General features: G+C 40.2%; 2 protein-coding genes across 2 annotated transcripts; both read left to right on the top strand.

The window, feature by feature from the left end:
- Window positions 1-42,552: 42,552 nt before the first annotated feature.
- LOC121487544 (translation initiation factor IF-2-like) lies at window positions 42,553-62,982 on the top strand. The gene is made up of 4 exons (XM_041749389.1): window positions 42,553-43,748; window positions 44,104-44,187; window positions 62,178-62,254; window positions 62,644-62,982. Exons 1-3 carry the CDS (start codon window positions 42,553-42,555, stop codon window positions 62,218-62,220), a joined length of 1,323 nt encoding a protein of 440 aa, XP_041605323.1. The 3' UTR covers window positions 62,221-62,254; window positions 62,644-62,982.
- Window positions 43,681-121,997, top strand: SMAD2 (SMAD family member 2). Its single transcript, XM_041744192.1, has 11 exons — window positions 43,681-43,803; window positions 67,001-67,287; window positions 93,703-93,792; window positions 94,823-95,016; window positions 95,828-95,962; window positions 98,739-98,813; window positions 108,103-108,156; window positions 109,494-109,706; window positions 112,609-112,746; window positions 112,925-113,069; window positions 116,811-121,997. The coding sequence occupies exons 2-11, from the start codon at window positions 67,052-67,054 to the stop codon at window positions 116,932-116,934; spliced, it is 1,404 nt and encodes a 467-aa protein (XP_041600126.1). The 5' UTR covers window positions 43,681-43,803; window positions 67,001-67,051; the 3' UTR covers window positions 116,935-121,997.
- Window positions 121,998-144,179: the final 22,182 nt, after the last annotated feature.

The raw sequence follows: 144,179 nt of genomic DNA, 5'->3' as shown, positions 1-144,179 counted from the left end.
AGTTATTCACCAATATTGGTGTCTATAGAAACCTGTAATGGTTCAGATGAATTAGGTTTAAGACACAGAATCCAATGTGGAAATGGAAGAGCCAAGGCTGAGGGGAATTAGGAAACGAGCTGTGGTGGCAAGCAGAGCCACTGATGGTAGGGTGGCCGGAAAATACACAGGGTGCCCAGTTATGCAGAGCAATGCCACATAATGTCATTTAAAGAAATAAAATATACATTCTTCCTAAATACAAAAGTAACACAAACTTTAAAAATACAGAAAAGCCCAGAGGCAAAAAACAAAAACCAAACTTTAATTATCTCTTACTGCAATCATTATTTCATATGTATCTTTCCAATATTTCTCTATTTGGATAGATATGTATCTACATACGCATGAATACATGTGCATAAATATATATATATTTTTATCACAAAGCAAAGGCATGCAGAATTTTGTCTGACTTTCTTCATTAAGCAGCATAAAATATTAAGCAAACATTTTCTTGTGACAAGTCCCTTATTATCAAACATTTAGGTTGTTTCCCCTTTTTCTGTGTTATAAGTCATGATGCAATAAAAGTTCCTCCTTCATCTTGTGCCTCTGTGATATTTCCTTAGCAAAGGACTTCTTAGACAGGAAATAGTTGGTAATGCATATTTGTAAGGCTTTAAATATTTAGCTAAACTGTCTTAGAGAGAGGATTGGCTAGTTGTTACCCTCTGCCCATGGGAATCTTGGCCAGAAGGTGGATGGTTTTGCATTCCTCAACCTATTTATTCAAGTCACTTGGTGGTGGTGGTAGTAGAGGGGGGTGACAATGGCTCTTTCTGGGGGTCCCCAAATGCTTGAGTATTTCTAGCCACCAAATTCCATTCTACCCTTTCCTTTAGGTGCATTGATTCTTCCAGCCAACAAAATTTGTTTTGAGCATTTACTATGTGTCAGGCCCTGTTCCAGGTGCTGGGGACATGGGAGTGAGCAAAACCAAGGGTCAGTATCAACTCTTGTCCTAGCCCACAGAAAGCCCCTATGTCATGATTTCTTTAGGACATTTTCACTGGTTATGAACAGAATACCCAGCACTGTACCAAGCTGGGGGGTCTGGGGGGTGTGGTGCACAGGAAGTTTAGGGTGGGCCTCTGCCCTCTGGAAACCTCCATCAATTTGGAGGAGACAAGCCTATGTCACACCTATCAAACAAAATAAATAAGCAACCAAACAAAAAAACCACCTAATCTTTGGCGAGAGGATGTAACCGGGTGCTACACTGTTGGGTATGGATTATTAAATGCCGCAGGAGTTCAGGAGAGAAGCGGTACTTGTAGTAACTTTCTTTCTTTTCTTTTGCTTTCTTTCTTTCTTTTTTAAGATTTTATTTACTTATTTGACAGGGAGAGAGAGATAGTGCACAAGAAGGCAGAGCAGCAGGCAGAGGGAGAGGGAGAGGGAGAGGGAGAGGGAGAGCAGGGTCCCCACCGAACAGAAAGCCTGATGCGGGGCTCAATCCCAGGACCCTGGGATCATGACTTGAGCCAAAGGCAGATACCTAATCAACTGAGCTATCCTGATGCCGCCCCCCCACCCTAGTAACTTTCTAGATGCATCAAGGGGCCCTTGACATGCTCTATCTGGTCTAGTCCTTTCCTTTTCTAGATGGGGACGCTGAGTACCCAAAAAAGGGAAGGAAGCACATCCTTTACATGTACACCTTTGTCCAAGGCAGGGATTTCTTTTTATTTATTATTTATTTATTTATTTATGATAGTCACACACACAGAGAGAGAGAGAGAGAGAGAGAGAGAGAGAGAGAGATGCAGAGACATAGGCAGAGGGAGAAGCAGGCTCCATGCACCAGGAGCCCGATGTGGGATTAAATCCCGGGTCTCCAGGATCGCGCCCTGGGTCAAAGGCAGGCGCCAAACTGCTGCGCCACCCAGGGATCCCCAAGGCAGGGATTTCTTAAGGGCCAAATTCAACAGAGGGATAAAGCAGAGTGTGGAAAATATCTCAGAAATTTAAAAGAAAAGTAACCCTTTGGGAACTGAGTTCTTGACCAGCACTCCCTTTAGAATATGGACCCCAACGACTGTGGGCCGCCAGCTTTTCCCCATGGGGCCTGCCAGGACATGCCATTGTCATTGCCTATGGTGGGGCCTGAAAGGTCACAGTAGGATTTTGGCCTTAGTTTATAAACGGAAGCAAAAAACAAAGAAACAAAAAAACCACAGCAACAGCAACAACAGCCACAGCAAAGCTGATCCTGTTTCCAGGGCTGTTCTACTCCCCTTAGAAGTGAAAGGGAAAGGAACCATTATCACCTATTTGACACTTGTAACACTTCTTCTTTGAAGTTTCTATCTTTATTCAAAGTTATACACATACAAGATATGTTTTATAACACTTCTAGCTTTGCTCTAAAAAACCCATATATCATTCCATTGCTTGCCTCCCCTCATCTCTCTCTCCCCAGAAGCACTTTTATTCTCTCCACTAATTATTTTTGTATTTTCACCTCCGTCTCTAGTATCCCTGTATTGAACTTTCTGCTTGGAGGTTGGGCCCTTTTTTTTTTTTAAGGTTTTACTTACTCATTCATGAGACACAGACAGACAGAGACAAAGGCAGAGGGAGAAGCAGGCTCCTTGCGGGAAGCCCGATCCCGGAGGAACTCGGGGATCACGCCCTGAGGTGAAGGCAGATGCTCAACCATTGAGGCAACCTGGTTTAGCCATTCTTTAATGCCCTATGACCAGGATGGGAAAGACTGCGGTCCCCTCCCTACTGCCCCAGCGCAGGCGCGCTCCCTGCCCAGCCCCCGCCTCGCATCTAATACCACCACCTGTTGAGTGGGATCAATGTCCACTCTGGACGTTATCTGGCTCCGCCCAGCTGTGCACTAGGCTGTGATTACCTGTCTGTACTCTCTGTTTTCATTGGAATCGTTACGTTGTTTTTTTCATTTGCGGAGTGGTCTGCTTTTTCCAATTCGAACTCAAATTCTCCCTCCAGTTGTGTAGAAGCTTCTCTCTAGGGGATCACCTGTGTCAGTTTCTCTAGCGCTGGAATCTGCACGGCCCCAGCCCAGGGCCCTTGCTCCTGCTGCAGCCTGGAGCGGCTGCTCCCCCAGCGGGGTCCATCTCTGCTCCACACTCAGGTGATCCTCAGCTTTCCTGTGGCCCGCCTCTCCTTCTCGGTTTGCACTCTCATTTTGGTGAAGCGCATCCTCTAGCAGCTGCCACTAAACACGGCGTGGGAAATAAATTCCCCTTCAGACTTGTGCGGTGTGAAAACGTCTTATCCCTTTCATGTTTAATGCGATGTATTTTTGAATAGCCATGACTAATAGTCTCCAGATAAGCTCATAAGCGAGTATTTGGAAAAATATATATTCAACAAAATATCTTTTGTTCCATTATAGACTTACCAAAAATTTTATGTCATTCCAATTTTTTCACGTTTTTCCCCCAGCTTTCTAAAGATATATTTCATGTATTGTATAAGTTGTACAATGTGGTGATTTGATGTACATACTCATGTCTGGTGAACTGATCATCACAGTAAGGTTAGTTAATGCAGAGAATGTCTTGCTTGGTTATTTGGCTAAGCATGGAATTCTAGCTCAGAGACTATTTCCCTCCCAAATTTTGAAGACTTTGTATCATTACTTTCTTGCCTCCAGTGTTACTGTCGGGAGATCATGTGCCTTCTCATTCTCTGCTATTTTACACCTGATTTTCCCCCTCACTGGAACTGGCAGGAGTCACTCTAACCTGGTGTTTTGAAATTACAGGCACATACACCTGTGTCGGTCCATTGGGACACTCATGGGCTTTCTAGTCTAGAAAATGTCTCAGGTCTCTAGGAAATTTTATTGGATTATTTCTTTGATTTTTCTTCCTTTTTAAAAAATATTTTATTTATCTATTTATTCATGAGCGACCCAGAGAGAGAGGCAGAGACATAGGCAGAGTGAGAAGCAGGCTCCCTGCAGGGAGCCCAAGGTGGGACTCCATTCCAGGACCCCAGGATCACAACCTGAGTTGAAGGCAGATACTCAACCACTGAGCCACCCAGGTGCCCCATTCTTTGATCTTTCTATTTTCTCTTTTCTCTCACTTTCTAGAGCTTTTATCCTTGGTTATGAGAACCCCACAACTGGTTTAATTATCTTCTCCTTTCTGTCCAATTTTTCATCTATTTTACATTTTACTTTGCTTTCTCGGAGATTTCCTCAATTTTTACTTCTAAGCTTCTATTATGTTTTTCAGATTTACTCTTGTATTTTCAATTTCCAAGAACTCTGTGTGGATATGTATATATACACAAATTACATACATTTTAATATATTATGTGTTTACATGCATTTCCACAGAAATATATTTTTATATTTTATATAAAAAATGGGGGGTGGTGGTGGTTGCGGGGTTGGGTTTTTTTTTTTTTTTTTTTTTTCGGGGTTGGGTTTTGTTCTCAGTAGCAGAATCTCCAAGCAGCTTTATTCTGTATTTGTTTTGGTCTTTACTGGTCCTTTTAGAGACTTTCTTTAGATGTCTGATAATCTTTATTTTGTCTGTGTTGCTCTCCATAACAATAACTGACATAAGTCCTCCTATGTGCCAGACCCACTTCTGAGGACTTCACAAGGACCATCTCATTTTATCTTTACACCACTTCTATGGGGTAGGGATGTTGCTACCTCCACTTTAAGGGGGGTTGTTCATATTTATGTCCAGGAAACAACCTTACTGAAAGCTCTGGGCTAGAGGTGAATTTTTCAAATGTAGACCTCACCTTGGCATGTTTGGGCTCCTTCCTTGTTGAAGTCCAATGTCAGTATCTTTAGGTCTTTCCTTTGGGACTGATCAGGTCATCAGAGGTGACTTTATCAAGCTCTTACCTAGAGGGTAAAGGTCTGGCTGCCAGTCTTCCAGGAGCTGGGTGGGGGAGATGGCACCTAGGGACTTTGGCATCCCCAGGCCTCAGCAGTGCCTGCCTCTCCAGGGCCAGAGATTCCTCCTCCTGCCCTCCCTCTCTTGTCTTTTTCCAGAATGGGAGAGAGGCAGTCACTTGGCTGCGTGGATTTGGGGAAGGAATCTGGAAATGTGACTGCTTCACAAACAGACCTTAAGCCAGTTCTAATTTTAGCACCCCTTGCCCTCACCCACACTCCCAAAGGTACCCACTGCTGCCAGTTCATGATCCTTATGGGGATTCTGGCTTACAAATTGGGGTGGTTTTCCACATTCCACACTGTTAGGTTGGGATTCAATTTTCTCTCCATTTTCTTGGGCCAGCTGGGTAAATTACCCCTTCCCTAGCTGCTTCTCAGCTTTCAAATTTTGTTGCTGTTTTCTGCTCTCCCATTTTCCCCATTCGCGTGGGCTCGTACCTTAAAAAAGTCTCTACTGGCATCTTAATGGGGTTTCGGGAGGGAGTGAAATCAAGTGTTTGCATCTTTACACAAAACTCCCTGCTGTTCAAATTCCCCCTTCTTTTCCTCATCCACTTATTCTTCCACCTACAAACCAAACAGTGAGAACACAAAATGCATAACCTTGGTCGTAAGCTGCACAGCATTATATTTAGTGAGAGTAATCAAAGCAGTGAGAGTGAGGATGGACAGGAAGGACATGAATTGTGTGTATATGTATCAGAAAAGTATATTGAGCATGAACATATCATCTTAATCTTTATCCTTTTATAATAATACACATTCTGAAAAGCTGGGTTGAACAATGTCTTGGTTTATGAGATTACACTGAAATTACAGCAGTTCTTCCCTGAGGATTACACGCCGCTAGAACTTGATTTCAGAATCCCCAGGGAGACATGAGATTTTTTTTCTTTGTTTGTTTGTTTGTTTGTTTGTTTGTTTTGAGAGAGAGAGAGAGAGAAAGCATGCAGGCACCCGTGTGAGCAGGTGTGTTTGGGGGGGGGGGGAAGCAGAGGGAGAGGAAGAGAGTCTTAAGCAGACTCTGCACTAACCATTGGGCTAGACTGGGGGCTCAGTGTGGGACTCCATCCCAGGACCCTGAGATCATGACCTGAGACAAAAATCAAGAGTCAGACACTTAACTCACTGAGCCACCCAGCTGTCCCAAGAGATGAGATCTTAATTTTGATCTAAAAGGGGCATGAGTTAAACAAAACAAAATAAGACAAACAAAACAAAACAGGAGGGGGTGCGATTGGACCAAGCCCTATGCAAATGATGATGCCCTTGGTTACACCCCAGACTCTGGCTCCCCAGGCTAGAGACCTCTTTGGACAGGCCACAGGCCACGCTCAGCCCACTCAGTGCAAACCTCAGCCAGGTGGCTTGTAGGTATGCTTATCTCTCTTCTCCAGCCTTCTATAAATTGTCGTTAATGTAAATTGTCAATAGTATAGTCTTTTCCTTTTTGGTCATGTCCATTAAAATTGATGTTTTAAAACCATGGCTCTTAGCTCTGTGCTGTGAATCTCTGATGGAACTTTAAAAAAGATTCTCAGACTTCAAATGAGAACTAAATTCAACTCTCTGTGGGCTTGGGAACCACTGCTGGACAACAGCTCCATGGGGGTGGGGGGTATAGAGAATCCAGGAACTTCTGGAAATCATAGGCAACATTAAATCTTTTTTCTTCTTTCTTTCTTTCTTTCTTTCTTTCTTTCTTTCTTTCTTTCTTTCTTTCTCTTTCTTTCTTTCTTTCTTCTTTCTTTCTTTCTTTCTTTCTTTCTTTCTTTCTTTCTTTCTTTCTTTCTATAAAAACACCTTAGCTTTTATCATATTCTTGTAAGGAAACTTCATACTACTTTATCAAATACTCTGCATTATATATATTATATGATATTGTATAATTATATGTTAGCTTTCTGTTTTACTCATTACAAAAAGGTGGAAACTTTGTCTATTGCCTGTATCACCAGAGCAGAAATAACCCTCTTTCCAGTATTAGATAAATAATGGTTAAACGGATGAAAGAATGAATGAATGGAAGGAATTGATGAGCTGCCCTGCATCCTGAAGGCTAAAATTATTCCCTAGAACAAACTGGCATGGAAGCTCCAGAGGGAAATGAATTCTTTATTCAGATTCCATGGGCACGGCGCCAGACTGGATACTGTGGGGTGCACCCAGGGACCCGTGCCTCCATCCCTTACCCTGAGTCATCTGCAAACTCCTACCTACACTCTCATTCAGGATGTTTCATTGGTGGGGGTATTTTTCAACAAAGACACGTTCTGGCCGCTCTTCTGGGCAGTTCACCCTGGCTTTATTTTTAGCTTCTCTGATCTTATCAAATAACAGAAGGGACCCTCTGTCTCTTAAAAAACAAACCATTGTTTCACAGCCCCCGACTCTGGCTGCTGTGCAAATGTTCGTTGTGGTGAGGTGTCCTGTCCTAAGAGACCCTAACAGGGACTCGGTCCCATGTCTGGGGCGAGCTGTTTTGCTGGCTCAGGCCAGCAGAGGTAGGATTTTGCTTATCTCCAGAGTTGCAAGAATGCTGTCTGGCTGACATAGGGAAGGGGAGGTAAGAAGTAGCGGGGAGAGGGCAAGGGAATTAGCAAGGTGAGTACAGTTTTGTTAAGAGCTTGTATGATAGTGATTTGATCATCAGAGAATATCATTCTAAGAGACCACAGTTCCCACTGCAAATCCTTGAGAATGCCCCAGAAGAAGCAGAAATAACACAAACTGGTATACTTCCTCTTTACTGTCTTCTTAGCTCTCTCTTGACATAGCACAGCTAATACCTTCACTTACTGCTTTTAATCAGCTCTCAGTGACACCCCCACCCCTGAGGACCTCTGAGATGACCAGGCTAGTTCCTTCCTTACGGGGCACCCAGTGCTAGTGGCCTGGACTGAGAAGGCTCCATGCCAGGGGGAGGGGAGGGCACTTGTGGCAGAATTGAGGCAGAGCATAAGGACCGAGGTGCTGGGGGAGTGGTGATAGAGGAGGGGATGGGGAAGATTTTATTTTTTAGGGTATTATTTATTTATTCATGAGAAACACAGAGAGAGGCAGAGACATAGGCAGAGGGAGAAGCAGGCTCCATGCAGGGAGCCTGATGTGGGACTCGATCCCGGGACTCCAGGATCACGCCCTGAGCTGAAGGCAGATGCTCAACCACTGAGCCACCTCGGTGTCCCTAGGGAGGGTTTTCCAAGACCAGTTGGTATGTGGCATACCTGGGCATGTCAGAGGTGAGGGGCTGGGAGTCAGTGTGATGGGGCAGGAGTGGGGGTGAGTGAGAAAGAACTGCCTCAACTGGCCTGTACTTTAAAAAGAGGCCTAGGCAGCCCCAGTGGTGCAGCGGTTTGGTGCCGCCTTCAGCCCAGGGTGTGATCCTGGAGACCCAGGATCGAGTCCCACATGGGGCTCCCTGCTTCTGGAGCCTGCTTCTCCCTCTGCCTGTCTCTCTGCCTCTCTCTCTCTCTCTCTGTGTGTGTCTCTCACGAATGAGTAAATAAAATCTTAAAAAAAAAAAAAGAGTTGCAAAACCTGTGTGTTGATCCTGTCTCTGTCCCTCACCAGCTTTTCTGGACCTGGACCTTCTCATCTCTACAATGGGAGGGCTCCCTTCCAGAGAGATGGCAACATGCACATTTGCGTCACTGCTGTCTTTGAAACCCACCAGAACAAACCGATTCCAAAACGAAGACAAAAAATTTCGACCCCATCTCACACAACAAATTAAAAAAAGACTCATTCATTCATTCACACTTCACTTATTCACCAAATATTTACAGAGCGCCTCTGAGGCGCCAGCACTCTTCTAGACACTGGGGGTTCTAGCTGCCAGATGTTAAGAAAGCTGAGCCTATGGGAAGGCGAGCCCCAAGGTCTGGCACCTTCTCCCCCTAATTTGAAACAGATAGAGATTTAGAAACTATGAGCGTTTGAGTGTTCGAGTGTTCCTAGGGGCTGCGTGTGAAGAATCTACTGTTGCCCAAAGAGATGTTTGGTCTTTGCCCTCTGCTTCTGGGAGGTAATCTCTAAAGCCCTTGGAATGTCATGCCTGCTAGGAATGTTTTTGTTTGTCTGGGAGCCTTGGGTCACTCCAGAGAGACTAACAATGCGTTTTAGGTGGGGGATTTGGGTCATGAGGTATCAGCCCTCCGGAAGGCCTGGAGGTTGAGAGCAGTCACCTGGGTGTTCACCCGCGCCCACGTGACCGAGCTCTGCTCAAAGCCCCCGGGGGCTGAGGCTCCTGTGCGCTGCTCTGGTTGGCAGCACTTAGTGTAGGTCATCAGGCAGCAGTACTAGGGAAAGTGGCAATGTCCCCAACACCACTGGGACAGGACAACTGGACACTGTGCGGTGAACTCTCCTGGACTCTGCCCTCTGAGCCTATTCCCTTGGCCGATCTTAATCTGCATCCTTTTGCTGTACTAAACCATAACTCTGATCGTAGCAGCTCTAGTTCTGTGAGGCCTTCTCATGAATTTTTTTTAAAAGATTTTATTTATTTATTCATGAGACACACACAGAGAGAGGCAGAAACACAGGCAGAAGGAGAAGAAAGGTCCTCACAGGGAGCCTGATGTGGGACTCGATCCCAGGACCCCGGGATCACACCCTGAGCCAAAGGCAGACGCTCAACCCCTGAGGCACTCAGGTGTCCTGAAGCCTTCTAATGAATTATTAAACCCACGTTCCATAAGTTTGGGGACCCTCAGACTTTTGATTGTTGCAATTGTTGAAGTGAGGGTGTCATCGTGGGCTGCTGTTCCCTGCTGTTAGAGGATCCCTTACCACAGATGCGGAATAGGAGGCAGTGAGCAGACAGAGAGGTAAAAGGGACTGTGTTGCTCCAGGTCCATTTCCCCGGCAATGAAAAGTCAGTTAGGTGGGCCTCGAGGGAAGCTGCAAGGCTATTGTCTTGCCATTTCACTGAATTCCCTACCTGGGAACACCCTGCAGGATGACTGGCTGGTCCTAAAGTGAGGAAACAGTCCAAACCAGAAGGTCTCATCTTACATGGGATGAGCTATGTGCAAAGGAGGGAATACTGACGGTCTTTTCGGGCCCCTGTCTGCTACCGCTCCTTTCCCAGCCCTCCCGGCAGGCAGAGGTCACCCTCAGAGGCTGCCCTTGCTACCCCGAACTCCCACTCAAATTCTAAGTACACGTGGAGAAAAAGGGAGAACAATTAAGGATGATCCACACACAAAATTCTCAGGCATGTAATAAGCTGGAATAGAATGTTCTATCTAAAGATGAATTAAGACGCTGCCCCACACTCAGTCCTATGCATTAATACTACAAGGAAAAGAGAGGGAAAGATCGTAAGGAATATATCAACTACACGTCAGATAAAGAGCAAGAGAAGAATTACTCTAGAAAACAGAACACGGTTTTCGATTCAACCTCTGCAATATTAAAACCATAAAGTTTTCTAAAACAGTCTAGAAAAGAGACCCCACCACAAGATGATAATAATAAAATCTGCGTTTTATGTGTATTAGTCATTTAGCACCCACAACAATACTATTGTTACCCCCATGTTACAGATGAGAATGGTAAACAACCGTCTCAGGTTTTCTGGTTAGTGGTGGAACTCGGCTTCCAGCCCAGATGCTTTGCTCTTAACCTCTGTGCTAGACTACCTGAAAGATTAGCAAATTTTTACCAAATAGGCCACAATGAAAACCTAAGTGACTCTTGAGAGGAACAGGCTTTGCTGACTCTATTATCTGACTGCAATGAAATAGTGTAATGCTTGCAAGAATAACTTTTTGCTCCTCTATCCTAAAAATTGAAAAATCTGAATGAAATAGACAAGTTTCTAAGAAATTTAAATTATTCGAAATGAATGAATAAAAAAGAAGGCCAATTCAAATTAGCGACACGAACAAAAACAATTGGATACACTGAGAAAGAAAGTTGTCGAAGCACCAGGCTGGAGAGTTTTATGGGTGAACACTTCAAGGAACAGAGTATTTAAGTATTCCAGAACATTGCTAGATAATGGCAATTTTTCTGCTGTCCTTTTTACCCCCACAAATCCAGCATTACAGTGGTGCTCAGAGCTGATGTATATGGCAGATGCACACGCTGATGAGATGAGATGCTCTGAGTTACATGTCATAGAATCCTTGAGTAAAAGTAACTAAGATACCAAGCCATTTATTATTAAACCTTACAGAAGTTGAGGGGTAAGTGTTTTCATTATTGGGTCAGACATTTAATGAGGCCATCGGGGACCACAGTCCCTGCGGTCCTGGCCTCAGAGGTGGAAGAAGGGGAGTCGATTGGTAGAGGTAGATCAAAGAGACAGAGCCGACCCTGGAATAGATCTGTGTGGCCTGCACCCACCCTATGTTCTGCTGATGCCCTGTTCTCAGTGATTGGGGGTGTTCAGGTTGCATCTGTTTTAAAATATTTTGAATATCATTCCTGAATATACCAAAGATTTCTGGACATTTAATGTCTTCTAAAAATATTTCAAATCAACAGGGGAAAATATGGCTTCTAGAAACACCCACTTCAGTATTTAGAAGAAAGTAAAGTTGGTTCCTTGTCTCACTTGTCCTAGGGTTCATTACTGATAATTTAAAGATTAAATGTTAGAGAGAGAGGACATAAGATTACTAGAAGAAAGTAAAAATGACTTATTTTTATAATCTTGCAATGAGAAAGGATTTTTTCCTTTTCCTTTCTTTTTTTTTTTTTTTTTTTTTTTAGAGAGAGAGAGGGTGGGGAGGGGCAGAGAGAGAGGGAGACAGAATCCTAAGCAGGTTTCACACCCAGCATGGAGCCCAATGCAGGACTCAATCTCATAACATAACCCTGAGATCATGACCTGAGCCAAAGTCAAGAGTTGGTCACTTAACTGACTGAGCCACCCAGGGACCCCAAGAAAGGATTTCTTTCTTTTTTTTTTTTTTTAAGAAAGGATTTCTAAGTGTGATAAAAAGCATAAAATTTGATAAATTTGACCACTTAAAAAACTAAAACGTTTTACATGGAAAAAAAAAAAAAGAACATTTTCATAAAAACATAGGGGCACCTGGGTAGCTCAGTGGTTGAGCATCTGCCTTCAGCTCAGGGCATGATCCTGGGGTCCTGGGATTGGGTCCCACATCAGGCTCCCCACAGGGAGCCTGCTTCTCTCTCTGCCTATGTCTCTGCCTCTGTCTATGTCTCTCATGAATAAATAAATAAGAACCTTTAAAAAAAAAAGTCAAAAACATGGAAACACAGCAAAAACTTATTTATAACACATTTGACAGGTAAGGGGATAATTTCCCTTATATAAAAATCAATGAGAGCTCTTACCAATTAAGGTCTAATAATGACAAAAAAAGTATACAAAAAAGGTAGCAGGCCAGACTTGGTCCATGGATGATGTTTTGCCAACTCCTGCTGTAAAACTTACACAAACGCAAATAGAACAATAATGAGATTGGTTTGTCCATTAGATAATAACCAATGTTGGCTAGGGTGTGGGAAAATGGACATGCTTACATAGTTGTTAATGTAACTTTTTAGGAGGCAAATTTGTCAAGTCTATTAAAACTTTAAATATTTATACCTATTGGCAGACTCATTCCTAGCAACATCATTTGTAGCTTCATGAAATTGAAAACAACTCAAATATCTATTTATATGGGATCAATGAACCAAATAAGAGTACATTTATTAATTCAACAACATGTTGGCTGTCTGCCGGCTGGTGAAGCCTGCATTCTTGTGGGAGGGACAGCAGATCAAATGAGGGAGCAGAGAGCTACCCAAGGTTCGTGATAGACGCTTTAAGGAAAACAAACATGATGATGTTTTATAGCAAGGGTGGGCAAAATATGGCCCCCGGACCAGATCTGGCTGGCCAGATTTTTTGTCTCATTAGGAATATAGCCATGCCTGTTTGTCTGCACAATGGCAGAGTTGGGTCGTTTTCATAGAGCAAAGCCTGGAATATTTGCTATCTGCCCCTTTGCTGGAAAAACATGCTAACCCTTATATTAGAGGGGAGTAACAGAGGACTCAAGAGAAATGAAAACATGTCCGTACAAACACTTGCTCACAAATGCTCAGAACAGCATTGTTTGTAAAAGCCCCAAAGTGAGAATAACACAAACACCCATCAACTACCAACGTGGGTCAATAAAATGTGGAGCTGCCTACTTGGTGTCCATGCAATATTCTTTACTGACTTAACCCTGAGTAGCACTGTGTCTGCCCCTAAAAGACATTTCTTGGCATCCCCTCGCTCCACCCCCATGCTAAGGGGGGAACCCCCAACATAGAGCCTAGCTCTGAGACCTACGTGAAAGTGTGCTGGGAATTTCTAGGAAAAGTTTTTGTTTCTTCATCTAGATGACAACATTTCTTCCTTGTGGCTTCCTTCTTTTTTGTTCTGCCTGAACAGAGGACAGAGGAGGCAAGAGATTGGACAGTCATTTTGCAACCATGACTCACCAAGCGGATGAAAGCCACATGCTAAGGCTAGAGGTATAGAATGAGGCCACCTGGGAGACTAGGGACACTGGAGAGCCACTGCACAGTCCTGGACTTTTTGTTTCTGCATGACATATAATAGAAGAAAAATGATCTGCATTTTATTCAGTCCTTGTAGTAGGATTACTACTTTGTGAAGCTAAATGTAATTCCTAATCAATGTAGCAAGTTAGAGGAACCAGAGAGAAGGGAAGGTCAGATAGCTAAGAGGAGAACTAGAGAGGGGTAGCATCCCAAGGGCCAATGGACTAGAGTCTGCACCAAAGAGTGCCACTTGCTGCCAGTCGCCGAGTGGGCCAGCGGTGGAGGGGGCCGGCTAAGGCCCAGCTGTGCCCAGAGCAGAGCTGGGAATGAGAACATGCAGCTGGCTGGGTGGCTCCCAGGGACTGGAGGAGCAATCCATGGAGTTGAGTAGGCCAAAGTCAAAGCATTTGTCAGGTTGTTGACGTAAATGTTGAAAGTGACTGGGATGATGGCAGCTCGGAGAGAAAGAATGAGAGTCTGGTGCCAAAGAGTTAAGTGAGGACTTTAGGAAAGGGTCCCGAAGAGCAAGACTGGGCATTGCATTTAAGAAGAGGAAGAGCCAGCATCCAGTCAGGGTTTTGCCAGCCAGTCTGGTCTCAGTGGTTTCACAGCAACTCAGTTTGTTTCTACGTATCAATCTGTTGGCTAGAGGCTCAGAAATAGGCTCTCACTCTTAATAAAGGTGGACCTAGAAAGCCAGGTGCCTACTGACTAACTCAGGGGCAAGTACACCTTGCCTTTGACCATCAAGTGCAGAGTTTGGTCTGTGGCTCTTGCCCCCTCTACCTGTATCCAGGTAGCTGGGAAACGGAACCCAGATTCAGAAGATCGATGAGCCCAGAACCAGAATAAAAGCATTCCTGCTTGAGTTCATGTGCTTTCCGCAAGAGTGGCAGTGCCAACGACCCCCTTTGGCTTCCCTTCCTCTGGGCTGTGTGCGTGTCTCTCAGCTCTGGTCCCCAAGCCTTTCTTGGGTCACACAGAGCCATCACTGCTGCCTGGACTATGGTTTTCCTCATCCTGTGATCCGAGCAGGACACCCCTTGGTCACTTGGGTAGGTCTGATGCAGGTGTGTCCCTTGTCTTTTTGGCAACTAATTTAGAAGCCACCTGTACCTCAGTGGAGAGACTTCTGTGGTTAGTTATTCCTTTTTTTTTTTTTTTTAAAGATTTTATTTACTTATTTGAGAGAAAGAGAGAGAGAGAGAGAGAGAACACAAATGGGGGAGGGGAGGGTCAGAGGCAGAAAGGGAAGCAGACTCCCTGGGAGCAGGGAGCCCTGATGTTAGGCTTGATCCCAGGACCCCGGGATCATGACCTCAGCCGAAGGCAGATACTTAACCGACTGAGCCCCTCAGGCATCCCTGTGGTTGGTTATTCTCATCTGTCATGCATTGATTAGTACCATTTTCACGTTCAGGGAGTGGTAGTTATCTAGCCTCTTCCTCAAAATCGGCAGTGCAATACTTAGACCCCTGGGAACCGATGACAACTGTGGGTAGTTGTCACTTCAATTCTTTCCAAGTCGACATCATAACTTCAAATCACAGAATCAATACAATGCCTCATGGTGGTCACCTGTCTTTTTCAGAGACAAGCTATGAACTTCTAAGAGCCGGGAACCCTTCAGCTGAAGAACCAGCCCACCTGTGCTTGTGCTTGCTCCTTTTCACCTGGTGGACAATGTGTGTACTTTTTTGGCTCAGAAAATATGGCCACTAATGCATGGGATGACGTTTGTTCTAGATGTTTTCAAAGTAAGTAGAGAAATATTTGGAAAGGATGAGCAAGGTCTCAAGCACTATCCTTCTGTCCTTAGGCATGACCCTGCCAACTGCTCTGAGCTGGCCAAGCCCCCTCTGTGTGGCCCTACCTGGTCTGAGCACCTCTTTTTCAGACAATATGGCAGCAAGGCACCTGTTCAGGACAGTGGGGGTGTGGATATCTGGGTGTTTCCAGAGAAGGGCGATCTGAAAACAAGACCTGGGTTGCCATGGTAGCAGTCATCAGATTCCTGAAAGGAAGGCAAGCTTTTCCTTGGTATAAGAAGACTGTAAACACCATGGAGTTAGGATGGCTTATTTTGGGAGGAAATGGGATGTGTATGGAGCTTACCTCAATAGAGATGATGTGACACTGTCAGGAAAAAATGTGTAAGGGATTCTTTTTCTGGGCAAAAAGTCAGACCAAATGACATTTAAAGTCCCTTCAAACACCGAAGTGTGACCTGATATGATGGCAGTTTATCGGACTTGTACAAGAAGCATGGCCAACATTTATGTGTGTGGATGACTTTGTATCCTAACCGTTAATTGTTAAAAATACTCCCAAATCTCATCTTGAAAAGAATAGAAAGAAAGTACTCATATTTGGTATTGAAAATCCACAGCTGCCTTGTTTTGTGCGTGCTAATGCAGAACAATAATCAAGGCATAGCAAGTGAAAACAAAGCAAAAGCAGCAGTGTAAATAGTATACTTCCCCCCATTTTCAAATGACATATTTGTATATAAATATGTACATTTGTATATTCATGGAAATATGAAACATGGAAAATATATATATATTCATGGAAAATCTGATAATAGCAGTTGTATCTGAGGATGGGAACTGAGTGTCTGAGCATGAGAAAGAGAATCACTTTCCACTAGATATTTCTTTGTTTTTATGGGTGTTTCTTGTTTCTACATCAGTGTAATGTGCTTATATCATCTATCAAAACAATAATAATAAATCTTAGCTGTCTTACTGAGAGACCCCCATTAATGGCAAGTGCTGGGAGGGGGGCTCTGGAAAGAGCAGCCTTTGTGGGGTGGGGGGTCCCAGGGAGAAGAATGCTTGTATTTTAATCCAATGCCAACAGTGCCCAAGGTTAGAAATGGTTTGTGGTATGTTCCTTGTGGGACTAGATTAGTTTGAACTTGAACTACCCCCAAATGAATCATAAAAATGAAAAAGGGTTTCATGACTGTTGATAAGTAAACAAATAGTATTACCTCAGGTTGTGAGCATTTTCACCTTATTTCTTGTACTCCTGGATGTGCAGGCCAGACACCCGGGCAGGATCTTCATTCCACCACCAGCCAGCGGTGTGACCTTGGGCAAGACATGCGTTGCCTCTAGCGTCCTAGAGAAGTAACAAGCATACGAATTCATTATCTAATTCATTCTGTCTGAGCCAGGGTGTGTGTGTGGAAAAACCACGCAGAGCAATAAAAACCAAAGGCTGGTCTTGGGAAATCAGAGAGCATATCAAGGAAACCACAGCCGAGTTGGGCTAAGCCTCGAGAGAATTACCATATCCTGTTTTCTGTCAGACTCTCGCCAGACTCTTCACCAGGTTCCAGTGAATCACCAAATCTCTGTCCCAGGCTGCTCGAGGCACAGCTCCCTGCACAGATGGCGCTGAGAGCCGAGCAAGCCTCGTTAGATGGTAAATCTCTCCTCCGGCTTTAATCCCAGTAAGCATATGCTTAATTAGGAAGGGTGTGTTGGCCTTCCACAATGCGGATGATTGGAAATCAGTGCAGGGGATGGCTCACTTTCATTTTAAACACACACACACACACACACACACAGACACACACACACACACACACACTGAAAGATACACATGGATAAGGTGTAACTAAATCAAGGAGGCCAGCTTTGTTAACCTTTGCATTTTTGTTGCATACCTAACTTCACAGAAACTAATTTTCACTGAAACACCACCCTAGATTCTCTTCTGATCTTGTTTAATGTACAAACTCTAAAAATATTTCTTCCACTTTTTAATTTCCAAGGTAATGCGTGCTTTTGTAGAAAGGTGATTGTATTTCAAAGGCAATACAAGCGTTTTATAGGAAAAACATCAGAAAATGCAGACATGGGTCATCGGAAAAAAAAAAAAACTTGTGATAGGAAAAGAAAGAAGATAGCGTGTGAGCAGGGTGGCGAATTACTCAAGCTACATTTAGTTGTGTTAAGAGACTGGTGTTTCGTTGTGGCTTAAAAATACTCTGATTTTCCTCATAAGTGCTGGATGGTGGGAGCCCTGAGGTTTGCCAGTGAGCAGTATTCCTGTGTCCTCTGGTTAAACATGTACTTTGGATTTATAAATTCAGATTTCTCAGAGGTCAGTTCCTGCAAGATGTCCGCTGCTGGGGGATTGGAGTGATCTGTTACCTGAGCCTGGTCCTGCTGATGGGCACCTGCCCCACCTGGCCTCTTGGGATTCTGTGCTAGCAACCATTGCTCAGCCCACGAGCCAAGCAATTTAGCCCCACTTTGCTTCTTCGGTCTGTCAGCCCTGTTCCCACTAAGGCATCTGGCTTCCTGTGGATCCTTGGCTTGCAGCAAGCAGGCCGTGGAGAACAAAGAGCTTACAGTTTGCTAACTGCCCATCTGCCTGTCCCACCTCAGCGCCTCTCTGTGCTTGAAGGGGCCACAGGTGGGGATTCCCATACACTTTGCATCTGTAGAAGTGAGCTGCTGGCTCCTATGGCCTTGGGCTTCTCAAAACCCGTTTGGAGGTTTCAGTGCCTGCCTGGCATGAGCGGAGAGGAAAACCAGTCTTTCTCCTGTGTTCTTCCCACCCTAGCAGAACAGGTCTGCCTTTGGGCTCTCTGCTGTCCCTGTAGCATACCCTCCCTGTCCCTCAAGCAGCAGATCTCAGAGTTTAGCCATCACAGGCAGAGGTAGACAATCCTCCTACAGTGGAAGAAACTGTATGCTCTGACCCTTCTTGGATTAGTTCTCTAATCTGGTTAAACAGGCGCTACAGGAATTTAGAAATCCTGTTTTTCCTGACAAGGTCTGTCTTTCAAGACCTTTTACTGGTATATATCCCTATTTTCCATATCAAAAGCAAATTATTAACTCCTCCTTTTTCTTACACTGAGCACTCCCTGGGCCCCTCCTGCCTCCTAGACCCCCACCTCCTCTCCTGCTCCACCCAACACAGATGGGTTTCACAGGCCAATCAAAGTCTAATGCACAGGACAATGAGGCAAACACTCATGTTAGTATACTTGGAAATATGACTCCAGTTACACGATTTTTAAAGTGTAATTTTTTGGTGGCTAGTAAAATTGAACATTTTAAAAAAACTTTAATATAATATTTCCTATAAAATAACTTTGGTCCTATAAAATGTTTTATGTAGACAGGTATATCATTCTTGTATTTCTCTTGTAATTTTCTACTTAGAAAATCTGTTCCAAGACCATTTAAAATATTCACTCACGTTTTTCAATCACTGAATTTTTTATGATTTTAGTTTTTCCTTTTGTTACTTTGTGAACATGCTTTGTTAACGTACTTTAGAATGTAGTATAAGGTGAAGATCTAACTTGACTCTTCCTAAGTTCCCAATTTTTCCAAAATCATTTGGTGAATATTCTAGAAACATAAATATTTATATTGCCGTATTTGGTGCAGATGCATTAGTTTATGCTTTTCATCACTAAACTTCTTTCAAATGGTAAGCATATACAGCCTCTTATACCTAAACGGGTGGTTCCCCTTCTGAGTAATCTCTTTAGAAGACTACATAATTATTTCAAGGATGCTTCCATTTCTGAAAAGTTCTTTGCTGATTTCCTTTGGAAATTGTTTTCAAAAACAGCTTGTGAGCCACATAGAAAACCAATCTTATAACTTAATAATACTTTTTTTGGACTCAAAGTAGCATACTGCAGCTCGATTACCCACCTTATTTGCCAGATAATGTGGTTCCAAATTGTTCCTTCCTATAACCAGAGAGAAAATGCACTTTTGAAGCATTCTGAATATGAAGAAAGTTATGCTGTGTTTTAGAACTAGCCTTATAGTTTTATAGTCGCATTTGATCAAGTTTGTGTGTGCATGTACACAAATAAGGTTTAAGCTTCCTGCCCTGCCTATTTGTCTGTAACTATAAATTAAGTCCACTCTGACAAAGAGAAGCCTAAAGAAGGGTCATGTGCACTTGGGAAAGAAGATGGCCCATTAAAGATACTGACCTTTAATCTTACCCATTGGTCTTCTTCTCACTCCAGGAAGAGACTCATCAAACCTTGATCCTCCTAGAGTTAGATTCACCAATGGGGATAATAAGCCATTCTTGGAACAGGATGAGCTCTGTATAAACAGGATGAGCTCAGTAGCAAAGCCCATGGTTCCATTTAATTTTTTTCTAGGGCCTTACACATTTCTAAAAACATTGACTAGAGGAGAGAAATGCCAAAATTGATATCCCTCTGGATTTTATACATTTCCCAATTTTCTAATTGCTACAGCTACTGCCAACAAAACACACTGAAAGAATGCCCCATGAGGAGAGGTCTCAGAACACACCACAGGATAGGATTGCAAATTTCAGTGATTACAAACAATTAAAGTGGGCAGCCAACATGTAATTTTCTTTTTAGGCATGGACATAGAATGAGAAACTACTTACTGGGTTGGAAAAGATAGAAACAGAGCTGTTTCCCTTTGTGTAAAAATCATACTTGATCAAGTTGAGATTAAAGCTAATGTGCTCTCCCCCAATTTGCTTTTAAAATTGAGGGATGTGGAAATTAGTGAAATTAAATTCACAGCTGCATTAGTTGCAAGTCACACACAAAAAAATTCTATTTGATCCTGCATAAGCGAAAAAGAGGAATGTTTGGCTTGTGGGGAAAAAAAAAAGTTGAACATCCAAACAATGAGAGAGGCAGGGATACAGTGGAGCCTCCAGGAACAATTGGAATCATAGCCCCAAATATGACCAGAACCATCTCCCTCTGTTCTGCATTTTGGCGTCTTTCCACACACTGATGTCATCCTGTCTCACTGCACACCAGCCTTCTCCGTGTGTCAGAGCCCGTGTCTGTCCTAAACTCCTGAATGTTATTATCTTTGCTACTGGAGAGACTGCTATCTTACTGTTTTTGTTCTGAGGTTTAAAAATCCTGCCACAGGGAGCCACTGCACAAAGCCAGGGCACCGTTCATACCATGAACTTTGTAGGTTGCAAAAATTTTCTCACAGATGGGCATGAAGTGTGTTGAGGAAGGGAGGCCTTTTATAATTTCCACAAAGTTGCCATATGGGCCGGTGCAGGGGGCTGCAGGTAGGGTTCTGATTGGCACAAGTCAGGTCGGTCAACTGTGGCTGTAGGATTGAGGTCATTGAAGAATATGGCAACCCCTATGGGATCTTTATACGTGAAAAGGGAACAGTTTGTAGAAAAGAGGATACAGTTCCATAAAGAAACGGATGTACGGGGGAAGTGATGCATTAATTCTCCACCACACTGCTAAAGCAGTTTCGTGAGCCTGTTGTACATTTCCTTCTCCTTTGAAAAACTCCTTGTTTCTACTCTCCTTTGCTAAATTTAAACTCTGGTAGGTTAATGATGGAGGCTCCATGTGTTCCCAGAGCCAGGGAAAATACTACTTGTTAAAAGGATACATCAACTCATTTATTAGGTGGTTAGTCTGAGTATGGAACATTCTCATTGAATTGATTGACCTACTTTCTTTGGCCTCTGTGCTATCCAAGCAAGGTTTGCTGGCCCTTGGTTTGCTGGTTTGTTCTTTCTCTTGGGAAGAGAGGCAGTTTAATGGACTTGGGCAGGCAGTGGAGTTCTAGTCTTGGCTTTAACTTAGCATGATACCTACCTTAGGTGATTAGGTAGCTTCCTTAGGATGGGTACTTCAACTCTCCATGTCTCTATCTACTCTTCTGAAAAATGGGGTGAATCCTACGTGCTCAGATGTACCCCAGATAGGTGTTGTAAAACCCAAAGGGCAAAATTAACAGATGCAAAAGTGTTGGTAACATAAAAAAATGCAACAATCTGTGTTAGAAAATTAATATTGATCTTCAGGTATTATTTGGTAACATGATTCCCTTCATCAGTACAAGTAAGATCCCTAATTATAGATTTTTACACTTTCATCAGTTGGCTCTTGTCAGACAATTGTGATGTGCCCATTGTTACTTGGGAATTAAAAATTGTGAGTGGTTGAATTTGATAATCCTATATCACATCAAAGATGTTCGCCTGAGGGAAGAGAAATACTTTCTACTACCAAATCATATTGTTCCTGCTGTTATTCTGGACTTGAGTATCTTGATACATTTTCCAACCAAATTTCCCTTTGTCTTTTCTTCATCTTCATTTATCACAACTCTACATCATTTTCTACTACTTAATCACATTAATATTATTTATGGTACTAGTTTTCCTTTACTAAATTCTACAGGTAATATTAATAACCCCTTACTGAATATTGTAGATGTGTCCAACACTATGTTTAATTTTTATTCCAATCATTTCTTCTAATAACCTCATTTGATAAGTACTATTATTATCTCAATTTAACAAAGTAGAAAAAAAAAGGCATATTAGACAGGAAATGGTAGAGCTGGGTGTATCTGATACCAAAGCATGTAATTGTCTGGCTAAGTAATAAAGTAAATTGTTGCTGGACCATTGCTAGCATCTCGCTTATTTAATTTAATTAATTAAGTTATTTATTTATTTATTTTTAAAAGATTTTATTTATTTATTCATGAGAGACAGAGAGAGAGAGAGACAGAGGCAGAGGCACAGGCAGAGGGAGAAGCAGGCTCCACGCAGGGAGCTCAACGTGGGACTCAATCCCGGGTCTCCAGGATCAGGCCATGGGCTGAAGGTGCTGCTAAACCGCTGAGCCACCCAGGCTGCTCCCAATCTTGTTTCTTTAAAGGTAGGTTCTATGTCACTGTCTTTGTAATTTTTACAACTACCATTATGCTTTGCACATAGCAGACACTCAATATGGGCCAAGCATTTTGTTAATTTCTTCATAGATATTAACCAACAACTTGATTTTCATAACAAAACCCAGAGATATATATCTTACTATTTCAGTTTTGTAGAATAAGAACCTGGAGTTTAGGAAGATCAAAGTGACTTGGCCAAAGTGACTCAGTCAAGCCAGGGGCCTCTGTCTTGAGCATCTACCCCTTTACTAGGTCCTTGCCCCACAGTACGCACCTCTGGGACTCCGCCCTGGAATTCAGAATTGGTGAGGCCTGGTGTGCTGCCTGAGGATGCCCCCATGCTCCAAAGCTCAGGCCTGTGAGTGTTCTTGTATTCTTCCACAGAGCCTGTAAACCAACCTCCCAATCGGCAGGGTTTCTCAATAATCTATTGGATCAGATTTCTTAATACTATTATTTCAGTCTCTTATATTCTTTCTATTATTTTGTCTGCTTAGTCTAGCAGTTTCTAAAACAGGCAGGTAATATTTCACACTATGATTACAGATTTGTTAGTTTCTCCTTGTGAATGTATAAGGTTTTATTTTGTATATTTAAAGGCTGTGTGGTTAGATGATCATGATTAATATATATTCTTGTTAGATTGTTACTTTTATCATTGTGTGGTGTATTCTTTTTTTTTTTTTAATTTTTTAAAAAATTTTTAAATTTATTTATGATAGTCACAGAGAGATAGAGAGAGAGGCAGAGACACAGGCAGAGGGAGAAGCAGGCTCCATGCACCGGGAGCCCGACGTGGGATTCGATCCCTGGTCTCCAGGATCGCGCCCTGGGCCAAAGGCAGGCGCCAAACCGCTGCGCCACCCAGGGATCCCGGTGTGGTGTATTCTTATATAGGCCTCATGCCTTAAATTTTATTTTGTTTCATATCATTACTGGTGTTCTTATATTCTTTTGGATAGTATTCACATGGTATATTTTTCCCATACTTTTATTAACTTTTATTTCTTCTTCTTTTTTTTTTTTTAGATTTTATTTATTTATTCATGAGAGACACACAGAGAGGGAGAGAGAGAGAGAGAGAGGCAGAGACATAGGCAGAGGGAGAAGCAGGTTCCATGTAGGGATCCCAACGTGGGACTCGATCCCAGGACTCCAGGATCATGCCCTGGGCTGAAGGCAGGCGCTAAACTGCTGAGCCACCCAGGGATCCCCATTATTAACTTTTCTATATGGATTTGTTTAGGTGTATCTTATAAATAGCAACATGTGGATAGATTTTTTTAATCCAATCTGATAATCTCTGCCTTTTAATATGTAAATATAATCCTTTTCTATATAATAAAATTGTTGATATAGTTGACCTTGCTTCCACCATCTTCTTTTGTGCTTTCTGTTTACTTTCTTCTTTGCTATTCTAATTGCTTTCTGTTTGCATTCCTGAGTTCTGTATATAGATAAAATTTTCTATTTTTAAGTCTATGTTTTAGGAAGCTCTAAGTATTATTTTTATTCTTTAAAGCAGTTATTCTAATTGTTTAATTTGGGGCAGCTGGGTGGCTTAATGGTTTAGTGCTGCCTTTGGCCCAGGGTGTGATCCTGGAGACCCAGGATTGAGTCCCACGTAGGCTCCCTGCATGGAATGGAGCCTGCTTCTCCCTCTGCCTGTGTCTCTGCTTCTCTCTCTCTCTGTGTGTGTCTCTCATGAATAAATAAATAAAATCTTAAAAAAAATAAATGTTTAATTTGTACATATTTAACTAATTAGCCAATATTTCTATCCCTCTTTAAAGATGGTACAAACATGAATACACTTTACCTATTGAAAAATGTGTTCCCAATCTTCCTGTTGTTGTCTAGAATATCAATTTACTCTCCCTTTGTAAACATATATCATCATTTATTTTTATTTTTATTACAGCCATATTTTTATTAAATTTATAAAAACATATCTTCTTGTTCTATGCTCACAACTTTTTTCTGGTATTCCAAGCTTTGCTTCTCTTTCTTTCATTTTTTTCTTCCTTTTATTCATTTCTTCCTTAAATTAAAAAAGTACACTTATTCTCTTTTAATGAGGATTTGTGGGTGGTAAATGCTTGGATTATGTGTGTGTGTCTATATTTTGCAGCTCTTGAATTGCAGTTTAGCTGGGTATAAAATTTGAGCTTGCCAAATATATTTTCTTGCATTTTGAAGCTATTATTCCATTGGTTTTTGGTGCATATTGTTGACAATAAGAAGCCTATTCTTAATCTAATTGTCATTTATTTTTAGGTGACCTTTTTTTCTAATAAGATTTTCTCTAAGACATGCCTGGATGGCTCAGTGGTTGAGCATCTGCCTTCAGCTCAGGGCATGATCCCGGGGTCCTGGGATTGAGTCCTGCATTGGGCTCCACAGGGAGCCTGCTTCTCCCTCTGCCTGGGTCTCTGCCTCTCTCTCCATGTCTCTCATGAATAAATAAATAAAATCTTTTTTAAAAACAAGATTTTCTCTAAAATCTTTTTCTCTAAAAATACTTTTCCTTTATTTTTGATGTTCTGGAGTTCTTACTTGGTACTTGGTACTTTCAAATCAAGGACATGTAACAACCCTTAGTTCTGGTAAATTTTCAGCTACCACCTCTTCAATTATTGATTGTCCTTCATTTCCTGTTTTCATCTGGAACTCTTTTTGAATCTATTGTTTTGCTTCTTAATTTATTCTCCATGTCTCTTCACTATTCTTTAAAATTTTGTGTTCTGGGTGAATTTTGTGATAACGTTATCTAACCCCCTAAGTTGCTCTTTAAAAGTACCCAGTGGCCTATGAAGTTTTTATTTTTTATTTTATTTTTTTTAAGATTTTTTTAAAGATTTTTTATTTTTTATTTTATTTTTTTAAAGATTTATTTATTTATGATAGACATAGAGAGAGAGAGAGAGAGGCAGAGACACAGGAGGAGGGAGAAGCAGGCCCACGCAGGGAGCCTGCGTGGGACTCGATCCTGGGACCCCAGGATCAGGCCCTGGGCCAAAGGCAGACACTAAACCGCTGAGCCACCCAGGGATCCCCACCTATGAAGTTTTTAATTACGAAATCTATTTTTCCTTCAAAATTTCTGATCAATTTCATTGTATAAAGCTGTTCTTATTTCTACCTGTTCGGTTTTTTTTTTTGTCTTTATTTTTATGAACCTGGTTTTAGCATATTAAACATACTTACATTTAAGTCTTTCCTTAGAATACCTCTACAATTTTTTTCAATGAAACAAATTTGCATTTTAAATTTGTGGTCATGATCACAGTCTTCTTTACCCTGGATTTCTTCAATGCAGTAATTTTAGTTTGTGAATTCATTTGAAGTGGGAAATTTGTTTCTACTTCTCTTCTCTATTTAGTTCATTTGTGAGTGCTTCCTATTAGTTTTCCCCACCTTCACCCAGGTATTAGAGTTTAAAACCAGATCTTGTTTATGGATGGAATTTCTTGCTGTATGATGATACTGAGGATTTTCAGATTCTGTTGCTAGACCAGTGTACAGATTGTTCTAGTTTCTGTGTATGGGACTGCGTTTCTGTCTCCTACCTCCCCAGAATTCCTTTCTGCCTTTATAAAGGCTGAAAGCTCATACATTAGCCAAGAACAGTTTTCTTTTCCAGCTTCTCTTGGTGGTCAGGTAGGTATTTCTGGCTTCAATACTTCATCTCATGTGGAGCACACTTTGTCCCCATTATTCTACGGGAACTGACCTAGCCATAGCTGTGCCTCTAGACCAGAAGCCCAGGAAGCCATGGCTTGAGCCCTGTTTACTTTTTGATGTTTTTATTTTGTTTCTGGGTCATGGAAATTTTTATTTTGTTTTTGAACCCAGTTGTGTTATTTTAGTTTTGTTTAGTCATCTATTACTGCCATATTTTAAAGAGGGTGTTTCAGATTTGCCGTCTCTGCCAGAAGTTTTAACTCCATCATTCGACAGTGATGAGGCAAAGGGATACTTCTCAGGTTGAATACTAGGATGTGTGCTTATTTATTTATGCTTTGCTTTATTCCCCAAACAATTTGAGGAGTTTTTATATAACACTTGTAGAACTGAAGGGTTTATTTTATTTTAATTTTAATTTAATTTTATTTTATTTGAGAGAGAGAGAGAGATAGATAGATAGATAGAGAGAGAGAGAGAGAGAACAAGCACAAGGAGGAGGAGCAGCAAAGGGAGAGGGAGAAGCAGACTCCCCACTGAGCAGGGAGCCCGATGTGGGGCTCGACCCCAGGACCCTGGGATCATGCCCTGAGCTGAAGGCAGACACTTAACCAACTGAGCCATCCAGGTGCACCTTTATATAACACTTGTAATAAAATAGTAAGGTATAAGTAAGTCAAAAGGAAAATACAAATTAGAATAGAAATTAAGATTAGTAGGAAAACATATTCACAAATTCACATATGCAGATTATATGACACGTCATGATTACGATCTTTCTGTACTCTCAGCTCTGAGCTTCCAGGTGACCAAAGTCACTCAGTCACCAAATAAACACAATTAATTACTTAGTTATTTCTTTCGACAAAGAAAACTTGCCAGTTCTTTGAGAAAAGTGAAGATTTTTGGCCACAAACTCTAAAGTAAGTTTTCCCTGTGTGCATCATAGAGAAGTCACTGAGAGGTGAGTAGATATATCTTCAACAACTTTGCTACAACATAAATTAGCTAGGCTGACTTTTACAAAATCTCTCAATGAAATGCTAAGGCATAATGCCCACTCAACAAGCAAATGGCTGAGTTGAGACAAACTCAGGTACATGTTTTCCTCAAATATTCTTTAAACTGCACAAAACTTCCTTCCCTCTAGGCTTGAAAAGATTTCCATGTATGAACTTTGTATTAGATCCCTTTGGCCAGCATGAGGCAAGAGGTTAATTCCCTTACCAATTATTTTATTGTTTTTACTGTCATAGCAAGTGATAAGAACTCGACTCAAACTAGCTTAATCAAAGTGAAATTAAAGATTTTACAAAAGTCTAATTGAAACCTAAGAAGGTTTCAATTGTAGAGAAGGCAGGGTAAATCTGACTATGGAGACAACTGTCTCTAGAGAATCACACACTGCCAGGATGTCTCTTTATTCTTCTCTCTCCTCTGCCTTTATGATGCCCTAAGTCCTTCGTTCTCTCTGTGGGGCAGTATAGGTGGCCATAGGCAGCTGTGGCCTTTCCATTTTGCACTCAAAGAGGAAAGAGAGTGTGCTTCTTTCATGGATTGAGTTATAACAATCTTCGGGAGGGATTGCTGGTGCAGTTTGAATCATATGCCCACCGAGGACCTCTACTATTTGTTTTTTTTTTTTTTTTTAAGAATTTTATTTTATTTTATTATTTTTTTTTTTTTAATTTATGATAGTTGCACAGAGAGAGAGAGAGAGAGGCAGAGACACAGGCAGAGGGAGAAGCAGGCTCCATGCACCGGGAGCCTGACGTGGGATTCGATCCTGGGTCTCCAGGATCGTGCTCTGGGCCAAAGGCAGGTGCTAAACCTCTGCGCCACCCAGGGATCCCTACTATTTATTAAGCACTTACCATGTGCCAAGTTCTCTACTAGCATCTTTATGGAGATTACATCATTTAATATTCAGAATAATGCTATCAGAGAGGTAGAAGGCATATAAAAAAATAATCATTTATGTAGGTCATTTTGCCCTCTTGGGTTCTTGATCTTTCACCTACAGTGACTTACCCTCCACTTCACCAGTCATGTACACTAAAGTTTATCTTTACCATCTTTACCTATAACTGCATAATCCCAATTTCAAGTGTCCCACTCTCCAATCACTACTTCAGGTACCCTTACTCCAACGTTCTTGGACTTCATTGGATCTTCCAATCCACTGATCATATCAACTTTCACTATCTTATCAACACTTCTTTTTCTTACTCTGCCATCATATTCTTAAATCTCTCCTCAGCTTAAAAACTATGGTTCATCATCATCCTAATTTGGTTCTCTCAGAAACTGACCCTGACACAAGGATTTTAGTGTGAGTAGTTCATTTGGGAGGTGATCCCAGGAAGCATTGCTAAGAGTTTAAGAAAGTCATACAGGGAATAAAAGGAAGATAATAAGGAGAATTTATTGAGCAGGTATGCAGAATACTCCTCAGGGTTGTTGTCCCCTCAGGGGCAGAGAGATGAGGATATTCTATCCATCATTGGCTGAAGGTCATTCCTGGGGACACTGAGTTACTAGTACTTCTGGCATGCCTACAACACAGATCAACAGGAAGTCCTCAGAGGGAGAGTTGCAGGTGTTTGGTATAAAGGGCCAACATATATATTATTATGGGGAGCACGGAGAGTGGGTAAGGCATTGGTGACCATTCTAGGCATCCTTTTGGATACACCTCTGCCCATATCTCCATCCACTGTATTCTCCTAGTAAAATCTCAATCCTGATGAAACCCAATCTCTTCCTGATATTAGTAGCTGTATGTGGTTGGACAAAAACGCACAAACGTGCTGAACCGTCGCAGATTGAAAAGTCCACCAACATCAAGTTAATTCTTAATTAATTCCTTCTACTACCCTCCAAAACATTGATTTCAAATTTTCTCATCTCTGGTCAAACCCAAGACACTCCCTTTCTCCTCCTCACATTGGATTCTTCTTGTTCCTTATTTCACAAACAAAAGAGATGTTATCAGAAGACAGTTTCCATATGTTCCCTTCCATAGGAAGGGTCATAGGAACTCACAGGTGGTTAGAGAAATACCTGCTGGTATCTACTCATACACTCTACCTTCTCTTCAGCTATAATAGGCCAGTATTTCTCAACCATTTTTTCCCTTACCAACCCCCTTAAGAGGTCTTTTTGGATATATTTTTTACTAATTGCAATGAAATTTTATCCCCAGAGATATACTGCATATCTGTTCATATACTATAGGTATATGAGCTTTATACCTTAAAAGAATAAGAAACAATTTTCGTCCCCGTTGAGAGGTATGCATGTGCCACACATGAGCCATCCATGCTGCCACCTTAGGCTAAACCTTGCCTTATGCACCGGGGCCCAGCCCCTCTCACCAGCTAAAAGGCATCATTCCCACCATTATGCTCTCTTTCCTCTGCCATTATTTCCCTCCTTCTACTAGATCATTTCCTTCAGCCTACAAAAATGTTATATGTTCTTATTATAATCTTCCCTTAGGGGTGCCTGGGTGGCTCAGTCAGTGAAGCATCTGCCTTTAGCCTGGGTCATGCTCCCAGGGTCCTGGGATCGAGCACTGCATTGGGCTCCCCACTTCACAGGAAGGCTGCTTCTCTTTCACTCTGTTCCTCCCCCTGCTGTGCTCTCTCTGTCTCTGTCTCTGTCTCTCTCTTTTTCTCTCTGTCAAATGAATAAATAAAATCTTAAAAAAAAATCCCCCTTAAACCTGTGTCTCTCTTCACTGGTGTGTCCCATTTCTGTTACCCCTTATAAAAACCTCAAAAGATGTGCCTATCTTTGAGGCTTTACTTCTCTCCCTTGTTCTCACTTCAACTCATTGTTATCAGGCTTTCATGGCCATGGCTTTACTAAACCTGTCATTGTCATTATATCAATGTTCTCTACCTTGCCGTATCCAAAAGTCATTTCTCAGCCTGCTTGTCCTGACCTCTCAGCAGCAGTAGGCAGAGTGGATCATCCCCTCTTTCTTGAGACAATTGTCACCTCCTGGCTTTTCTCCTACCATCTTACTCTGAGTGGCTAGATTCTCTTCCTCTTCCCTCCTTCTAAATAATGGAGTCCTCTTCCAGGTGTGTTCCTATGGCTTTTTCTTTCCCCTTGGATGAGTTCAATTAGTTTTGTGTTTTAAACATCATTCTTTGATGCTTGTCCCATCAAGGCATGGAGGTCTATTCTTTCCCCTTGAATCTTGGGCTCTGCAATTGCTTGACCAGTAGCACATAATGGAAATGGCATTGTGTCAATTTCCAGACGCAGGTCTTAGGACACCACTAGCTTCCACTTTCTCTCACTTAGGACACTCACCTTGGGAACGTTGAGTGGCCATGTAGGCTGTCTGAGGCCTCTGGGTCTCTGGGCTGTGGGGAAGCAGGACTGCGCGAACAGACCATGTGTAGGTGTGCTGGCCGACAGCCAGCATCACCCGCCAGAGTGAAGATGTCTCCAGACGATGCCAGCACGAGCTGAGTCAGCCCACTCTCCGACATTCAAGTTTCCTAGCAGAGACCCCAGACATCGCAGAGTAGAGACAACCCATCCCCACGGTGTCTTGCCCCAATTTCTGACACACAGAATCTGTAATTATTGTATGCCCTTGTGTTTTGACGTGGCTGGTTACACAATGGCGGTAACTGGAATAAGGCAGCATTGTAATTACTCCTTGACTGCTCTGCCCCTCTTCCAATTCCTTATTTTCACGTGACACGCCCCCCCCCCCTTGGGACAGTTGGATTAGTTGGCTAATCCAACTCTCCCCTTATTCCACCCCTGCAACATCACAGTCGCATGTTGGAAACCTCACTTTACTCAGATAGGGCGGCACAATCCCCAATACATGCCCATGCCCCCCTCTCCCCACACTTTCCTTGCCCACTCTGCCCCTCTTTGCTATGCCTGAACTGTCCTGCCTGGCATGCTCCTGCCTCAGGACCTTTATTATACTCACTGTTTCCACCTCCTGAGAACCTCCTTCCCCAGCAGGACATGGTGGGCTCCTTCACCTCCTGCAAGTCTTAGTTTTGATGTTACCATCTCAGTATGGACTTTTCTAACCAACCTGCTAAAACCTGCAGTGGCCCTCCACCCCTGTTCTCCTCTCCTGTTTTATTTCTCTCCACCAAACGTAACACCCCATGATATTTGCTGCTCACTTTCCATATTTTCTATCCCCCCCTCCACCCCAGCTAGAATGCAAGCCCCGAGAGGATGGAGATTTTTTTTGAGCTTCATGTGCTATTTGCTGTTTTCCAGTATGTAGAACAGCGCTTGACACCTAGTGCATGCTTAGTAGATATTTTGGAATGACTCCCATTCAGGACCTGTCGAAACAGTACAATACCAACTCTCTGGCATTAGTAAGCCTGTCTCAGGCTTCCGTAACTCCTTGCTGGGAACAATTCCGCTCCCAGCCCCTCTGAGATGCAGTCCCTTGGCCACTCGGCACTCTTTCTGGACCCTCTGAGCAGCATTGCTTCTATATGTAGGCAAAAGCGCTCTGCTCCCGGCTGCAACTCTTGGCCTTCCCACCATCCTCACCATGCTCCAGTTCCCTGTACCCCACGATACAGCCCATCTTGGGAACTCACAGGGGCTTAGTTGGTGGGGGTGGAACCCGGGCCTGCACAGCAGTATGCCTGCCGTTGTGCTCCTCCCAGGTGCAGCAGTAGACCCAAGGCTTACAGAAACACCCTCATTTCCCCAGTGGTCCACAGGCTTTACAGAAACACCCTCATTTCCCTGGTGGTCCACTAGCCCAGCCTCAGGTTCTTTCATAACCTTCCCCAGAGCTAAGGAGTGGAGATGCAAATGAGATTCTTGCCCCACTGAACTAGGAGGTTGCCTGAATATCTGCACTTGGTGGGTATTTCCTGGGTTATTATCTCAATTGGAAATGTCCACTGTAGCTTATTGATTTTAGGCAGGTTACTTCCCCTTCCTGGAGACTTTGTTATTTATATGAAAGATTCCTTCTTTTGGGGATCATTTGAAGATGAAGTGAGATATGAACTGTAGGAGCCTTGCATGGTGATGGCACTAATAATAAAGGTTCACTCCCTTCCCTCCCCTCTCACACCACCTCCCATATTCTCAGGTGAGCGGAAGTTCATGGAGAGAAGGAACCACACCTGCCACTTTATGTTCTCCACAGCCCACGGAACAGTACTTCGGACATAATGTTTAATAAATGCTTAGTTATTATACCCCCAGTGTTCCATCCTGAATTGGAGTAGAGGATACAAAGATTTCCAAAGAAAAAATATTTCAGAGACTCAGTTGAAGGTCTCTTGGTAGAGAACTCTTCAAAAAAAATTGTATGAATTATAATTGTGCTAATGGGAGAGGTTAGTGCTGATACTGTTTGAATTATTGTGTAATGCTTATTCCTCTAAAGAAATTGTTCCTTAATTATATAATATATAAAATCTCTTTGTGGGTCTTTTTCTTTTCTTATATATCACTTGACTGGCCACTTCATGCCTGGAAGAAGCCAGCATTATGAGCCATTTTATAGCCTCAGATATCAGTGTGATCTCTTGTACACAGGAGGGCCTAAACACATTTATTAAAGAATAAAATAAAATAATTTTAGACATCACTGTTATGACAGATCAGTACCAAATCTGAAAAGTTTTGTTAAAAGAGAAACCTATTTGCTTCTAACAAGAAAATTAAAAAGTAGCAATCCATGAGTCCTTTTTCACATTGCACATTTTTCAATAAACACTTGTGTCTGTTTTTTTTAGAGGGTCAAACACTCAGTGAATGTTTAATTTTGGTGAATTTTGAACCCTTCCCCTTCAGGCTATGGATCTTTTTTTTTTTTTTTACCTGGCATTCAATGCCTTGAATGGTATGGCTTTTTCTGCCTGGCTCAGTTTCATCTCCTTCGTCTCCCCCCTCCCCACGCCCTCCCTTCCCTCTCTCCCATCCACACCTCCTCTTTTCATATCAGAGCCTTTGCAATTGCGTTTTCCTTTGCTTTCTGTATTTTCCAGATGGCTAACTCCTAGCTGTACCATCTTAGCTACAGTTGCTTCTTCTGGAAAGTCTGCTCTGACCACAAGGACCAGGTGAGTGCCTCCCCAAAAGCTCTCTCTTCTAACACAGTAGAAGATTTTGCAGGGCGAAGAATTCTCTTCCCATACAGTGCACATTCCCTTATACACAGTAGAGAGATTCCTCAGAACACATAACTATTTCGAATGAATGGAAAACCCGGCTCCCTGGCACCTTTGAACAGAAGTCAGAAAATGTCACTGGAGAGATAATTATTTTATTATTTCATTAAAATATTTTATATATTGGCAGCCAATTCCAACAACAGCAAAGTCTTACGTTTGCCAGCCCTTCAATATTCATTAATAACCCTTTGTCAAAAAAAAAAAAAAAAGTCTGGCAGGATCTTGTAAACTGATAGGCAGCGTACTTAGAGCATCAGAATAGGGGAGGGCATTTTAGAACAGTTATTGTGACCTAGAAAGTGGCAGAGACACTTCCACATGAATGGTCATGACAGCATTATTCATAAGAGCCAAAAAGTGAAAACAACTCAAATGCCCATCAACAATGTGTGGATAAACAAAGTGGGGCATATGGACACAGGGAATATTATTTGGCTGTGAAAAGGAATGGAATCCTGAGACATGCTACTATGTGGATGAACTTTGAAAACAAGCAAAGTGAAAGAAGAGAATCACGAAAGGCCACGTACTGTACAAGTCCATTTACATGAGATGTCCAGAATAGGCAAGTCTACAAAGGCAAGAAGGTAGATTGGTGGTTGCCTAGGGCTGGAGTAAGGGGAAGGATGAGGATTGAGTGCTAATGGTATGGGGTTTACTTCTAGGATATGAGTGTTCTAAAGCTAGATTGTAAAAATAAATAAATAAATAAATAAATAAATAAATAAATAAATAAATAAAGCTAGATTGTGATGGTGGTTATGTAGCTCTGTGAATAAACTAAAAACCACTGCATCATGTAGCCTAAATGGGTGAGTTACATGGCATGTGAATTATATCCCAATGACACTGTTTTTACACATTAGTAGAGAACATTTGTTGCAAAGTTATATCTCAGTAGGCTATGATTAATTTTTTTTCTGTATTTATACTATTATAAATAGTATAATTTCTACTTGAGGCTTCTTGGTAAGTGAAAAACCAAATCTCTACAACTGAGGCCTTTGAAACCCTATGCTCATAAGCCAGGAATCCCGCTCATTGTTGACCAGGCAATGGGTCAGAAGTCACAATCACAAGATGCTGAAGATGCCAGTGAAGCTGGTGCTGTATAATGAGCTCAAGGGACACAGCTGCACAGGAAATAAGTGAAAAGATTATTCAAGGGGCGTCAGTTAAGCGTCCAACTCTGGTTTCGGCTCAGGTCATGATCTCACGGTGGGGAGACTGAGCCCTGCGTGGGGCTCCATGGTGATGTGGAGTCTGCTTGAGACTCTTTCTCCTTCCCTCTCCCTCTGCCCCACTTCCTCACCTTATGTTTTCTTTCTTTCTCTCTCTCTCTCTGTCTCTCTCTCTGTCTCAAAAAAAAAAAAAAAGATTATTCAAAGGACACAGCATAATTAAGAAGGAAATAGCAAAATTGTGTGTATAATGTAAAGCATAAACACATACCTGGAAACTGACAGCTGTAGAAATTATGATTGCTTTCATGTGGACTTCTTCCTGGCTAGCTGTCACCTCTGAGGAGTCTTCATTTCAGACACTGATGTGCTTGGTTTAATTGGAAGGAGTGTTAATCTGGGACTTAGGACACCCTATTCTGGTTTTGGCTTTGTCATTTATTCACCATTCAACAAACAGCTATTATAAGCCTTCTGTATGCCAGGCATTGTAATTTAGTTTCATTGACCCGAAGTTCAAAGACACAGGCTCTACCTCAAGCATCTCATTTTTCAGAGAAAGACAATTCAAAAGTATAATAAGTGTTGTAACAGGAAGGAAGGGACCTATTCCCTCTCGAGTAAAGAAGAAAGAAGAGATGGGGTGAGGAATAGGCTTGTCATTAATTGAAGTTGTTTCTTAGTTAATTGCTGTTGGACGAGCACGTCAGCATCTCGAGGAAAAGGGAGACTTTTTTGTCTTGTTTTTGAAGCCAGCTTTATTGAGACATAATTAACACACTGCACAAGGCATCCATTAGAGTACACAATTCAATGGTTTTTAGTATATTTAGATTTATACATTCATCATCCAATCTAATTTGAGAACATTTTTGCTCTCCCAGAAAGAAACCCCATACCCATTAGCAATCACTCCCCATCCTGCCCTCTTCCAATCCCAGACCTAGATAGCCCCTCTAGTCTACATTTTATAGGTTTGCCTATTCTGGGTGTTTCACATAAATGGAATCATGCAGTATGGGCTCTCTGTGACAGACTCTTTTCGCTTTGCACAATGTTTTCAGGAGTCATCTATGTGGTAGCCTGAGAACTTCATTCCTTTCTTTTTAAAAAGGAACTTTTTAAACTTAACTTTTTATCTCTACACCCAACATAGGGCTCAAACTCACAACCCCAAGATCAAGAGTCCCATGCTCTACCAACTGAGCCAGCCAGGCGCCCCTAGAACTTCATTCCTTTTCATGGCTGAATAATATCCCATTGTATGGGCATGCCACCGTTTGTCCATTCATCAGTTGATGGGCATTTGAGTGGTTTCCACTTTTTTGGCTCTGATGAAAAATGCCACTGTAAACATTTGTGTACAAGTTTTTGAGGGGACATATGTTGCCATTCCTCACATATGTTATATATCTAGGAGTGGAATTGCTGGGTCATATGCTTACTGTTTAATCTTTTGAAAACCTACCAGATTGTTCTCCACAGTGACTGCCCCATTTTATATTCTTCCCATCAATTTCTCTACATCTTGGCCAATGCTTAGTGGTTTTTTTTTTTTTTTTTTTTTTTGTCTTTTGGATCACTGGCATCCTTGTGGGTATGAAGTGGTCACCTTATTCATTTTTGTATCCCTAGTGCCTTGGAGAGAACCTGGCATAGGCAGATGCATAATTTATCTGTTGAGTGAATTTGAGAACATGGTGAACATATGCCATTTGGGGGCTCCCTAGCATCTGACCCACTTTTCTTTGGGGTAATCTAATGATTACTGGAGAGAAACAGATCCCAATTACAATATAGAAGTTAGAAAAAAACCCCCAAAACTCAGCTCCTTGCTTCCCCAGCCCTGCCTGCAACTAGAACAATAAACATATGCTAAGCTTAACAAGCCTAATAGATTTGACCCAGGCTTCAAAGAGGGAGCTGTAGTAATGCATCAGAATGATGGCAATAAATGGCACTGCAGTGACATCTGGTTCCAGGAGTCACAGAGCTGGTAATGCCAGTGGGAGGTGGTACCAGAGTCCATTGCCATTGAGCTGGAAGCATGAGCTGAGGGATCCTGTGCTGAATGGTGGTGGCAGCAATGCCCCTTGACATGTTGTGCCATAATATTGGCTGTGACCCCAGCTGCTGCCCAGACTTCCTTGTTCTTGCTTATCATCTGGTCTGCTTCTGCAGCCTTCTCAACTACTGTGTCAGCCCGCCAATATCCTTTCACAAGTGCCCTTTCTCTTAAGTCTGGTACAATGAATACCGGAGGGGGGGGGGGGCGGTCGGTGGATGGACAGAAGCTGCAACAGCTGAATGGTGCTTCATGGAAACAGTGCTGAAGTATATGAGTAGAGGCTCATCAGGTACAGTTGTACTCCAGGCAGAACCCAGAGCAAGCACAGTATAGGGCACAGAGGAGGGAGCCAGCCTGGTGTCCTGCTGGGAGTTCAGATTGGCTGAGGTATGAGGAGCAAGGTGGGGAGGGGTGAGGTGTAAAGCTAAAGAGACTAGCCTGGCACAGATCATGAAGGACCTTTCAGGCTATGCTAAGGAGTCTTGATTCGATCCTGAAAAAAAAAAAAAAAAAAAAAAAAAGAAAAAAAAAGAAAAGAAGAAAACTACCAATTTAATCAAGATAGTGACATTATCAGATTTGCATTTGGAAAATATGCTATAAAGAAAGCAAATTTTGGCAGCAGGGAGGAGAATGAATTGGAAGGGAATGAGGCTAGAGACAGGAAGACCAGTTAAGGAGCTATAACAATAATTCCAAAGAAAGATGATGAAGTCAGAATCAAGGCAGTGAGCGTGGAATGGAGGCATTGATCTGATATATTATGGAAGTAGAGCCAAGAGGAATTTTGCCCCCATTTCGATATATAAGAATTAAGCAAGAAGGATGATCACAGTGGCACCAAGTCTTCAGTTTTAAATAAGTCAGCAGATGGTGATGTCATTTATACATATATCCACTTATTCAACTAAAATTTGATTAGCAGTAATCATAGGGTACAATGCAGTGAATAAAACAGGCCTGGTCCTACCTTTACTGTAGTCCTCCCTTTGCTTTTTATCAGGTTCTGCTTATGTGTCTTCACAGATTTTCTAGGCCTCTTCTCTGTCTCAGCTGCCATGAGTGACTAAGTTAAGTCTCTGGTGATTTGACTGAGGCCAACCAGCCACATACCCACAGACTCTTCACCCCACTCTTGGAATCTAGGGCAGGGCACCTGGGTTTCCGAGGGGCTATCAAGGAATATGGACAACACAGTGGGAAGTATGGGAAAAAGTGAGCTCACTATGGGTTAAGCTTTGACCAATAGGAGACAGGAGACATGAAGATAAAATTCTTTCCTTTCTCAGATTGCTCCAAGACCTGACTTTTCCTTTATTGTCTGTCTGGAGCTGTCCTGTGTGGTCAAGTGGTTGCACTTGTCAGGAGACTGGCTGTATCTTTTTGAGGCTTAGCATGAAGCAGTGTTTAGCAGAGGAATGCATGGAGGAATCCATCATGCCTTGCTTTTTCTCTCCTGGTCACTGCCCTGGAATAATATCTCCTAAATAAAACATCAGCATCTTTGCATCAAACTCTATTTTCTAGGAAACTGGGCTAAAACACACCGCAAGAGGAAAACAGAAGGAGATGATGGCTTCCGTTTTCATGTGCTGAGTTTGAGTGAACTTGAGTGAAAATTATCCATCTATTCAAAAATGTTTATTGAGTGCCTCCATGTATGCTTACATTAGGGATAAGATGGTGAACAAAACAGACATGCCTGAATAGGGATACTGTGGTGAACAAAATAGACGTGTCCTGCTCTTATAGACCTTGCATTTAGTGGGAAGAAGTGACAAAATGATAAATCAGTACAGGAATAAATGGATGTAATTCCACATATTGAGAAGAGTTTTGAAGAGAAATTTAACACAGTGATATGATGGTGTGGCAGGTGTGCGTGTTTGAGGTGGGGGGTGTGTGCTAACCTAGAGTAGGTAGTCAAGGGAACAGAGAATAGGTGGAAGGGAAAGCCTTTTCCAGAATGAAGGGCAGGAAGTTGTAGGAAGGATAAATCTGGAGACAGACCCCCTCTTGTACTAGGGGTTTGGTGTGGGCAGGAAATTTGTCCTGATTTTCACTGTGAAATAGTTGGTCAGTGCACAGAGGGTGATGGGAATGAGAGAGTAGCAAAAGCCTGGGTGAGAGTGCAGATCAGGGACAGGGAAGAGAATTAGTGGGCAGTGTCAGAGCAGGAAAGGTAGATGCCATGTATAATTTCTGGCACTAAGTGGCCATAGGACTTTGGAGAAGCTTGGGACTTGGTTACTCTATCCAAGAATAAGAGCACTGATTAGGCTCCATGATTGTATGAAGGCAAGGAAGAGCTGATAGGAAACTTCAATGTAGCTATATAATTGATTCCTTGAAATCCGCCATTGGCGCCTTTAGGAACCAATAGCAGTTGGCTCTTTCCCACCATTAAAGATATTCTAGCCACTCATCAGCAAACGCAATTGTCAGACTCCTTCAGCAAAATGTCTTTTTCATAGCTGAGGACTGTTTACAGTAAGGAAAAAAAACTGGGGCTCATTAATTCAATCATTAGGACACTGATTATGCATCTATTGTCTACTCTAGTCAGTTATGTTAAGTAAGCTCTTCATTCTTCATCAGAGTAATTATGCTAACATGCTTGAAATTTTCCAAGAGCATTATACCTTTATACACTAATCCTGCCTAGCAGCAGTCTGGCTTAGTCAATATTGTCACATAGAGGCAATTATAATCAAGGCATAAGGCCCTGTTGTTGACATATGACTACCAGATTGTCCCTCTTTACAATAGAACTTTAAATAATTTGTACATTGTTCTTTCAGCGTTTAAACATGGGCCTTTGTCTATTTTTCCCCAAATATGTAGATCTCAAAATAATATTTAAATGCCTTTATGGGTGTGCTCATTGCATTAAAATTATATTGTAATTTACCAAGCAATATTTGAGCAATCATTGCATTAGCTCTCCCGATAATCAGTTGATCCAATGAGTATTTATGCTATTAAATGTATAGATACATATAATACTAATTATCAGATGCCTGGACAATAGTGACACTATAACTTTAGTTTTCACTAAATATGTTTTTCTCAACCAACTTCTCAATTCCTTTCTCTCTTTAAATCTAAAAAACCCTAGTGCATATCTTCTTTTCTTGAGAGATTTTGGCCATAAAATGAGAATTTCCCACCCTGGTTTTATGGTAGGCCTATCACAGATACCAGCTAAATCCCAAATTTAATTCTTTGTTCTTATACATACTTTATTCTTGTCGCCAGCATTTCCCATCTGATGTTGGGAAATCATATTGTAATTTTTTTAAAAAGATTTTTTATTCATTTATTCATAGAGACACACACACACACACACAGAGAGGCAGAGACACAGGCAGAGGGAGAAGCAGCCTCCATGCAGAGAGCCTGACAGGAGATTCGATACTGGTCTCCAGGATCATGCCCTGGGCTGCAGGCAGCGCTAAACCGCTGCGCCACCGGGGCTGCCCCATATTGTAATTTTTAATAAAAACTAGCAGGTGAATACAGACTGTGTGCCCAGAGGCAGGTGTACAGATCTTCAACATAAGTTTAAAACATGAAATTTCATTATATTGAGATAAAAATCCAGCTGCTATTGGATTTCTTCATTATAATTTGCAACAAAAATAACCCCACACATTAATCCTTTATGATTTTTACTTAGGTTTTCTCATCGAATTGGTGTCCTTTTAGTTAGTTGGAAATAACTGGCTCTTTCTTTAAGATTCAGTAATGCTCATTGCAATTTGGTTCCATTGGGATGAGCAAATATAGAGACTGGATGCTGACAAACAAGATACCTGACACTTGTATGGAGGGCAACTGAATGGGTGGCGCAAACCTGTGTAGAACACCTGCAGACCCGACACACATAGAGCCCGTTTCTGCTGTACAAATGCTGTATATCCCCTTTCTTTGATTACTTAGTATTTTTTATCTTAGAGTGTGGGAAGACAACTGAGAACAAGATGCTGTCCTCGTCCTTCAGGACTTTACAATCTAAATGGGGAGACAAAACATACACATAAGAAGTTAAACTGCTCAAGACTAAACTAACAGTTCAAGACATTAAAGTGAAGTCATGGTATGTAAATCATTGTGACCATGAGAGAAAATTCATAGGTGAGTGGTATACCCTTTGGGCTCGGGTAACCAGGAAGGGCTTTATAGATTTTTTCGGAGAAGAGATGGAATAGGAGTTAAATCTTTAGAAAAATCGGTACAAGGATATATTTTCTACAGATTCAAACTGCAGAAGAATTAATGATGAAATTTAAGTTTTCTACTCATAGCTCCAAAACTTCCTGGAACAACCAGCATTACTATCTTTCCTATATATCTCTCCCGTAAACTGATTCTGAATTAATTTTGCTTTATTTATTTATTCATGAGACACACACAGAGAGAGAGAGAGAGAGAGAGAGAGAGAGAGATAGAGGCAGAGACACAGGCAGAGGGAGAAGCAGGCTCCATGCAGGAAGCCCGATGTGGGACTGGATCCTGGGTCTCCAGGATCACGCCCTGGGCCAAAGGTGGTGCTAAACTGCTGAGCCACCCAGGCTGCCCCCTGAATTAATTTTGTTTTAATTGATTTTGAAATGTTGTCTATCCACATAAAAGTAAGACCCACTTGATAGGATTTATGCAATAGGGACCTGTCTAGGTCTATCTTGAGGTACCCCAGTGGACTTCCAAGTTGATTGTCCCCACAGCAATCTCTGCTCCACCTGTCTTTAGTTTCTGTCTTGACCCACTTTGGTTTAGATACATTTCTAGCAGAAGGATGCAGTAGGCATGCTCCCATTTCTAATCCCGTTGGGGACATCGTTGAGGAGCAGGTTGTTCCTCTTCCCCTTTCCTCAATCCTAGAGATCCTGGAAAGCTTCCTAAATAGAAGAGTTAGGAAACCAAATTCTGACACCTTGGAGAGATGCTCTAATGTAGACCGGAAACATATTATCTGCTGAATTAAACCAAAGCACCTAACACCCATATTGGGAGCAAATTCTTCTGGAATTCCAGCCAGTCCTGCTTTTGTTTCTATTCCTACTCACCCACCCAACATGGACACCCAAATGCACATCCTGGTCACAAAGGAGAAAATATTTGTGGGATCCACAGTAGCTTTTTATAAGCTATTTCATATTAAATCTGTTGGCTTATGTCAGCGGGAAGAAGGGCTAAAAACCAAAAACAGCCTCGCTACTTCTAAATTGAACCACCTTTGCCCTAGACTATCCTCCCTGGTGTCTCTGGGAAGCAGAAACAGAAATCTTAGGAGGTGGAACAGCTCCACCAATTGGCTTCCTGGTTCTCCTCCATAAGTTTTTTTTTTTTTTATTTTTTTTAAGATTTATTTATTTATTTATTCATGAGAAACACACAGAGAGAGGCAGAGACATAGGCAGAGGAAGAAGCGGGTGTAGGACTTGATCCCAGATCCTGGGAACATGCCCTGCACTGAAGGCAGATGCTCAACCGCTGAGCCACCCAGGCATCCCTAGAAAGCACTTTTTTCAAAGGGGTGACTATAGCGGGCTGTAAACTGACACTGGAAGAAAGCGCCCTGGACCAGGTAAACTTCTGAAGGATTTCTGCCGAGTAGGTTCATCTTAGCACAAACCCATGAAAGCAACAGAAGAGAAGAAATGATAATGATTACTGACTTTCACTTGAAAGCCCTATGCTGTGGGTGTTCATGTATCATTATTTAATCACCACAGGACTACATTTAAACAGCCTTATTGCAGGCGAGTTCCACTTGTCAAAGCTCACAGATGTGGAACGCAGCGGCATTCAAAACTACAATCTGCCTAACCCCAGGGCTTCCATATTTGAGGAGAGAGATGGCAGAAATGAAGGCGATTTTTGAGAGTAAGTCTGGAAAAGCTGTAAGACACCGAGAATGGCCAAGTATCTACCCAGGTCCATCTGAAGGTGCTGTCTTCCGGGAGGCTTTCGTTTCTGAAAAGAGAGAGTAAGCTTCAAGGCCTCTCGCTGTTTGAACGGTCATCCGGTATTACCTGTTCCTAAGGACTGATGATGCGTGCCGGCCAGGGAGCCAAGAAAATGGTGTTTGTAGTGCTGGCTCTGGCACCGGCACCACAGCCTGCCGGAAGACCGAAGTCTCTTTTCACCTGTAGTCCTACGGTGCTCGCCGCCAAACACAGGAGATGCTTAATAAGTAAATACTTGAACGTGATTAGTCGGGTCCATGCTCCAGCGGAGGCTTGGTGTCTGTAGGGTCGAGGCGACAAGGTTACGACAGCGCGGACACCCAGCCACCCACCGGCTTTGGGCGGCCTGGGCGGCCGGCAGCTTGGGGCCTCCGGGTCGGGGCCTGGAACACCGCCTGGGCTCCGGAGAAACGAGGAGGAAGGGAGGGCAAGAGAGCGGTGAGGAGCCTCGTGTTAGGCTCCCAGCGTCTAGACCTGGCGAGGGCCTTTCGGAGCATGCAGCAGTCGCGCCACCTTTCACCGAGGCGGAACCAAGGTCCCGGCTCTTCAGAAACACCTGGCGTCCCCCCGCCCGCCGCGGGCGCCCGGAGAAGAGCCCCGCCAGCGCCGGTGTGCGGCTCGGCCCCCGCCCCGTTCGGCAGCACGAGGGCCCCGCCCACTCACTCGGCGCGGTCGGCCCGGCCCCGGCTCGGCGCGTCCTCGAGGCGGCCCGCGGGCCTCCCCCGGGACGAGCACGTGTCCGCTCGCGGCTGGGTACGGGCGGTGGGCTCGGCGGCGGCCCACGGGCCCCACCCAATGGCGCGGGCAGGACAGCGGGGCGGGGCGGGGCCGGCAGCGCGGCAGGTCCCGCGCCTTCCCGCCGCGGAGCCGCCCGTGGCAGCGCGCCCCAGACGTCGCCAACCGAGACCGCGGGCGTGCCACCCCGCCTCGGCCCCGGCCGCCGGCCGCCAGCCCGCCCGGCGGCCGCGCCTCGCCTCACGCTCTACGGGGGAGGCGGGACCAATCAGCGAGCGACGTCTCCCTTCCGATTCGAGGCCCCCGACGCGCGGCTCACACCCCGAGCACCGCGCGCGCTCATTGGCTGCGCGCGCCGCCGGTCCGGCCGGGAGGGCGGGGCGGCCGGGGGGAGCGGAGGTGGGGAGGTAGTGGCCCGCGAGTCTCCGAGCCCCGCTCGCGCCCCGGCCCTTCCCGGGCGCTCGGCCTCCCTCCTTCCCTCCTCCGCTCGCCCCGTCTTCCGTGCGCGCCGGGCGCTGCGCTCGGCCGGCGTGCCTCGCGCCCTAACGGGCGGCCGGGGGCGCCAATCAGCGGGCGGCAGGGTGCCAGCCCCGGGGCTGCGCCGGCGAATCGGCGGGGCTCGCGGCCCGGGGTGGGAGGCGGGTCTACCGCGCGGCCGCGGCGGCGGCGGAGCAGCTCCCAGCCAGCAGCCAGCGAGCGCCGAGCGAGCCGCCCGAAGGTGGGTGCGCCGCGCCGCTGCGGCCGGCGGCGGAGGGCGCAGGGCGGAAGCGGAGGTGGGCCGGCGGGCGCGGCGGGGGAGGGCTCGGCCGTCCGGGCGGCCCGGGGCGGGGGGCGGGGGATGCGGGCGGGCTCGCGCCCGAGGGGAGGAGGGGCGGCGGCGCGGCGGCGGCGGCGGGACGCGCGTCCCCACCCCCTCCCTCCCGCGGGCGGTGGCCGAGCCCGCGTCCCCTCCCCGCGCGCGGGGCCGCGGGCCGGGCACTGGCTGGGGGGCGGGGCGGGCCGGGCCGGGCCGGGCGGCCGCGGGAGTGCTTTCAGTTCCGCCTCCAGTCGCCCCTTCCCCTCTCCCCTCCCAGCCCCTCATCCCATTCGGAAGAGGAAGGAACAAAAGGTCCCGGACCCCCGGCTCTGACGGGGCGGGACCCGGAGCCCCGGTGCAGGTAAAGCGGCGGCGCCCGGCGGGCCCTCGGGGTAGGGGTGTGTTTGCGTCGGGCTCGGGTCTCGGCGAGGCTCGGCGCGTCGCACGGCCCTAGGGGCCGGGGTGTGGCGGGGTCGGGGCCGGGGGCGCGGGGGGGCGCGGGGGGGCGCGGGGGGGGCGCGGGGCCTGGGTCGGCGCCCGAGCTGCCCGGCCGTGGCCCGTCTCCTCGGCCGCGAACACGCTTCGTACTTTGTGGTTCTGATTTTCAAAGCCGGAGGGACCGAGCTCTTCTTGTTTCGGGAGTTGTTGGCAAGCCCTGGTAGGAGCGTGCGGTACTTCGCTTCCACTTTTTTCTCTTTTCTTTTTTTGGTCCTGTAACCTTTGTTAACCATTCCAAACCCGGGGTTCGGAACTGCTCGCGTGTCCTCTCGCACGAGCAGGCACACGGCTGATCCTCCGTGGAGATCTGCGCTCGCTTGTGAAAGTTGCCCTGGGAGTGGAGCCTGTTAGTTTTTATCACACGCCTTTTAGAAAGCACGCTAATTGATTTCACGTATTTCAAACTTGGTTTACACATTTGCAACCTTAATGGTTTTGTTCTCTCTTGGGGGATACTGTCCTTGGGGTTGGGTACTTTTGCCTTTTACTTACTTAACCTTTCTGTGGTTATGGTTTCCTTTTGATCCTAAACAAAAGAAAAACAATACCTAGGTTGGTTTTGGTGTTCCTTCCTCTTGACCCCTTAAAAGCTAAATACTACCGGCTGGTTGTCCATTAAACCATTATTTTAAAAACCATCTCCGGGTGGAACGATTCTGGAAGTAGCATTTTCCGTGAAAACCGTGTCTTGTTTGTTACACTTTTGAGTGTCCTCAGTTTTGCTGTCTTGAACTTCTAAAGTAACACATGTAAAGTAACTGTTAATGAATAAATAAATGGTCACTGCAGACCTGCTTGGAGTTATTCCATTTTTCGAAAGTGCCCCCCCAAAATCTGAGTTAATTTACCGAATTTTTAATGATTCTGCAGTCTTAGTTCCTTTCCATTTTCGTTCTGAATTTTGTGTGAATTGAACCTGTACCACTGATTGTAAGGAAGTTTTTCCTTGAGCAGAATAAGAAAACAAATTTGCTACCACTCTGAAAATACATTTGCTATTATTCTACTTTTGACTCCCTTTAAAAAGTTTTCCTTAGGTAGAAGTGTAAGTTAAGTAGTTAAATAAAGTTTGAGGAGTTTTAATGTAAATAAAGAGATAAGCGAAGCAAATGTAAGAGTTGGGAGAGATAACGTGAAACGGATTTCATAAATGTGTCCTAGTTTGAAGATTTTTTTTTCATTTGCTTTGAAAAAAACCAGACAGGATATTGGTGGAATTTTTCTGAATCAGAAAGTCATTTACCAAACATTTACATTAAATTCAGAAAGTAACACTGATTTTATTTTTAAAGTTAAAATAGTTTTTGCCATAAAACTAGTTATGGTAGTAAATAAGAATATTTTGAGTCCAAGTGCTCACTTAGTTCTCTTAAAGTTGAGTTTAAGGTAGTTCAGTGGCCAGTTTTTATAAATGTGATAGGAAACATCCATTTCTGGGCTTGTTTAGTAAGAAATCGCTCTTTGGGCTTCGCTTTTGTACTTTGTAGCTATGCCTTCTATAGTGATTTCACATTGTAGGTGTTCAGCAAGAGTTAGGTTTTCGTGGCTGTAACTTACCTGTGCCTAGGCATAAGTGATCAAATCTCTACACAGTCTGTAAGGTTCATGTAATAATAGTCTTGTAAGAAACCATGCAGGGTAATTTCCTGTTGTTTGTGGCTTGTCAGGCCTGGTATGTGTTTTAACTAAGTAGGGATTTGGGGATGGTTTTGTGTATTTCAGCAGTCCTTTCTCTTTAATAGGAACAAAGCTGGTTTCTACTTCAAGATGACAAAAGGTCCCCTTTTCATTTTCCTACCTTAAATATTAGAATCATATTGCTATAATCTTGTTACTTCACGTTGGGGGGAGGTATGTGAGTGAAAAACAGTTGAGCTGCATCATCCACTGATCAAAGACCCATTTTTATATTTAGCAAATATTTTCAGTTTGGGCTTTTAGAAATGTCTGAAAGCTCTCCTTATTCTTGTTTGGTTTTTATTCTGTTGGTTTTGTGCTTTAGGACTCCAAAGGCCTTGTTTTGTAGCAGCTTTTTATACAGGTGTTTTTGTAATGCATATAAAAGCTGTATTTAGTGCAGTCTGGCAGATGGGGGCTTATTCATGTTCTTGGGACAAGTCCCTTTTAAAGGATGGAGAGGGGCATGTCTTTTACATCCCTTGTCTTCTGATGGGAGGAGAGGAACCATTTTTAAGCTTTTAGTTTTTGTAAGATGAAAGCTGTTTTCCACTAAGTGTTGCAAGGGTATGTCAGAAATGAGAAGTCCAAAGATTTCAAAAGCAATTCAGGCGAGGTTCTACATTTATTCAACAAAATAACTTGTATTTATTGAACAAGTAGCATTTATTCATTTATTCAACAAATAAAATAGCCTTTGCTCTGTGTCAGGCCCTGGACTCAGCAATAAAGGATCTAACAGGGAACAAGTATACCCCTGTTCCCTAATGGAATTGGAAAAGTGGAAACTCCTCCTATCTCCTGCCTTGTCCTCCAGTCTTTGGAGTAAGAAAATCATGTTATTGTACAAATTGAGGGAGCTTGTGATGCATTACTGGCCAGTTCCTAAAGTATGCTTGCATTGCTTTCTGTCAAATGTGGAGGGCTTCACGAGGGAAGATGTCAAGTGTTAATTTATAGCATCACTAGGAACTGTCTGTATTGGGGTGGGGGAGGGGAAGAGGGGAACTTGTCACCGTTTTTGTATAATCCATACAAACTGAGGACATGGCCAGTGTTTCAGAAACATACTTGTTGCTGAACAGATGAACACTTGTAGCTTGTAAGCTTAATCAGGCCTTAGTTTGATTATCCATTGCCCTTTAGATGTAGAAACTTGCTGGAGAAAGAAAGCAAATCTGCATCAGACGGGTCCCACTGAAAGAATTGGAAATAAAATGCAAAGACACTCAACTGCATCGAGATTAAGGATTTGGCTACAATCTCACGTAGTGGAGCAGCCGTGGGTTGTGGAGTCAGAGAAACCTCGGTAATGGTTGGTTTCCCAGTTACTATGTTTGGCAAATTGCTTAACTCATGAGCCTCTGTTTTCTGACTGAAAGCAGAGGTAGTGACACCTGCCTCTTCCCCTTATTGCAAGGATTAAGTGTTGTGATTGAAGTACCTAGCACATTGCCTCAGACATCCAGGTTCCTCCTGGATGATCTCTTGCTGTCTTCTTGTGGCTTTCAGTTGTTTTCTTTCTAATCCCAGATGATTTGCCTACACTCTGATTCTTGACCTATTATAAAATGCATTTGAGAACTAGACACCAAGCAAAAAATGCCTGGGACAGCCAGACTGTCTTAAGTCCACACCTAAAGTTACAGTCATTAGGAGAGCCATCAGACCCTTCATCAAAACCTATTGGCATATATATATTTTAGTTTTTTTTTTTTTTAATGCCCCAGATGTTTCTAACAAAGTTATCTAGCTTCTAAGCCACAGTAGATTAGAAAGAAGTAGGTTGTGGGTAATGTGGGAGGTTAAGGAGAGTATAGTGGGGGGTTGGGTAGGAGGATGGGGAACTGTTAGCCTACTGTCTGTTGTAAGAAAAAACAAGATAACAGCCTGGTGAGGATAATAGAGATAATCTACAAGACACAAACCAAATATTCAAAGCCTAACTAGCATGTCTGGGACCATTCAGTGCAGGACCAGACCTGAAAGCGTAGTAATGAATGTTCATCAATTAGCTTAAACCATGTTTGGGAAAATCTTTTTAAGAGTGCAGTAATCTACATAATATACTTTAGATTGTCATTCGGGATGATTAACAAATGTTCCTAAAGGGGTAGAACATTGTGCTTTATCAGATGACTTATTTTATGAAAGATGTGTAGTACCTGCTATGACCAAGATGGTGTTCATTTGTTTTGCCATTTAGAGCAGCACCACGATTTCAGACTGAGAAGCCTATCGTGTTAGGCCAGTAGTAAAGAAAGGTGATCTAAGTGGTGTAGAACCCCATACCACCCCTTTTCTTCAGAGTAAGTCATTCTTTGTCAGTCTGCAGGGGTGTCATGTAAAACATTTCACTCCAGCTTTAAGACTGAGTGTGCTAGAGATTTCAAGGACCAAACAAGTGTGGATAGTTGGCTTGTTTGTTGAGGACTTATTGCCTCTTATGTGTGACTTTGACCCGGTATTGGCCTTAATAATGTTTTTGGGTTATTCTCCCTCTTATCTCTGAGTTACTTTCTAAATCATCTACTCTATTAAGTGCTTATTGGTGACATTGTAATTTTTTAAAGTTTTTTTTTTTTTCCCAACTAGTAGTACAAAAGTATTTCAGTCTTAAAAATGCAGTTTGAGGCTTATTGGTTATCTCTGATCAATTTTGATTGTTACTCCAAATTGTTATAATTGTAATATATTCAATTAGGACATATTTCAGTGCTGATTCTAGATAGACATATCAAGGATAGCTCTATTTCAGTTTCAATTTCAGTAATTTCATGTGGGGAGAATATAATTTTGCCAGGCTGGTTGGATTTAGACTGCTTCTGACTTGGCCAGATAGCCAGAAATATTAGGGTAATTCTGTGATTTACATACTTGCCCTTACATTCTACAGTGTAGAGGTTCCTCTTAATGTCACTGAGCCACAGTAGTGGAACCAGTGCCTGGTCAGTAGACATATCTTTAGTTTGTGTTTGTAAGAAAACAGAAATCCTAAAGTCAGTGATTTTAATCCCGTTAAAAGTTGTGAGTTGATTGTGAAATGGCCACTAATTCTTCTAGGTTCAAAATCTGGAATTACTTTGGCCTCGAGACAAAAGCAGTAGAAAGTGAGTGTAGATGTTTGTTGCTAACTTTTCAGTTCATAGGTCCAGTTTGCATCTGAAAACCTTCATTTCCTCCAAACTAGTGTCCTTCTAACTTTTTAGGGGAAGGTCATAGTTTCAGGCTTAATGTATTCAGTTAGTAAGGAAGAATAATTATCGGGGAAGCCACTGGAAGTCCATCAAGTTCATTACCTTGAGTCTTCCAATTCAAAAAAGACTAGATCTGAGGAAGTAACACGGGAAATCTGTGATCTTGTAATTTGCCTGTGTTTAAGGTAAAGTACATTTTCATACACTGCTTCGGCTCTTCCAAAAATTCTATAATAAGATAATGGTTAAGCTTTTTTAAATATTAAGGAAATGGCTCTATCTTAATCCCATCCTTCATTACAGAATATGGGGTGGTGGATCTGATTTGCAAAGTTCACAGACTAAACTCCTGATAAAGGCTACAATGGGAGCTGGGCCCATGAGCTTTCTCCCTTGATTTGAATGAACTATGGAAACTTTTTTGTTGACCAGAGATGTTCTATCTGTGGCAGTGAATGCAAATTTTCCATGTTTAGACCAACCTTTTACTTCCTAGACAGGTGGTTAGGGTGTAGTTCATGTAAACTGGCCAATTAAACTTTTATTTATAAAATGTTTTAAGTATCAGGAAGGTCCAGCTTTGGCCTGAGGTTTGTACGTTGATCATTTCTGCTCTAAACCCTTAGTTTTCAGACTGAAAGCATGGCACACACACCTGTGCACACAATGACAACCAGAAGGCTTTTGCAAAAAATAAAATAAATAAAAAATAAAACATGATGTAGAGTCTCAAAGCATAAGGGGAAAGGGCTGTTGCCCGCTTGCTTTTTTCCTCTTCCCCTGGAAACCTCTTGAAGCTCTGCTGAATATTAGATAGTGGAGAAAAACCTTGGTTGTAGACCCGAACTAACACGGTAGATACTAGCTAGCTACATGTGGTTTAGCACTTGAACTGTCACTACAGTAACTGAGGAAATAAATATTAAATTTAATTTTAATAGAAAGTTCTATGGAACAACCACTATACCCTGGACTTGGCTTTGATTGCACTTTCACGGCCTAAGGACTGTACCCACTTGACATGGCTGGAAGTGGCCCCCTGAGCAGAATGTCAGCACAGCCTCTGGGATTTTGGATTGGAGGGCAGTTGGAATACTGAGTATTCATGCTGAGTTGAGGCAGGCCTGGGCCTGTGCGATCTCCTAATAATTAGATGCTTTTCTTCTTCTTTTTTTTTTTAATGATCTGGGAATGATAAACCAGCATGCAGTTTTATGTTTACAAGCTGATTATAGACACAGAGATTCCACACAACTCATTCAAGGTAAAGGGTACCAAAACCAGGTAGTCTCTTGACACAGCAATCCCTATAAATGTGGACTTTCACTGAACTAATGACCTACTTTCAGGGTTAAATTCAAGCTCTCACATTAGGTTTTAACAGTCCATAAAATTGAACACACGAATGTTTTCTATTTGCTTTAGTTTTAAAGGCACCCATCGTTCTCCATCCAGTGGGGCCACCTTAGGTTTCCAATGGCAGTGTCTTTGTTCTCTCGCTTAAAACTTTGGAAAAAAGCATAGTAACAATAGAATTGAGAAATCTGTTTTTCAGTTAGTTTCCATGTATCTTTATTCTTTTTTAATGCTTTCTGTTATCCTCATTTCTTTGACTAAAACCATTGTGAAAATCCAGGTCATTAGTGATTTGCTTTTTTCTATACCTGTGTAGTATATGTTTGAACATGTATTGCCAAAAATCCAATAGTGATTTTATTGCTATTTCTAGAAGGACCTGAGGTGTTCTTTGAGATAGTACCATCACACTTCAAGTGTTTTATGTTGAAGTATCTGACTTGATTTTCATTTGAAATAAAAAAAATCATATAGGTATTTGGGAAATATTTTGTATTTGCAGTTTGAAGATATTTGAAACCTACATTTGCTTTCTATATTTAATCACTTCCTTTGTTCTAGACTTGAACATCATGAAATGTTTTTTGCCACCCTTTCATATTCCATTTACTACCTCTGTTTCTGAAGTCACCAGTGAATTCTGAACAGTCCAGTTTAGCAGTCTTTTTTCAGTTATCATACTACTGTTTTCAGTGTTTGCCATTATTGACTATACTCTTCTTAACCTAGGTTTCTTAAAATCTCACAGGCATGTTAAAATAGACATAGATTAGGCCCATTCCACCTGCTACAAGTATTGAATAAAATGTAGGACTCTTTTTTTTTTTTTTTTTCTCTTATGTATTTGGTTGATCCAGAGAGGGAAGGGGAAGAGGAAGGGAGAAGGAGAGGTAGAAAAATGTTCCTACATATGAAAAACTTGGAAATCAGTCTGTGTTAAGGAAAAACTGGCTTTGGGGAATTTAATACATAACAGCCCAGTAGCTAGGGATGGAGTTGTAATGATAGGACTCTTGGAACTGTATGCTAAATGTGTGTGTGTTTGAATAGAAACTATTCCAATATCATTGAAACATCTGTGGCCTCTGGGAAAAACACGACTCAGACCTCCCTATGAAGGAACTAGAAAAACACTAGTCTTTATAGATGGACTTAATTTCACATGAAGGCCAAGCATGGTGAATAAAAGGAGACACCAGCTAGATGTAGAATGATGGGCTTTTAAAATAGGTAATAGATTATTATCATTCAAAAGGCACAAAAGGATATATGGTGAAAAGTGTTTGCTGGCATGTTCCTTACAACCCAGTTGCCTTTCCAAAGGCTAGTAGCATTACTAGGTTTTTGTGTAATGCTGCAGAAGTTCTGTGTATATATGAGCAACTTTGTGCATATGTTACCTTTTAGTACAGTCATATTTTACATAACAGTGCATTTGTAGATTATAGCATGTCAGTACATAGTAAGTATCTTTTTATTCTGGTTTTACAGTATTCTGTTGTATGGGCCTATAGTGTATTTTTTTTTTTTTTAAGATTTTATTCATTTATTCATAGAGAGGCGGAGACAGAGGCAGAGGGAGAAGCAGGCTCCCTGCAGGAAGCCCGATGCAGGACTCCATCCCAGACTCCAGGATCACGACCTGATTCAAAGGCAGGGCTCAGCCACTGAGCCACCCAGGTGTCCCCCTAGAACGTATTTGACCAGTCATTCATTGATGGACATGTAGGTTATTTCCAGTTTGTGATATTAAAAACAGTTGTCACAACAAGTAAGCTTTGTTTATTCATAATTCTGCACGTGCATGAGGTAGATTTCTAGAAGCAGGTTAAAGGATATCCACATTTGTATGTTTCGGGAATGTACTTTGTTCTTTTTTTTTTTTTTTTAGTAGGTAGTACATACATGGTGCAAAATTCAAAAGGAACAAAATAGTATGAAATGTAATGAACGTAATGAAAAGTAAGTCTCTCTTAGATCTGCCTCCTGCTTCATAGTCCAGAAATGGAACCACTGTTAGTGAGCTGCTTTCCTGTGTATTCTTCTAGAGCTTGTCTGTCCAACATGTGGCCACTAGCCGCTTGTGGCCATTGAATACTTGAAATGTAGCTAGTCAGAATTGAGATGGCCTGCAAGTGTAAAATGCACAGGAGATTTATAACAGGACAAAAAATAGAATGTATTTTGATTTTTAATGCTGATTGCACATCGAAATAATATTTTGGATATAGTGAGGTAAATTAAATTATTTGAATGATTAACCTCACATTTTTACTTTAGTTTTTTAATATGGCTAGTAGAAAATGTACAGTTACATGATGTGGATAGCATCCTGTTTCTGTTGGGCAGCACTGGCCTAACAAATTCCATGTGTATACAAACGTAGGAATATATGATAATTTCTCTTCTCAGGCACTTTTTCTTCCCCTTTTGCATTGTAGTCTGTGGGAGCAGAAATGTCTTGCTCAGATGATGGTTAAAAGAAATGTGTCAGGCGGTTCTTCACTGTCTTGTTTACTCCTAACCATTTGCCACAATAATTGTGGGTCTCATCAATGAAAGTCGTGTTTCCATTGACTTTTATGGTGTTTGTACACTTCGGAGAGAAGCCTGGCATTATTCTTGGCTCTATGTTCTTGAACCTGCTCCAGTTTGCACTGATTACCTCTACGCCTAGGACACAGCAGTCATCCTGGCATTCCCCTTCATGGTCATCTTACCGAGTTCCTTCACTTTCTCCTTTGTTAGATCTTGTATTCTTTTGGCTCTCTCTCTCTTTTGGGTAAATATCTGGAGATGTTATATTCCAGAAAATACCTTTATTCTACCCTGGTTGGGTAATAGAATTATAGTTTGGAAGTAATTTTTTTCCCCTCCAGAATTATGAAGGCATTGATCTTTTGAACTTCACTTACAGTGTTACTCGTGAGAAAACCAAAGCTCTTCTGATTCTTCTCCAAGTGACCTGCTCTTTCTCCAAAGAGACTAGGCTTTTCCTTTGCCTTCGGCATTCTGAAGTTTTACCCCCACCAGCCTGGATGTGGGTATGTTTTCTTCTGTTGTCCTGAGGTCTTGAGCCTTGATGGCCCTTTAGATCTGGAAACTTCCATCTTTCAGTTCAGGGGTTATTTTTTGAATTCTTTGACACCCTCCCTCCCTCACCCCAATCTCTGATGAGTTTTTGAAGTCCTGTTTGGACATTGGACCTCCTGAATTGGTCCTCCAGTTTTCTTCACCTTTTTTTTTTTTTTTTTTTTGCTATTTTCCATCCTACTGTTTTTTTTTTTTTTTTTTTTTACCTTCTGGAAGATTTCCTCTACCTTACTTCCCAGCCTTTCTATTGGTGCTCCTCCCCCTTCTTCTGCTATCGAAAACTGCCCAGCTATCCAAGAACTCTTCTTTTATTCTTTGAATGTTTCTTTTGTAAAGCAAGCTGCTCTTGCTTCAGGGTTGCTCTCCCTTCTCCTGTTGTCTCTAGCTGTGGTGATGATTCTTACGATGTTTTCTTTTCTCTGTAGGGTCTCAAACTTCTTGAGTTGCATTTTTGTTTTTGGCCATTTTTCTCTCAGGTAATGAGAGTCATCCTTGATTACAAAAGTAAGGGTCCAGAAAGCTGCTTGGAAACTGAGTATGTGGGTGAGTCTTGTCTCCTTTCAGTTTCAGTATAGAGTGATCTGTGATCTGTGTGGGCTGTTTGTTGGTAAACTCTCAGTATTAGTATCTGTGTGTCTTCCCTCCTGGGTTGGGTCAGGTACCCCTTAGAAGAGTCTTGATCTGACTAAATGGGTAAAGATCTGGCTGCTAGTGTTTTGGGAGCTAGAACTCAGTGGAGGAAGGGGTTGGGAGTCCGCATGTGCATACTATTTACTCATTCTTTTACTCCGTCTCTTTTCCTAGTGGTTCCCAGACCATCTCCTAGTCCGGTGAACCTGTTTTACTCTCTGCTGAGAATAAACATTTAGTCTTCTGGAGAGGGAGAGGAACAGGTACCCAGGGACATAGATTTGGGAAGCAGATCTGAGGATGTTATTGCTTCTCAAATAACTTTCACTCAATCCTGCCTGTTTTCATCTCTTCGTCTCTGAGCCTTCAGTTTTTGCTGTAACTGGTGCTGTCTTTTACTTGACCCTTTGAGGATTTTGCTGTGAAATCAGGATGTTTTCCCACACCTCGCTTAGAGTTAGTGGTTCTCTAATCTGTTCACAGTGACTGCTCCATTCATTTCCCAGTTATCAAAATTTTGCTTGTTTTCTTTTTTATTCTTCTCTATCCTTATGAGATTGTCTTTTTTCTATTTCATTTATTATAGTTTTTAATAGGCTGTTGTTTTCTTTTTTTTTTTTTTAGGCTGTTGTTTTCACCTGCAAACTACTGACTAAAGTTTTCCATTAAAAATTTTTTTAAGAAAAAAAAATAAAAAAAAGAAAAAAATTTTTTTTAAGGATCACCCTCTGAAAGAATTGGAATACTGTGTATAACTTCAAAGTGGGATGAGTGGAAATGAAGAAATGTGATCATTCCAACAGAAGGCAGAAAAGAGGCAAAAGAGCAGAGATGCTTAGGAATTAGAAAACACAGGGCAGCCCGGGTGGCTCAGTGGTTCAGCGCCTGCCTTCGGCCCAGGGCGTGATCCTGGAGTCCTGGGATCAAGTCCCACGTCGGGCTCCCTGCATGGAGCCTGCTTCTCCCTCTGCCTGTGTCTCTGCCTCTCTCTCTCTCTCTCTCTCTCTCTCTCTGTGTCTCTCATGAATAAACAAATAAATCTTAAAAAAAAAAAAGCCCCCAAAACCACAAAATAAGATGATAGAAAATTAGCTAAAGTATTTTCATAAGCCCAGTACATAATTTCAGGTAAAGCTTGCTGGTTAAAGGAGAATGAAACTTAAACAAAAACTCAACTAAATGCTTTTAGTAGTAGACACACCTAAAAGTATGATGACATAGTTTCAAAATAAAGAAATAAATACACAGTAGGCATAATCTGTGTCTTAATCCATCTTGGGCTGCCATAACAAAATTCCATAGACTTGGGGGACTTAAAAACAACAGAAATTTGTTTCACACAGTTCTAGAACCTGCGAAATCCAAGTTCAGGGCACCAGCAGATTTGGTGAGCAGGTCTGGTGAGGACCTGCTTCCTACTTCATAGATAGCTGTCTCTTTGCTGTCACCTCATGTGGAAGGGGGCAGGGGATTCCCTAGGGTCTCTTTTATAAGGGCACTAATCCCACTCATGAGGGAATGTTTATTAGTAAAGAGCTAAAAATTAATGAGCTAACTGTACAATGTAATGAGTTAGAAAAAGGAAGGAAATAAAGTTGAGAAACGGTAATGAAAAAGAGTGTTCTAATCGGATCAACTAAATGAAAAGTGCTAAGTTGAAAAGACTACGTTTGCCAAGATTGATAGAGGAAGAAAAAAGGACACAAATATATTAGAAATCACCAAAGGATATGACTATAGACAAATTGAGATTTTAAAACAACTGAGAACAGTGTGAACATCTTCTTTTTGCCTTATAAATTTAAAAACTGCACAAATTCTTGCAAAATAAATGACCAAAATTGGCTTAAGAATAAAGAAAACTGGGGATCCCTGGGTGGCTCAGCGGTTGAGCATCTGCTTTTGGCTTAGGGCATGATCCTGGGGTCCCGGGATTGAGTCCCACGTTGGGCTCCCAGCATGGAGCCTGATTCTCCCTCTGCCTATCTCTGCCTCTCTCTGCCTCTCTCTCTGTGTCTCTCATGAATAAATGAATAAAATCTTAAAAAAAAAAAAAAAGAATAAACCTGACAAGGTTATAATTTAAAGACTTAGGCACCTACCTCCTACAAAATAAAATTAAATAAAACCAAAAATCCAAATCCCAAGTGAAAACTCTAGATGGGCAAGTTGTATAAAACATATGAAGAATAAAAACAAACAAAAACCCCCAAAAACAAATATATGAAGAATCATTAATTCCAGTCTTATACAAAATGTTATAGAAAATAACAAAAAAATTGTTAGGCTGCTGTAATCTAGATACTCTGGGTGGAACAAGTGTAGTATGCAAAGGGAGATGAATAGGTCACAGCTCACTAATGAACGTGGCAATAGAAATTTTAGGTACAATGTTAGTATTTGCTTAAAAAATACCATGACTAATAAGGGTGTGTCCCAGGAATGTAAAGATGATTAAACATTAGAAAACCTGTAAATGAAATCAAAGGAGAAAAGCCGTATGATTATCTTGATGGTTGAAGGGGGAAAAAAGCATATGATTAAATTCTGTACTCATTCTTAGAAAACTAGGAGTATAAGAGAACTTGCTTAATTTGAGTAAAGGGTGCTGGTTAAAAGAACAAGACACAGAAGTGTACATATGGCATGATTCCAATTATATTAATTTCTAGAAATGGTAAAATTACTTTGCTAGAAATCCTATCAGTAACTGCCTGGGGTGTGGAAGGTAGATTGAAAAAGGACACAAAGAAACTTTCTGGGATGATGGTTATGTGGATGTATACATTTGTCAGAACTTATCAAGCTATACATTTAACAGCTGTGCGTTTTGTATGTAAACTATGCCTCAATAAAGTGGAGTTTTTTAAACAGTCACTATGTAAAAACCATGCATTTCTGTATGCCAGCAAGAAAATTTAAATTTAAAAAAGTTACCATTTAAAATGGCGACTCAAACTACAAAATGCCTAGGCAAAAATAAAGTAGAAACATATGTGAGACCTTAATGGAGAAAATTTTAACACTTGTATAATTCAAATTATAAGAACATATACTTGTTTAGAAATGGAAGACACTATCATAAATATGTCAGCTTTCTTCCACTTATTTATGTATCTGGTGTCATTCCAGTTAGAATCCCAGGAAGTGAAAGAGAATTCACTTTATCAGATATCAAGATATACTCTTGTTTAGTAAGATGTGCTAGTGTTTGCCTCAGATTCAGATTAATGGAAGAAAAAAAGAGCCTGGGGAAACATACAGCATTGTAATTATTAGGGAAGTTGTAATATATGGTACTGGTATATTTGGTTATCTTTGTTAGGGAGGGAAAGATCCCTGTCTCACACATCATATGCAAAAATAAGTTACAAGGATGAAAAGTAAAACTTTAGACTTTATGACTTTTAAAAGATGGCAACATGGATTTTTTTTTAAAGATTTTATTTATTTATTTATTCATGAGAGACACAGAGAGAGGCAGAGACACAGGCAGAGGGAGAAGCAGGCTCCATGCAGGGAGCCTGACATGGGACTCGATCCTGGGTCTCCAGGATCACACCCTGGACTGAAGGCGGTGCCAAACCGCTGGGCCATCGGGGCTGCCTGACAACATGGATTTTTAAGAAGATCTCAATGTACACATAATATTTAAAATATCGGTTAAGTATGAGCTTATTAAAGTGAAATCTTAAGTATAAAAAGCCACCAAAAGTCACTTGATGGTGAAGATATGTGTAATTAACAAGATTTATCCAGGATATGTAAATGAACACTGTGAATTAAGGAAAAGATGGTGAATATGAACAGATGATTCAAAGGAATAGAATCCTGAAAAATCAGTGAACATGAAAATATTCTCAAACTTAGTAGTCAGGGAAGTGCAAAACATCAGCAACCCTCTTTGTGTCACATCCATCCTTTTGGCAAAAGCTTGAGGGACCAAATAATGTCAAATATTGGCGATGCTGGACAAAGTAGGAACTCCTACTGCCCTAGTGGGAATGAATGACCATTGCTACAGCCAGGTTGACAGTATTTGGTAAAGTACCTGTGCCTGTTCTAATATGCAGCATTTCTCTTCCTGGGCAGATTTCCTCAGGCAGTGGCTTTCATATGTTTTTTATGACCCCGGTGGAAAAATACAGTTTACATGTGACAAACAACTGAATTAAAATTTTTAAAATAAATGCACTTTTGTTTTCTGCTGTATTCTGGCTTATTTTCTGTTCTTAATTTTTGTCTATTTTTTTCTCTTGCTCTTTGAAAGATGTTTTTCAGAATCGACTAAGTTGATTTTATGTTCACCAATGGTTCACAACCCTGAATTTAGAGAAATAGCAGAGGATAACCTACAGTACATGTCTGTTTTAATTGAGAATTAGGTTGCAGTGTACAATGTATTTCTCTTACTGCAGATACTCTTTTGATCAAGAAGTTTGAAAGTTTCTGCCCTTGAACAACTCTCACATACATATAAGAAGATACACTTCAGACTACTTATGGCAGCTTGTAAGAGTAGAGAATTGTAAACAGTCTTTTTTTGAAAGATTTTATTGAGAGAGAGAGAGCATGAGTCAGGGGGAAGGGAGGTGGCAGAAGGGGAGGGAGTTGCTAGATTCCCTGCTGAGCAGGGAGCCCAATGCAGGGTCAATCCTAGGACCCTAGGATCATGATACCATGACCTGAGCCAAAAGCAGACCTGAGCTTAACTGACTGAACCACCCAGGCACCCCTGGAAACAATCTAAATAGGAATCAAAAGGAGAATGGGCAGTGAACCGTAATAGTCACACAGTGGAATGCTGTATGGACAACAGAAATGCATGAACTAGAGTTCGAGATTCTATATTGTATCAGCGTGGATAGTTATAAAAAAAAAAAAAGCAACATGAGCAGTATTAAAGTTTCACAGAAATTTATAAAATGTGCTAAGATTTATGAATACAATATGTAGCACACCCATTAAATGACGAGAGAATCAGTGATTATCTCTGAGAAGCAAGGAGGAAGTGAATGGGAGTGGAAAGGGTATATGTAGGGGACGTGAGCTAGATCCACTTATCATGTCTTATTTCTTATATCTGATCAAATACCATAGAATGCTAAGAATTGACAGAGCTGAGTGGGAGGCCCAAGGTTGCTTCCATATTTCTTTGGTATGACTGAAATATTTAACTATGTAAGATGAGTAAGTAAACCCCCCAAGATACTTGGAAGAATAAGTTCAGTGAGATGTGTGAGACCTTTCCAGAGAAAATGATACAACTTAGAGATGGATATTCAAAATAAGTAGAAACATCTCACTTTCATAAATAGGGATGCTCAGTACTATAAATATGTTGGTTCTCCAGAAATTAATATAAATTCATTGCACTTGTAATCAAAATCCTATGGAATTTTGGTGGAACTTAATAAACTAAACTTAAGATCTAACATCAATTTGAGAAATAAGGAGAGGGAGACTCACCCTGCAGTTAATCAGCTTACTAGAAAGCAGGAGTAAGTAACATCCTGTGATACTGGTATAGGTCTGAATAAGTACAATGAACAGAATACAAAGCCCACAATCTGACATTGGTTTATAGGGATTAGATATGTGACAGGAGCTGCATAAATTACTAGTGAGGAGATAAACTATATTTAGTACTTGGTGTGGACAAAGTAGGCCATCCTTCTAGGAGGTGTTTAGGTCACTATTCCACCCCTTAACCAAAAACAAATCCTCATATTTTAGAAACCTAAATGTGAAAAGCAGAACTAAAACATCCACAAGAATACCTAGGGAGGAGTATCTATAACATCTGGATCCTCCTTCAAGCCTCAGATTACTCATGTGTACATAAGGGAACCTACCCCCAGTGGATGCTTGTGAGGATTGAGTTGATGTTTACCTGGACTCCGAGGCTAACCTGCTCTGTCACAGAGTAAGCACTCAAGCAGTGTTTTCTCCTGTGTTTGGGGGCAGACAGGGATTTCTTTAGAAAGAAGCGAAGTGCATCAGAAAAGATTATCTAAAGTGTAAATCTGTGTACTCTAAAGGTATAAGAAAATGAGAAACTATTCTAAGGCTTTGGGAGATTTCTCAATATTCAGTGATAGGGTCTGTGTCAGAATAAGAACAAGAAGCAAAGAACAGCAGGGCTGAAGACAACATGAATTGTAGGTTAAGAAAATACGTAGAGAATCCAATTTGTAGAACTATGTTATACAGTGATTAATAACTTGCAGGCTTTCTTTGTGAGTTCAGGATAATCCGACCTCTTACTTAACTGAAACTTTCCAGTGAGTAATTTTTGAATCCCAATTTTACTGATCTGTCACTTGATAAGCTTTCTTATTGAGCTGTACAGATAAAGTCTTCCTATTCTAATGAATCCTACCTTGTATGTCTCACTTATTGCTGAAATTATGAACAGAATTAGTATTTGAACTTGTTTTTCAGTTCTTGGAGATGTTGAAAAAAAAATTCTAACTTTACAAAAAAAAAAAAAATTCTAACTTCAGTACAGCCCTTGCTGCCACACTGTGGAAGGAAATCTGTATATTCTGTAAATGACTCGTTCATATTTCAATAACTTGATCATCAATCTAGTTTTCTTATTCTGTTTTGTCTTTACTTTGGAGTATATTGACATGGATTCCTTGTAAAAATCTAAATTCAGTCTATTAACATTTCAAGACTGTTGGTTAAATATATCTTAGCTATTTAAAACGCTCAACTGGTTGAAATGTATTATCAGCATTACTGAAAAATATTTTACTGAATAATTTAGAAATTCTCCAGAAGATAATTAGCTAGGTGTCAGCCAGCCGTAGCTACAGAGACATGACAAGTTGAGACTGGTAACTTTCAGTGATTACATCGTTCCAGAGTGGTCATAAGTGCTGTTCTAAGACATGGGACACTGAGATCATGTGGTACGAGGCCATGAGGTCACTCAGATGACCCAAAGTAGGCTTAAAGTTTTTATGTGTTTATTTCCACGAAGAAAAAATATTAAAGGTTTCATAGAAAACTTTCAGATCCCCAAGAATACCTCTGAACTCCTAAGAAACATTTCTCCTAACAGGTATCACAGAGAACCTGATAACTCAGATTGTTCCTACGACTGAAAATCCCTTTCAGTGTTGCTGATTATATGGAAGTTTAATTTTTACTCATTTTCTTAGGTTAAGTTTTCATACATGGATTAATTGAACCAAAGGGGTAGGCACTTTTGGAGAAATACTTGTTATATTTTGCTTGTTCTATCAGTTTTTTCACAAGGAACAGGGATCCTGATGGGACCCACAGAGGGTTTTTGTTCTAAGGCTGAAATGGGTGTGGTGCTGAAACTGGACCTGGAGCGTCCTCAGAAACCAAGCCTGGAGACGGTCTGCCTCTGCTTTTCAGCAGGACTGGTTGTCTCTGCCTTGCTTGGGCACATTGTTACTTGTGTGCTGACTACCCTCACCCAAGCCTCTGTGGTCTTCTGCTCATGTGATGAACGCGGTGACTTACATAAAGGCCTGTATAATGCTGACACTGTAACAGCCTTCGGATTTGCTTCTCTTTCTCTTTTCCAGATAGTGATTGGTATACCACTACATGCTGTTCAGTCATGTTCCTTAGTGACAGTTGTGTTTGAATCCTCCTCTTCTCTAAAATGTCTATATCCAGTTGGTCAATAACAGGTGAATGGTCTCAAAAATAACTGAAGGAATACTATGGTCATTTGCTCTGACTTCTGTCTTTAGCTCTGTAATCTGAGCTTTGGCCCTACCACATTGCTTCCTTTTACCCCATATGGTAGCAATACCTAGGGTTTTTTTTTTTTTTGTAACCCCTGAAATGTTACCTTCTAGAAGACATGCTGAGCTTTCTGCCTGATGGTCTTCCCCTCCCTCTCTCTTTTCAGGCTTCTGCTCTGGTGTCCCTTTTGTGACAACTCTCCCTTCTAAAGATTGAATTAATGTGCATGTTCTCTGTGCTCGGGTAAGACGGTGTCATGTGGTACTGAGGTTTCTACAGTTGGCTCCTCTTCAGCATGCTTTGTGGCAGAGTGGGATTGAGCAGAAGCCCAAGGTAGCCAGCTACACCTTTTGCTGCCTGGTAGTCCCAAACATCGACTTTGCTGGATTCTTACATGTGTGGGATGGAATTTTGTGTGTTTGCTTTATTTTCCAAGTTGTAGTTTATGTACTAGAGTGCTTATTTATTTGCATTATTCTGCACTGTAGACAGCTTGATGGTGCTACTCCCAAGTTCCCCCTTGTTCTTTACTTACCCTGCACATCTCCAGTTCTGAGCGAACCTCACTTTCTCACCAGTTCTGCTGTATTGCTAAAGAAAGGCACATAATCCTGCTTATTGGCTCCTTTCAGATTTTTAGTGTCTAAAGCACAGCTGGGCTATCAAGAATGCCAGGGCAACATTGTGAGATAGAGCTCCAGGAGATGTCTCTTCAGAAGTGTATCTGTGGCCAAAATATATTGATGAAATTTGGCGTACTATATTGCCTCTTCTGGGAGACCCTTGGAACAGTCCTGAATTGAGGCTGGGGACTGTAACCTCATATCTGTTCTTCCCTTTTGACGGAATGGGTAAGATTATTTATTAGGTTGTGACCTCCCCCCCTTTTTTTTCTCCTAGCAAACTATACCAGGGCCTAAGTATCTTCGGTTGAGACCATTTTGAGAATGGTCTTTTGAGAATCCAAAGTTCTTTTTTTTTTTTTTTTTTTTTTGAGAATCCAAAGTTCTTTTTCGAGAATTATACTTCTGTTTCTTTTTCTCAGTAAATATAGCTTTATTACAACAACCTTACCACCATGCAGATTCCATGCAGTTTTCCATGGAGACCATCATATCACCAGAGAATGTGCCTCTTTCTTTCCAGTCTTTATGCCTTTGTTTTTTCTCTTTCTTGCCTTCCTGTGCTGGTTAGAACATCCAGTGCATTATTAAATAGAAGTGGCTACAGTGGACATCCTTGTCTTATTTCCAGTTATAAGGGAAGGGGATTTAATGTTTCATCATTACATATGTTTGCTAGCTCTAGGTTTTTCATAGATGTCCTTTTTCAGAGTAAAGAACTTCCTCTTTTCTATTTCCAGTTTGCTGAGACTTTTAAATCATAGATGGGTATTAAATTAACATTGTCAAATGCTTTCTTTTTTTCTGCTTTGGTTAAGAGAAATCATAAGGATTTTCTCCTTTATACTGTAAATGAGGTGCTTGATTTTTTAAAAATGTCATATTGGTTTTGCTCCCAGGGATAAGCCCCACTTGGCCATGATATATTACCTTTTATATATATGTTACTGATTGTGACTTGCTGATACTTGTTACAGATTTTTCCACCTAGGAGGAGCAGATCTTTGCTTTGTGTTAGTGCAGGATCTTGGGTCCAAGCCACTTTCTTGCTCCTGTTCCAGGATCAGATAGCTTTTTCTTCTACTCATTCCTCAGCATCAGTGCATCCTTGCCTGAGACTGGTGGTGGCAGTGTCTCCTGCCTTCCTCCAGCAGAGTAAACTGTGGTTACACTTATGTGGTGAAAGGCTTATTTGTGTGTGGGTAGGTGGGCAAGTAGGTTCTGCTCTGCCCAACAGTACCATAGCTTTTGCCCTACTCTTTTCCTTGGGCCCTGGGTGTGGGAGGCTCTGCTGATCCTCCCCTCCTAGTTGAAGGCTCTTGTTTCATAGAACATGCCCTTAAGGGGGAAGAGCTGTCTCCCATCTCTTACCCCATGCCAGTCTTTTTCAAGAGATCTCCGTTGGGGCCTTGGAGAAGAGCTTATGAATGAGTGTAGGTTCCTCCTGTTTGGATCTTCCACAAATTCTTAACTATCATCCCAGCCGATACTCAGCCTTTATCTTTACTTCTGTCTTCAACATTGAGCCCATTGACTAAGACTCTGTTCCCTTTGTATTTGTGGGTTGATATCTGTCATCATTTCTGATAAGTTTTTGCCCAGTATCTCTTCATATATTTTTTTTCTGCTGTGGTCTCTTTCCTCCTCTTCTGGGACTCCAGTTAAACCCAGTAGACATTTGCTCTTGGATATTCAGGGTGAGTTTTTTCCCCCATGCTTTTTTTTTCCTCTTTGTGTTTCAATTTGTGTTTTAATTTGACCTGTTTTCAAGTTCACTGTTCATTACTGTCTGTTATTAAATCTATCAAAAGAAATCTTTAATTTCTGATGTCGTATTTTTCATTTCTAACATTTCCCTGTGATCGTTTTTTCTAGCTTCAGTGTCTATAATGAAATTCTCCATTTCTTCATGCTTGTTGTCTCTGTCTTCCGTCAGGTCCTTTAAATGTTTCTGTCCCAGCCATTTTAGTCAGTATAATAATTTTGACATCTGAGCCCTCTCTAATCTGATTATATTCGTAATTTCATCTTTTGCCCATGTCTTGCTATTCCCTGTATCTTGTGATTTTTGATTGAATGCTGAATATTTGTATAAGAACTGTACAGATTGAAGCAAATAGTATTTAATTCCAAGAAAACTGCCCATCATTTCCTGTGTTAGCTTAGTAGATGGTGGGGTTAAATCAATAAGCTGTGTTGTCGGGCTAGTTCATGGTTTTTGTTGCAACTTTAGATTGATTTAGTTCAAGTGTTTTGAGAGCAAAATTGAGACTCTGCTTTCAGAAGATTTGTTGTCTGAGTTTAATTCCCATTACCTCTTTGTGCTGTACATCTGAGCCTTCAGCTTTCTTGACCTGACGTGATTTCTCTGCTTGACAGCCCAGTTGTCATTCCCTTGGTCATTCTGGAGTTCTTTTGGCTCTGGACCTGCCCCTGGCTTCTGTGCACAGTGAGATCTCGCTCTGCAGTAACACCTTCCAGGGGTTTCTTGCAGCAGCCCTTCCTTAATCCAGCCTTGGTAGTTCAGTGTCAGAGTATCTGGGTGGAAGTTTCTCTCTCGGCTCTCCTGTTCCACCTCAGCCTTTGGCAGTTGAATGTCTGAGATCTCTTGGGTTGATTTCTCACACTTGTCCTGTCCATTCTTTCTCCTCCTTGTCAGAGGACAGATTACTTGAATTTGAGGGAGACCGTAGGCTTCTTAAGGCATTTCTCAGCTTTCCAGGCTGGTCTCCCTACATTTGGCAAGCATGCAGTGGAGCCCTGTGGGAATGAGTGGCTGGATGGTACAGGTTTGTTCTGTGAAACCCTTGGAATTTTTGTCTTGTTAGTGTACATGTTGCTGTTAAATTTATTAAAGAGTATATTGGTTTCTCCTTACCCTCCTTGAAGGTGGGATTCTTCTTCCTTAGCCACTCCACCAGGAAAGAAACCATTCTTGGGCCTCTCTTCCTTCATGGCTTGGCACTTTCTGGAATTTAGTTCCACTTAGGTTACTTGGCATCCTCCTGAACTCTGATGGGTTCAGAAAAACCATGGTTTTGTAGCTTTCTCTGGCTTGTTTTGATTATTATAGTGAAAATGAGGATCTGTCATCATTTCTACATCCCTGATTAGAAGTGGGGCTCCTCCCGTGTAGCCTGGAAATACATGATCATGTTTGCTGCTTCATTCTAGCTATTTTCTGTAGATCTTAGAGCTACATTTCTAAATCTTCATTCTTCTCAAGTCTCCACTCTCCAGTTCCGTCCTCAAGTGGTAACTGATCTTGTCTCTTATTTTGAGATTAAAGTCATCCATGTTAAAATTTAATTATGGGGCTTGTGAAGAGTGTGTGGAGAATTTATGGTAGATGGACAGAAAACTAAGCACATGACAAACTGAGATCATTAACTGGGGGAAAAGAAAGAGTTGTACAAAAAGGGGAACATTATATAGTAGTTTACTACTGACCTCCTCAGACACAGAACTACTTCTGGGAGATAATTATGAAGGTTGGAGGAAAGTGAGTGGTTGAGTGTAAATCCTCATTTTCTGAAATCAGTAGATAATATCTCAACTTAATATTTTAAGGGATACCATCATGACCCTCTTACTTAGAGGATAAATAGCAAGAATCACAGTTAAAAGATTTTGAGGAATTGTACCTCAGTGTGCGAAGAGGAAACAGTTATGACTTTAGTTATGACGCATATTGTTTGTTATGTTACTTAGAGAAAAATGAAAAAATATTCTTGAAAAGAGGCCTAATAAAGTCTTCTCAAGGGATTGGAAAAGTGAACCAAACCTTTTCTTCACAGACTCTATTTGCCTTTGTTTTTTAAAATTCTTGCTGTTTATTTCACATGTGATGCCTCTTCCCTTTTTACGAGTTTAGATTTTACTTTATGATTCTTATTTTTGAAAATTTAAAACTTCAGGGAGAATGGACTTAATGCATTTTAAAAATATTTTTGCTAGGTGTTTGGAGACTAGACTGAAGTCCTAAAAAGCGAGAAGAACTTTCTAGTGAAAGTTTTAATTATTGGCAAATTGGTTTTCATTATTTGGTGAAAATGTTTTAATTGTTGACACTAGTAAAAGTTAGAAATGAAATTGTGTTGGTGGTGATAAGTTTGCCCAGTGCCAGTAAAGATTTTACTTGCAAAATTATTACCTTTTTCCACTCATGCCACAGTTTTCTGTTTTTTAGAATTTGTTTCCACAATTCCTTTAAAGTAGTAAAGGCATGGTTGGGGGAGGAGATGACCTCTGGAAGTCTGCTAGGATGATGTGAATTTCTGTCTCATCTTCACATGTGCTTCAGATACGACGTTGAAGGTATGCCTGGGTCTGCGAGTGAGCCTCACGTCCCTCCTGTCTTTTCCAGGTCAGGTAGCAGCGCGGCCTCTCATTGCGGGTCGTGGCCCCTGGCAAGAGCATGTCATCTATCCTGCCGTTCACTCCGCCTGTTGTGAAGAGGCTGCTGGGATGGAAGAAATCAGCCGGTGGGTCCGGAGGAGCAGGCGGCGGAGAGCAGAATGGACAAGAAGAAAAGTGGTGTGAGAAAGCGGTTAAAAGTTTGGTGAAGAAGCTAAAGAAAACAGGACGATTAGATGAGCTTGAGAAAGCCATCACCACTCAAAATTGTAATACTAAATGTGTCACCATACCAAGGTAAGTGTCACTAGAGCAGAACTCCTGATGTTCCTACTGTTGAAAATTGCTTAAAGGAAGCCAAAGGAAAGTGACTGAAATTTTGTTATTGTCACGTTACCTGTACATAGTCATTATTAAAACAGAATAGCTCTCTTTAACCTGGCGTTTCAATTTCGCTTGCCTAGTTCAGGCTTGTTTGTTTTACAAGTCATTTTCTCTCAAACAATGAGGTTTAATCAAGCAAAATAAAATACTTAGTTGTATTATCTTCACCGCGTTCATTTACCTTCATTGCCGAAATGCTTCACTGTAGCTGATCCTAATTTCTGTGACTGAACAACATTTGAATAAAGAGTCAAAGCTTTTCCTCTGATAAGTGCAGTGGTGGCTGACAGTTCTCTCCCGCCTTGGTCAAAAGTCTGGCCAATAAAGAGTTAACAGAGGCAGCTAACACAAATGAATTTTATTTATGTAATTTTTGTCTTGAGTTGCAACATGAGTCCTTAGAAAGAACAGTCTCGGGGGCAGCTTTGTAGATGTCCAGGGAGTCCGAACCTGACTTAAAGACCTACCTACCTTTTGTCTTGGAAGGGCCTGTTAACTTAAGAGTTAAAGTTTTATTAGTGTAAATTTAATTATTTGCAGATAAGTACCACTGTCAGAAATGCTGTTTCTTTAACAAAGTAGCAAGTGGTTTTTAAGTGTTTCACTACTATTTGTAGACCTTCTGGGGTTTGTGGGGAGTGGCAGCATATAGCATTTTCTGAAATGACCTCTGACTGTGTCAGATTTGTGTGCTAGCATATAGCACATGAAATCATGCTACTTGATTGATGAGTTTCCAGTGAGCTTTGGGGAATACAGTCTAGATGCTTGTTGATAATAGATCCCAGGAACACCAGCCTATCTACTTGCAAACACTCAGTAGAATGTTTCCTGCCTTATTTGGTAGATTAATAATCTGTTTCTTTTACTTGATTCACTTACATCTTAAACAAGATTGACTTCTTTGGCTTATGCTTTTGTTTTCCAAATGTTTATGAGGGCCTGCTGAATCCAGGGAACTCTTTCTAGGCTCTTGAGGATACAATCTGATCAAAACAAAGTTCCTCCTTTTCTGATGCACTGATTTACACAGTAAGCAAGTGAACAAATTGATATAATTTGATATAGTAATGAGTGCAAAGAAGACCATGTCTGAGAGAGAAAAAAGCTGCTTTGGATTGGATTGTGGCAACTGAGCTTTGAGAAATAGCAGCTAGCTGAAGGAAGAGTCTTCTAGGAGAGGAAGGAGCCAGTGTAAAGACAGGTGAGAAATAGCTTCTTCTTTTGGAGGATTTTAAAAGGCACTCAGTAGAAATGAAGGAATACAAAATGAATATAAAACTTGGAAGGAATCAGATAATACAGCATTTGTGTAAGGCACAGTGGGGGTTTGAGTTTTAGTCTAAATATAATAGAAAACAAGAATTTTTAAACAGATATTTTTATTTAAGTAGTGGGATATATGTGTGTGTGTGTGTGTGTGTGAGAGAGAGAGAGCGAGAGAGAGAGAGAGAGAGACTGAGACTGGATCATGTGTCTCGAAGGAGGGAGATTGGGAAGCTCATAGGGTAGTCTAAATGAGAGATGCAGGAGGCTGGCCTGGCATGGGGGCTGTGCTAATACACGAAGTGGACACACTTGGGTGGAGTGAGTGGAACTGAAAGGGCTTGGTAACGAATTGGATAAGAATAAGTCAAGCTACATTTGCTAAGTTTTTGTTGTATAGTGCCTGGTATTTCAGTTCGGTAAACGTTTATTAAACACCCACTACACGTATGATACACTCTTCCTCGCTGGAGTTAAAATACAGTCTTTGTTCTGGAGTTGCTTTCTAGCAAGGGAGATAAACTTTACAAAATAAGATTTCTGAAGTACCAGAGGTGTTAAGGGAGCTCAGGGAGTTATGTGCAGAGGAGAATCTTGCCTACCCTGCAACTTGTGAAAAGTTTCCTTCCAGAAAAGGATTGGTACCAGAGCTGAATCTTAATGAGTATAGAGGAGGGATTTAAGTCAGGAGAGGCCGGATCCTTCTGAGCAGCCCTGCAGTGTTGGGAGTGCTAGTGAAGGGTTCTGAGTAGACTAGTGTCCAGGGAGGCTGTAAAACGGAGGCTGGCTGAGGCTGGGCTGAGGCTCTGCAGATAGTAAGGAGCCACAACATGAGCTTGAACCTGAGCGTGGGTGAGGGTGGAGTCCCTGAACAGTCTCAGCACAGCGCCTGGCTGCAGTGAGAATGATTAGGAGACTGTCCAGAGTGGAGGCAAGAAGACCGGTTAGTAGGTGCTCTTCCTCCTCCCCGGAGCTTCGGGTGCCAGGGGACAGGGAGCCGCGGGGCTCACAGAGCTTCCTCTAAGGCTTATTACATTGCAGAGCAGAGCTGAAAGGGGAGCTGTGCGAGCCCTTTTTTTTTTTTTTTTAAGATTTTATTTTTATTTTTTTATTCATGAGAGACACAGAGAGAGGCAGAACACAGGCAGAGGGAGAAGCAGGCTCCCTGCGGGGAGCCCGATGTGGGACTCGATCCCAGGACCCTGGGGTCATGCCCTGAGCCGAAGGCAGACGCTTCACCACTGAGCCAGCCAGGCGTCCCATCCCTTCCTTTAGAGAGAGTACTACAGTAGGTAGCAACCTGATGATTAAAATGTGTGCAGGTCACTTTGGCCAACATTTTTTTCCTATCCTCCTTTTTATGGCCTATTAAAAATTTTTTTTTCCATATACTAGGGCTTTTTGATTATTAAATTTTTTTTTTAAACCTCTTCCTGCTGTGAAAGTGTGGTGGTGATAGACCATTATATTTTTTTAACTGTTAGAAGTTCTTTGAAGCTTAGAAACTTGGCTTGTCTAGTTTGGTGAGGTTTTTTGGCTAAGAAATGTAGATTTGTTAATATTGGTTGTTGTCTGTCAAGAGTTTAAGCTTCTTTTTTCACTATAGTTTGGCCTCACATATTTTCTAGAGTTTGCTTTGTTTTTAGTAGTAGAAGAGTTAATGTATCGATTATTAGTTATTTCTTAACTATTAAATGTTCTTAAACATTCAGTCAACTAATTATGTCTGCTATAATGGTTTAGGAATGGGGGCGGGAAAGGTCCATTATGGATAAATTCAAATGGTAGTTTAGGCAAACTTATTTAATGTATGATACAAAATGGATTTATTGTATAAGTTTATGTACTTAAAATTGCAAGGAATTTGTTAATAAAAAGTCTTAGGTTTTACAAACCTAAAAATACAAATAAGTTCATCCAATGAAGAACATGACACGTAAATTACTTAATTTTTAAAAATGGCAAATATTTTCTGTTAAAACATCTGTTGTATTATTAACAGTTTCTGCCTCCTCGACCCCCTTTCTTTTATTCTTAGAGTGGGACTGAATTGGGGGCAGAAAGAGTCCCGGCTCCATATCCCTTCCACCCTTCATATAATTACTCAGCCTTCATAGCTTTGTCTCTGAAGAGAGAGAAGCTGTAGGTACACATGTCACTACTTTTTCTCCGTTGTTGAATGTGGTGACATAAAGTGATTCATTGGTAGAATTTAACCTGTCAAGCTGCAATGAGCTGAATAGTATTAATAAAGTTTCATGAGGCTTTTATATCTCAACCATTTTTGATACTAAGGAATGGAAGATAGCTCAGTCGTAAAATGAGAATGCAATTTGATATTTGGATAATGAATTGATCAGAAGAAGATAAAAGGCTTTCAATACATATTAGCTACCGTAAAGCAAAATCTAAACTGCTGTAGGGTTGGAGACTCTACAGTTAAAAGTAAGGGGCTGTGAGGTCTAATATGGCAATTTTATAGTGCCCATTATATATAAATGTGTAGAAATGAAGAGTTCATTTTCATAAACATAAATTATAAGGCCTTTCTTCTGGTAAAGCTTTCACCTTAAAATCACATTTTTGATGTTTCATCCTAAGGAAACTGTTAGGAATATGGTCAAAGATTGCTGGTCTTTATTTCAGTTTTGTTTGTAATAGCAAAGAAATAGAAAAATCCCAGTCCTGACTCTTAGTTTTCTTAACTCTAGTAATAGAGGAAAGTAACCAACTCCTCTTACACCAGAACTGAACATGAATAGTAAAAGTTTATACTAGTGTTACTTATAACACCAGTTGCAAAAATTATAAGTAAATATCAGTAACTTGAGTTATTAAAGTGACAAAATCATGATTAGGAAAGGTTTATTGCAGGAATGCAAGTATGATTTAATTACAGGAAAAATATTAATATGAGATACCCCATAGTCCTATTTAAGAACAACTCTGATCATCTTGATAGATCTAGAAATAATTTTTTTTTTAATTTTTTTTAAATTTTTTTATTATTTATGATAGTCACATACAGAGAGAGAGAGAGAGAAAGGCAGAGACACAGGCAGAGGGAGAAGCAGGCTCCATGCACCGGGAGCCCGATGTGGGATTCGATCCCAGGTCTCCAGGATCGCGCCCTGGGCCAAAGGCAGGCGCCAAACCGCTGCGCCACCCAGGGATCCCAAGCATTGTTTTTTTAAAGGTTTATTTATTTATTCATGAGAGACAGAGAGAGAGGCAGAGACACAGGGAGAAGCAGGCTCCCTGTAGGGAGCCCGATGCGGGACTTGATCCCAGGACCCCAGGATCGCACCCTGAGCTGAAGGCAGATGCTCAACTGCTGAGCCACGCAGGCGTCCCAAGCATTTTTTTTTTTTTTTAAAGATTGTATTTGTTTATTTGAGAGAGATGGAAAGCTCGTACATGGGCGATGTGGGGGAGGAACAGAGGCAGCCTGAGAGAATCTCCAGCAGACTGCAGTGAACACGGAGCCCAATGCTGGGCTCAAATCTCAGGACCCTGAGATCTTGACCTGAGCTGAAACCAAGTGTTGGATGCTTAACCAGCTAAGCCACCCACGTGCCCTCTAGAAAGAGATATTTATAAAATTCCATATTTTTTCATGTTAACAAATTAGAGATAGGGATTTTCTTAACTTGATAAAGCATACTTCTAAAGATATTAACACTTAACCATATATCTTTAGAATACACCGAATTTTTTTTTTTTAATTAATTAATTTATTTATTTATGATAGTCACAGAGAGAGAGAGAGAGAGAGAGAGAGAGGCACAGACACAGGCAGAGGGAGAAACAGGCTCCATGCACCGGGAGCACAATGTGGGACTCGATCCCGGGTCTCCAGGATCGCGCCCTGGGGCAAAGGCAGGCGCTAAACCGCTGCGCCACCCAGGGATCCCCCGAATTGTTAATAGTTGTTCTTTACAGGTAATCTGAAAAGGGGAATGTCTTAAAATTTTTTCCTAATATGTATATATATAAAAGTGTGTTTTACTTATATAGCCAGCACAATTAAATGTTTAAATAGAACTTTTGGGCAATACTTAAACTTTTTTTTTCCCCCCCAGTACTTAAACTGTTCTTGTCTGTAATTTTCTTTTTTGCCCTTTGAAATAAATTTTTCTGTTAAAGGGGACAATTATATTTTAATTTTGTTAACATTCTTTTAGAAATATATACATTTATAGCTGTATTTTCCTTTGAAAAGTATGTTCCTTAAAAACAAAAAATAGTATATATGCATGATCTAGAATTCACCTCCATATGATACAGTGGGAATGTCTTGCCTACTCTAGTGTTCCCCCATTTCCTCGCCCACTTTCCCTCTTTAGAAATCATTGTACTACAAGCTTCTTATGTATCCTTCCAGGATAATATGTTTCTTTTTGAATGCTGTTACTGATTTATGGTTTTGTTTTCCATCTTCTGAAGTTTTAAACATCAGAATAAAGTAAATATGGATTTTCAACTTTTATTTCTAACTTCATATTCCTACCCTTTTACTTCTCTGTATAATCCAGGAAAAATTAAAGAGAAATCTTTTTAAACCCAAGCAATGGTATCCTTCTATTCTTCTTAAACTAGTTCCTTTTAATTTTTCAAAAGAAAGTAAGAATCCTTTCTCCCTCATTCATAGATACATACATACAACTTGTTGGTATCTCTGTATGTATGTGTGTGTATGTGAGAGAGACAATACATGTGAGAGAATTCTGTGTTTGAAGTTTGGTAACCTGCTTTGAATCCGCTTCAGTACTGGATGAATGTGGAACCGGAGGCACATGACTATACTTTTCACTATTTCTATAACTCTGAAAAGGGGTGGTAGGTACTACCCTAAGTCTGTCCTCTACTACTGTTGGGTCTTTTGCAATAATGTAAGTTTAGTTTGTGACTTGTGAAGGACTCTACTCATGAATGTGATATATTTGAGATAGTCACAGATATTCCATGCATTCATTTTCCTTCCGGTTTCTCCAAGAGGACTTAAATTTAGACATTAAATTGTATTGTCTCTGCTTAGAAAAAATTTCTGCCAGGTGACATTGCATTATGTATAATTTAGTTTATTTAAATATATAACATTTATTCATAAAATCAGAACAGTGAAACTTACTATAGATGCAAATGGGAACTTTGAAATTGTGGGTTACAGGATACCTTCTCTCAGCCCCAGCCTCCCATTTGTCATTTTCTCTGTGTTCTGTGCAGAAGTTTTGAGAGCGCTTCTGATGAGGTGTAGGGCCACGTGAAACAAGTTTGCAAGATGCTTTGCCAGACCCTTAACCTTTATCTGGTATCTACACTTAGAGTTAGGTGTTTTGAGGGTGGTCTTGCTGTAGGATACTGGTGTTCAGAGGTCTTTTGTGTAGGGGACATATTCTTACAGAGGACATTTTTATCATTTATCTTATCAGGGAAAACATCCTGCTCTTGGACTTCTGTCTCTTCATAAAATTACTGAATTGGTACCCAGATTAATTAACGTCTGTAAATGTAACATTTAACACCTAATAGTGAAAATAGGTATATAAGTGCACCTGATGCACTAAACATCCTCTCCGCTTTTTTTTTGTCCCATTAGCATAATGTCTTGGCTTTAAAGAACACATTCATCAACCTAGCTAAAATAATAGGCATTTAAGAAATTACAACCATCTTTTGTTTTGCCAGCATCCTTGGTCTGTTTCCAGTTATATCTGGAGCTGTTCCAGCTTGCCCAGACCGTTTCTGTGTTGCTAACAACATTCTGGGAAGATTAGAATTATTGGGGACAATATTTAACCATACTGTTTACTCCTCTTTCCTGTCTTGTGTTTCCAGGCCTATGGGGTCCCCACTAGGATACACGAGTAAATATACCACTATCTAAAGAACCTGAAATAGAACACACCAGAGACCATGGAGATGGAAAATAATAGTAAAACATCAGTTTAGGATAACCTGCAATCTTGTTTCAAAACCTGTCTGATACTTGGGCTAAAATGACTGGATATCACATGTTTCTTTTCATTTTTTTTCCCCGCCCTTTTTCATTTTGGATATTTTCTGCCTAACTTTGCGTTCACTGATCCTGTTTTATGCTATGTTTAGTCTGTTGTTAAACACATTCAGTGAGTTCTTAATTTAAGATAATGTAGTTTTTTTTTGTTCTACTATGTTCTTTTGATATTGTAGGTTTCAACTTTCATTTGAAATTCATCAAACATTTCTATTTTCTTGAATTTTCTTTAATATATTTATAATATTTTAAAGTCCTCTGCTGACTCTAAAGCTGGATCATCTGTCAGCCTGCTTCCGTCATGGTCTGTTCATTCTTTTGATTATCACATTTTGATGCTATGCCTTTTGTATTTTGATGTATTTCCTTTTGTATAAGGAAATTACAGTTGCTGCTAATCTTTTCCCAAAATGTATTTGACCTTTCATTTGTCAGGTGGATAGAGGGGCTGATTGCCTTAATCTAAGTGGTGATTGAGCAGGGTTGGGGCTTGGGTGCCACTTATTGCAATTCATTCTACCACTGGCTCATACCTTTTCCTTGAATAGGGCTCTCCTGGGATTGTGATTGAAACCCTAGCAGGCAGCCTCTGTCACCTACTCCCCAAACACCATGGGAGTTTCATTTTTATCGTTATTTCCATGGTTTGAGCTTGGCTCTTGAGCCTCCTATGGATGGCAGCTTTAGTCTGGCAAAAATCTTTGCGAGAGGAGAATCCTGTGATTGTCTAGAGTTCTGTTATTTTCTTCAGTAGAGATTCTCTTCCCAGACCAAGCCTGACCCTCACGATATTCCTAGAATCTGCATACGAGCCCTGGGGAAGGAATGACAGGCAGTCTTCAGTTCACCTAGAATGTTTTCCTTACAACTTTAACCTGTCCTGGCCTTGTTACCTCAGCAGCTCTCCTGTCTCCGCACTTTTTTTTTTGTTATCTTTTTTCCTCTAGTTGTTGCAGCAGTCACATTACCCTGCTATGACCTGCTTATATCTTACCTGGAAGTAGAATTGTAACAGATTGCTCAAGTGAGAGCTCTTGTGGTATTTATTCAGAGACCCCCCAAATCTGAGATCAGTAGATTGCAGGTAACTCACATTCAAAACTGAATCTGACCATTCAGATGCAGGACTTGCAGACAGGATTTCACGAGACGGTATGGCTGTGGTTAACCCGTCACTCACTTCTAGGCTATATAAAAAAATGCAGGAGCTTGTAAGAGGGATCCTGTATGAGAACAACTTTGCAGAGAATAGTATATGCTGTGGCATTTCCACTTTCCTTCATCCATGTTGAGGGGCTTTTGGGGAACTTATCCATTTGACTTGCTGAAGTTTGGGAAATAAATAGGCTGGTACATGCCCTCCACCTGAAAATGGCTAACAAGTGAGACCCCAGGTGGAGCTGCCCCTACATTGGTAGAGTGGAGAGCAGGCATGGTGAGAACGGTTGAGTTTGGTGGATCTAAGATGCACGAGTTTTCTCATGGTCCAGACTTCACTAAGGTAGGTGAAGTTGTCTTGAAATGATCGAGAGGCCCAACCTGGAGTGTCACAGTGACCCAGGCAGACTAGGCAGGGAAGTCCCTGCAGCAGGAGCTAACTGCAGGCAGGAAAGAAAGGCAGCACTGGCCTTCTGAGCCTCACTGGACCTCACCACCACATTACTGTCACGTCAGATCTCTACCTGCTCGGCCCCATAAGGCTGCTTCCCTTGCCTCTAAAACCTCCCTTTCCAGTTGCTCCAGAACCTCAGGGGCCCTTAAAAGTAACAACTGCATAGTCTTGGGGATGGGGGAGCTAGCCAAATTGAGAGATGACAGTTTCCACTGAGAGCCAGCTAACCTGTTAATTCCTGCAGCGAGATCTATCTGTTCATCCGCAGGTCTGGGTAGGACTAGAGCAGCCCCGGGAGTCTTTGGAAATGTGACGCAGGAGGGAGGAGAGCAGTTGGAAGAGCACTTGTTGGAGGGTGGAAGGCCGTGAGCGAGGGTGGGGCACATCAAATCCACCAGGCCGCCCCACGTTTGTTCTTGTTCTGATAGTTTGAGAGCCTGAGGTTAGTGGTGCTGGCAAGGGGTAGAATATATGAGGATGGGGGGATGGTGCGTACCATTTTCACAACACATGAAACTTCTCTTCTAAACACAGTATTGACCATGATACCTGTCAGATGATTCAATGAGGCTTTATTTCCCAAGAGACTATTTTATTGGAGTTGTCTTCTTTTACCGTCTTCTCCCCCCCCCCCCCACCCCTTGAACAGTTAGTGTTTCAGAATCCATCTGTAGCTCTGCTTTTGACTAATTGTGGGAAACACTGCGGAATGGTGGTCTTCAGGCTCTTAGGAGCTGTGATCATGAATAATGCTTACATTAGAACTGAAATATGTAAGATTTTTAGCCCTCTCCTCTTATGCTTTTTTCTTTTATGAACTTTGCTTATTTGTATGATTTTATATGTTTGTAAGAGGATATCATTTCTCCTTACTTGGTTTACTTCCAAGTTTCCTAAGCCATTGTGGGAGAGTGGGTAAAGGGAGGCTATATTTATGTTAAGGACAATGTGAAAGTTCAGAGTTCGATACTGAACAAAATTTTATAATGAAAAATAAGAACTCTAGAGAACTTTTCCCTGTTTTTATGTGATGGCTTGTATAGTTTGCATTAACAGTTATAACTAATACGTTCATCTATGTATGTTACCTGCACGTTATAACTTCTACATGTAAATAAAAGCGCATTGTCAACTTTAAAGTTTTGTACAAATGTGAGTTCATTTTTATTTTCTGGGATGCTAATTAACATTGTCAGATTAAAAACCTTTCTATACAGCCAGATACAAGCACCACAAAAATCTATGACTTAGAAAGTTGAGATTTTATAGAGTTCTATTCTGTATTGCAATCCTTGTTTTAAGCATTTAATTTATTTTCTTAAATTTTTTTGAAAAGACTTTATTTGACAGAGAGAAAGAATGCAAGCAGACGGAGTGGGAGGCAGGCAGAGGGAGAGGGAGAAGCAGGCTCTCCACTGAGCAAGAAGCCCTATATGGGGCTCTATCCAGGATCCTGGGATCATGACCTGAGCCAAAGGCAGATGCTTAACCAACCGAGCCACCCAGGTGCCCCTAGGCATTTAATTTAAAAGATTAGAATGATATGTACTTATATTTCCCATTAGGATTTTTTTTGTCATTTAGGATAAATGTTTAAATTGTTAAAAGCAAGTTAAATATTAAATTAGAAAATCCATTAGCTACATTATTAAAATAAATATTCCTGAGCTCATCTTCTTGTTGGCTTTTTTTTTTTTTAAAGTAAAACGTTTGTTTTTGGATGGACTTGAAATGTTTTGAACAACTATTTTTAGAATTTATATTTATTTAAAAACATTTTTTTTAAAAAGATTTATTTATTTCAGAGAGATTACAGTGTGAGCAGAGGGATGCCTGGGTGGCTCAGTGGTTGAGCACCTGCCTTGGCCCAGGGCATGATCCTGAGTCCCGGGATCGAGTCCTACATTGGGCTCCCTGGGTGGAGTCTGCTTCTCCTCTGCCTCTCTATCTCTGTGTCTCTCATGAATAAATAAATAAAATTTTTTTAAAAAAAGGTGTGAACTGGGATGGCGGGGATGCAGGAGAGAGAGAATCTCATGCAGACTCCCTGCCGATTACAGACCCAGACGCAGGACTCCGTGTCGACGCTGGGACTCATGTCACAACGCTGAGATCATAACCTGAGCCAAAATCAAGAATCCGACCCTTAACTGACTGAGTGCCTCAGGTGCCCCTAGAATTGATATTTAGTCAATTGTAGGGACTTCAGTGGTAGGTACTATTTTATTTGTGTGGGAGATGTTTTTCAAAGATAGTTGAAACATCTAGCAGGGTCCCAAAGTAGTGCTTTCAATATAACATTTAGAGGTAAAGTTGAAATATTTTTTCAATCCTTACTTGATCCTTCTAAGAGGAGCTCTAACAAACCAAAGAAGAATAAGTATCAATTTTATCCTTATGGGACTCTGACCATAGGGATTCTGTTGTCTCCTATTTTGATTTGGAAGTGGCTGCCAACTTAACTTGTCTAAAGAAGTTTTTTCCCTGGAAAAATAATTCTTATAGTGAAATCTCTAGTTTTTATAATTAAGGACATTCTATGAAGATATTACTTAGCTGGGATACTATACCCAACTTATTGTTTTAGTTTTGGCTTGCTTTGTTTTTATTGTTTTTAATAACTATGTAAGAGAATAGCATAGGTAATTAAGAAGGCAACCTCTCCTGGTCACTTGCTGTATGATGAATATGTTACTTATCTCTGTGCTACTACCTCATTTGTCCAGTGGAGATAACAGTGCCTGATTCATGGGTTGTTGGAGGGTTAAGTGATTTAATATGTGTAAAGGGTTAGTGCTGATACGTACATTGTAAAATGACATCTGAAGTACTGACATCGAGAAGCCATTAAATGTGAAATGTGTACCTGCGTAATAAAAAAGCTTCAAAATCCATGTAAAACTTCGTAGAATTAATGGGTCAAAATAACAAATCTATAGTTATAGTTGGAGAGTTCAGTTAGGCCAAAAAAAATCAGTAAAGACATAGAAGATCTAGATTATACTATTAACCACTGACTTGATATTTACAGACTGTTAAATCTAATATTAGTATAATACACAGTCTTTTCGAGTGCACATGGTAACTACACCAAGGAAGACTATTTGTAAGGCACAAGTCTCAATAAATTTTAAAAGATTGAAATCAACAGTACATTCTCTCCCAACAACAGAATGAAATTAGAAATCAATACCAATAAAACATCTATTAAAAAGTGGAGATTAAACAACACAATTCTTCAATGGGTTATTTAGAAGAAAACCATGAGAGAAATTAGAATATAATTCAAACTAAATGGTAATGAAATTACAGCATATTAGATATGTGGGATGCAGCTGAAACAGTGCTTAAAGGGAAATTTATAGCTTTTAACTATATTAGAAAACTTACCTAAGACTTCATGTAAGAAAGTAGGAAAAAAGGTCAAAGAAAATGGAAAGTAAGTAGAAGGGAAAAATAATAAATATAAGAAATCAGTGACTAGAAGAGAGACTGTAGAGATAATTATCAATGCCAAAAACTGGTTATTTAGAAAGATAAAAAGTTGGTAAACCCCTCTTAGACTGATGATGAGAACATGATAGAGACCTTAAGCATAAATGGCTTCTGTTAGAAATGAAAGAGGGATCTTCCTGCTTAGATCCAGACATTAAAAGTATAATATGCATTTATTTTAAATAACTTTATGCTATTAAGTTTGAAATGGTCAACTTTTCTTTAAAAATATGTTACCCTAGGTCATACAAGAAGAAATGGAAAATTTGGTAGCTTTAGATCAATAAAAGAAACTGAATTCATAATTAAAATCTTTACCACAAAGAAAACTCCTGGCTTTCCTGGTAATTTCAAATATTTAAGCAAGAAATAACATCAATTTTAACAGAAACTCAGAGAAAAAGTTATGAGGCCAACGTAACCCCAATGCCAAAACCTGGCAAAGATGGTGCCCAAAGAAGAAAATTGATAGATTAGTATTTGTCATGAACATAGATGAAAGAAATTGTTAATAAAATATACTGCAGTAGCAATATATCAAAAGGATCCATCATAGGTGAGATTTATTCCAAAAATGCAAGGTTAAATGCCTGAAGAGCAAGGGGAGAATCCTAGCAGGGAAAGAGCTACAGAACAGAATAAGAGCCCCAGATTCTGTTTAAGAACTTCACCAAAATTGCTAGGCTGACCCCTAAACCCATACATTTGTGGGGTAGACTTAGTGCAGCCTAGGTAAAAGTAAAAACGTTTTTGAATCATTCAAAGAATTTGCAGTTTGAGACGAATTAATTGCCTGCCAAGACAAAAACAGTTAACACTTATTGGAGAAATATAACAGAATCTAGCATCTCTATCATATACCAGTTACAGTGTCTAGTATACAGTCCCAAATTACTCAACAAACGAAAAACAAAGAAAATGTGATCCTCTCTCAGTGGGAGATCAATGGAGACCAACCCTGAGATGACCTAGATGTTGGAACTACCATGCAATAAATTGACAGATATATTTATGAGTTGGAACACTCAATAATAGTCAGTTTCTTCTAATTTAGTCTGATCCAAATCAGTCTCCTAAAAAAAAAAAAGTTTTTTTTTAAATGGAAATACAGACTTACCCTAAAATTTACATGGAAGTGCACAGGGCCTAGAGTATCCAGAGTAAACTTGAGAAAGAAAAGCAAAGTTAGAGGACTTAAATTATTTGACTTTAAGACTTTCCATGAAGCCATAGTAATCAGTACAGTGTGGTTCTGGCATAAAAACAAACAGATAAATGGGATAGAATAGATAACCCCAAAGAGATAGAGTTATTTGATTTTTGACAGAGATGCCTGAATAATTCAGTAGGGACAGGAAAGTCTTTTCAACATACAATGTTGGAAGAATGAAATTTAACACCACCTTATGCCATTCAAAGAAATCAATTCCAGATAGATCATAGTTCTCATCTAAAAAGCCTGTATAGGAGAATATATTTGTGAGTTAAGGATCAGCCAAAGTTTTTTTTTTCTTTTCTTTTTTAAGGATATAGAGAGCAATAAGAGGAATTAGATAAGTTAGACTTCATTAATAATAAAAGGATCTTCTCAGAAAACATTGTTAAATGAATAAGCAAATCACAAAGTAGAATAAAATATTTGCAAAACATTTCTGAGCAGAGTACTGTATCTAGAATTTATAAAGAATTTCTGGAACTCATTAGTAAAAAGCTAATTTTAAAAATGTGGAAAAGACAGATACTTCACAAGAGAAGCTATACCAAGGGCCAGTAAACAAATGGAAAGTGTTCAGTATTGTTAGTCATCAGGAAAATGCAAATTGAAACCACTGTGAAATAACCACCTCACAACCACCAGAATGACTATAATCAAGTAAACTGACCACACCAAACATTGGGGCGGCTGTGGAACAACCAAAAACTCTCCTGTATTGAAGGAGGGAGTATAAAATGGTACTTCCCACTTGGGAGAAAAGGTCTGGCAGTTTCTTCTAAACCTAAACCTGTATTTACCCAATAACTTCTAAGAATGTCACTTCTAGTTACTTACCCAAGACAGAGCATGTGTCCACAAAAAGGCATGCACTTACCTGAATGCTCTTGGCAGTTTTGTTCATGATGTCCCAGATCTGGCAACAGGTCAGGTGTCCCTGGGTAAAAAATGACTAAACAAATTGTGGTCTGTTGATGTAATGGAAAATTCAGCACTAAAAAGAATGGACTACTGTCACATGAGTGACTCTTAAAATCATTATGCTGAGTCAAAGAAGCCAGATCCAAAGCAGAATATACTGTATGGTTAAACATATGGTGAGAAAAACAAATCCATGATTGCCTCTGAGGGTGGAAGAAGGTATGACAGGGACTGACTCATAAAAAAGCACAAGGGGCTTTCTGGGTGGATATTCTTGACGGGATTGAGGATTAACACATTAGTGTGATGGATAAAACAAGGTGGCACCATTGAGATTTGTTTCATGTTATGTAAATTTTACCTAAAAAAAACCCAAACAAATCAAAAGTGAGTAGTGAATTCTGGCTAATATATGCATGTTTGTCTAGATTTGAAGAATCTGCAACTTAAATTTTAATGTATCAAAAAATATGATGGGTTGATATGAGGGGTAAGGACCAAGCACAGCTGAGAACCTTTGTTGAAGTTTTGCAGGGAAGGAATGGGCAATGCCAGGTAGATCTGCTGAGTGGGATTAGGACTGGGTAGTTTGAATAATTTCAGCAAGCTCTGGACTGGGAGTCCTTCCTGGTTGTCCATTACCTAGCTCTAGGGTGACTTACAGCAGGAAGAACATTGGCATGATGTGTGAGAATTTATTAGTTAGGGGTGTGGGCTGTGGAGTGGCTGGTTTTTATGTGAGAAAGATACACTCTCCAGGGAGTCTCTTTCTAGCTCTAGGAATTAGCCGTGGGAGGGACAACCTCCCTATCAAGGCCCCAAAGCCAGAGTATTAAGAATACAGAACATAAGAAAATCTAGTCAGTGCATACCTCTATAAAAGTTTGAAACCATTCATTTACACCATCATTCTGCAGAAGTGTGTATCTTGAAAAATTTAGGCCCTTAAGCCAGTCAGAAATGGATATAAGTCCTGGCTCTTACTTCAGTAGCTCTGTGACCTTTTAAGTTAATTTAATTGCTCAACGTTTATTTCTTTATATGAAAATAATGGTAATGTTAATTCACTTTATAGAGTTGATACGAATATAAATCAGTAGTATGTGTAAAGCAGTTTGAATATGCCAGGAACATAGCAAATGCTTAAAATAAGTATTGGCAAATTTTCTTTTTTAAAGATTTATTTATATGACAGAGAGCGTGCATTATCCACATATGTGGTGGGAAAGGGCACAGGGAGAGAAAATATGTTTAAGCCGACTCCGAAATGAGCACAGACCCAGATGTGGGGCTTGGTCTTTCCACCCTGAGAACATGACCTGAGCTTAAATCAAGAGTCAGATTGTTTAATTAAGGTGCCCCTGAGTGTTGGCAATTTTTAAAGTTTTCTATAGCCAATGAAAATTTAATTCTTCAATTGTTCACTTAGACCCTTTGCTTGTTAAGGACAAGGTTGTTCCTAAAGAAGGAAGGCAAAACAAAAAACTAAACACACAGAAAACAACTCTCTGGAGATAAGTATTTTCTTTCTTTTTCTCTTCTCTTCTCTTCTCTTCTCTTCTCTTCTCTTCTCTTCTCTTCTCTTCTCTTCTCTTCTCTTCTCTCTCTCTTCTCTTCTCTTCTCTCTCTCTCTTCTCTCTCCTCTTCTTTTCTCCTTTCCTTTCCTTTTTCCTTTTTCCTTTCTCGTTTCGTTTTGTTTCGTTTCCCACCCCTTAGCTGTAAAGTGGTGATGAAGTACACAGACAGATATACAGAATGTGTAATTATAGAGATATGATCTTTTTTTTTTTATTACAGTGATCAGTTCTTGATTCCTGGGCTATTTAAAATACGAACGTTAGTCCTTGTTAGTCATATATGAAATGAAAGGGGTGTTTTGTTGTAAGGAGAAATAATTACAGATGGGTAGTTACAGATTGTTCCATGGAAGTCTGTATTTCATGAGTACATCTGTAATCAAGAGCTGGAGTGAAGTTTCCTTTGTTGATACCATTCTGCTCATTTGTTTAACCCCTTTAATTTTACTCTGTGTTAAACATGCTTTATAATCTTTCTAACTGTGACAAGCTGGATTCTTATTCCTTTTAATTTGTAGAAGTAGACTCTTTAGGCAAGAAGGTAATGAAAAAAATAAATTTGTAAAACAATGTAAGGTGTATTACTTTTGACATGGGTAGTTGGACTGCTGCAGTAAATCATGCAAATATGGCAAGAACAGTAAAACTCACTTAATAGTTTTTAGGATTCTATGGTATGAGCCTTCAAAGTCTTGAACTTAATTTTCATCCCTTTTGTCTGTTGATAACAAATATAAGCATAAATATACATGTCCTTAATGCAGACAGTATGTTAATTAACAAACTTAATAACTGCTTGAAAATGTAAAATGTATAAAATACCCTTGCATGTATATGTAATTGTTAATAAGGAGTGACAAGTTATAATTTCAAGTATGGACAGTTCCCAAAAAATATTAAAAGAAAGAAATGCAGAAAAAATGTTAAATAGCACTGATTGTGACTATAATCTTTTATACATCTCCAATGTCAATAGATCTAGAAAGCTACCTATTTAAAATACATTATTTTGTGTTATCCGTAAAAGACTTTTTTTTCAAGATGCATCCCAAAGTGGAAATATGTTCATCTTAGAATCTGTGAAAATACATAGTAACAGTTATCTTTATGAGTTAGCTACTACATGTCAGGTACCCTGTAAGACTTTTCATAGGCATTTATTTATATGTAAGACATCATAGACCTTTATAATAACCTGCAAGCTATGGATTACTATTTCATTTTAAATGTTTTTAAAAAGATTTTATTTATTTATTTGAGAGAAAGAAAGCAAGAGTGAGGTGAGGTGCAGAGGGAGAGGGAGAAGGAGACTCTTTGCTGAGCAGGGAGCCCGATGTGGGATCATGACCTGAGCCTAGGCAGACACATTACTGACTGAGCCATCCAGGTGCCCCTAGCCATTTAATTTAAAAGATTGGAATGGTAATGTACTCACATTTTCTGTTAGGATTTTTTTTTTTTGTCATTTAGGATAAATGTTAAAATTGTTAAAAGCTAAAATTATATATTTAAATTTTTTTAAGGAACTGTCCATACTTGAAGTTATAACTTGCCAATCCTTATTAACAAACTGGAAACCTGAGAGATCCATTTTTCTGCATTGTTATTTAAAATATATTTATTAGCGTGACTAGGAGTATTGTGATCCAGTTTTTAATGCTGTAAAAATACTAATTTAGTCACCAGTACCTTGTTGCTGGTTGGTATGTATATGTATATAGAAGTCTTTGGGAACTCAGGGTCTTATGGGCAAAATAAAATGTGGTTATAGAAAATCAATGTTTAAGGAAGGAAGGGGTGATTAAAATTGGCTGGTTTAAATCCCCTGGACTGTTAGGTCTTAAAAATTGACCTGAATTGGTAGACCTATCTAAAGAATTAGTAGTTAAGTCAAAAGGTGGATAGGAAGGGAGCTGTTGACATAAATGCTCGTGGAAGAAAATGGGTCCCAAAGTCCTATGTTAAGAGAGAGAAGACATTGTGCTAGGGGAGAAGGAACAGGGCTGGCACTTTATTGTCTCCTACAGTAATGCCTGAAGTGAGCTGAAATGACACAGAATAGGAAATAACAGTCTGTACTTACGCTTAGTTATCTAAGGTTAGAAGCCTATCTTTTTATAGAAATGGCAAGATAATTTGACCTGCATTTAATTCTGTGGCAGTATTTTCTTTTGTTTCATTTGTTTGATTTTGGAAAAAGGCAGTATAGTCACATGGTTTAAAAATCTCTATCTAGGGACACCTGGGTGGCTCAGCGGTTGGGCGCCTACCTTCGGCTCAGGTCATGATCCTGAGATCCAGGATTGAGTCCCGCTTTGGGGTCCCTGCGAGAAGCCTGCTTCTTTCTCTGCCTGTGTCTCTGCCTCTCTGTGTCTCATAAAGAAATAAAGAAATCTTAAAAAAAAAAAAAACAACTGTATATGTATACATGCAGATGTGCATGCATACACACAAAGAGAACAAACGTTAGAAAATCTTCCTTCCTTCTCTTTACCTCAGATAACCTCTGCTCATGCTGTGTGTGTGTTTCCTGATGCATACACACGTATATAGATATTTCTATTCTTTTTTTTAAGAGAGTTTACTATACATATTGTGATTGATTTTTTCACAATATATTTATTTTTTGAAGGTTTTATTTATTTGAGAGTGAGAGAGCACGAATGAGGCAAGGGGCAGAGGGAGAAGCAGACTCCTGCTGAGCGGGGAGTTCGATGTGGAGCTCGAACCCGGGACTCCAGGCTCATGACCTGAGCTGAAGGCTGACACTCAACTGACTGAGCCACCCAGGTGCCCCTTAATATGATAGTTCATAGGGAGCTTTATCATATACTAAATTAACTATATGGATTTTTTTGTTGCTGATTTTTTTTTTTTTAATTTTTAAAGATTTATTTATTCATGAGAGAGAGAGAGAGAGAGGGGCAGTGACACAGGCAGAGGGAGAAGCAGGCTTGATGCAGGGAGCCTGATGTGGGACTCCATCCTGAGACTCCAGGATCACACCCTAGGCCAAAGGGAGGCGCTCAACTACTGAGCCACCCAGGCGTTCCTTGTTGCTGATTTCCATTCTGAGTTTTGTTTTATTGGTTGAGTTCTTTTGTTTTTTTCTTGGGGGTTTTTGTTTTTGTTGTTAATTTTTTTAGGTACAGTTTTCAAATGGTGAAGTACACGAATCATAAATGCCCAGTAAGATGATATTTGACAAATGCATATACAGTGTATCAAGACAGTAGAACTTTTTCATCATCTGGAACTTTCTTTTCTATTTTTCCCAGTGGTTTTTGAGGCAAACACTGGTTGAATTTCTTTTGTTTTGTTTAGTTTTCAGTTTGTTTTTTTCCCCCTTCTAGAACTTCATGTTAATGGAATCATTCAGTATCTAATCTTTCATATTCAGCTTCTTTCAGCCAACAAAATATTTTTGAGATAAATACATCTCATCTGTGTTGTGTCAGTAATTCTTCTTTTTCAGGATTGTTTTGCTATTCAAGATCCTGTGCATTTCTAATCAGCTTGTCAATTGTTATAAAAATTACCTTGCTGAAATCATGATTACTAAGGATTTGGATTAAAAAAAGACCAGCTGTTAGGTAACTAGGGAAGATGGAAATATTAAATATTGAGTCATTTAATTTTTAGATACAGTTCATATCTTTAAGTTTATTTAATATCTTTCAGCAAAGTTTTTAGATGTTTGTGTATATAGGCCTTACACATCTTGGTTTAAACTTTTTGCCTAAATATTTTGGGTTTTGGTACTATTGTAATGGAATTTAAAATTTTAATCTTCAAATTGTTTATTGCTAGTATATAGAAATATAGTGGATTTTTATAAGTTGTTCCTGCATCCTGCTGCATTGCTAAATGTACTAATGAAGTTGTTTCAGAGATTTTTTTATGTAAGCAATTATATCATTATCCAAAAAATGCAGGGTTTTTGTTTGAGCTTTCTTGAGATTATTACCAATATAACATATAAGTTTAACGTGTATAGTGTGATGATTTGATATACTGCAAAATGATTAACACAATAAAGTTAACATCTCCATCCCCTCACATACCCTTTTTTGTATGAGGAGTGATAACTTTTTAAGATCTATTATCTTAACAATTTTCCAGTATATAGTACAGTATTGTTAATTATAGTCACCATGTTGTACATTAGATCCCCAGAATTTATTCATCTTATAGCTGGAAGTTTGTATCCTTTGACCAGTATATTTGCCCATTTTTCCCCATTCTCTAGCCTCTGGTATACAAAATTCTATTCTCTATTTCTTTGAGTTTGGCTTTTTTCAAAAAAAGTAATTACATTTCTTCCCTTTCCAATATTTTCTTTTTACTTTTTCTTGCCATATTGCAATGGCTAGGACCCCCATTACAACGTTATTAGAATGATACCATTGTTTATTAGGTCATTAAAGTATTTCTTCTAGCATAATTGTTAAGCAATAGATTTCCCTTTAAGCACTAGTATATATTTAGCACACCCTCCCCAGTTTCTCATATAGTAGATTCATTATCATGTATTTCCCTAATTTATTTTGTGATTTCTTCTTTGACTCATGGGTTATTTAGAAATGCATTGTTAATTTCCAAATATTTGAGACATTTCTAAGAATCTTTCAGTTGTTTGTTTCTAATTTAATTCTCTTGTGACCAAAGAACTTCATCTATAAGAGTTCAAAGTTTTAAAATTAATTGACCCTTATTTATGGTCCTAGTATGTGGTCTCTTTTTCTTAATGTTTCCTGTACACTGAAAAGGATTCTGATATGTCCGATCAAGTGGTTGATAGTATCGTGCAGCTCTTCTTTGATACATGGATGGGGGGGGGGGGGAGTCTAACTATCCAGAGAGTTACTGGAGTTTCTGATCATTGGTAAGTTCATTTCTTGGTAAGTTCATTTCTTCCTTTAGATCTGTTAGTTTTTGGTAAGTTCATTTCTTCCTTTAGATCTGTTAGTTTTTGTTTAATATCTTTTAAAACTTTTTTTTTTTTTTTTTTAAATATTTTATTTATTCATTCATAGACACAGAGAGAGAGGCAGAGACACAGGCAGAGGGAGAGAAGCAGGCTCCATGCAGGGAGCCCGATGTGGGACTCGATCCCAGGTCTCCAGGATCACACCCCAGGCTGCAGGTGGCACCAAACCACTGCGCCACTGGGGCTGCCCTAAAACTATTTTTAGATGCATTCAGGATTGTTAGTGTTTGTTAATGTTACTTTTTCAGGAATGTTAATGTCTTTAGGAAATGTTTCTTTTTATCCTTGGTAATATTTTTAGTCTTAAGGCCTTATTATTTCTGATTTTATGTTTTATTAAGCTTATTGCTTGCATGAACTGTGTATTTCCATTCTTAAATATTCATCTTATCAGTGTGTTATATTTGAAGTATTTGTTTTGTAGATATTTTACATGTTGTATTCATTCTGACAAGTCTCTGCCACTTACTGGAATATGTGGTATATTTAGTGTAAAGTTGTTATTGATATGGTTGGATTTACCGTTGCTTTAGTCTTTACACTTTATTCTTTGTTTTCTAGTATCATCTGATATTTCTTCCTTTTCTATCCTTCCTTTGGGGTTAATTATTTTTTAGTGTTTCATTTTAATTTTTTGTATGCTTTTTTGCTTTGTCTCTTCTCCTTTTTTTAGGCAGCGGTTGCTTTCCCAATGATAATATTAATCCTTAGCTTTGCAACAGTGTAGCTGTTTTTAACACAAATTGCATCTACATACTTTTAGAGTTACAGTTTTTGCTGTAACTGATCATCTCCTTTTTGTAGAAAGAGAAAAATATTGTCTTTAACATTTACCTGCATACTTAATGCTTTCTAGTTCTCTTAATTTTTCTCAATGACTTAAGAATTTACATTTGTTGCCATTTCTCTTTACCCTGAAGAACTTTCCTTTAGCTTTTCTTTGAGCAAAGTCTGCTACAAATGAATTCTCAATTTTTGTTTACCTGAACATGTTTTTGTTTTGACTTCTTAGATGAAGGATATTTTTGTTGGATGTAGATTTTAGGTTGAGTTTGTTTTTTCTCCTGTCAGCTCTTTAAAGATGTTCTGTTGTCTTCTGGCTTCTATTATTTGTGATGAGAAATTGTTACTCATGTGTTCCCCATGCCTGTACATACATGGGTTGTTCTACTCTGGCTACTGTTAAAGTTAAAGCCAGACATTGCTTAAAGGTGGTAAAAACAGACTGTATTAAATAATCACGGGGGTAGAACTGAGCTCAATTTCGGTTTGCACAAAGTTGACTGGGAGAATGTAGGAGTGGAGCTGGGAGAATGAGTAGAGGCTTGCAGAGAGTCAAGGAAGTGAAAATTGCCCAAAAAATGGGTAAGAGGGTTAGTCAGTATCAATATGTTTGAGCCATCTCTGGTTACTAAATGCTATTTTTTGAGGTTAGGCTTCTAGACCATCCCTCTGAGGGTAATCTGGGAGATTCTGTCCTTTCTGATGACCAATTACATTTCAAAGGAATGGATTTCAAGTCCTTGAGAAAGACTCCTGAGTTGTAGGAGACACATGGTACATCTCAGACTGGGAAAGGATTTATAAGTGCAAGCTGACCTCCTCTAAGGAAAGGAGGTCAAGGGTCTACAGAAAAGTATTGGCAGGAACAAATGGAAAATTCTTTTGGCCGCCTTGATCTTTTCCAGACAGGAACTCAAAAAGAGTCTGGGTCCTACTGGCACTCTTGGCCTTAGGCTCCTAGAAGCCATGCTAGAGCTTGATCATGTCTCTTAGTGCAGGGGTTTAGATGGAGTCCTTTGTGCCAAGAGTTTTTGTAGTTCTCACCACTTTGAAGATTTTCTTTTAATCTTTTGTTTTTCGTATTTTGTAAATGATGTGCCCAAGTGTGATTTTCTGTGTTTTTAAACTGCTTGGTATTAAATGAGCTTCTTAGAAGTATAAATTTAGTTTCAATTGAAGTTGAAAATGTTTCAGCCATTACTATTTCAAATATTTCTTCTGGTTGGTTCTTGCTGCTTGTCAGATTGCATATGTTATTGAGACTGTTCTTTTTCATTTTTCCTTCTTCTGCTTAGAAATTTCTCTTGACTCATATTCAAATGGACTCCTCTGTCTTCTCCAACCATCAGGTTAATTTTTTATTTCTGATTTTATAATTTTCAGTTCTAGAATTTCCATTTGATTGATTTTTATAGTTTAATCAGCTGAGATTCCCATCTGTTCATTAAGTCCATCAACATATTCACGGTAGTTACTTTAAAATCCTTGTCAGTTATTTTGGGGATCTGTTTCTACTGGCTATTCTTTCTGTTGACTAGGGGGTAACATTTTACTATTTTTTCATAGGTTTAGTAATTTGTGCTTTTTTAAGAGTTTAAATTCTGTTACCTTCCTCTAAAGAGTTGATTTTTGTTCTAGCAGATACTTTTGGTCAGCCTCAAAGTCCAAATTGCTTGCCTCTGATATAAACAACAGCTGAGATTTCAGGACTTTGTTCTTTTAGACTTCCAAATGCTCATTTTCAGCAGGTTGTGTAGTCTCTCCCACATATATCATTGAGAGGTCATGATTTGAGCAGAGTTCTCACTCGTATTTTGATATTTTCCCCCCTCGTGGCTCCTTCTTTACAAGATCTTCCCCTTTCTTTTTCCAGCCCCTCTGCCAGCCCCATATCCATTCTCTGATTGTTTGTGCCATTCAGTAAAACTGCAATTTTCTGCTTCAGGTCTAGGTGTCCTGCCTAGCTTAGACTGTGGGCTGTCCTTAGATACAAAGCCACCTAACTGTGGCTCATCTAGTCTAGTTCCTCCCTTACAGTGGTTGTATTCCTTTTGATTTTTGTCCTGTTGGTCTCTCTCCATTGTTCTCAAATAATTGATTTTATATCTTGTTCAGAGGCTGTCATTTTTATCTGAAGGAATGTTTGCATAATTGAGGGTACTCTACAGGACTTCTGTTTGTGTCCTCTTGCTAATTGCAAACTGTTTCTATTGAGAATTTAAAATGCATTTCAGAATTTGATAGAGCCGTTTTCTCCTCTTTGTTCAAGTTTTCCTGGTCGTTCTTATTTATTTTGGTATGTTATACTTGGAGTAATTTTGTCTGAAATTTTTATTGAGGTTGAATCAAAAGCCTAACTTTGGCAGAATTCATGTCACTATGATGTCTTCCTGAGTAGGAAGATAGATACTTTTCTCTGTGCTGACTTTGCTTTTATATTCTTTAGTAACAATTAAAATGTTTCTTTTTGTAATTTTGACACATTTATCCTTACATTTATTCCAGGTGCTTTGTGTATTTTATTATAAATTGATTCCTTAAAATAAATATTTTTTCTAATATAAACAGGCAAAAATTTTACTAATTAGAAGCAAATTTAATATTTCTAAGTAAACCTTCAAATTTTGAAGAGTGATGTTACAGTAAACAGTAGGACTCCTGCTTAAACATAGCCTGTGATGGAAGTTGGAAAGTGGCTGAGTTAGGGTGGGGATCTAGGTCCACTTGCCTCTAGATTGATTGCATGTTCTGAACAACAACTGTTTACTGTTTTCTGATTTATTTCAAGGCTTGATTCAAGCCCAACTTAAGCTCTTTGTGCTCTCTTTTAGATTCTGGTTCTGTGTCCATGTCAGAATTAATTGAGTGAAATCTTCATTAAGCTCTCATAATAGCAGAATAGCCTCTTGATCTAATATTTTGTTAATTATTTTTGCAAGATGAAGAGTAAGCTGTATACTTTTCTTTCTGAGGTTTCAATGCTGCGGCTTCATCACATTCCAGAATGTAGTTGATTTTATCACAATTTAAACTACTTGGTGCTCTGTGTTTTTGGTAGATATTTGATAAATATCTTTAAAAGAACCATGTATGCCATGGGTGTTTTAGTATATCTTTGGAGAAAAGAGATTTAAATTATCCTCCAGTTTCCTGACTGTTTCTTTCTTGGGTTGTTTAGGAAATGAAAGATTTCTACAGCCTAAAAAGCAAGAGACTGTAAAATACCTTAAAAGGGTACTGGATAGTGTCTGAAAATGCATTTGTAAAAACCACCAAGTATAGTTGCTGTAGCCCCCAGGGCATGGCATGGGGAGTTATGTCTGCAGCCAGGTGTCTCTGCAGGAGGCCCACTAGCCCCTTCTAGGTGTGTTGCCAGGCCACAGGAAGACAGCACTTATCACCAGTATCCTTTGAGATGTTGATTAAGTTAGCTCATTAGTAATATATACATCTGGAGTTTAATCAGTTGCTTGATTTTATTTTAAAAAATTGTTTTGAAACGGTTCTTCCTCCTCTTTGAAATTTTGATGGTTTTGGAATATGTGAGAAATGGAGTTTGAATTTGTTTTCAGAATTACCTTTTGATTCTGATTGTAAAGGCACAGCTTGTGACCTGAGACGCGTTGACAGGCAAAAGTTTGCCCACCAATGAGAAGTTACTGTGAAATAAAGTCATGGCAAGGAAATAGGGAGAATTATCTCTAGGCTGCCCATGTTCTGGAAAGAAATGTAGAAGAAAAAGTTTGAGGTCTTCCTGGCCTGTTTCCTTCAGATGTATTGATTTTTGAAAACTAGATGTAGCAGATTTTTCATATTCATACTGTCTTTTAAGAATTTGGTGCTTTCACATATCTTTTGTCCTCGCAGCAATTTCTTAAAGCTTTTAAGGTGATATGTTATGTTTGAATGACTTTAGAATGCACTTCCTTCTCCTGTGTAGTAATAGGAGAGCAATAATAACTTTAATAGAACTGAATATGTAAGTTTCTCAAATAGTGTGAAAATCTTAACTTAAATGTATCTAATTTAAGTGAAAATTTTCCTGTATTAAACAGACCAGTTGACATCCATTTTTAGATAAGTTTTTTTAAAAACTAGATTATAAAATGAAGCAATCTTAGTAAGGCTAATGGCATAGGTATTAGTCTTTTGTTGCGAGTAGAGGAAATTGGAAGGGGCATTGTAAATATGATTTCATGAAGCTAGAGAGCATTGGTGTTCACATTTTTAAAACATAATCATAACTTATCTGGAGTCACATGTTCCATTTTATTGGCTTCCTTCATATGGAAAATATAGAAACCAGCACTAAAAGCCCGTGAAAAAGTGAAGCAATATATATATTTTCTGGGTGAAGGAAGTATTCTGTACATTTTCCATGTTTTACATCATGGTATTTTGAATAACCATGCTTCCATGTTCACATCAATTTTTTGTTTTTCAATTTATGCACAGCACTTGCTCTGAAATTTGGGGACTGAGTACACCAAATACGATAGATCAGTGGGATACAACAGGCCTTTACAGCTTCTCTGAACAAACCAGGTGAATATTCTGCCCTCTATGGAATCCTAGCCATCTTGGGGCGGGGGGCTGTTTTGGAAGACCTGTTAACGGGTTGCCTAGGATGTTTCCTTAATGTAAATAAGGCATGCATTTAAAATACCTGCCTGCCAGTATTAACGATATATGAAATGTGTCAGCTGATGTTTTGATCAATGAAATTCTAGCTTTGAATCTTCTTTAAATTATTGCATCCCCTGAAGAATAGGAACTTTGATAAGTATATTCTCATTTGAGTTTGAGATTAGATTATAATCTGTTGTTGGCCTAATTTTCAAGTAGAGCTATAACCAGTTTTTGCTAAATTTCTTGCTATCATCTAAATCTCATCTTCTTTATACTAATAAATGCATAGTTATTTACCAAACCCCTTTTATCACAGTTAACGCTAGGCTAACTCATTTTATGTTCTCTTTTATTTTAAAAATCACCTTATTCTCTTTTGGAACATACTGGTATTGTCCATTTCATCTCATTGTATTCATCACCATCTGCATTACTGTGTGAGCTCTAGAACTACACCTTGGTACTCAAAACAATCACAACTGGGTAGTGAGCTACATTAGTTTGAGTAAGTTACTTTACATCATTGTTGGTACTCACCATTCTTCACACTAGTTCCTTTTTTTGATAATTCAGTCACCTAGAGTATTAATGCCCTTCAAAGCATCCCTAGATAAAGTTTGATTTACTCAAGAATAGAAATTGACAAAAAGTTTTTCAAGTATGCTATATGGTCCTTTTTTAAAAAATCAATTTTTTCCCAAGTGGTTAGCCATTCATTGACATTCGAGTCATTTATGTAGCATATTTATGAGAAACCTCTGCTAGTGCTGCTTACTTTTGTAGCAGACCCATCAAATAGTACATTTTTCTTCCTTTGTACTCACTAAAACTAACTAAATGTCTGTCATTCCTTTCTTTATGCTCTTATTGTATTAATGTAGCCCAATCAACTGCATCTACTTTGTTTCTAAACCTCCCACCTTTCTTTCCCCTTGCTTCTCAACAGGTCTCTGGATGGCCGTCTGCAAGTGTCTCATCGGAAAGGACTACCACACGTGATATATTGCCGATTGTGGCGCTGGCCTGACCTTCACAGTCACCATGAACTCAAAGCAATTGAAAACTGCGAATATGCTTTTAATCTTAAAAAGGATGAAGTATGTGTAAACCCTTACCACTACCAGAGAGTTGAGACACCAGGTAGAAAAATTGGGGCTTTTCCCTTGTTTTAAATTAAATGCTTAAACTTAAGTATATTAGATGCTCATATGTAATTGCCCCTGGAAAACTTTGGTGTAAAATTCTAATAAATTACCTGAAATTCAGTGTCTTATTCACTAGTAGTTTAAAGTACTTTTTAAATGTTTTAATTATGAAAAATGAACCTTAGGTTCATTCAACCTTAGGTATGTCCGTTTCTTGGGAGAACACACCATTTGACCTCAGAGTTACATATCTAGGAAGTTCTAATCCCTAGATTCACAGTCTGCTCGGAACTAACCCGATGGACTGCTTTACCTATGTGCTGCCCAAGCTGCATTCACTCGTTTTGTTCTTTGAGCCTCTTTTTGAAGTATTTTAATGTCATTGTTTGCATGAAAGCAAATGAGTGAAGCTCATGGCAAGACTTTTAGTTTAGTTAGCTGTGTACTTGAAACTTTTAAAGAGCACACAGCTATATTTTTAGAAATGTCCTAAATCTGACTTCCTGTGAAGGAGGGTCTATCCACACCTCCCAGAATGACCTTGCTCCTCAAAGTACAGGATAAATGGGAACTTGGAAATTTAGATGCTGGACTACATGGCGAGTTAAATCAGATTTGTCAATTTCTCAGTAACTGGTATAATGCCAAGTTGGTAAACCCTAAATTTTAAAAAATTAAGCAGGCCACTTTCTTCTTTTTTTTAAATGTGTGTGAAATTTTTCAGTAAAGGTCTGGTGTGGCCCCCTCTCCCCCGGTGCCCATCCTTTGTTCTTTGCTGTTAACTTGGATCCCTTTTATCCTTTTAGTTTTGCCTCCGGTATTAGTGCCACGGCACACTGAGATCCTAACAGAACTGCCTCCTCTGGATGATTATACCCACTCCATTCCAGAAAACACTAATTTCCCAGCGGGAATCGAGCCACAGAGTAATTACATTCCAGGTATTTTTGCCTTCCCGAGTCTCCTAAAAATTGGGATGGATACAAATTTTATTCATAAACTTGCAAGTATTCATAAATTGTGGTTTGACTTTTAAAAAAAATGTTTCTGGATTTTGAATAGAAAAATCTACTTTGTTGATTGATGATGTTGTGAGCTGTGTAAGCCTCATATCTGAAACAGATAGGCCTGGAGAAGTTATACTTTATATTTCGTTTTCTTTTGCAGTGGCTTTAATCAGAGTACTGTGAGAAGCAGAAAAGCAAAGATCTTAGTAAGTTTGTCTTAGTTGTTGAAGCTAAGAGAGATGCAGAATGTAAGCAAAATAAGTTGAACATGAAAGCCATGTTCCTGGAACAAGTATCACTAAAAATCTACCAAATAATCATTTTCATAGATAGTTTGATAATGGTCAAGAGAAATGGAACATTTCTGTAGGAGATGGAATATTTGATTTCTAAGATACAGCAGCACTGCTGTACTGAAAATCATAAATCCTCTAATTTAGTTCTTTTTCATCTGGGCTTCAGTAACCTCTGCTGAAAAATAGATGAATTTAACCACATGGTTCTCAAATCCCACTCTAATTACTATTTTATGTGATCTAGTAGTATGCCATGAGGCAGTTTTAGTTTTCACTATTTTTTTTTTTTAGAAGAACAGCTAACATTTTCTTACTTTCTTTGTGTTTTCCTTTTTTTTTTTTTTTCCTAGCCAGAAACTAAAGGTATAATAGTAGGATGAGGATTAAGTTATACATTGGATAGTTTAGTGTCTCAGTTTTTTTCTTCTATTGTAATATTTCTCCATTCCACTCTTACTTGCTGTAAGGAACTTAGTTTCAGGTACATTTAAAAAAGATCAATGTGTCTCATGGAAATAGTGCTTGTTCATTGAAGACAATTTTAAAAACATAACCCCCCCAAAAAAAGGATTTTTAAAAATAGCTCATTTTAAAGGTAGAAAGCGTTTCCTGATTGTTTTAATGTACATCTTTTCCAACTATTATTTTACTCCAAAAGAGAGTTTAAGACTCCCTTTTAAGTTGACAGGAAGCAAACTTTTTGAGAAGTCAGGAGAGAAAGGCATAGAGTGGAGTGGAGTGTGTGGACTAGCAGGGGAGGGCAGGACTGGACCAGGCCACTTGCTTGGGAGAAGACTTGGGTGGAGGTAGCTATGTGTGTGTGGTGTAGGTGGTGCAAATTAAGTCTTTGGTGTGGGAATTTGTATTATTCAACGATACTCCGAAAACGTGGTGTATGCATATAGTCTTGTAAGACACCTCCCCAGTAATTATTTGGAAGGATGTTAAAGTGATTAATGGCTTTTACTTGTGGAGATGTTTGGATTTATTTTCCTTTCTTTCTTTGTTTAGATTTGGTTTATTTTACAAAGTTGGAAATCAAAAGTGGGTCACAACTATTTGCTTTTCTGGACAATGGGGCTTTGCTTGGTGCCGAATGATAGTAAAAGCTAAAAAAACGGACACTTTTTGTTCCACTTTCAAAGAAATTTTAGTATTTTCTCCAAAATGCTTAATAGCTTTATTATTTATTATTTTGTAGATAATAATGGAGAAAAGTAAAACAGGATAAAGCATTTAAAAATTCAGTATTTCTTCCTGTTTAGATCTTTGAGACATGGGTGGTTAAACTGACAAAACCTAGCCCTGTTTAATTTTGTTAGCTCTAACCTTAAGATCATTCATATTGATATGTATTCATCTTGTTTTTGTGTTCTTTATTGTTTGAGCATATGAAGGTATTTTATCTTATTCTTAGAATTTCATAAGGATTTAGGGTACTGACACTAAATGAAGACTTCTCTACTTAAAGTTCAGATTTGCACTCAGTGTATTGAAGGGAGAATGTGAAGGCTTTGGGGAAGGAGCCCTCTCACCCACATTTCTCCCTCTCTGTTTTGATAATTACTTATCTTGAATTTTCTTACAACTGCCCAGCCATGTAAATGTTAAACTGTTGATAATCACTTAAACTTATTTTTCTTCCTTGAAATTATAATTGGTAAAATTATATACACATGTATTTATTTTACATGAAGTTCATTCAGCTATTCAGACGCCTCCTGAATGTAAACATTTTATTCATTAAGCATGTTGGAAGTGGCACACTAGAATCTTCTTTTCAGGGAGTATTTTGCCTCAGGTTTGTGCAGTAGTTTATGTTTGAATTTAAATTTCTGCTTCAAACACTCAGGATTTCCTGGTTAGAAATCCCTGGAGAAATATACTTTTTAGGAGGAATTCAAGCTAGACTTGTCCTGAAATATATTACTGTATTTTGCCCTGAGAACCCAATGTAAGCCCATATTACTTTGTGACCCGAAATCTCATGAATGTTGTGTGTCCTTCAGTCATCTCCTAGGTGTATGCATCCATGATGGCCATTAGTTTAAAAAAAAAAAAAATGTAGGTACTAATTCCTTTGAAGCATACTGATTCAGAACTGAAGCATCTTGGAAGTTCTATTTTTGGCTCTTGCCCCAGAAAATATACATATGGGAATGAGCCAGATATGTAAATACTAGCTAAGAAAATATGCCTAGAGAGCTTGATTATATTACAAATAGGCTTTATGGATTCACCTGTAAGATTTGGATCAGAACCTGAATCCTAAGCCCTCAGAACCAAATAATTGCACTTTATAATAATGCTATATAATATTCATATTGATTCTTTGGTTATCTTTGATAGCTAGGAAAAAGGTGGTGCTATTGATTCATTTGCAACTCTGCTTGATTTGTTCTAAACTTTTGTAGAAACGCCCCCTCCTGGATATATCAGTGAGGATGGAGAAACAAGTGATCAACAGTTGAACCAAAGTATGGATACAGGTAAAACCTATCTTTCCAAATTCCACAATAATGAGATACACATTTATGCTCAGTTTGAGACCCCCAAGAATTACCTGTGACTCTTTAATGTAGAGAAGTTGGGACATATATTACAAAAAGAACCTTCTATATTGATGTAGTTATATTTGAACCATCTAAGGGAGGACCCTGTTGTCAATGAAAAAGTAACACATGCTACTCTGCAGAATAATTGTTACAGTTTTCTCTCATTAGATTATATGAAAATTTGAGAGCACTCCAGTACTTTTCTGTTTAAGTATTCTGTGCTTCTGTTCAAAGTTTTAGTTACCCGATGAATAAATGTCTTTGTGATGAAAAACCATAATGAGCCCAGTAACAGATTTTCTGAGAAATACGGAGGTGGGAGATGGGGATCAGATTTTCAGTGCTCTTTTAACTTAAGAGTGAGTTCTCAAGGGTAGGAAATTGTTTACACAAAATACCTTGTACCTGACCTAATTCAATTAATTTCTAATTTTTAGCTATGGGCTCCAGACACAGTGGAGAAAAAGTTTTTAGCAGCATGTCAAAGCTTTCAAACAGTTATTATGTAATAAAATGTATAATCTGCCAGAACTAATTAGGTTACCAGGGAAGTAGCTGTGGTGTCATTGTTAATTGTCTGGTTTGCTCTGTACCACCTGTCTGTAATCTTAAGGATTGGATATTTTAATATCACAGCCTGTCATTACACCATCAGCTTTCCTACACAGTTTATACTAGAACATTCTATAATTATGATAATCTAAGTTATTCTTAAATGAATTAACATTGACAGGAGTGGGGGGGCTGGGCACCGGCTTTTACAATAATTCTGTTGTTTAAATCTTTCTGCTATTAGACTTCCAGATAAACTTCTGCTGTAGCTTATCATACTTGTAACTGTTCAGAGTAGTAGATAACCAAGAAATGCAAATAATCTAATGATCATTGGAAATAACATGTACATATTAATGCAGATGTCCTAACTGCACATGATATTTGACTTTCCAAATATATCTTCCTAACACACCTGTATCGCATAGATCAGTATTCCTGAACCAGCCATGTTCCTTTTTGGACCACTGCCATTGTGACATTCAAAAGTGAATGCCAGAAAAAGATGCTCAACATCATTAGCCATCAGGGAAATGCAAATCAAAACCACAGTGCCATACCACTTCATACCCACAACAATGGCTATGATCAGAAAAGGACAGTGGCAGGTGTTGGTGAGGATGTGGACAACTTGGAGTTTCATTTGTTGCTGTCGGGAATGCAAAATGGTTGGGTTGCTTTGGAAAAGTTTGTTGTTCTTTAAAAAGATAAATATAGAATAATTGTGTGACCTAGCAGTTTCACTCCTAGCTATATACCATGAAAATTGAAAATATGTACACAATTATGAACTTGTACACAAATGTTCACTGAAGTATTACCCATTCTAGTCCAAAAGTAAAAGGAACCGAGTTGTGCATCAAATGATAAATGGACAAATGAAGTATATTTCTATGTCAAAATATTATTTAACCAGATAAAAGAACGATGTACTGATACATGGTACAACATAGATGAACCCTGAAAGCATTATATTAAGTGAAAGAAGCGAGTCACAGAAGGCCACAGGGATTCCAGTTAGTGCATAAATCCCTGTTTGATCATAGAGCTGTGGTGCAGGGGAGGAGCAATAAGGTTGAGATAATCAGTGGTTATGCTAAAGGGTCAAATTTGAGAAGGGGAAACTAAATGGAATCAACTAAAATGGATTCAGTGTTCTGGGGCTTGCTTTGAACCTAACATATTTCTTATTCTGTTTCAGTGGGGAAATGTTACTTTTTTTAAAGAATAAATGTAAATTATTTCCTGTAATGACAGTGTGCATATTGATTCATGAGAGGCTAAAAGTTGGTTTAACTACCAGTCTTCTACCTGCTATCCATTTCTCTCTCAGCACCATGGCAAAGTTCTGATGTAGGACCACAATTTAGAATTAAATTTTAAACTTTAAACTCTGGTTTTTTAGAATTGTAGGGATTTTCTAGATACTTTATTGATTTCTAACTGAATTCTATTATGCTCCAAAATGTACTATGCATGATTTCAGTCTGGCGATTTACTAAAACTCTAAAAATCATTTTATGCCATAGCATGGCTTATTTGTGTTGAGAAGAGTCCCGTGTAAGATCGAAAAGAATGTTCTGTGTTTACAGGGTTCTCTACGTCATTTAGGGCATGTTGAACAGAGGTTTTAGATCTTCTAATCTCATTTTTTTCTACTTTCCCCATCTGTAATGGAGAGCAGTGTTAATGTCTCCAGCTCTGGTGTTGGCCCTATCAGCTTTGGCTTCATGTATTTTGAGTCTGTCATTAGCTGGCACACACTCAGAATACTTATGTCCTTCTGATGGTATAAAGTTTGTCTCCTGTTCACATCACCATATCTTACTTATTTCAGTGGTTGTGTGGTAGAGTTCTCATCCTTTTACTTTTGCTGTCTGTAGTTTTATATGGAAAGTGTGTCCCTTGTAGACAGCATTGCATGTCTTTATCATGCATGTCTTTATCAATCTCTGTCTTTCAATTGGAATATTTTGTCTATTTTTATGTAATGTCGTTATTGATATCATTGGGTTTGGGTTACTATTTTACTGTTTCTCTTCTGTTTGTCCCATCTAATTTTTGTTCTTCTGTTCCTAATTTTCTGGAATTCCTTCAGATTAATCAAATATATTTGTATTTGAATCCATTCTGTTCACTCTCTTGATTTTTCAACAGTACCACTTAGTAGTTTTCTCTTGGTGGGTGATCTCGTTATTACAAGGTATGTTCCAGGTTTGTTGCCTTCTGCTTACATTATTAAGTTGTAATATTTTACAACTTCATGCACAGCTAACACCAGCTTCATCCCCTGCCTGTTGTCTGTGCTGTCCTTGTCATTTGTCTTACCTACACGTGTCTGTAAACCCCACAGTATCTTATTTTTGCCTTAGACTCTGAGAGGTGTTTTTTTTGTGTGTGTGTGTTGTTTTTAATTTTTAATGGATTAACAAGTAACTTTTTGTATTGACCTGTATATTTACTTTTCTGCTCTTCCTTCCATTCCTCTAGACATTTGTCCAGTTGTCTTGGGACCACTTGTTGAAGAGCCCTTTCTTTCTCCATTGACTTACCTTGGCTCCTTTGTTGAAAAATCAAGTGATATAAGTGGGTCTAACTTTTGGTCCCTTTTAAGCCAGTTCAGTGAATTCATTTCAGATTATCTATTTTTCAGTTTTACAATTTCCATTTTAAAGTCTTTATCTGTTAATTGCAGTATTAGCTTCATATGTAGTTTGCTTCTGTTCACTTATCTTTCCATTAAGGGTCAGTTTTTCCTACTACTTTGCATGTTTCATATTGTTTTTTGTTTTTGTTTTTGTTTGAATTGGATGCTGGGTATTGTGTCTAATATAATACTAGAGAGTAATATAGATAATATTCTCCCGTGGAAAGCCTTCCCCTTTTCTCTTTCTAGTTGCTAGGTTGAAGAGCTGATCTGTTCCACATGATTAGGAGTTGAGTTGGTTAGGGGTGATGATTTGATGTTTTAATTAATGTCCGATCACTACAGGCTTGAAGATAGGGGCAACCTCCTACCTCAGCAGGTTTTCGGATACAAGTATGGCAAGACTGCAGGATCTCCTAAAACTTTCTGTGCTACCTTGTACTCAGCTAAAGACATGTGGGTTGGAATTAGCTGATGAAGAGCAGGACTGCCTCCATGCTTGGGCTTCTCAGATTCCATTTACCTGCACTTGGCCTTTAAAATGTTAGTTGATTTTTTTCTTTGGCAAGCCCAGTCCTGTGTGTATCTGTGTCCTAATTTGGCAGGTGCTCACAGGGATGAAGATGGTCCCCACTTTCTGCTTCTATAGGAAGACTTCACCCTCTTCTGCAAACTAGTTCACTTAGACTTAAATAGATCTATAGCTTTTCAGTAACTCTAAAGAAAAACAAAATTGTTTTAGTGTTTCTGATATTTTCTTATGATTATTTTAGGAGCCAGGGTTTTTCTCTGTCTTCTACATTCTAGTTACAAGGGAACTCTGTAGAAATTGTTAATAAAAATAGAAGAAAAGCACCTTTATTCTCATTATAAACAGAATTCATGCTCATTGCAAATTTGAAAATGCAGGGGACATAGTAAGAAACACAAGAAAAAATATTTTTTGAGCTGGAATTGACAAATTACATATAATTTGTCTTTTTTTTTTTTTTGCTTTATCTAGTATTTCTACCATTCTGTGTCAAATAAAAGATTTTTTGCAGATGAAATTATGCTGAAACATTTTGAATTTTACTCTATGTGAATATTCATTATAAAAAATAAGGTAAAACAAGAAAATATAAGATTCCATGTAATTTCCATTATCTAGCAGTAATTATACTCTTAATTTTAAAAGACTCAGTGTTTACAAAAAATAAAAATAAAACACAACACTAAAATGGAGGACATCATAGAAAAAGAGCTAAAAAGTGACAAATTTGGACTTAGGATGTCAGATTCTGTACATCCTTTTTTTTTTTTTTTTTAAGATTTTATTTATTTATTCATGAGAGACACACACAGAGGCAGAGACACAGGCAGAGGGAGAAGCAGACTGTGCAGGGAGCCCGATGTGGAACTCAATCCTGGGACCCCAGGATCATGCCCTGGGCCGAAGGGAGGTGCTCAACTGCTGAGCTACCCAGGCGTCCCTATACATTCTTTTCGTGACTACTGCAGTAGATTTCCTCTGGCTGATTTCAGAACATAGGGAGAAATGCATGCTTTTAAGATACATTGCTGAGGTAGGACTTGCTTGGTGATTAGGTAGGGCCAAAGCTGAAGGAGTACCCCAGCATGATTCCAAGTTTTTTCTGAAAGGTTTGTAAAAGCACTTGGTCTGTATTCAGTAAATTAGATTTTTTAAAGCTTGCTTTTTAAAGCTTTTTTTTTTTTTTTTTTTTGGTCTAAAAATGAAATAGTAGATGATTTCAGTTCTTCAGGATTTTCTCTAATATGAAAGCAAAGGTATACATTTAAGACCTGTAACTGTCCTTTTGTATATACCTTACAAAAGAATAATTCTCTTTTTATTGGTTTCATTTGCATGCTATTAATCTGTGGTTGGCTGATTTACTCAAACTTATTAATATATTTTTAGCCATTAATTTTGCTCAAGAAATTCAAACTAATTTTAATACTCCTCAAAAAAGTCCTAACATTAAATACTAAACATGTAATTCATCTCATACTAAATGAATTCCACTTGGAGCAAACATTTAAATATAAAAAATGAAACCCTGTAATTTTTAGTCTTTGACAATGAGGAGTTTTTAAAATAACCTGAGCAAGAAATAAGTAAAATATACAACCATCAGAGAAGATATTGACAAATTTGAATAAATAAGATTTGAAATGTTATCACCACACCTATTAAAATGGCCACAGTCCAAACACTGGCAAGGCCTAATGCTTGTGAGGATGTGGAATGACAGGAACTCTCATTCACTGCTGGTGTACAGCTCCTGTGGAAGACACATTGGCAACTTCTTACAAAACTAAACATTCTCTTACCATGTGATCCAACAGTCATACTCCATAGTGTTTACCCAAAAGAGCTGAAAATGTATGGACACACAGAAGCATGAAATGGTTGTGTATATATAGCAGCTTTTTCATAAATGTCAAAACTTGGAAGCACTCAGGTGAGTGGACAGATACACAGTACATCCAGAGAATGGACTACTACTCGGCACTAAAAAGAGATGAGCTATCACGTCATGAAAAGACATGGAGGAACCTTAAATACATATTGCAAGTGAAAGAAGCCAGTCTTTGTAAAGGCTACATAGTGTATGATTCCAACTGTATGACATTTTGGAAAGGGGGAGACTATAGACATAATAAAAAAGATCTGTGATTTCCAGGGGCCAAAGGGGAGGAAGAAATAAAGAGAGCACAGGGGATTTTTAGAGTAGTGAAGCTATTTTGTATGATACTACATTGTGAATATATGTTATTATGTGTTTGTCAAAATCCATAGAATGTACAACACCAAGAATGAACTCTGATGTAAACTATGGGCTCTGAATGATAATAATGTGTCCACGTCAGTTTCTTGATAGCAACAAATGAAACATTGTGGTGTTAGATACTCATTGCCGGGGACATTGTACATGTATAAATACATGGGTATATGGCATTTCTTGGTACTTTCTGCTTTTTGCTGTGGACCTAAAACTGCTAAAAGTATTGTCTCATTTAAAAAATTAATGTTGGGGCATCTAGGTGGCTCAGTGGTTGAGCATCTGCCTTTGGCTCAGGTCTTGTTCCGGGGTCCTGGGATCAAGTCCTGCATCGGGCTCCCCACAGGGAGCCTGCCTCTCCTCTGCTATGTCTTTACCTCTGCTGTGTCTCTGCCTCTCCCTGTGTGTCTCTTATGAATAAATAAATAAAATAAAAACATCTTTAAAACTAAAAAAAATTAATGTCACCTTGAAGGCTATATCAAAAGAAACAAAAACTCAGAGAAATATATGCAAAGGAATGACCAGTCTAATTGATTTCAAAATTTAAAACCACTTATAAGTCAGGAAGAAAAAGATAATAGATAATAGAAAAATAGATAAAACGTGTATGAATGCACTATAACAAAAATTAAATTAAAAAATAGAGTAGGCAAATGTCAAAAGGTAGAGGTAGTGGCACAGTGTGAAGAAACAGGAGCTCATCAGTTGTTGGTGGGACTAAACATTTTGGGAGGTGGGAAGTACTTTGGCACTTATAAAAAATTTAATACACATTCCTTTTGATCTAAAGCTTCCTTGTTGAAAAATGAATCCTCCAACTAAATGCAAACTTGTATGCTATGATATACAAGGATTCCTCTAGATGTTTTAGCTGCCAGTACTACTAGTAACCACTGCCTAAATACTGAGGATATTTATTACTTCTCATTACCAGAAGTTTCAGACTTCAGTAGTAGCATGAATATATGAGTAACTAATAGTTTAATTATCAATTAACCTGCCTCTCTACAAAAAAGTTTCAAATAAATTGTTAGCTTATTTAACTTTGTAAAATTTTATGTATGATTATAATGAAACATTCTTCTAAATCTGTAATTCTAACTGATCATTTCTGTTAAGTGATAAGTATTTAATAGAGGGATCAGTAGTTAAGAGATGTGAATAATTGGGCAGTTTCCTCCATTTCTCACAGTAGCTTTGTTTATTCTATATCAGCTTCAGGAAATGGTGAGTTTTATTTCATTGTTCTAAATATATTTTGACCTTTCTTAGTTGGATCTGTTATGACTTGCCAACAGATTTTTCAAACCGAGGAACAAAAAAGAACTTAAGAACTTAATTTTATTATGGAAATGGAAGATTGTTCTGTCTTCTAAAAAATAATTATCACCTGTTCTGTATTTTTGGGTCATCTGTGTATCTGAGGGTTGCCATTCCATGTGTGTCACCTGGTATTTTATGTCATGGTTATCATGGTGTGGGGAGGCTGGGGTCTGACCTGTCATGCTACATCTACACTATTGCTATCTTGTTTTTTTTTACATCACTTTCCTAAAACATGTAAAAAAGATCAGAAAACGAAATGTATTCTGTAATTACAACATTAATTAACAACATTTGCAACAAATGTGTTTTGAAAATTATATGGAATTCAGTGGAATAGTCTCTGAGTAATTGTTTTTTCTCTGTGTTGTTTTTTTTTTCTCTTATTTTTATATATTTCTGTCCCCTCTCTTTATTTTCTTGACTAGGTTTGACCGGTTTACCTAAAACTGGAACAAATGGATAATTTTCTAAGAAAATAGAATTCACCAAAACTGACTTTAGAAAATAGAGCTATCTTAACAATAAACGTTCATTGAAGAAACAGAGAAATGTCTTAGGGTAAACCCTAGAAAATTACTAACTGCAAACAATTTTGCACAGGAATTCTACCAAACTATTAAGAAATATTTTTTTACAGAGCTATTTACACTTTTTATAGAATATAAAAAAGATAAAGCTTTTAGATTGTCTTCTTGGGGCGGTGTAACATTGCACTTACAATGTAAGTCTACAGACCAGCATCGTTTGAGATTATTGATGCAAAAATGCTACATAGGGAATTTTATCTCTCATATTTAATGGGTAAATACTAGAAATATCCCCTTAAGTTTAAGACTAAGTCAAGAATATCCAACTGTCATGATCATTTTATCAAAGTGTGACACACCCCAAAAATGATGGATAAAACACATGAAAGATTTTTAAAATTCTGCTTAATCAAAATTATGAGGAGTCATAAGACAGATGACCAAATATTTACAACCCACAACATACAAGGACTAATAGCTCCAGTAGATAAAGAGCCTTCTGTAAATCGGTGAGAAGAGTGACCTGCATCAGTGTAGAAATGAGCAAAAAGACTATTCACAGAAAGGAAATAAAATATCAAAAGGTATAAAGCTGCTTGCTCCATGTCATTTATAAGTGAAAAACGAATTAAAACTATGCTTGTTAAAACCATGTTTTTACCTGTTAATGATAGAACATAAGCATCCCCTCACATTTATGTTGCCACAGGGAATGTAAACTGGTACAACCTCTATAAGTGACAGTTTAGGCAAAATCTTTCAAAATCATAGATGTTTATAGCTTTTTGACTTGGCAGTTTCTCTTTTAAATGGTCAATACTATGAAAGTATGTAAAATGTACAAGATTAGTCACTGCAGTCTTGGTTCATAAAGCAGAAGATTGAAAATAGTCTGAGTATCCATCAGTATAGGATCATAATACGCCATAATGTGAGGTTACGTGGCTAATGTGTGAAGAGAGAGAAATAGGGACACATCAACATTCTTGATAGAGTAAGGAACATAAAATTATGCTAAGTTAGAACTGTTACATTTGTATATAAAAAGCAAGGTGGGGAGCACAGAACAACATATTTGTTTATGTGGTTCGAATATTTCTGGAAGGATACACAAGAAACTGGCAACATAGGCAGCCTTTGGGAAGGGGAAGCTAGGACCGTTTATACTCTTGTACCTTTTATATATCAAGGTCTTTATATATCAAAATTAAATTCACATATAGCAGTTGCATATTTAGAATTCTTAGTATGTAAACTTATCTGTATTATTTATTTTAGTTAATTACAACCAGATGTAACTCCTCCCCCCCAGTTTTATTATTTGGTCAGAAGTTCTGGAAATTCTTGCACATCTATTACAAGATTGAATCCTTTTGTTTCAGGATCTCCAGCAGAACTATCTCCTACTACTCTTTCCCCAGTTAATCATAGTTTGGGTAAGTTGCAAATACTCCTCCCACTTCCCACCATTTTACTCTGTTACATGTCTTCTTTCTCTGAGGTTATATTTCATATATATGATAAACAGATTCCAGTGAATAGTCAAATGACTGTTTAAATTCGTTCTTTTTAAAAATGATAATTTGTCTTGATACTACTAAAACTGTTTTCATCTGGCATATATGAGCATAAAAACCTAATCTTTCTATTCATGGAAATCATTCTTTCTGGAAAGTTTTATGACCTATTATGGCTAGAGTTATATGGACATGTTTATTTTAGGATATATTTTGTAATCACAATTATTATAAGAGGTATACATACATATACACACATGTATGGGGCATGGGAGAGGGGTGTGTGTGTGTGTGTGTTTACATTGTGTAGTCCATTCCTGGACTTCATTTTACCTCAGTATTTCAGAATGTTACTTCAGTTTCTACACATTAGGAATTTATTCTAAAAAATTATCATTTTTTTCATGATATTCCTTGTGTCTTTAATTTTATTTGAGAGCACAGAGAGAGAAAGAGAATACAAGCAGTGGGAGGGGCAGAGGGAGAAACAGACTCCCCACTTTGCAGAGAGCAGGACATCATAGGGCTTGATCCCAAGTCTCCAGGATCATGACCTGAGCTGAAGGCAGACTCTTAACCAACTAAGCCACCTAGGCAACCCCCCTTGTGTCTTTTAATCAATGATAGAAGTTAAATTTATGTGGTCCTAGTTTTCCCATGAAATATGTAGATTCTTTTGATTCCATATTCTGTCTCCACTTGCATGCTTTTTGTGTTTTATTACTTTCTGTTCTTTGTGTATGCGTGGGTTTTCTATTTTTGTAACTAGGGTAACTCACGGAAAATCTCCTGTTAAAATAGACAATGTCAAAAATATGTCGTATTTTGTATCCTATTATATAGAATTTTGCTTCTTGTGGCTTTTGACTCAATCCTTGCTCTAGCTTTATTCCACTCCCATCCTACCCCAAAATTAGTTTTATTATGCAAGTTGATTGACTTTGCCTACCATGGTTTTATATTTGAACAGGAACTTGGATAAAACTACTAGTAGAACATGACCCACCATAAAGTAAAAAAGATAGCTTGAAGATTAGATGACTTAATGAGATTGGGGATATTTGAAACATTGAAAATCTGGTATGATCTAATGGAAACTGGCGTTTGTGCTGTAGATGTTAAGTCAGCTTCCTGAGCAGTAGCCAGTGTAGGCTGGCATAGAACATGTACAGATATATGATGATATTCAATCTCTTTTTGGCTTGAACTGTTCACACAACATTTCTTGCTTTTATGGGTTTGGTTTTTTTCCCCAGATTTGCAGCCAGTTACTTACTCAGAACCTGCATTTTGGTGTTCAATAGCATATTATGAATTAAACCAGAGGGTTGGTGAGACCTTCCACGCATCACAGCCCTCACTCACTGTAGACGGTTTCACAGATCCATCCAACTCAGAGAGGTTCTGCCTAGGGTTGCTCTCCAACGTCAACCGAAATGCGACTGTAGAAATGACAAGAAGACATATAGGTATGTTTTTCCCTTTGTGAAGAACCAGTGCCATATATACTCATAATGTGAGCGCTGTGTGGTTTACCACATCAAGAGAGGTGTGCAATGTCCCCTGCCTCATCTTTGGCAGGTGAAGTGCATGGCTTCGCTGCTTTAATAGATCTGCAGGATCTTCAGCTTCTCTTTATTTGGCACCCTTGATACTGGGAAGTCCTTCAGTAAATGTGTAAAATTACTTTGCTGAGTCTCTACCAGTCATAAGATTATCATGTTCAGATTTCAGAATTATAATTTTAACAAATCATGACTTTTTTTCAGTTTGTTGGAATCTCCTAGTTTTTCCCCTTTCAATGAGTTCATATATTAAATAGTTAAATCTACCCACCATTAATCTGAAGCAAGAGATTTTAAACAAGAACGGCTATTTAGCACATAGCTCAAAAAATAATTCAGAGGATCTCCAGACATCGTAGTCTCAATACCCTTTTAGCAATTTTGTGAGGTCAAACGATTTTCATAATGTTACTAAGATCCTGTTTTCCTTTTTCACTCTGGTTCACTCATGAATATACAGTGAAATATTCCAGAAGCTACAAGGCATGTGATTTTACAAGCAACTACATGTAGAGTCTGACAAGAATCCAACTCTCTTCTGTTAAAGCCAGACATTAGAGAGAGTTATAAAATGTGAAGCATTGCTGTTCCCACTAATTTGGGGGGGAAGGGAAATAGTTATTTTTCATAACCTTGTTATTTATGTTAATATGTAATAGGTCTATTATTTAGATTTTTAAATGAATTAATGCATTTTTTAATCTCAGTTTTAGTATCAAATGTGGTAAGTTTCCATAGATGTAATCCACACAAACGACGACTCTTTGGGGTCTCCTGTATTTTTGTTGGCAGTGGGGTAAAAAAAAGTTTGAGTGCCACTAATATAATTGGACATAGTTCTCATTACTTTAAAGTAACCCTTTGTAACAATAGTTTGCTTCTGTTTCTGATGAATTAAACCATCACTTCTCATGAGAAGTAAAACTGGTCACTAAAGAGTGAGTGCAATTCTGCACAATGCTGTGACTTTGCTCTGGGTGGAATTTCTCAAGTCTTGCTTGATGTGTAAAGTTTGAAAAATCTTAGGTGTCTTGTGGGTCAGGAAGGCTTCTGAATACCCACCCGACCCTTAACTAAAATACTTCTCTTTTTGCCTGTGTTTTAATTGGGGGTGCTACATGCAGGTTTAATGGAGGATTTCCTCTACCATATATACTTCTCTGCACAATTTTAGATTGCTGTAATTATTGGATCGTCTTTTTCCTTTGATTTCTAACTTATTGGGTGGTTTCAATTAGAGCCTGGAAAATCTCTACTTTCTGGATTTAATCTTTTCCTGATGGTCAGGTACATATTTGATGGTCTTACAGTATTCTAGGGTCATGAGATCAGGATGTCAGGTTCTGTGTTGATGTATTAAATCTGGCCTATAGGTGATTCTGTTAGTTTTCTTGTGCTGGATAACACGTTAATACACACCTACCAGCCTGAAACAACAAAAATTTGTGATGTCACAGTTACTGCAGGTCAGGAGTCTAGGCATGGGTTAGAAATCTCCTCTGGGTCTCATGAGGGGAGACCATGGTGTTAACTGAGCTGTGTTCTTGTCTGGAGCTTTAAGTCCTCTCCAAGCTCACATGATTGTTGCAGAGTCCACTTCTCTGAAGTTGTAGCCCCAGGGTCCTCATTTCCTGCACTGTCCATTGAAAGCTTCTCTGAGTAGCTAGAGGCCATTGGCATTCCTTGCTACAAGCCGCAGAGAATCTCTGCTGTTGAACCCTCCCTCTCACATTTTGAATCCACTTTCACCAGGGACAATCCACTCTGTTCTAAGATACATCACCTGATTAAGTCAGGCTCACCAAAAGAGAATCTCCTTTTCTTGAGGTCAGCTGATTTGAGACCTTAATTACATCTGAAAAACTCCTTATTAACAGCAGATTCATGCTTGACTGAATAATAGAGATGCATATATACCAAGGGTGAGAATCTTAGGTGCTCTCTCAGATCTCTGCCTTTCACAGTTGGCTTTTTTTTTTTTTATTTTTATTTATTTATGATAGAGAGAGAGAGAGAGAGAGAGAGAGAGGCAGAGACACAGGCAGAGGGAGAAGCAGGCTCCATGCACCGGAGCCCGACGTGGGATTCGATCCTGGGTCTCCAGGATCGCGCCCTGGGCCAAAGGCAGGCACTAAACCGCTGCGCCACCCAGGGATCCCTCACAGTTGGCTTTTTAAAATTCTTATGTCTCTAATTAATTTTGTGTGTGTTTGATTTGTTAGATTCTGAAAGAAGTCTATTAAAATCTCCCAGCATAATTTTTTCTCACCTAATTCTGCTTATCTATTTAGGGATTTGGTCATCACCTTAACATGTGATTTTATTTTATTTTTTGTTTTATTTATTTATTTTATAATGTAATTTTAAAAAGGGCAAATGACTCTAACCTCTTGATTTATATTTGCTTTTTTCTTAACATTGGTGGGATTGTTAAGGAAATACAGTTTATTACAGTGAATGCATGTTTATCCAAAGAGTTTTAATTCCTTCAAACATAATTTCTTTTACTTATTTTAGAATATATAATTTGTCTGAAATTCTTTGTTTTACTAGCCATGTGTTTTTCTGCATTTTCTCAATACTTTGGGCAATTATTATTTTTTGAAATCAATAAAATCATTGTTAAAAAATACTTAGAACAATATAGAGTGGTATATTTCAAAGTTAGACTTCAGAAAACCATTACTGTGGAAAAGGTTATCAAAATACCTTCTATCACTTTAAGACTCGTCTAAGAGAGACTCTTCCAAAGCGATGCTGAAACAGGAAATGTTATAAAACTGATCCCATATGTATTTTGTTTTAGGAAGAGGAGTACGCTTATATTACATAGGTGGAGAGGTTTTTGCTGAGTGCCTAAGTGATAGTGCAATCTTTGTGCAGAGCCCCAACTGTAACCAGAGATACGGCTGGCACCCTGCGACAGTGTGTAAAATTCCACCAGGTATGGATCCACCAGTGTTAATAAACCCTCAATGTGCTGAGTTTTTCTGGTTGCTTTTAATTTTAGGAATCAGGAGATGACTTGCGTACTTGTATTTTAAGACCAGTAGCCCTTTAAAAATTCTTGTCTTATAATGATACCCTTTTTTTTACACAGTTTTTACTTTTTTCAATCCTAGGCTGTAATCTGAAGATCTTCAACAATCAGGAATTTGCTGCTCTCCTGGCTCAGTCTGTTAATCAGGGTTTTGAAGCCGTGTATCAGCTAACTAGAATGTGTACCATAAGAATGAGTTTTGTGAAAGGATGGGGAGCAGAATACCGGTATGAAATACGTATTCAGTTCTTCAATTTCCACAATTCTTTTTTCTTCTATCCTTTGGTTCTCGTGGAGTTCCCACGTATCCCTAAGCTTATGGAGTCAGAAGAGCATATGCAAAGTAACATGAAGAACTTGGAGGTCTCTGCCTTTGAAACCCCTCCAGATGCCTGTGCTGGCATTGTAGAGGACAGAATTAAACCCTGTTCAGACATGCACTGTAATGTAGTGCAGAGTATTAAATACCATAAAAGAGGTATATTTGAAGGCTAATGTCAGTTTGTAGAAGGAGAGACATTTTCCCGGGGGCTCAGGGAAGGCTTCCAGTAGAGATGGCACATGATCTAGGTTGTGAAAGATGCCTAGGATTTCAGGTTGGTATGAGGGGTTGCGAAACTATGATGCTGACACTAGCATGCAGTTCAGTTCAGCTGGAGTACAGAAAGTAAGAATATATCTGGACAGATCATTAGAGACCAGTGGAATGTAAGGTTAAGAGGTAGAACTTCATTCAGTAATAGAAGGGCATACTTGGTAGGTGTCAGGTGCTGTGCAGTGTTTTCAGTGCAGGACATCACACATTGCGGCCTGGCTAAGAATCACTATTTCTGTTGTCTCTTTTTTATACGGTTGCAAAAAGTAGTTCAGACTAATACTTAGTTGGAAATAGGCATAGAAAAGATTTGAGAATTTTCCAAGGGGCACTCTCTACATGGTGGAGAGGAGTCCATGGAGATGGACTTGAGGAGAGCTTTCCTTGCCTCTTAACGCCCTCTCCAAGGGTGGTAGTAACATTACAAAACTGAGTTCTACAGAAGTTAGGTTGTCAGCGGAGGATAAAGCAAGTTAGGTTATTACCAAATTAAAGCATGGACTGGATTCCACAAGAGAGGAACAGAAGACTCCCTTAGCATATTTAAGGCTGGAACCATGAGTAAAGTACTTAGTCCTCCTCCAGCTAGTTTTGCTAACTGTGAGCACTCACATGCAAAGGTATTCATGTACAGTAGTCATCATATTCCTGTTTCTTACCTGGCAGTTTGAGCCTCTTCTTCAGAATGTGTTTCATTTCATTTGGACTTGATTCTCTACCTTCAACAAATTTGGGGAAGTGTGTGTCTCTTGAGATGGTGAAACCTGAGGTCTGCTGGGTGAATACTTTTATAAAAATAATACTGTTTCGTATATTTGTATCCTAGAATAAAAATTTGTCTTTATTTTGGCCAGGTTATAATTGTAGAAAAATTCATTTAATCATTTCCCTTTTAGGGTGTGATGCCTTAAAAGAGCACAGAGCTCCTTTTTGCTTTGGACTTGAATTGGCCTGAGTTGATATTAAAAATTAGATTGAGGTGGCACCATCTGATACCAGGCTTTTAGGTCACAGGTTCTTTTTCTTCAAAAGATGAGAATATTACAGAACATGATAGTAGAAATTTAGTGCCATTAAACATGAACTGCCGAGAGCGGGGAGGCTTCCACGTGTGTTTATAGCTCTCCTGCCAAGGGCAGTTTTACTTGGTGGAAGAGAGGTGCTGCCCTGGGTGCACTGTGCACTCTGCCATTCTTAAACCTGGGGAGAATTTAAAAACTGTAATGATGAGAAGTGGTAATATACAGTATGTTTTTATTGGTGTATAGTCCGATAGATCTACTTTGGGTAATAAACTAGTTTCCTTTAACATCTATAGATCAGAATAATGTCAGGTACCTGCTCTCTGTGAACTGTTGGTGGTTACCAGGAACCTTTTATCCTTAATGATGCTGGAGCTGTGGGGGTAGATCTCAGGGCTAGATTTCTCAAACTTTTTTTCAGTTTCTTTATTACCAGCATATTTGCCAGCATAAAAATCAGGAAATGTAGTAAGCAATATAGATGTGCAAAGAGTTTATATATTTAATTGAAGAAATATGTCTGAGTTAAGTGAATTGTTACTGAAGTGAATAAATAAGTAGGGTATAAATAATGTTTTGGGTGCATTTCTGTGCCCAAACAAGACCACTGACAGTATTCTGAAACCTACTCCCCATTCAGTGACTGGATTAGGAATGATTCCCGAAGGTTCATCTGATGAACCTTCTGACTGAAATGTTCTGACCGAAAACAAACTGAGAAGTACCCAGAATTCAGCAAATGACAGAATCAAAATTCAAAGAGATCTTGGCAAAAGCCTGCAGAAGGCCTGATCTGAGGGAGAGCTAGAAGGCAGGAGAAACTTCTTTGAGAAACAACAGGAAGAACAGAGGGTGGCAGATGGAGAAGGGTCAGTCTGGCCTCTGCCTCCTGGATTACATGAGCTAACTTGTAAAGCGTGCCAGTGCAATGCTAAGCTGCATAAGCCAAAATGTACTGTCCGAATCAAAATATGACCATGGGTTTGTACAGGTCAGATTTGAGACTGTTCTATTCTGCTCCACGTGTCATGTTTTAGGAATGATCCCATATCAACATCTTAGTGTATGTCTCAGACCCCGAGACAAGGATTCAAATGCTAGGAGTTGGTTCAGGAAATGGAGGACGCACTGGTAAGGAAGGAGGAAATAGAGAAGTGAGGTAGGGGAGGGAAGGCAGCCAAAACCATTATTAAGCCTGCTGCTGTGTTGGGTGGGTCATTAGAGCTTATTCCCCTAGGAAAACATGGGAAACTGTAATGAACGTACAGAATTATCCCACCCAGAAGGAAAGGAAACCGGGTGTTTAAATGCCAGTTCCCATGTCATTGGGTAAGGGCTGCTCCTGGGGAGGTAATTTCCTAGCATTTGTGGTCTGCTGCACATGTGGCCCGAGCAGAGAAGTTGTTAGGCACAGGAATTCAGAGATACATGATTGTTAGTCGGCAAGAGAATGCTGAAAACTCCAGAGGGTACAGTGCGGCACTGACACCGTCTGCTATAGAAAACCACAACCTTTGAGATGCAGTTTTAAGTTATAGTGAGTGTGTGTCACTTGGAGCTGAAGGTTTGATAATGGCCTTTTCTTGTGTTTGTAGGGCGGTCACAGTGAAGCAGCAAGCAGACTCGCTGACTTACTGTAGATAATAAATAAGACAGAACTCAGATCAGTATGTGAGCAAGTGACGGGACGTCACTAAACAGTTTGTAGTTCCCAGAGTCCCATTATGTCGAAATGCTGGAGGTGTTTCTATTAAAAGCATGCACCCATGTTTCTAACAGAGATGTTGTTTCATTGGCCTTGTCAGGGAAGGCCGACCTCTAGCTCTGAACATTCTGTGGTAAGCTTCGGTCAGAATTCTGTTTTGTTTTGGTACACTTGAAATTTGAACTCTGTTCTATTTAGACTTGACTTGGTATTTGAGGATCCTCTGCTCTGTGATTGATTAATCAGTAGGGCGACTGTGTTTTCTGGTTTGCTTGGGACAGTCTTGGTTTGAGTCCCTTGTTCCTGGCCTGATTATTAATAGTGACTATTCACTCTGAAAGGCGTCTCGTTTTGGTTGGTAAGTAGTCAGGTCACCCTCCTAATTTTAATTTGAAGAGAAATGAATGTTTTTGTTAATTTCTTTAAAAGCAAAAAAAAAAATAAAAGTCACTAGAAGTATTTTGTTAGACTTGGAGGATTAAATAATTTTCAGAGTAATAGCTATTCAGACTTAATACTTGTCCTAAAGAATGTAGGCTTTAGTATATACAGCTTTTAATTTAACTAAATTCTTAATGCATGTTGCTGAACATCGCCATATTGTTCTTTTAATTTCATAATTATTTTCTTGTATTCTTTTAAATAGAAGGCAGACGGTAACGAGCACTCCTTGCTGGATTGAACTTCATCTGAATGGACCTCTACAGTGGTTGGACAAAGTATTAACTCAGATGGGATCCCCTTCAGTGCGTTGCTCAAGCATGTCATAAAGCTTCGTCACCACTCAGATCCCATCAAAAGACTTAATGTAACAACTCTTCTGTCATAGTATTTGTGTGTGGTCCCCATGGACTGGTTACTGTCCAAAAATTCAAGAGAGAAAAACAGCACTTGAGGTCTCATCAATTGAAGCACCTTGTGGAATCGGTTTCCTATATTCAAATATTAGATGGGAAAATTAGTGTCTAGAAATACCCTCCCATACAGGAGAAAGAGAAGATTTTAAAGACTTAACTGATGTCTTGGTGGGCATAAAACTGAATGTCCCAAAGGTCTATTAATAACAGTAGTAGTTATGTGTACAGGTAATGTATCATGATCCAGTATCACAGTATTGTGCTGTTTATATACATTTTTAGTTTGCATAAATTAGGTGTGTGTGTGTGTGCTGCTTCTTGATTTAGGCAAGCCTTTATAAAGTTACAGTACCTAATCTGTTATTCCCACCTCTCCGTTATTTTTGTGTGTCTTTTTTAATATATAATATATATCAAGATTTTCAAATTATCATTTAGAAGCAGAGTTCCCTTGTAGAAAAACTAATTTTTTTGCCTTTTACCAAAAATAAACCCTTGGGGGAAGAAAAGTGGATTAACTTTTGAAATCCTTGACCTTAATGTGTTCAATGGGTCTTAAAAACATTCATCTTGTGTTATTTACTGCTGCATCTCACTGTATGGAAACTTTGCAGAAAATCTTTCCAGACCTCTTCTCCTTCCACTTTTGCCCTGATACCAAAACTGTAGCATGATATCCATCACTAGTAATGGTGGCACTGATACTGCCAGCACCAGTTAATTCTGGGGCACAGTGCAAGTTCCTATGGAGTAAGTCCCTTTGTCTTAACAACAGATTTCAATGGATAGTAATAGACTTGTGTAACCAAGCAGTCTGTTGATTTATCCTTACACCTCATAAAAACACAAATGGCAGTATAATTATTTTCAGGGATATGCTACAATTGCTTCAGTATATTTATCCTTTTTTTAAAGCCAATCTATAGATATAAACACTCTTTTTTAAAAGCTATTTTAAAATATTTCAATAGCCGACCTAGGGCTCTCTGAGTTTCATTTGATTTAATTACCAGATTGTATTATGAAATGGACCTTTTGTAATTGTAATTGTGTCTGCAAAATACCTACAAGAGTGATGCTGAGGTATGATCAGCAGATAAGGGTCATCTGTTTTTAAAGTATGTTGTATTAAATTTATAAAAAATCTATGTTATTTTACCTGATTATGAATTCAGAATTTTAAAAATTGGGGAGAAGCAGTTTAGCAAGTTTTTTAGCTTCTAATTACCTACAGTCTGAGCTGTTCTTAACTAATCCTGAATGTGTGGTTGACTATTATAACCAATGACATTTTATGCTCTGTGGTGAGAGAAGATTCCAGAAGCTCTGTTGGTAGTCCATTTGGTGGCAGATAATCCTGGTTTGATGTTGACTCTGCAGTTTAAATGCTTCTTGTTTGCATCTCTTTAGAAATGGGGATAGCCACTCCCAACCCCCTTCTAGTAAATTTTCAGGTTTTTGGAGATAGACACTTTTGGTACTTACTTTTTGAAACCATGTTCAGCTGTCTCTACAGGTATCATTTTTAATATTCACAGCATTTGAATGTTTTCTACTAGATACTGCCCCATTTTCCTATATTTGTGAGTACATGTTAGTGTTCATGCAGACTTGGTAGTCATTTTTAATTCTTTCAGCAAATATTTACTGTTCACCTGTTATGTGCACCAGGAACTTTCTTGACGTTGGGTAAAGGTGAACAAGACAGATCCAGTCCCGGCCCTGGCCAAGACTTCAGTTACTGTTGTAACCCTTAGTTAGTTCATTTGTCTATGAGGGAGATAAGCAGGTAGAGCTTATGGTAGAGCACAGCAAGAAAGGAAGCGATGCTTGAGCGGACATCTGCTGTGAGAAGGGAGCAAGCCACGGAGAGAGCCCCAGGAGATTGGTGTTCCTGGCATGGAGAAAGGCACCAAATGCCAAGGCTCATTGTGAAAGAAACTCATTATTAGGTATTAATGTTTACCCCGAAGTCTCTACAGAGATCCAAACTCGAGGACCAAAAGCGTTCTATAATTTCTAATAGTTGAGGGTGGCCTTACTTTGTCAGTTCATATGTCCTAGGTATGTCTGTCAGACCAGCAGCCTCTGCCCTTTCGAAGGCTTGAACTTCCGTGAGAACTGGTGGTGATGCTGGGAACGGTTGTGGGTGCAGAAAACAACTTTGAAAGTGGCAGAAGGGCCTGGTAGTCACTCACTCTTGGATTGAGGTGGTAGGTGAAGCAGTGCCAACGACAGCATTCCAGTAGTGATTACATCTCCACAACTGTGTTGAGGTTCTTCCCTACAGTATTGAACTGGGACTCAACTCTTTGGAAATATCTGTTGTACTGAGCACTTAGACCTGTCGAGCAGTTGCCCTGGTGTTTAATGATCTTACATGTTTTTTTGGAGATACTATTTCTTACATTCTGTCCTGTCTACTGTGGCCTACATTTTGTTGATTTCCCCCCCTCTTTATTGGGGTTTTCATTCTTCTAAATGATGAGTTCTCTTTGATGTTGAATTTTGCTTCTATTTAAATTAGCAACATTATTTAGAATTCCCCTCCCACAGTGGTCACTTTCTTTGTTTCACATGAGAACTGATGAACATGTTTCAGTCCCATTTCTAAGCTGGATGGTGGTCTGCACAGTCAAATCTGTAGATGCCGTGGGGAATCGGGAGGCTGGTGGTGTTCCCATGTTCCCACTGACTTTGGTTTAACTAGTGGCAGCTTTGTTTTTACCCTGTAATGGAGTTATATAGAGATTTCTTTCTTTCTTTCTTTCTTTCTTTCTTTCTTTCTTTCTTTCTTTCTTTCTTTCTTTCTTTCTTTCTTTCTCTTTCTTTCTTTCTTTCTTTCTTCTCTTTCTTTCTTTCTTTCTTTTTCTTTCTTTTCTTTTCTTTTCTCTTTTCTTTTCTTTTCCTTTTCTTTTCTTTCTTTTTTAAAGAGTTTTACTGCTTTTTTAGAAAAAAAAAAGTTTGAAAAGTCTGTGTAAGTACTGTTTAGGATTAGAACATATGAGTGGACTTCGGCCCCCCCTTCGGAACAACCCTGCTTGTGTTCTTTCCTTCTATTTCAGAGAAACTTCCTGATTATATTTGAACTATACCAGTTATACTAATTACACATTATGTCATCCATTCACTCAGTAAACATTTATTGATGTATCCCTTTATCCGGCCATGGTGGTAGGTGCTGAGTAATGAAGAGATGGCTAGGATTTAGTCTGGCCCTCAAGCTGTGGGGTTATTCCTCACTCAGGACCTGCCACTTTGCCAGAAGGAATCTTCCCTAATTTTTCTTGAAAGCTAAATATTCTTATTCAGTACTCCTAGTCTGTATTCCAAGTACATGATTGCGAATTGTTTAATATCTAGGGTTTTTTTTTTTTAATCTTAAACTGTATCAGTTTTGCTTGATTCATCTGCCTTTACACTTGTCATATTTTCTCCTTTGTCAAAATTATTTTAATTCCAGTTTATTTGTGCCTTTTAGGTCGGTTTCAATCAAGACCAAGACTTTGAAGGTGAAAAACAATCAGTCTGGTCTCTCGCTAATTGAAATCAAGTAAAAGACTATATATGTGCCCAGATGGTTTCTCTACCTCTTCCAAAAGCTGTCCAAATACACCTTTAAGATCTTTTTGTGTTTTGTTTTGTTGTTTCTTTTCTTTCTCTTCTCTTCTCTTCTCTTCTCTTCTCTTCTCTTCTCTTCTCTTCTCTTCTCTTCTCTTCTCTCTCTTCTCCTCTTCTTCTCCCTTTCTTTCTACACTTGGAGCATTTATTCAGTACTCACTACTCTCTTGGTCTGGTTGATGGTGAGTTATAAAGTAAGAGAATGTTCACCTTATTTAAAATTTGTCTTTGTGTTCATTTTCTTTTGTAGCTGCACATGATGATTTCATAGACTGCCTCCTTCCACACCATTGATAACTAGATAGTCTGTGGACATAAGCAGCACAGGATCTTTTCTCTTACTCTGATCCAACTCATTGATGTTCAGACATGACAAATTATTGCCCAGTTTCTTTGCTTCATGAGCGTTTCTCTGCTAAATTCTTAATATTTATCAACTGAATTGTATTTTTCCTCTCCTCATCACAGAATGTATCCCTTGTGGTCTTGCTGGTTGCCCTCTTCCGTGCCAGCCATGTTTTATCTGCAGACATCAGAATGTTTTCTCTCCATTGAACTCTACTAAAGATGAAAAAGATGGTGCTTTTCATACCCAGGGTCCTAATTTCTTCACCATGAAGGTTGATTTTGTTCCCATTGGTCAGTCACCTAAATCTTAAAAATGGCTCTTCAGTTAAATGTCTTTGTGACTAGCAAATAGCATGAATTACAGATTCTATTTTAAATTATGTTTAGGATTAGGAACTTTTCCAGCAGTTGCAGCCAATGGTTTCCTGTAATACTAGCCCATTTCCACCTTGGAACATATTGGATTGTTGTATTTAGTACAGGCAAGAGTAACGATGGTAGTGAGTGGTCTCTAGAGGTAGTCAGAATCCTACTAATGAGTTCCTTTTATTTCTTCCTTTTCAAGTTTTCATGAATATTCTATCTGTTCAGACTACCTTTTATGTATGGAGATTGAGGGGCAGATCATCTCTTGGAGTGGAATTCCTGTGTTTGGAGCCTCCACCAGGAAATGTCAGCTATACTAGATATAGACAGCCTCATAATAACCTTTGTGATAAGAACTTGTCTAATGTGTTCATATAATTTCTTGAGAAGAACTGTTTTATCTTGGATATTATAGGTAACTTTATATATAGCATAACTGCCTTAAATCTTTTTAGTAGGAAATAAATTATATAAAGTGTGTGTATGCATTATGTATACCTGCGCACTCCTAGAAAAACCTGAACACAGCGTAGGGGTCATTTATCTGCTTACGTTTTAACACCGTTGAAAGATTCTATTGTTTAAAATCTCTAACCTCAGTAAAAGTTCACTAATCTGCTTGTGGACATTTTCCTTTCAGATCTTCAGAGTTATTTATTTATTCTGCCAGAGTTGTGATTTGGTGGTTCAGTTAGTATGCCATTTTTAAGGCAGCTTGATAATTAAGAATGATAACTGGAATTCATTAACATCAAAAAGAGCTGCAGTAGACACTCATTCATTACATTATTATATATCCAGTGGTCTCTGAAAGATACTAGTTGAGGGTTAACTTTTTTGTTGTTGTTAGATTGTCCCCCCCCCTTCTTTCCCTCTTGCTTTAAGATTGCTAAGCTGCTTAAGATACTGTGGCAAGTAGCACCACTGAGTCAAGTTCTCCTGTAGTCATGGGCAGCCTAAGGTGGCTGAGACCTAATTTTTTTAGCTGTGCTCAACAGAAATGGATTTTCCCAAGTTCTTTGGGTCATCTCCGGTTCACAGAGGATCTGTCCAGAGTGTGTTAGCCTTACTTAGTTAACTTCAGTGTTGATTGGTTTGCTGCCATGAGATCCATAACAGATCCCAAATTTCAGCCACTGGTTGCGATGTAAGGGCCCTTGGAAGAAAAATGCTGCTGCTGATGGGAATGAGGATTCATGAATACCACACAAAGGACTTTTAGATTTTTCTTCAAAACAATTCCTGGAAGATGATGTTCTCTCCTACCCTCCAGAAAGAAGAAAAAGGCTCTTAGTCTTCTTCAGGATTTTCACTTTGCTCTTTTGGGTGGGTGGGGGGCGATTAGGGATTTACTTCCTATTTCTACTTAAAGATGGTGATTTATTGAGCCAAGAAATCCATAATATATTGATAAAAAGACGAAAGTGAAGTTTTAGAGTTCTAAAAATACTTCATTATGTACTTCCCATTTCACACTCCACTTTTCTTCTTTCTTTCTGTGGCTTTAAAGCTTTTGGCTATTTTACACTTAGTCACTAGATAACTTGCCATATTTCTGGTTCTATATTAAGTTCTACCCTTTACAATGCCATAGCAGAAAGTTGATTCTCAGCATCTGTCTGTAGGGATAGAAATCTTACTAAAGTCTCTTCTCCCAAAGAGATTTTACCTTTTTCAATAAGTCCCTTAAGAACTACATTTGTCCATCTTATTTACAGTTTTGGATTGTTCAAACAAAAAACATACATTAGTGAGAAAGGATGGGGTGCTTTTCTGGTGAATGTATGTACCTGCTTTAAGAATGTAGTCATTTGTTGGTTTATGTAACTATACATACAGATTAATTAAAATTGGGGAAAATAATCACATATGTAGCAAGTAGGTAAACCTGCATGGATTTAGGTTTTTTTTTTTTTTTTTTTAAATCCTATTTGTTGGCAAAATGCAGAACCCAAATTGGTCACTTTTTAGACCAACTTTACCTCAGGTTTCCTTTTTGCTTTTCTGACCCTGACCTTTAAGGCATAAATATTTGTATCTTTTTATTAGTGATAGTGAAGCTGTGACACTAACCATTTTTATACAAGAGGGCAAAACAAGGAAAACTAAAGAGTAAGATGAAAGCAGTTCTTCAGTTGTTGAACTAGATCCCAGCATTGTAGGCAAAATAAAAATGTGCACATCTGAGAATACTCCTTGCCGTCTCTTCCCAAGGCCATCTCTTCTGGCAGAAGGCTGTTATAAGTAACAATTCAGGGCCTTTGTAATCTGAGGAGAATATCTCCAGTTGGCAATCTTTTCAATAGATGAAGCAAGAATGTGGGAAATAGTTGGCAATGAGTGTTTTCACCTAAAAAAAGAAAATGAAAAGACATATAAAATTGAATTATTCATTTGGCTCTGAAAATCTCATAAAGATTCAGTGAAATACTATATAACTGGACAAAACCAGGAGAACCTTTAGAGCATTTGTCTGAAAACAGGTTTCAAGAATGAACTTTTATATACACTAATCACTCATTTGCTTAGGTACCACTGACTGTTCTTAGAATTGACACCGTTAAATAAGGTGTGTGTGGACTTCCCAGGAGCTAGCCATTAGCAAGTGTCCTCAAAAAATTTTTTGAGCTGATGCCCTCATAGGTAGCTTTACGCTCTTGAAAATTTTTACCATTTTCTTAGTGATCCGAAGGGAAGAGTGAGTGCTGTGCTCAGGGTGACCCACGGCCCCAGGGTGCTTGGGTCTGGGCCATTTCCTGGATGCAGGACTTTGACTTCCAGACCCGGGGAAGTCCTGGGCACAGCAAGAACGGTCGCCCTAGGTGTTCTTGTGATTGACCCTCACTCCCTTAAACGTTGTGATCGTTGCAGTTAACGTTCAGCTGTCTTAGGGCTGTCAACATTGCTGATACCTGGATGTGTGTCCTCCAATTACTTATTTACTGTGGGTGAATTGTGAGATTCACAACCAACAACTGCTAAGGCACCAGCATGATGGTGAGACTAACCCTTAGTAATTCAGGGAAGGTAAGCGGGGGCTTAATGAAACACAGAAGAGGCAAGAGAGTGAAGTTCCTCAGAACCTGTGTGTGTATGTAAGTACAAATCATTTGTTGATGGGGTTAAGTCTAATCTGAAGTTGACCTTTTTCACATCGCAGTAGGAGAAAACCAAGTGGGATTGTGGATTCCTTCTCGCTTGAGGGAGAATCTGGCCTTTGATGCTCTACCCTCTGCTACACTCCCCAGACTGTCCTGCTCAGGAAGCTGAACGCAGTGTCCATTCTCAGTGATTGTTGTATTGAGATTACTGCATGCATCAGCCAACGGCAGGTGAAGGAATTGGATGTCCTGATCCAGACTGAGCAGTGGCCTCAGTACCCGTAGCCCCCTGCCCTTCAGGTGCTTACCAGCCAGAACAGCAACCCCAGGAGCTGAGATTTTTCTAGTATAGCATTAATTTTGTAATGCAATATGCTGGATGCAGAGTCTGTTGTTGTTTGCCTGTGGTCCTCAGAGACTGCATCCTCCGTGCACTGTGATGTAGATGGTAGATGTGTTCTTTGTAAGCTTTAATCCTATGGTTGTCAAGAGTACCATGTGGTTCCACTGTTTTGTTGTTGTTTTTTTTTTAAACGATGAGCTGAGGCTTTATTGCAGCTGGTTTTCAAGTTAAAATTGTGAAATACTGGTTTCCTTCCCCACCTCCCTCCCCGCCCACACCAAATATTTTAGTCTATTTAAAGTACAAAAAAAAAATAGTTCTACTTAAGAAAACATTGCTTAAATGTCCTGTGACTTCTGGTCAATTTTTATATATATTTGTGTGTGTCTGTATGTGCTTTCACTTTTTACCTTGTTTGCTCTCTACCTGTGTTAACAGTACTTTCACCATTGAAAGGTGAACATTTTTCCTAGCATTAAAAAAAAAAAAGCCATTTGAGTTGTTTACCATGTTATTATGGGACTAATTTTTAATTGTTTCAATTGATTTTCATTTAAACTGGTCTTTTTTAGAGGGGGTTTATATTTTGCTGTCCATGCCCTAAGTTATATGGAAACAGAAATTTGTATGTATTTCACATACTGGTGCAGTATGATATTAAGAGCTCATCTTTTTTTTAAGTTTTGTGCTGTATAAAAAGTTTACCACCCCCCTCTGCCCCCCACCCCCACCCCGCAGACAGCACTGCTTAATACTACCACATCCTCCAACACACATAAGGCCTACCCCACAGTGCTGGGAAGTTACACATTATAGTTTATTCTGGAGCTTGCTTGTGTCAAATTAATGGTCTCTGATACACATCTGTGCTACAGACAAAAATAGACTAGAAAGTGAAATTCACATTTACTCTCTAATGCACTCTTAGCAAAACAAACTTTTGTAAGATTCCATTGAAAAAATCTTAGGTAAGAGGCAGCTTACTCATAAGTAGTTACATTGTCATGAAGTCATTGAAAACACTAAAAAAACTTTTAGACCAGCCAGTTCCCTTGTGCCTTGCAGGGGAGGAATCAGTACTTCTCTGGTTAGCCGACTGCTCTCTTCTAATCACTGAAAACAGACACACTTTAGGATGTAACACAAGGGGCCTCAGAAGCCGAAGTCTGCTCCTCTTGCTTGGCATTGAAGGTCCCAGGCACTGGCAAGGCTTCATCAGCGATGGTGCATTGGTAGAAACCTATGTGAGCAAATCCTACTCCGATTACTCTAAAAAGTATATAACTCTATAAACAATCCATAGGGAACCTTCCTCTGACCAGCACCTCACTGCGCTTGGCTCTAGAGGAGCTGGTGCACCCTTTAGACAGCTAGAGGAGATGCTTTCCACTGTCACCTCACCCTGGGAACATTCCTGCTCATTAACCTGTTAGTGATACTGGTTATCAGCACGGGGAGATTCTCATTAGAACCAATGTCCCTAATTACACATACTCATCAAGAGGCTAAAGAGTAGGGGAGTCATATGTGGTATGTTTGGGTTTTATCCCCATTGGCAAATCCTTTTTTTCTCCCTCACTTCAAAATAGATTGAAAGCCCCTTAATTTGGGAAGCAGGCGTATTACCATCAAACTGGTCTGTTCCAGTGGGGATATTTTAAGTGCCTGGTGTGTCCATGGTGAAGACCATGTTCATTTGCTACTCAGGAACATACCTGCACCATGCAGTTGTCCTGCTTCCTTCCTAACAGACTCACCCTTTTCATCAAAATGTAAAGATGAGCCCAGTGTGAAAACTAAAAGTTGACAAATGTAGGAATCCAAAAGAAGTCAAAGACATACATAAAAGCTACTTTCTGCTATGATGACTAGGTTTGGGAATGTTTGTAGAATTGGTTTAAGTGATGGTTATTTTCTAAAAAAAAAAAGAGCAAATGCCATGCCGGTTTGCACATAGGAAGACAATTTACATTTTTCAAGTTGGTCACATTATTAGAAGGCAAGAATACTGAATCCTGCCTGTGTGGGTAACAAGGTCAATGATAAGCCACAACAGACTAAGCCTGCCTTTGGGAAGCTGCAAGTCCCAGAATGAGTGCCTGTGCCCACCAGGGCAAGCCACATGACTTTGTGCTTGGTTATGGGATAAGTGGAGCTTGAAGTAGGGGTTGGCCACCGCTCTTACATTCTGGCTTCAGTAGTTTTGTTAGCTTGCCTCTGCACCTGCCTTAATCCCAAGAGGCAATAAGATAGCTCGGGAAGTGTCGAAAGTAGTTTAGGAAAAATGATCACAGAGGAAGGGGAAGGTGCTTCTGAATAATGTGCAGTAAGAGGGTGGACAAAATCCCATCAAAGCATGGTATCCAAAAACGCATGGAATGTGGACGGATGGAGAGGACTTGAGAAGCTGCTCAAAATGAGATCTTGGAGCCAGACTCGCTCGTGGCTTTGAATGTGCGTGAAAGCCGGGCGACATCACTGGGCTACTGCTATGTATGGTGAGCAGAAAACTGACTGCCACCAGCTAGGTGGATGCTAGCCCACATACCATGGGAGAGCCTGGGTCTCCAGGGGGTAGAAGCCAGGGATAGCTGTGTAACACCCGGAGTTTCATCATGGACAATGAGCTTGTGTGCTACCCTGCAGGCAGTCTGGGAGAATTCTGAGCCCTAGCCGAGGCTTGTTTGGGTGTGGGAAGTCGAAACACATTGGTGTGTGTATTAACTGAAACAACTTTCTGCTCCCTTACAGCTGGAAATTATTAACCTAGAGAACCCTTTGGAATTTTATGCAGAATTCTGTGTATCTGTAGATTTTTCTGATGAAAAGTAGCCATCATCAGAGGCCTTAACCACTGCCCAACAGTGATTCTCCGTTGAGACTACCTATGTTGAACCTTAGCTAGAATTTACTCTGATTTTAAATCTTGTTCAGGTTTTACTCCTGAGATACCTTATCTCTAAACTATACTTGATCCCACTTTTAAATAAAAATGCCATGTAAATAAGATTTTAATGCAAATGGTGACCCACTTCAAAATGTTTGAAGTTTTTCAGTGTGTTTGCTGCAGTGGCAGAAATGAAGAATTAAACAACTCTCACTTAACATCTGGGATAAAAGTATTCTAGGTCCTTTTTATGTTGAAAATATTTCTCTCGAAAAGAAAAACCAACAACCAGATTTGTTGTCTTTATTTTACCCAAGAACCACAAACTACATCGTTCCAACTTTTAAATCAAGATCTTGAATAATAGCATGTGGTAGCACCACATTTTAAAAACGTACTTAGTCCATCACAAACACATTTTCTAAGGAATTGAATTTTATAGAGATAATTGAATGCTTTCATCTGTAACAGAATTAGTGGCCTGCAAACCGCTGTGGTTTCTTCCTAGGCTCTGAAGTTGTCAAAGGGGATTTTTCCACTGCAAGTTACTTGTATAAAGGAAGTACCAGGCAGTTTTTAAACTCAATTTAAAAACTTAAATTCAGTTTTTAAACTCTCAAATGACGGCCGCTGACAAACAGTTATACTCTAAAAACTGAACTATTTTATGAACTAAAGCATTATTTTCTTACCTTCTTTCAGTATCCAATAGGTGCTTATGTTTTACATAAATATAAAATCAAGTATGTTAATAAAATCGAGTGAGATTTGGCAAACTAAATTTGGAGTTTCTAGCAATGTCTTTTTATAACCTCTCTCATGGTGCGATTGTTCATCTGCCAGACGTCAGCTTCCTTCTCTCCATGTCCTGTTTGCTGTTTTTCTGCTCTACCCCTAGAAATCCTTAGAAAACTGCCATATCTTAGCATATCTCACCGATTTATTTCTTAATTTTTAAAGAACTGAAATCACAAAACAGGAGAAATCACAAACACCCTAAGAACCTGGGTGGTTACTACGTGTTTTAAAGTATCACCTTTGAAAATTGGCACGTTTTGTGTGTCCACGATTCCCTGATTTATGTTTGCGTTGGGTGCACTTTGCCCCCTGATCCATACAACTGCCAAGGGATGACGGATTTGCAGATTCACAATTTGCTGATTTGGCAATGGGCGGAGGACGGGTGTTGAATGTTAAGTCCTTTAAGATAACCCTGGAAAACAGAAGGTCTATATGCTTCAGGTCAGCTAGGTGCTTCTCAGCTGGAGTAGCAGTACGCAAGGGCCACTCGAGCCTCAAGAGTGCTAAGGAACAGCCCTGTCACGGTCAAATACTTGAGTTATCTCAGATGGTGGAATAAAAACTCAGTTGTGTTCTTTAAACAACCTTTTTGTCTTTTTTTTTTTTTTTTTAACCTTTTTGTCTTTAATTAGACTTCGGACAGAATAACATTCTGCTGCTTTGAAGCCTCGGTTTTTTCTGATGTAACAGAAAATGCAACTAGACTCAGGATCTGAGATCCAGGGCTTGGGAGCTGATTGTGCCAGTGGATGGTGGCTTCGGATAAACCGTGCCATCGGGCCGCCTCCAGTTCCTCATTTCCCCAGATCCCCCGAAGTGAGGAAGTGACTTTTCAGGCCGCCTGGGAGGATTAGACGGGAGCCCTTGGCCCAAAGCAGGCGCCCGGAGCAGACGACTGAATCTTTGTGGCCCACTGGACAGAGGAGCAAGTTATGGGGGAGGTCTTTACCACTGTCGCAGGCCAGGAGCCACAGAGGTCACTGTTTGAGGTGTCAAATGAATGAGGACCTATTGTCGGGATGATCTGTTGCCCCCAAAGCAGTGGGTAACAACCACAACAGTAAACATGATTGGTGCCCTAGGCTGGACGTCTCTGGGCGGGCCTTCTAGTCCTTGCCTTGCTTGCGGTGACCCAGCCCCCTTCCACGCCCCTCTCCCAGCCATCCGCTAGCCCAAGCCAGTTTTGGTGGGGGTGGCAGAGAGCAGCGGGGTCCCAGAGCCCAAGCCCAGGGCCCCTTCCGAGCCCACGTGCTTCCTGCTGACAGTGTCCCCCAGGAGCAAGCCACAGGCTAAGCACAGAGTGGAGAGCGCCTGGGAGTGAGATGGCCAAGGGGCAGGTGACAAGGGGCCATGGAGCATGGGGGCTGAGGGCGCTGTGTCCGCCACCCCCATGCTCTGCGCTGCCCAACAGTCGACAGTCATGCTCATCTGCCAGTGCAAAGTGGGAGATGTAGACAAGCTGATGCGATCCCAAGCTGGGTCTGTTTGTTCCTTTTTTTTTTTTTTTTTTTTTTTTAATTCCTGGAGTGTTCAGTAGAAGCCCTTTTTTAATGTACCCCAGGAAGTCAGGTTAAACCCGAACGAGTGCGATTTCTTTCTGCTCTTCAGGTTCCTCATTGGGCTTGCTCGTGCCACTGTCACGTGACTGGAATTAACACCCACTAGACTCTGAGCCTTGGACAGGCCTAGAGGAGGCCCCGTCATAGAGGGCGTGAAAGGAAGCTTTCAGAGGAGACTAGTGATGGGTATTTACGTGCGTTAGTACCGCCTCCAAAGCACACCTGGGACCTCTTAAATGCAAAGATGGGTCTGTACACCTGCTGTACTCCATGGTGGCCATTCTTAGAAGCATGGAGTGCTAGGGGAAGCTTCGCCAGTAGGAATGTTTTAGTAATGATCACGGTGTGTGGTGACCCTGACACAAATTTTTAACAAAAACTCGGCAATTATCTGTGTCATGTTTCTATATTACACATCAAAAATTGTCTGAGTAAAAAATCTGAGTCTGCTCTGGAGGAAGTCTTTGGTGGCACAGCTATCTCTGGTCGCCCTAGAAGGTGGAGTTGACCTCAGCCTTCAGCACTGGTTTGCCCCACAATTATTTACCACATTTTTCAGAGCACTGAATATTTCTCCTTGAATATATGCTTAAATGAGTTCCCCTCCCCCACACCTCCCTTTTAAGGTCACACAAGTCTTTTTGATTATCACATTTGTGTAAATAAAAGTATTTTGTAGTCTTACTGGCAACCCAGGGAATGGGGCTTTTTTCAATCTTTTTTTTTTTTTAATATACCCATTATTTTTGTGAAATACAAAAACCCTCCCAAAATCCCAATTATAACAATCAGAGAAAAACACTGGTGTATATTTTTTCCACTTTTTACTTTGTGTGTGTGTATGTACATTTAATAGGAAATGTTTGAACCTTCTCTAACAGCACATTCAGTTAGAGAAAGCTCTTAGAAATCATTTAAAAAGTCTCTAAAATGCATTAATCCACTCAGCAAGCCATAATGGACATGTAATATAATTTATTTTTACTGCTTTTGAGGAACACAAAAGATCTGTGATGTTCTACTTAAAATTTGGAGTTTGTGGCGCTCCTGGGTGGCTCAGTCGATTAAGCATCTGACTCTTGGTTTTGGCTCAGGTTGTGATCTCATGGGTTGTGAGATCAAGCCCTTCATTGGGCTCCGTGCTCAGTGAGGAGTCTCCTTGAAGATTCTCTCCCCTTTCCCCATAAATACACACTTTCTCTCTCTCTCTCAAATGAATAAAGCTTTTTTTTTTTTAATTTGGAGGGTATTTATTTTAAAGATTTATTTATCCATTTGAGAGGGAGATCATGCAGAGAGGGGCAGAAGGAGAGGGAGAGAGAATCTTAAGCAGATTCCCCACTGCTCGACTTGGGGCTGGATCCCACGACCCTGAGATCATGACCTGAGCCAAAATCAAGAGTCAGAGGCCTAACCAATTGAGCCATCCAGGTGCCCTGAGAAAAAATTAGGAGTTTGAATTAAATAAAAAGTTTTAGGCATCCTTTTCATGCATGATTTCTTTTATCAACCTAAATTGAGTATATACTTTGATTATGTATTTGGAAGCAAACATTCCTTCGCCTTGTCTTTCTAAGGATCCTAAAATAGAAGTGTGCAGTGGATCCAAAGAATTTTATTGATCAGCTAGCATTAAGTGTTCAGATATAATGAGTATAGAGAAAGTCTGATGGACATTTGGAGTATTAAAGATGCCAAGTTGATCAGTTAGTAATATTACATTAAAACATTTGTGATTACTTCCTTGTTAATGTTGATAAATTGTTAGGCACCTATTGAGTCAAGATCTGTCTTTTCTTTTTTCCAAATCATAAAATGTCTTACACATTAAGTATTACACATTTCACATATAATCCAATAATCCAAAAATGTGATGAGATCCTTAGATTTTTTTTTTACACTACATGGTTATACAAGGGACATTTTTTTGTAAAAATGGAAACTTCTGAACTGTCCATAGGTACAGGTTAAAGAAGAAATTAAATTTCCTTCCATTCCAGCCCATCTCTACTGCCCTCCCAGAAGAATGCCTTTTCAGTATTTTTGTCCTAGTGCTAAATGTAGAATAGGAGCTAAATGTTTCAAAGGAAGCTGAACTGGCCTCCAGGTTCCGAGAAGCCCTAATGGGAGCTGTGTCTTTGCCATCCCCTAGGTGACCCTCCTGCTGTTCCCACGGTGACGCTCCAAACCCATTCTCCTCACCAGCACTTCCTGCTCACCTGTCAGCCTGACAGCAGAGCAAAAAGTGTCTTATGTCAGGGCTAAACCATGTGCTCTGAGCCATGGTTCTGCAAGACTTCTCTAGAACCCTGCCAGGCAGACGTCCCTTCTCAGATCTTCATTCTCTGTGCCACTTGCCTGTCCCTGCAGCCTATACAGCCTCCTTAACTCTCACTTTAAAAGGCAATAGGAACATGAAGACAGTTCCCTTGCAACCTGCATGACTACTTCCTGTCTCATCTGTGTGTAGTCCAGTGGCCTGAGACCACTTGACCCCAGCTGCCTCTCTTTCCTGTCCTCCCTCCTTATTGCACTCAACCTCTGCTTGCTGTGGTCGCCCTTGGGCCCTGCCCTCATCTTTTTCTCTGGAAGAAATGTTCTGTCCCAGGCTGATATTTGCACCAGTTGCTTCCCTGTGCTTTCCATGAGGGAGTCACAAGGAGAGCCGTTCAAATGCAGTTTTCTGGGCCTCCCCTCCAGGATTCTGTGGCGGGCTGGAGTTGAAACACTGGGGTCTGCATTTTTAGAAAGCCCGAAGTGATTGTCACCCAGCAAACCACTGCGTGAGGCCATGTTCCCAGTGGGCTTTCAGACCTTGCTCCTTTTCCCACCTCCCACACCATACGACTTTGATGGTGCAAAGTGGCAGTTTCTCCATTTCACACCGATTGAAAATCCCTCCTGAGCGCCATCAAGCTATGCGGAGGGTGTGAGAAGGGGTAGATGGCCTTAAACTTGCAAATCAAAGATAACTCATTCTCTTTGTCTTGGGCTTCAGACAGCCTCTTTATTTTTTTATTTTTTAAAGATTTTATTTATTTATTCATGAGACACACACACAGAGGCAGAGACACAGGCAGAGGAAGAAGCAGGTTCCCTGCGTGGAGCCGGATGCGGGACTCGATCCCTGGGATCATGACCTGAGTGGAAGGCAGATGTTCAACCACTGAGCCACTCTGGAGTCCCCAGACAGCCTCTTTAGAATAAATGCCCAGCTTCTCGGAGCCTCTTCCTCTTTTCCTCTGGGGATGACATCTAACAGAAGGCAGGCAGAGTAGAGGTTATGGGAAGTGGGTTCTCCAACCCTGGGGCTCAGGTCCTCGGAGGGTCTTGCTGCGCTCCCTGCCCTTGGGCTCTGGCTGTGCTGAATCTGCTGCTTGATGTCAGGGGCTCCGTGGCCCTTGCTCACAGCACGTTGGCGTGTCCTGCCACTGACACAGCTCTGCCACCACCTCTGGTCTCAAGGTCTCCGCCTTTGACAGTCTTCATTTTCCAACGTTAGGCCCCGTGGTAGGGGTGGGGTGGGGGGGGGAAAGAGGTCGGAAGGGTGCAATGTCCTGAACATCCTGCTCCAGCTTTGGGAAAAGCCAGTAGTGCTTTCTCAGAGCAGGTGGACAGTTCCCCTCCAGCGGAGCTGAGCTGGGGCCTCCGTGCCTCTGAGACTCGGGGAGCACTTCTCCTGCTCCCAGCTGCCCAGGACCCCACCCTGCACCTTCTGCCTCACTCTCCACCCCTCCTGTGCATGCCCCTACCGCCCCCACCCTCCACCGCCTGCATGAGATTTGGCCTCAGGATGCAGGTGCAGTCACTGGAGTCCTTACTTCATTACAACCCACCCTTCCTTTCTGAGTCTCTCCCCATGTCCTGGGAGCCATTCCCCTTTCTCCCTAGGAGGGGAGGAGCTCTGCTTTGCCGCAGGCCGGTTCCTCTGGCTACAGCTTCAAGTCAGTGTGCTCCTTTCAGGCCTCCAAGCTTTGCTTTTAGTACGTGAATGGGGCTCTTAAAATGTAAGCCTCCCTTCTCATTCTCAATGCAACCCGACTTCCAGGCCTCCCTATCATCTTCCTAGAGATGCCGAAGAATAATAAAACAATAAAGGGCTCTGAGGGGCACAGCTGAATAGTGGCTCCTTGCCCTAGGGTACCGCCTTTCCTTTGCATATGAACCTGCTCATGTCTTCATGGCCCAGCTATAGGGGGCAGACTGCGGGGGCCCGAGGGACATCTACTAGGAACCTGGGGTCTGTAATATTGTCAATGTATTGGCCCCACGTAGACACCCTTGCCCTGGACTTGCTCTTTCTGTCTCAGCTGAAGCTCTCAATACTGCAGAGGCCTCTGCATTAGCCAGTTCTGGTCTCAGGGCCTTGATGTCCTTCCCCTGATGGCTTGCTGTAACACTGGCTGCTCTCAAAGCCCAGCTCCCGTGTCACCCCCAGCATGGACCTTTGCCCATCTTCCCTCACTTTGAGGCCACTTCGCAGCACTCCTCTCAGAATCTGTTGATCCAGGGACACCTGGATGGCTCAGTCAGGTAAGCATCTGCCTTCGGCTCAGGTCATTATGTCAGGGCTCTGGGATGGAGCCCGGAGTCAGGCTCCCTGCTCAGCAGCGTCTGCTCCTCCCTCCCCCTGCCCCCAACCACCGCTATTGAAGGTGTCCTGCCCCAATAGCAGTCAAGGGCCGCACACTTGGGTGCTCCCGTGGGAGCATTGAAAGACTGAGGGCTCTGGGAAACAGAGGTGCCGGTGTCTAAGGGACCCCAGACAGTGAGTGTGTGATAGGGGACCTTTGGGAAGAGCAGTTTAGATTTGATCACACCACTTATATTAATGCTCCTTCAGGGCAGAAGCCAAAATCCGTTTTCCCCAAACATTTTTATACATATGCTCCATCATCATGTGCATGTCAGCATCTCCAGCAGCACCTTATGCATCAGCAGGCAGCCGATGAATGTTTTTGATCGACTGACAGGGGCTCAGAAAACCTAGCCTGATTGATTTTCTTGTGATGCCTTCCTTTCCCGGGTACCCATTAATTTTTAAGTTGTTTTCCTTGAAATGTTCGGTAGGCTTCCCCCCACACCACTTTTCCTTTTCCCCTTCCACAGGATTCCATCTTTATCAGTTGCTCTCATCCTCTCTTTTGTGATCACAGGTTTTGGCAAGCCTAAAAAATGCACGCATGGGGTGGGAGCAGTGGGGAGAGGCAGGATTGGGGACCAACCCAATTTAGCTCGTAGAAGTGAAGTGGCGCCTTCAGGCTGCAGGAGCGCTCCTGTGGATTTCAGAGCAGGGCAGGCTTCCCACCACAGGAGGCTACAAGGTCTGTGGTTCTCAGCCTGCCCTGGAAGCCAAACAGACAGCAAGGAGTTCTTACCTTCTCTATTGTGCATTTGGGTCTAGGGGCTAGAGAGGTTAGACCTGTCTCAGCTGAAGCTCTCAATACTGCAGAGGGGACCAAACACACACCCCGTGGCGCTCTAATCCTTGGGTGATGGTACTGCTCATTCTGAAAGGAACACCTCTAAGTCAACCAGACTGTCTTTAGAGAACAAGGCAGACACAGAAGTCATCTTGGCATGAGAAAAACCAAGATTTACATCCCCCAAATCATGTGCAAGGATGGAGATTCTGAACACGGATGATGGCGTGAAAGTCGCAAGGTTCAGCCACGGCTGCTCTTGCTGATGCATGGAGTTCTGTTATTTTCATTTTTTTTTAAAGATTTTATTTATTTACTTGAGAGACAGTCAGAGAGGGACAGAGAGAGAGAGAGACAGAGAGACAGAGAGAGAGAGCATGTGCATGTGAGCAAGAGGAGGGGCAAAGGAGAGGCAGAGAATCTCAAGCAGACTCCATGCTGAGCATGGAGCCTGCTGCTGGGCTTGATCTCATTACCCTGAGGTCATGACCCAAGCCAAAACCAAGAGCCAGACACTCAACTGACAGTACCACCTAGGTGCCTTTATTATTTGCATTTCTAAATCAAATATATTGGAGCATCAACCAGTCTTTATTAACCACTGATTTTGTGCTCGCCCTCTGGGTACTGTGGGAGAAGGGCCTACGTGCCAGGGAGGACCTTGATCCACTGTCCTGGATGTACCCATGAGATTGTAGAGCAGCGTGGGATCAGATCACAGCCCCAGCAGGAGCAATTACAGCAGGCCAGGGTGGGCAGAGAGGTGTCACATTTGACTCTGAGAAAACAGCCTGAGCAGAGGCATGGTGGCAGTGTGAGCCTGGAGGAGGCTGGGTGCAGGGGTGAGTGGTGGAGAATGGGAAGAAGTGGAGAAGTAGAAAGCCCAAGAGGTTCCAGAATGAATGGGGACAGGCCTTGAAGGGTGCCCACTTCGTTTCTTGTCCTGTGTATACAGCTTGGCTCCCAGTGTTCCTGGGTCAGGTAACTTGTTTCTAGGACGAGAAGCCATCCCATAGGCCCTGTTGACCTGGTCATGGTATCCTCCGGGGGCTCCCCTGTGACTTTGCTGGGAGGAACTGTCTAGGAGGCCAGGATGGCAGGAGCCCTGTGGCTTCATGTCTGCAAGGGGACGTGTTTCTACTCTATAATTAGCGTTTAACAGACTATATCATCCCTTTTAGGATGGCTTTGGGCAAATGGGATAGAAATCTATTATGTATTTAAATTATACCCAGTCTTCTCTTTAAAAAGTTTTTGGCAGCAAGTCTATTCCACTCCACGTCCAAGTATAGCTCAGACCTTGAGTCAAAAGGAAGTAGGGAGCTTGTCCTCTTGGCGTGAAGAATTAAGAAATCTCCACCCAAATAACAGGTATGTGGTGGGAAGAAAAATAACATCTTCTTCCATGCTTAATCATCAGGCAAGAAGAGGGTCAGGGAAGTGCTCAGTAATGGGGAACCCTCAGAAGATTTAAAGAGACTTAACAGCCAGACAAGGCTAAACATTGGATGCCATCCAACAAAGCTCTTAAAAGATTGAAGTCACTGCCCTGTTCTTGAGCTCTGACCTGGAGGAAAGAGGAGTCTGGGAGGCCTGGCACGGATGCAAGAGTGCTTAATTATCTTTCTGGTTCTGAGTCCTCTTTAGCTCCCTAGGAAGGGGGGCGGGCGTGGGCCGTTCTTCCCGAGTGCACGTATCTGGACCTGCTAGGCTCATTTACAATCCCCTGTGGGTTTCCTCAACCTCTGCCTGGTTCAGTTTCCAAACTGGAGGGGTAATACAGTGGCACCCCCCCATCCCCGATCCTGCCTGCCTCTGGCCTGGAAAACTGTGACTCTCTTTTTACCACCAACTGACATCTGCCACACACTTTAGGTGGGGTGGGGGTGGGATGGGGTATGACCAGGGAAACGAAGCTGCATAAGTTGTGAGCCCGCAGGATAGAGACTGCCTATTTCCATAATCGTGCAGAGCTCCTCCACCCCCCTGAGCACCATCTTCCTCAGAGGTGCCAGAGGAAAGTGCTTTTTCCCAAGACGTGATGCTAGTGTTGAGAGCATTACAGAGAACTCTTCCTTGAGTCCAGCCTTTGACATCTTTAGTCCTTCTTTACATGGGCTGGGTCGGTGGCAGACTGTTGGAAGCAGCCACAAATTCCTGGGTTGATTACCACATAAGATTTTATGTGGTGTTAGCAGTCAAGGTGGAACCAAAGCAATGAAACTGTTTTCCCTTGTGGTTTGTAAATTGATTCCAATATCAATTCTTAAAAGAGAAGTCCAGAAAGCAAGGCCCACTGAGATGTGTAGATAGTCTTGGGTGTAGCAAGTGTGCCAGGCATTATACCAAGGGCTTTACACACATTATTTCCCTTCACTCTTACAATGCACCTAGTAATAGCCCTATTTCTCAGAAGGGGAAACTGAGTCACATGTAGATCGAGCATCTTGCCCAGGGCCACTCAGCTGGTAAGTGGTGGAGTCAGGATTTGAATCCAGGGCTTTTCAATGTTGGAGCTTGAGCTCTTAATCCTGACACTGCATTGCCTTTCTTTACTTTGAAGGACATCTCTCATTGGAAAATAATAGAGCCATTGATTTTAAGAACTTTTACTCAAGTCACACTTCCTGTACTCCATGAAGGCAGAGATTGCCTTCTAATTAGTATCTCTATGGAAGTAGATGCTCAGCCAGGTTGAATAACTCTCCCAAAGTCACCTGGTTTTAAGTGACAGACCTGGGATTTGAACTAGAAGCTTTCTGGCTCTGCTCAGCCCCTTCACTACCCTTCACTACTATCTGGGGTATTTGGCTCCTGTTTGCATGGGAAGGAAGGAGGATCAAAAGGCGGGTTTTCCCAGCAGTCCCCCGGTACAACCCCTTGCCCATCTCCTTCATCTTGCCCATCACTCCACTGGCCTTCCCTGCTCTATAGTTTCATCTCCCTTGGAGAGATGAGGTTAGTTGGTGATCAGAATAGCTCAAGTTCAGGATGGAGGATGGACATGGCTTCACAGAGGAGACGGAAGCAAGATCAGTATGGTTTTTTTACTCTTTTCCAACAGAACAGCTCTTTGGGTTGTTGTATTTGGGGCACTTTCTATGGTGAGTCTTGGGATCTCTTCTCTTGGGCTATAGCTCTTGGGAGGGGAACACCAGGAATAACAGGTAATGATTGCAAAAGTGCTCTACAGACTAGAAAAGGGCCATCAAGTTTGACAATGTAGATGATGTTATTTATTCACTTTTTCACTCATTCATCTATTTTTCCAGATTGAGCTCTCTGGAGATGATCTCTTTGGTATATACTATAGACACAGATTCAGTCCGGGAAAATCAGAGATACAAATGATCTGAGGCAATATATCACGAACACGTTGGGAAGGATGGATGGAAATGTTGCATTAGAGCACTATGTTGGTTGTGACTTTGCACAGCACTTTGAACTCTTCATTTCTAATGAAGGACAACACATTGGTTGAGTCATGTGTTGAATTACCAATAAATCCTTTAGTTATGCATATTTGCCTATGTTACTTTGTGGCCAACCTGTATAACACACTGAACAAAGGAAGATGGCTGTAGAGCCCAGAGCCTGAGTCCCTGTGAGCACACAGCAAGTCATTTCCACCTTGAGGTCTGTGGCTTCTTATTTGGCCTAAGATCTGTCCATTCTACTTTTCTTCATGGTGTCGTGAGGTCAAAGTACATGGTGTCATGGAATCAAAGAGTTGTCCATGCATGAGCAAGACAGAGTCTATACAAGAAGGTTGTTGGAGTACAAAATCTTACCTAAACCCCAAGACATCTTCTAGCAAGCAAGATTCCAGGAAAAGAGTGGAGAGATGGATTTGATATCCCCGGAATTAGGTGAAAGCCTGTCCCGGAAAAAACACTCCTGTCTGCTTGCAAAGTGATTGTCATTCCCATAATTAGTCATTCTTGTTAGTAGCTCCCAAGGTTTCTGGTTCACATGCAGATATTTATGGGCCAGGGTAGGATTAATCCCCTGACTTCTTAGTTTAATATTAGAGTAAGAATGAGTAGAATAGAAAGCATCAGACTAGCATAGGGTCTAGAGACCTGGGTCCCATTCCGAGAGTCTTAGAGGGCAGTGGTGGTGTAGTAGGAAGTGCCTTAGCATGTATGCTCAGTGGATCTGAAAGGAATGGCTTGAAAAGCTTGCCCCTTATGCTTCTCACCCAGGGCAGTGATGAAACAAACACCCTATTACCAATGCAAGGTGCGGTTGTTATTAATTAGATCATTTAGCAAAAAGGACTAAAAGTAATAGAGACATAGAATGGTCAACTCTTGAGCCTGGTGGGTAGAAAAGAATGTAGGTGGGTGTATGACAGAGAGAGAGAGAGAGAGAGAGAGAGAGAGAGAGAGAGGCTAGGGATCTAATGGGTCACCCTGGGAGGTCACATGGATGGAGACACTGTGGGGGTGGTCCTTGAGAGAGCTTAGTGTTGTGTGTGAATGTGTGGGGGTGTGCATGTGCATGTGCATGTGTGTTTGCGTATGTGTAGGGGGATCTCAGAGAAGGAGGGGTGGGATAATTAATTTCACAGCAGGGGTGAGAAGCAGGCAAGAGGGAAGGCTAATGAGACAAAAGACACAGGCAAGACCCTTCTCCTCTCTGGGCCTGACAAAAGCATTTTTACTGGGATGGTTTCTTCTTTAGACACATTCTTGAGAGAAAGTAGCACACAGAGGTTCTGGAGCAAAACGGGTTCAAATGGCCATGGAGGATGCACTACTTTTCACGTTGCCACCCAGGCTCAGCTACCACCATCTCTCTGTCAAAATATATAACCCGAATCTAATCATGATAAACAGTTGAAAAGCTCAAATTTGGAGACATTCTACAAACTCATTATCAGCAAAAAGGTAGAAGAGTAAGTGAGATAAACACAGAGATAACAATGAGCCTTGGAGACTATTCTAATGTCCTTGTGTTTTTTTCTTTTTTAAGGTAAATATGCCTGAAAGACAGTGGCATATCTGTATGGAGGCAAGGACAGAAGCCATGTGAAATAATCGAGACAGGAGATAGTGAGGACTTGGACCAGGGTGGTAATGATAGAGGTGGTGAGAAGTGGTTTTATATATATATATATAATATATACATATATGTACAATATATGTATATATTATATATATATAATATTTTGAAGATTTATAAAATAGAATAGAATACCAAGTAACCATATACCCATCACCCAGCAGCAACAAATACGATCTCATGGCTGATTTTGTTTCATTTAGACTCCTACCCACCTTCCCTTTCCATTTTATTTTTATACAAATCTCATATGTTTTATTTCATTCCAGATATGCATTTAAGAATTTGCTGATGGATTGGCTCTGGAATGTGAGGAAAAAATAGGAGCATGGACATCTCCAAAGTTTGCTATGAAGGATAGAGGTACCATTTACTGAGATGGGGAAGACTATAGATGGAGTAATTTTGTGAGGGAAATGATCGAGGGATTATTCATGTTCATGTATAGTTTGAAATTCTTATTTGACATTATAGAAGCTGTTGGATACACAAGTCTGGATATCAAGGAGAGATTGGGATATAGATATAAACTTGAGAGTTGTCAGATGATAACTAGTATCTAAAGCCAAAAGATTGTACCTCCAGCCTCTGGTAATCACAGAGTATCTTGTAGCAAACTATCTCTTGTGCCAATGATAATGATACCTCTGGAGGCATGGGAGAGTGACCTAAAGCAAACAGCTACTGGAGGAGATTCAGCTCTTGAGAGAAGGGAAACACACTGAATGAGATCCACGTTTATACAAGTGTTTTCCTGAGGGTACTCACTGGTCCATGAAATGCACAGTGAAAGAACTCAAGTTGAGTACTTACTGGGTTGAAGCTTCTAGACAAGCTGGGAATCGAGAGGGAAAGGGGGAGTCATAGGGCAGGGAACCTTAGAATCCGTATATAAACTCTTCTCAAATTCTTGTCTGACTCCTTAACTGTGCATGTGCGGCTCAAAACTTCAAGGTACCTCAAGGAAAGCACTAATGGGAAGGCTGAAAACTGAGCAGAAATTTCAGCTTCCCATTGCACTCAAGTTAGTGGGTTCTTGGTTTCAGACTTTCCATGGAAACTCCAGAAAGCCCACAATTTAGGAAGAAAGATATATCCTAGGACTAAGGGATTCACTTTACAACTAAGGACAAAACTGAAATAAACCCATAATAATAGATCATAAAATTAAGCCATCTCAGGATTAAGATGATCTGCCAGTAATTTGACAGTTTGTTAGAATTACACACTACACTCTTCAGAGGAAGATAATAGAATCTAGAGCCTTACAATAAATCACTCATAATGTCTAACCTACAATCCTGAATTACAAGGAATTTTTAAAAATAGAAAGATATAACCCATAGTCAAAGAAAAATCAGTCAACAGATGCAGACACAGATATAACACAGATGTTGGAATCAGCAGACAAGGACTCTAAAATAAAGAAGAACTAATAGGAATAATGGATTAATTGGTAATGAGATAGAAAATTTCAGGAGAAATATGAAAATGCCAAAAAAGAACCAAATGGAAGCCCTGGACCTGGATTATACAACATATACAATAAAAAAATTTAGAAGATTGTATCTAACCATGTACTTGAAGACCAGTCAATATTCAAATGAAGCACTCAGGGAAAAAGATATTGAAAAAAAAATGAATAGAGCTTCAATGATCTGTATCAAAAAGTGTGCCTTTCAAGTAGCTAGAATTCCAGGAGAGGAGAGAATAGGACAGAAAAATATTTGAAAAAATAGTAGCCAACATTTTCCAAGCTTCCTCAGAAACAGCAACCCACAAATCCATGAATATCAATGAATCCTAAGCAAGATAAATATCTTTTAAAAGTACTAGATATACATAGTTAATGTTGAGCAAACAGCTACTGGAGGAGATTCAACCCTTGAGAGAAGGGAGACTGAGGTATGTTGCTGCCGAGCCAACATACCAAAGATGAGGGGGGAGAAATCTTAAAAATAGCAAGAGAAAAAAAAGGCACATGACAGGAGGAATGATAACTGACTCCTCATCAGAAAAATAAGTTACTAGACAATGAATGAATCTTCAAAGTCCTGAAAGAAAAAAGCCTGTCAACCTAGAATTCTATATCCTGCAAAAAATATCTCAAAATAAATATGAATATTGGTATTTTCTGATAAACCAAAACTGAAAATTTGTTAACAGCAGACACACACAAGGAAAGATATATTCAGGCAAGTTCTTCAGGCTGAGAGGAAATGATACCAGAATGGAAATGATACCATGTAGAAAGGGATGAAGAACATTGGATGAGGCTGCCTTAACAAAATACCATAGTTTGGGTGGCTCAAACAATAGAAATTTATTTCTCCCAGTTCTGGAAGCTGAGAAGTCCAAAATCAAGGTGCCACCAGGGTTAGGTTCTGGTGAGAGCTCTCTTCTTGGCTTGTGGATGGCCACCTTCTTGTCATATCCTCACATGGTAGAGAGAGAGAGGGCCATGGTCTCTTCTGCTTTTTATAAGGACACTAGAAGCCCCCATACTCATTACCTGATCACTTTCCAGATAGCACCACACAGGGGATTAGAACTTCAACGTATGAGTGTGGCTTGTGGGGAAGGGACATGTCCATTCAGTCTATAGCAGTAGATAAATATAAAGTCATGGGATGGATGAGATCTCCAAGGAAGTGGAATGAATATATACAGAGGAGACACAAAGACTGAGCTTCTGGATACTCTTCTCTCAAGTGGTTGGGAATATGAGGAGGAGCCTGCAAAGAAGACTGGTGGGGAGCAGCCTGACAGAAAACGGGAAGAGCAGGTGAATGTGGCATCAAGGGAAGTGCATGGTCAACTTGTCAAATACTGCTGGGACTATGAGATCAAGTTAGATGAGGACCGAGAAGGCATCGCTGGGTTTAGCACCCTGGAGGCCATCGATGAATGCATCAGGAGTTTATTTGGTGGAGCGATGGGGGTGAAGGCCTGATCCGAGTGAGTTTAAGAGAATTTTGACAATGGAAAAAAGAAGGCTAGTGTCAGGAGAGATGAGGATCAAATAGTTGAAGGGGGAGAGTACCAGAACTCTCTGGTGACTTTTTCTCTCTCCAAGCTCTTTACCCAGGGTCTCAGGGTGATTGTGGGTTTTTGTGGTGCACTGCTAGCATGGTGCTGGAATCTGAGGCACTGTCCCACCGTATTGGATATGAACCTGGGTGTGAGGGCCATAAAGCCACATCCGAAGTGGCAGCTCCCTGACCCCCTGCTGCCACAGACGGACTTCTACTCAGCTTGGCTGCTGGCAGGATTCTCCCACCTGGGTCCTTGAACTCTTGCTCCCTGTCCAGTGGCCTGTATGGCAGTGATTCAGTTAGGATGCTGTTGGCTGAAAAGAACAGAAACCTCATTCAAAATAGACCAAATTGGGATGTCTGGGTGGCTCAGTGGTTGAGTGCCACACCCTTCAGCCAGGGTGTGATCCTGGAGTCCCAAGATCGATTCCCACATTGGGCTCCCTGCATGGAGCCTGCTTCTCCCTCTGCCTATGTCTCTATGTCTTTCACGAATAAATAAATAAATACAATCTTTAAACAAACAAACAAAACCCCAAATAGCCCAAGTACTAAAGAAGCTTAATGTCTCACAAAATAGAAGTCTCAAAATAGCCCCGGCCCAAGT

The sequence above is a fragment of the Vulpes lagopus genome, chromosome 1 (assembly GCF_018345385.1).
Source record: "Vulpes lagopus strain Blue_001 chromosome 1, ASM1834538v1, whole genome shotgun sequence".
Lineage (NCBI taxonomy): Eukaryota > Metazoa > Chordata > Mammalia > Carnivora > Canidae > Vulpes > Vulpes lagopus.
This window is presented reverse-complemented; position numbering and strand designations above follow the sequence as displayed.

Coding starts and splice junctions, on each gene's coding strand:
- LOC121487544 (XM_041749389.1), top strand. CDS start 42,553: ATGCTCCAGCGGAGGCTTGGTGTCTGTAGGGTCGAGGCGACAAGGTTA. Junction 43,749..44,103: donor GCCGAGCGAGCCGCCCGAAG/GTGGGTGCGCCG, acceptor CTCCCCTCCCAG/CCCCTCATCCCATTCGGAAG. Junction 44,188..62,177: donor GACCCGGAGCCCCGGTGCAG/GTAAAGCGGCGG, acceptor CTCTCTTTTCAG/GCTTCTGCTCTGGTGTCCCT.
- SMAD2 (XM_041744192.1), top strand. CDS start 67,052: ATGTCATCTATCCTGCCGTTCACTCCGCCTGTTGTGAAGAGGCTGCTG. Junction 67,288..93,702: donor AAATGTGTCACCATACCAAG/GTAAGTGTCACT, acceptor ATTTATGCACAG/CACTTGCTCTGAAATTTGGG. Junction 112,747..112,924: donor AGTGTGTAAAATTCCACCAG/GTATGGATCCAC, acceptor TTTCAATCCTAG/GCTGTAATCTGAAGATCTTC.